At 41.3% G+C, this 144179-nt stretch overlaps 5 protein-coding genes across 7 annotated transcripts; 1 reads left to right on the top strand and 4 right to left on the bottom strand.

The window, feature by feature from the left end:
• Positions 1-25942: 25942 nt before the first annotated feature.
• Positions 25943-78133, bottom strand: ncf4 (neutrophil cytosolic factor 4). Of its 2 annotated transcripts, XM_083980546.1 has the most exons (11): positions 78093-78133; positions 63411-63498; positions 62791-62875; positions 62503-62662; positions 53103-53173; positions 52272-52399; positions 48211-48259; positions 38239-38337; positions 33174-33325; positions 31996-32061; positions 25943-26265 (listed from the first exon to the last, which is right to left on the bottom strand). In XM_083980546.1, exons 2-11 carry the CDS (start codon positions 63440-63442, stop codon positions 26058-26060), a joined length of 1050 nt encoding a protein of 349 aa, XP_083836672.1. In that variant the 5' UTR covers positions 63443-63498; positions 78093-78133; the 3' UTR covers positions 25943-26057. The 2 variants fall into 2 exon arrangements, with proteins under 2 accessions (XP_083836672.1, XP_083836671.1); XM_083980545.1 differs by lacking the exon at positions 78093-78133 and having other exon boundaries at positions 63411-64524.
• On the top strand, positions 77480-84230 carry pvalb7 (parvalbumin 7). The gene is made up of 5 exons (XM_083980564.1): positions 77480-78190; positions 81210-81281; positions 81453-81582; positions 82345-82454; positions 83481-84230. Exons 2-5 carry the CDS (start codon positions 81218-81220, stop codon positions 83504-83506), a joined length of 330 nt encoding a protein of 109 aa, XP_083836690.1. The 5' UTR covers positions 77480-78190; positions 81210-81217; the 3' UTR covers positions 83507-84230.
• Positions 84231-84374: 144 nt separating this feature from the next.
• On the bottom strand, positions 84375-97523 carry baiap2l2b (BAR/IMD domain containing adaptor protein 2 like 2b). The gene is made up of 14 exons (XM_083980532.1): positions 96474-97523; positions 96183-96258; positions 95226-95312; positions 93030-93091; positions 92335-92406; positions 91639-91728; positions 91374-91505; positions 91058-91162; positions 89196-89298; positions 88609-88816; positions 87521-87586; positions 86459-86807; positions 86316-86359; positions 84375-85475 (listed from the first exon to the last, which is right to left on the bottom strand). Exons 1-14 carry the CDS (start codon positions 96525-96527, stop codon positions 85400-85402), a joined length of 1524 nt encoding a protein of 507 aa, XP_083836658.1. The 5' UTR covers positions 96528-97523; the 3' UTR covers positions 84375-85399.
• Positions 97524-97664: 141 nt separating this feature from the next.
• On the bottom strand, positions 97665-133855 carry LOC310992456 (extracellular serine/threonine protein kinase FAM20C-like). 2 transcript variants are annotated; one of them, XM_083980513.1, is made up of 11 exons: positions 133688-133855; positions 132885-133358; positions 130722-130897; positions 127855-127933; positions 127349-127441; positions 126999-127114; positions 126592-126772; positions 126027-126136; positions 99015-99096; positions 98840-98899; positions 97665-98513 (listed from the first exon to the last, which is right to left on the bottom strand). In XM_083980513.1, the coding sequence occupies exons 2-11, from the start codon at positions 133352-133354 to the stop codon at positions 98243-98245; spliced, it is 1638 nt and encodes a 545-aa protein (XP_083836639.1). In that variant the 5' UTR covers positions 133355-133358; positions 133688-133855; the 3' UTR covers positions 97665-98242. The 2 variants fall into 2 exon arrangements, with proteins under 2 accessions (XP_083836639.1, XP_083836640.1); XM_083980514.1 differs by having other exon boundaries at positions 132885-133355; positions 133688-133823.
• Positions 99393-123919, bottom strand: dnhd1 (dynein heavy chain domain 1). The gene is made up of 43 exons (XM_083980575.1): positions 123050-123919; positions 122499-122696; positions 122187-122390; positions 121998-122086; positions 121695-121873; positions 121246-121500; positions 120828-120971; positions 120280-120391; positions 119871-120103; positions 119524-119767; positions 119228-119385; positions 118365-118490; positions 117970-118246; positions 117729-117856; positions 117287-117485; positions 117112-117203; positions 116752-116980; positions 116515-116640; positions 116292-116389; positions 113051-116180; positions 112841-112940; positions 112518-112677; positions 112126-112408; positions 110523-112032; positions 110272-110362; positions 109860-109968; positions 109554-109740; positions 109113-109215; positions 108575-108703; positions 108257-108448; positions 107673-108092; positions 106663-107086; positions 106464-106556; positions 106145-106321; positions 105444-105622; positions 103404-104390; positions 103127-103301; positions 102951-103025; positions 102455-102671; positions 102277-102368; positions 102043-102192; positions 100523-101139; positions 99393-99997 (listed from the first exon to the last, which is right to left on the bottom strand). Exons 1-43 carry the CDS (start codon positions 123403-123405, stop codon positions 99569-99571), a joined length of 13476 nt encoding a protein of 4491 aa, XP_083836701.1. The 5' UTR covers positions 123406-123919; the 3' UTR covers positions 99393-99568.
• Positions 133856-144179: the final 10324 nt, after the last annotated feature.

Raw genomic sequence — 144179 nt, 5'->3', positions numbered from 1 at the left:
TAGAGGAAGATAAGGGATGAGGGGTTGCACGAGGAAGTTGTGTGTGTGTGTGTGTGTGTGTGCGCGTGTGTTTGTGTGTGTGTTGATAGGCTATAAATCCCAAAGGGGGACTGCGGCAGACACAGCTGTTTCACACCCGTCCAGATGTCAGTGGGGAAAAGACAGACAGAGCAACATACAGAAGGCAGGGCGACATGCACAGACCTATACTGTACACATCAAAGACAGCGAGTGCAGTAACACATATGCACACACACACACAGATACACACACTACAGATGGCGTACGGACTCATCGAGAGCATCGGAAAACACTTTGAACTCAGTGAACGAGCTCCTCCTCCTCCTCCTCGCAGCAGTTAAAGTGTCGGAGGCTAAAACGCAGGCTGTAACGTACAGTACAGTAGCTGCTGATGGGAGAGGTGGAGTCCCGGACTGGTCATGTGACAGTAGCAGCTGGACGGTCTGGCAGCGTTTAACACATTGACATTAGACACACAACTACCACACACGAGCCAGACTTTCAAAGTTCAAAGCATCTTCGCTGTCGTTTGCAGGGAAACAGCCGGGATGTGTGTTTTTGTTCATAGAAAACATACATGGAGGAGTTCAAAGTGCAGAAGTCAAGTAATCAGTCTGTGCAAACAAGTCATCTCCAGACAGCAGTAAAATACTATCTGCTATTTAACAGCTGAGAAACTGCAGGAACAAAGGAAAACATATCTCTTGCTCTAAAACTCTAACCTGACTTGGAACCCGGAGGATGATCTTGGCCCTCAAATGAGAGAAGCAGCTTTTTCTTACCGGAGAGGTGTGTAACCTGGGCTTGACTCCCCCCTGAAATCTTAGAAACCACATTCATCAAGCTAAAAAAAAAAAAACTGGTGTTATTCAAGTCAGACTACCATACTTAAAGGGATAGTTAAACATTTTGGCAAATTAGCCCATTGCCATAATCCCTATAGCAGTAGGTTTGTTACCTTTAATTGTCAGTGCAAGCTATTTTTAGAACGGCGGAGCAGAGCCACAAGCTGCTCAGAGCTACGCTACGGAGGCTAATGGGATTTCTTGGTTTCTCTCATCAAACTCATCAAATACACAATCCAACAACTCCAAAACACTCTGGTGGACAAGTTGTGACCTGCACATTCACCACGCTATGAGATAATAACAAAACGTTACGAGACAGAGTTGTTTTAGAGGTAAATTCATGCAAAGCCGCTGATTCGCGTTCCCGTTGGCGGCAGTTTTTCGGTAAGAAGTCTCTGCATTAACCTTGAAAACGACTCTGTCTCGTAACGTTGTGTTATTATCTCATAGCGTGGTCAATGTGCAGGTCACAACTTGTCCACCAGAGCATTTTGGAGTTGTTGGATTGTGTATTTGATGAGTTTGATGAGGGAAACCAAGAAATCCCATTAGCCTCCGTAGCGTAGCTCTGAGCAGCTCACGGCTCTGCTCCACCGTTCTAAAAATAGCTTGCACCGACCATTAAAGGTAACGTACTGCTATGACTATAGGGATTATGGCAATGGGCCAATTTGCCAAAGTGTTGAAGTATCCCTTTAACACTGAACATTAAAGTATTTACCCCATGGAACATCAAAGAACCAATGACAGTGGATTCAGAGAGCCAGGGATTCATACGTCGCATATCCTACACCTGAAGCCTTGTCAATACACTATACCCATTACAGTTAATAAACAAATAAAAGATGCTAACTATGCCAACCGTTCTGACTAAAAGTTGTGACTCAGTCTCTCTCTGTTGTTTCCTCCTCTCACCTCTGTTTTTTCACCTGTCAACACAATGGAGCTGGACGGGGCACAGGTTTCAGAAGAATTTCTCAGTGATGAGGTATGTAAATGTTCATCCTGGTTCAAGTTTCCCTTTTTTTCCTGTGTGAATCAACAAAGCATCAGTCACAGCAGAGTGTTTGTACTTGGATAAAAACATGCCTGAAGGGTAACTTTCAATGAAACTTCTGTGAAACAGAGTCAGAGACAAATAAAGAGCACACTTTCCTCGGGACAAAAAGGGACCTGTTTTGTTCAAAATCATAATTGAATGAATGATTATTATTAACCCTCTGCTTTAAAAGGCACCCTGTGGTTTAGTTTTAGACCACTAGCAGCACAGTAGGGCAATGTTTGGATTAGCGGGTCCCTGTTTTATTGGTATCTTGTGATCTATCAACAAGGACTCACATGTGAGGCCATGAGGATGTGGCTGGTAAGATACGCGTTCTTTTAATTAATCTCTTAATTTGTTTTTTAGGGCAGTGAGCCTCCAACAGACAGCTGGTAGTAGAAGTAGATCAGAGATCTGAGAAAATTAGAAAGAAAAGTCTGGTCAGCGCCTTAACCCACAATGCAACTTGTGGAGGGAAGCTTGACATTAGAGAGCATTAACATGGTCACTATAACAACTCTCTTCAGGAATATTCCTGTGTTTTCTTGAACATCCATCCAGGTCAACCTCCTCCTGACGTGGACTTTAAAGCTCTTTACGTAACTGACGTAACTGCGCTTTTCCCTTTGCTCCTGTCCTGTCATAATCACTTCAGCCACTAGATGTCACCTAACAACAAAATGTAACTATCAGTCATAACACGTGCATAGACGACCTGTGGGATTTTTTTCACAAGAGGTCAGTCTCCTTAAATCTGCTTTTCATTCCAGTTTCTTTAAATATTAGATATAACATGATGGAAATGAAGTAATATTTAAAAAATGCTGCCTTGATTCGCTCATCCCAGACCACACCCTCCCTCAAGTTAAAGCTTGTAATGGTCCTTTTCCATTACACAGTTACAGCTCTACTCTGCTTGACTTGACTCGACTCGGTTTAGGTCATTTTCCATTCATAGTAGCTACCTCCTCAACGTGGACGGGGTCATCTTGGGTCGTCTTGCTCTCTTTTTTCAATCCTCTCTTAAGCTCCAAACGCACTCATCTGCACCTCGTCGACTGGCCACGATATGGTTTTCCTCACATTTAACTCATGTGAAAGAATGACAACAGTCTCAGCACAGTGCTCTAAGATGAAATGTAAAACTGCTGTTTCCTTCAGCAGGGTGTTGTCTGTGTGGTGTGATTTAATTTATTAAATTTATTCTAACGTTTCATGCCACAGATGGCCACAAAATAATAACCTTCTTATGAGTAGAGTAGGACACATTATGTTGACTCCAGCTCTTCATAATGTTTTCATCATGGTCTGCTGATTCAGAAACAAAGCTCTGTTGTGTTTTATGATGGCGACTGTTGGAACAGACACATCAGCTCTAACAAGGCGTAACAGCCCCGTTTCCACTGACGGCCTCACACCAACTTGGAAACAACACACAAATATTCACTCATCAAAAGCCCTGAGTGCATTTTTGAAGAGTTCATATCTATGTGACTAAAGAAAATGAAAAGGCATGGCCCCAATATTCACACATTGGGAAAAAAAAAAAGAAAAGTGCAACAAAATGGCCTCATACTTATTATTTTTCAAGTGTTGGCAAGTTTGGCTTCATGAGGATTATCTGCCTGGTGCATTTGTCAACACAGCTTCATAAAAATAGCTGCAAACTCTTGAAATGCTGCAGAGAGGAATTCGTCAAGATAGAAGTCAATCAGGAGAGGATTTTTCCACAGCCAATTAAAAATGTAAAGAGAGGAACATATTGATCTGTTAAGAGTTATATGTTTGCATTCACAGTGTAGTTAGTTGTGCAAACAGACCAGACAAACCTCAACGTCTTCATGCACACAGACTGACACAGCCGATGTCTTATCAGTATACCATTACATTTATCTGATTCATAACATCTGAATCAAAATTGCGAAGGACAAAAGACTCGTTATCCAAGTTCCTGTGGGCAGAACCACACACAAAAACTACTTTATATGCTAAATGTTACATGACAGGATATCCAAGCATGAAAAATAACACAATAATATCTAAATTTTCCTTGAAAAATGTATCAATGTACATGTACATGTTGAATATACATCGAATTCTCTGTAAAAGAAAATGAACTGATCTGCCACCATTGTTCTGTGGTTATTAGGACAGTTGGTGGCGCTAGTTTCCTGGTAAGGTGCTAATACTGTAAAGCAGTGCAGAAGAAATGGGCACATCGGGATGAGATAAGTCAAGTCAATTCATCCAATTAAAACTGTCCCCAACTTCAAAACAAAGATCCAGAAATGTGTTCATTTCAGCATGACCCCTCTCTGCTATTTTTATCTTCTGTGAAGAAGAAGAGGGAAAAAAAGCTAATTAATGACGGTCATTCATCAAAACGAAAGTGGAGGTGAATGATGACCGATGCCAGGAAAACAGCAATATCCTCTTGTCCAGCAGGAATCCTCTTGGTTTATAGGAAATGTGCAACACTCTGACTAAAAAAACAACATGAGCCTCTCACGGAGTTTGTTTTTGGTAAACTAGAGGTGAAACCAGAGGCTGATACACACTCCTTAGCTGCCAACGTAAGACTGTGAAAAAGCTACAAACGTCTTATCGCCAGCTGTCCTGTGAAGGTGCAGCATCACTATTATTTTTTTCTGTGAGGTGAAAAACGACGTACAAACTAAAGAGAGTAATGGAAATAAAAGTGATGAAAGAAAGGTATTCAGTGCAGTGTGCAAAGTTAAAATAAACAAACTGTGTTGGACGTATTTTGGTGCAGCTTTCAGTATTTGCCTGCTGAAATACAGCTCATTTGAGATGCAGCCCCTTTTTCATTCAGCTGTGTCATCCGTGGCCCTAAAGTGCAGCAGTGAAGGAAAGCAGCAGCACACCGTGTTTGGACTGAGAGGGTGATTGATCTGCCCCCGAGCAGCTCTCAGCAGGAGGCGTCAGCAGCGCCTGCCAGCCTCGCCACATTTGGTCTGGCCGCACCTGGAGAGAGTCAGCATGGTCTGATTGATTTGAGTTCACAGACCTCAGCCTTGTTTCTGTTTCTGTCTCTCTCTCTCTCTCTCTGCTTCCTGTTGCATATTTAACTCATAAACTCATGTTGCACAAGCGGTACGTCGCCATATCCATATTTTGCTAAGCAGTAGGCTGAGTTGCTGATAGATCAAACTAACTGTTTATCTGAGTAGAAAACACAGGTTGATAAATGTAGAGAATAGGCCTGTTCGATTAACCGTTTTAAAATTGTAATTGTGATTATTTAGTTGGGATAATGTTAAAAACATGAAATCGTAAAATCATTTTTTTTTTACTCTAATGTTGCCAAAAAGACCAGTGGTCCTCGCTCTTCCACTACACAGTTACAGCTCTGCTCGGCTCACTTCGATTTAGGTCTTTTTCCATTACAGCTGAGTTCTTCAGTGGGGGCGGGGTCGTCATATCACGGCGGCTACGGCCACGTCATCTCACTCTCAGTTGACGTCACGTTTTAAGATTAATTAGATAGATAGATAGATAGATAGATAGATAGATAGATAGATAGATAGATAGATAGATAGATAGATAGATAGATAGATAGATAGATAGATAGATAGATAGATAGATAGATAGATAGACTCCAGGTCCATTTAAAAAGATACAAACAGCACACAAAAAATATTTTGTAATCGGAAATCGTTTTTTCAGAGAAGAAAATCGGGATTTTATTTTTGGGCAAAATCAAACAGCCCTAGTAGAGAAAGTATGTTAAGTATTAAAATATCAATAATAGAGAATAAATTGATAAAAACGTTGAAATATAGCTATGAATCCGTTGGAGAACTCAACCCTGGTGAAAAATGAAACCAGTTTTGACAGTCCTCTACATGCAGGGCCTTCATGTCAGTGTGTCTTGTTGAAGGTGTTAACAGAGGAGCTGCTGGTGGAAGCGGTTTGGGAGTGAAAGATGATCTTTCTCCCATCAAGTGCAGCTGTTGATAGGGGATGAATGCACTTTGGCTAACTTCTATCCTCCGCACAACCTGAGGGTATCTCTGAAGCAGAGTCCGTTTCCCCTCTTCAGGATGTTTTGAAAGTGAAAGTGGAGCCTTCTTCTGTCTTTCTTCTAGTATGTATACGGGCACTCGAATAACACACACACGCACACAAACACGCCACCACGTTAACCTGCATCTGTCGCCTCTTTAAGTGGGAATTTTAAAGTGGTGCAGGCACAGCTGTATGTTGATGTTTGCAGGAAAAGACACAACACAAAACACATGAACAGTAGCAGTGGAGAGTTTCTGTTTGAACCATAACTGACAGTTTTAAAGAGCTTGTTTTACTTGCTACGTGAGACACAAGACAGAAAATAGTCCCACTTGTATTTCCGACTACAGATGGATATCAGATGCTCAAGAAAACCTTTCCACAGCCAAACACAGAGCATTTAAGACTCTTTGAGTGGGTTTTATTGACCTTCATACAATATTTAAACAGAAAAAAATACCTTCCAGTCATCTTAAAATCATCAAATAACAAAAGGCCTTATCACTTGCTATTACCTTGAACACGACTCTGGCTGGAGGGATAAATCTTTGAGACTTCTGCCAAGCTGAATGACATTTATAGACATTATTTACACAACACAGCTTGTTTCATACTCTGAATTTGTTCCGAGGAAGCTCCCACTACGACTGCAGACTCACAACTGCCAACACAGTGTCAGAAATTTGGCACAACTGTAAAGAAAAATCCATATCTTACCGTATGTCAGCGATATACAACATAGGGGATCCAATTGAAAACGACAGCAGTTAATGAAAAAAAGATTCAGCCTCTGTGCCACAGTAATACTTCTGAGCCTAAACACAATTGCATTACACTACTCAAGCTTGACCTGTGAGCCAAAGTGTAATGTCATACAACACAATTTAGGCCATTTATACAAAGTGCCTCAATGACGGAGCGTTAGCACAAGTGGTCCTGATGTAAAGTGAACCTCCAGCAGTGCTACCGTCCAGCTCAGGGCGCCGAGCTGAGACGACGATGGGATTTAAATTAAAACGTCGAGTAGGTCGATAAAAGGTCAGCGTTAGGTTGTGACCTGGGAAGTATTTACAGAATCAAATGTACTTGGGCATCTGTGCATGAAGGTCCACAAGTGTGTGTCCGACAAGCAGGGAGAATAGAGCAAACAGAAGAGCACACACACTCCACCTGAGAGTCCTTCATATGAAATGACTAAATGTTGTCGTTAAAAACACACACTGTGCTGTACAAGACACTGTTTGTTGGTGCATAGTTTCATAGCTGTTCCAGATCACTACTAGAGAATATTATCTGTCTTTTTTTAATGTGGAAGTGCCATGATTAAGGTCTGGTTACATTTAGTCACAAAGACAACTTGGCTGGGGTTTAGGGAAAAACCACAGCTTCTTACTTCACCGAGCTCACGGGACCTCCACTGTCACAGTTACAAAGATATCAAGAAGGCTGGAGAGAAACAGCAGTGTGAAAGTCCAATGTTTTTTTGACCCGACCGTCCACTTTTAACCTCCTTTTCTTTAGTAGCTCAATAATGACCACACCACTTCCTCTGTCGTTCCCACGGACAGGCAGAGGAGTCATAATTCCTCTGGCTCTTGTAGTCACTTCAAGGTAAACCTGGGTCAGTTTGTGCTGTAAATTTACAGCCAACATGCAGTCTCAAAGAGAAACATGTGAACGAATGGTGGGGGGAAAAGGCCAAATCTGGTCAGAGGAGCCTTATTTAAAGGGATACTTAAACATTTTGGCAAATTGGCCCATTGCCACAATCCCTATAGTTTTAGGAGTACGTTCGTTACCTGTAATTGTCGGTGCAAGCTATTTTTAGAACGGCGGAGCAGAGCCGCGAGCTGCTCAGAGCTACGCTACGGAGGCTAATGGGATTTCTTGGTTTCCCTCATCAAACTCATCAAATACAGAATCCAACAACTCCAAAACGCTCTGGTGGACAAGTTGTGACCTGCACATTCACCATGCTATGAGATAATAACATAACGTTACGAGACAGAGTTGTTTTGACTATAGGGATTATGGCAATGGGCCAATTTGCCAAAATGTTGAACTATCCCTTTAAGAGCAAATACAAATAGACGGTGGTACAACACAGACCATATACCAACTAACACAATGCTTAACTTGCTTGAAAAAAAAATCTAAAGTTTGGTTTCATATGGCAGCTACATTTCAAAGTGCAGACTCAGATCAGATCTCAGAGCAGGTCAGAGCTATATGCCGACGATATGATTGTTTCCATGAATAAGTATTTTCACTTCTTCTTAGTGGAAGGGAAACAGCAGCTGTTGTGGTCACCATATGGCAATATAGAGAAGACAAACAACCATGATATCATGTCTTACTGACTCAAAACAACACAGGGCCAATGTTTTGCTGACATAACATCTTTACTTCTATTGGAGTGACTCAACTTCCAAAATATGAGAGAGTAGCACAACCTGTTTTCTTCTGCTTCTTTTCCTCTTCTGTTACAATATCAGCAAAATGTCCGATGTGCAATGACGATATGACTTGCGATAAATAGGGTTACAACGGGTCAAAAGCCTCACAGATTGGATCAAGGTTTTGAGTCATGGATCGGTAAATAAAACTTACTCATGGCATTTCAGGCAACCTTTTGCAATGTGTTTATCGTGCATGTTGAGAACGCGATGATGATGAAAATAAGATTAATCGGTCAGCCCTAATCATGTGTTTTCTGTTATTAGGTTTATTATCGGCCCATCGCTGTAGGAAGGGGCTGTATCAGATAAGTCTGCCATACTACAGGATTAGTATTGGGCATGGAGGTTTACACACCAAAGAGCTCCATCGTAGTCTGATAAAAGACGCTGTGGATTCAGCTGTGTCACCGTGAGGCAAACCGCAGAAAAGCTAACTCAAACAGTCGTCGGTCGGTGGACGCAGATCCTCAACCGCCCCAAACAACACTGGAGGTGTGAGTCCTTCAGTAGTTTATCCACACAAGGCCCATCAAGGGCAGCAGCTCTTTGTATGGGCAAACCCTAATTACAGTTTGGACCGTCATGAAAAAGCTTCCGCTCTGACATTAAATACAAAGTCACTGAAGTACAAAGGCTTTCATTTTTCCCCTTTGTTTCAGATGCCAGCGCAGCAGAAGGAGCGGAGGACCGAGGAGGAAACGGCGGAAAGATAACGGGATTTAGAAAGAGCCGGCGGAGAAGGGGAATTGGACAGAGACAATAGTGGAGACAAAAAATGGCAGAGCGAGACAAGAAGACAGACAAGAATGAACAAAAAATGGAAACATGATAAGAATGATGGATTCAGAGAGGGAGGGAAGGAGGGAGGGAGGGGGAGAAACTCCATGTACACATCAGACGGGAGGAAATGCCGTTGAATCAGATGAATCAGATCAGAAAAAAAAGAAACACAAAGTTAATTTTCAAAACTGGGTGAGCAAGTTCTCCCAGTTTCCAACTAATGGGACAATATGTGAAAGTGCTTGTGTGAGGGAATTTTCCTTATTGTTTTCTTTTTCTCTGTCACTTAAGGTTAACAATGGTCTATTCTATGTTTCACTGGACAGGAGACCGACACACCCACATCCATGTCTGACCACCGGCCAGAGTGGGGTGTGTGTGTGTGTGTGTGTGTGTGTGTGTGTGTTTCGGAGGTTATTCTGATGACAGCGATGGTATGTGATGATGATAACGGTTTATTCTTCTGCATGTGTGTGTGTGTGTGACAAAAGAAATTTGGCGCGTGCGTGTGTGTTCCTGTTTGTCTGAAGGTTGGACAGACAGTTCACGCTGCAGATCCTGTGGAGGTGAGTGTGTATGTGTGAGTGTGTTTAGAGAAACGTCCATGTGTTTATGGGTGTGTGTCTGTATATATGTGTGTGTGTGTGTTTCTCCTACATAATATCCGCTTCTACCTTTGTACTTTGCCTCCAAATCTGTCTCTGTTTTGTCTCTAAAAATGAACATCTGGAGGATAAGAGGAGGATGACAAACGTCTGTCTCAGTGTTGGCCTTTAACTGTCATTTCCCTTCCTGTCTTGTCCATTTAAAACAACTATAAAGGCTTAGAAAATGCATTTTAGCATCCAATATATATATCAATTTATCACTAAATTACATCTGATTTAGAATAAATACAGAACTACAAAACACAAAAGACTAATTTTCCAAGTTCATGTGAGCAAAACCACGCACAAAAACAACTTTATAAGCTAAATGTTACATGGCAAGATATCTGAGCATGAGCAGTGACCCAATAATAATATTCCTTCACAAATTTATCAATGCACATACACGTTGATATCAAACTCTCATCAAAAAGTACAAATTAAAACCTATAAAACAAGAAAATGAACTGATTAGCATCCATCCACCATTGTTCTGTGAATATTAAGACAGGTGGTGGCGCCAGTTTCCTGGTAAGGTGCTAATAAACCAGTGCAGAAGAAGAGGCCACATTCAGGATGAGATAAGTCAAGTCAGTTCATCCAGTTAAAACTGCCCCCAACTTCAAAACAAAGATCCAGACACATGGTCATTTCAGCTTGACCCCCCTCTGCTATTTTTATCCTCTGTTACAAAAAAAAGCGAATTAATGACGGCCATTCATCGAAACGAAAGTGGAGGTGAATGGTGACCGATGCCAGGAAAACAGCAATATCCTCTTGTCCAGCAGGAATCATCTTGGTTTATAGGAAATGTGCAACACTCTGACTAAAAAAACAACATGAGCCCGAGTTTGTTTTTGGTAAACTCACTGAAAAGTGGGTTATTTTTGTGTGTGTTTGTTTTTTATCATGCTAGAGGTGAAACCAGAGGCTGATACACTCCTGAGCTGCCAACATGAGATTGTGGAAAAGCTACAAACCTATAGAAAAGAGTTCAAGAGCTTCTCCTGGGTTTTAGACTTCATTTTTTCATATGAAAGTTGATCTTTGATCTTTTCACAAAAAAATCCCCACCAACTCTGTCACTCGCTCACTCTGATCCCAACACACATGCACGTCGCAAACGCACAAAATAAACAATTTGCCTGGCTTACTGTAATCCAGGAAAACAGATTTGTTACTGTAAATCTCCGGGCGTAGCCTCTTTTTTATTATTGCCGCCACGAACTTCAAAGTCTCTCAGTTGTTTTGTTTTTCTTCTTTTTCTTTTTGATTCCTACACCCACCTGTCTCAAACTCTTACCAACTTTTCTGCCCCCCCTCCCCCTCCTTTTTATATCTACGCAACAGAGACAAGAGAGATTTAAGATCCATGCAGCAACAAAAACACACACCGCCTTACACCGCACACACACACACACACACACAGAGTATCCTCACACCAACATCTCAGGCCAAGTTCTTGACAACAGACTCCCAGCAGTCTCTGCCTCCTCCACAGCTTCATAATTGACCTTCTGTGTGTGTGTGTGTGTGTGTGTGTGTGTGTGTGTGTGTGTGTGTGTGTGTGTGTGTGTGTGTGTGTGTGTGTGTGTGTGTGTGTGTGTGTCTGGCCATCTGTGTGACTCCAGTCGCCCCTGTTGCTCGCTGGTTCGGCCGGACTTCTTTTTTTCTGTGTGCCCTCTCTTTCTCCTTCTCTGTCTCTGCCTATCCCTTCAAGCCCTCCAGGCCTAAGTGGATATGACAGTATCGATCAATTTCTCCATAAAAACTCCCCTTCTCCTCCTCTGGCTCTCCGGACTCGCTGCAGTATCTCGCTGATTTACACAGTCATGCTCCTGTTCTGGCTGCATCGTGGCATCAATCATATCTAGTATTTTTCATTTTCAGCATAAAATTGGACTTGCACCCAAACAATGGAAGACGATTAAAAGTTATAGAATGACTACCTTCAGTTACTTTATCACAAGCAGGAGCATTAGAAGAAAAAGAAGTAATGACGCATGTATTAGTTGTTTCCATGTGCTGTAATGTTCTAACTGTATTTCTGCTGCCAAACTCCCGGAAACACAAATGAAGCATGTACAAAGAGCGGTAAAGGGTAATTCTGTTTGCTTTTCTTAGAATCTAATTTGCAGGATGCTGCAAATGGTAATGATGATAATGGTCCTGATGCTGGCGACCTTGATTATGATGACTACGTCGATGATGAAGCTGAGGTACTGTAGTATACCGGGGCCTCTGCAGCACACGGCCGTCTCCTGACCTCTGGGATCAGGGCAGATCAACAGCGCCCCTCAGTGGCACAGAGGAGAAATAAAATATGATTCATGCACATTTTGATTTTCATTACATCATGAAGTCAATACATTTATGGACCTTTTGGCCTCAGCCAGTGTCAGTAATTGGAGGGATTTCAATTATCCGACAAATCCTGCACACTAACCCCTAATCCTTTGCTTCTAACACAATAAGCTTTTTTTTTCTAATTAAAAGAAGTTTGGACCAATATGCAAATTCTACTGACTTTTGTTCATGGCTGGCAGCATCCTAGTTTTATTAAATGGAGTTCGGGTCAATTTATTCATATCTACCATCATCTCATTCTGTTGCATTGTGCTGTTTATGTAACTTTTAAATATTTCCTTTACTATTATTGCTGTAGGTCTCGCTTCTTAATGACTTTTACATTATACATCAATCTGAATTGCCTTGCTATTGGAAGGTGCTATATAAAATAAAAATAGATGGATTTAAAGTAGACTCCAATACAAAATAACATAATCCAGCCCTGCCTTTGTTTTTACCTTTTTGCACAATTTTACAAGGTTTTTTAAATCCTACTCATAAGAAGGACTATTATTTTGTAATTAGTTCAGTAAAAGCTCGTTTTGAATTTAAATTTTTAGAGGCAGCTTCTGATGGGTTCACCTCAGCTATAATCAAAGAATCAATTCATTTGTATAATCATGTCACTTATCTTTAAATAACTTGGTGGTTGTTGGTCTATTAAAGCATAATAATGGTATAATTTAGTCTTTAAGTGACTTCAATAAACTCCATTTAATCCCAAGATGTTGATTTTTTCCCTCTGTAACACATTAGAGAGAAATAATAAAACTAATATAAGATTTGATAACAAATAACATTGTGACTGTCTATATATTGTTTTTCTTTTATTTGTGGTATGTCAATTAATTGTATGCACTATGCATCAAATATGGTGATGAAGATTTTGATAAAAACTCCTGAGCAGCACATTTTGAGTCTTGTAGTTCTTCAAGCAGGTAATCAGCACCCCCTTGTGTCCTAAAATGCAAATATCACGCCAAGATCACTGAGAGGAGTCCTGATAATTTGATGATCTGGCCAGTTAAGTTTATATTTGTAAATAATCACCCAATTATTAGTGGGACTGAGTGGAACAAGTAGAAATAAACCGTCAGTGATGTGAAAGGATCGCTAAATCACTGTTTATCTTTGTTCTGATGTCAACACGGCTTGTTCCCATTCCCCTTTTCCTGAGTGTCAAATTTTGAATACACTCATTTCATTCAATGTTTATAGTCTGTGTGAAGCATGAGGTGTTGTGTGTGTGCGTACGTGTGTGTGTGTGTGTGTGTGTGTGTGTGTGTGTGTGTGTGTGTGTGTGTGTGTGTGTGTGTGTGTGTGTGTGTGTTATCTTTGTGACAGATCTCTACATGATCATAAATGAGGATGAGGACGGTGAATGTCTGCAGACTGGAATAGAATAAGGTAAAGATGGATTGAACTCATCACCAGGAGACCGGGAGCAGACGTCAGCAGCCATCAGTGTGTGTGTCTCTGTCTGTGTGTGTGTGTGTGTGTGCAAATCGTGGCCACCGAAATCGAAAACAGATGTAAAAACATACTTGTTTATCTATATTTGTCTCTGTGCGTCACCATTAACAGTCATTCATCAGCGTCTGTCATCGCCTGAGACACAACAACACGACAAAACCAAAACACCGAGCTGCTCGAGTGTCGCCTGACGGTACGACAACATGTAAACAGGTGAATCACAAGAAGGTCGCTGCAGCAATTAACAGAAATCACACTGATGAGTCTGCAGTTCCTCATCAGGACCAACGAGTGGCAGCACTTGACAACACACTACAGCTCAGTGCAGAGGAGCCAGGAGGGTTATTATTACTGACACTCCCTCTTAGCAGATGAAAGATAAGGATGACGCTCTAATCCAGATATGTTGTGCTCTTTCATACAACTCAACGTGAAAATATTAACACCCTGGGTGATACATATCAGCAGCAGGTGATGTAATCCGGGGCGTTGGGTTTCTTCACTAACCTCTCTCCCCTCTCTATACAGTTTTTCTTTCTCAACTTTTTTTTTTTTTTTTCCAAGCACGCAGTCTTTGCACGGCCCATTTCACCAAAAAAAAAAAAAAAAACACCGCAGCAGCAGGTCAGGTGTGCAGAGGCCGGACAGCGATGCATGCAGGACTGGAACCGCTCTCTCAGGCAGTATACATCTTTATTTCTCACACAGCTCCTTCTTCCATCAAGATTCATGTGGTGTAAAGAAGAAAAAAGAAAAATCAGAGCGCAACAGTGTGAATGTCTTTGAGAAGATACTTGTCTCAAAGTCGACATTATCCCTCCTAATGCCTCTGGTCTTTGAAAGTGGACCTGTGGGACAGTTTTGCCCTTAGAAGCTCCCGTGTAAGACAAGAAAGACAGAACAACCTAGTTTGTTTGCAACGTGCTCAAACCTTAAAGGCGCACACGCTTCAGCGCTGGTGGTGCTGCACTTACATAAAGATGAGAGGAGGTCAATGCAGCAGCACAGGCTGAAACACACTTCATAAACTCCACAGATACCACCGTTTCCCAAAATTGCAGCTCAGTAACATCTTTCTTTAGATAGACAGACCCTCCTCACCTACCGTCACAGTTCCTGGGCGGCATTTTAATGTCCGCTTGCCTTTTTTTTCCCCACCGTGGTCATTAATTCTGCTATCATTCCAGATCCTGCCACTCTCATGTGTCCTGCAGTAACCCTGCTGCTCTGTCCTTTTGTTCCCAGTCCCCATGAGCTCCCCTTCACCTAAACCAACCCAGTTTCATCCACTCTCTCTATCTGTAGCACTTTCAGCCTTTTCCTCTGCCTGATTATTTGTCCCTGCCTGACCTTAATGAGATTTTTTTTGCACCTTTTACCCCAATCATTTCACCTCTTTGCCTCATCCTCAGCTCTTCTGTTGCCGTCGGCCTCCTGCCTACACATACTGTACCATTGCCCACTTGCTTGGTTTGCCTACTGCTTCTTAAAGAGGAACTATGCTACATTTTCACCTTAATTAAACAGCTTTGGAGATAGTGATGGTTAAATAAATGACTTGTAACTTGTTACAATGGAGGCTCTCTGCCTTCCACCCAGCGTCTCTTGGCTGAAAACCAACCTCTTAAGATCAGAGCCTCCGACCCTTTGTCCCAGCTCTCGTCTCTGCAGCACCGCGACACGAACGCACCTTCTAATCTGTAATCTCTTGTTTTTGACAAATAAGACAACACAATACACGTCGTAACTAGGGCTGTTCGATTAATCGATTTAAAATTGTAATTGCGATTATTTGGCGATTATTAAAATAATTATTTAAATAATTTTTTACTCTAACTAGGGTAATTACGGTACAGCCCCCATTCATGAATCTGGGCTGCGCTGGGTAATGACTGCCGCCTCCTTCCTCCCATCACGCTCTCCCCACACACTGTAAACAAGCATGTCGGCGTTTTGCTATGGCCAGCCAGGATTTCGTTGCCACAAAGACCAATGGCCCTTTTCCAGTACACAGTTACAGCTCGGCTCGGCTCGGCTCGACTCGGTCGTCATATAACAGCGGCTACGGCCGCGTTGTCTCGATTACAGACCACAGCGTGGTTTTCCACAGTGTGTGGGGAGAGCCATTTAACTCAGGTGACAGAATAACAACAGTCTGTCGGTGTGTTTTTAAAATTAGCAGGTTTGATTCTCGTGTCGGACGTCGCACTTTGGACTCTTCCGGTAGATAGATAGATAGATAGATAGATAGATAGATAGATAGATAGATAGATAGATAGATAGATAGATAGATAGATAGATAGATAGATAGATAGATAGATAGATAGATAGATAGATAGATAGATAGATAGATAGATAGATAGATAGATAGATAGGCAAAATCGAACAGCCCTAGTCGTAACATGTATGATAAATAACGTTATCCACAGCTCCATGGACTCGCCAGCTCTGTTAAAAAACAAATGCACATGGCCGGGAGGAGGGTTAGCAAAGCAGTGGAAAAGTAGCCAGACTTGCATAGTTCCCCTTTACGTTAAGGAATATTATTATATTCCATCATCTGTCTGTGTCTGTGACTTTTGAGTCCTACCTGTTTACTGAGCTGTGACAGCCCACATCTTTCAAAACTCCACTCTCTCTCTCTCTCTTAGCAAAGGCAGGCGGCTTTTACTTGAATATTTTCAAGGCTGAGATAAAATCACTGTAAAGCTTCAGAACAACAAAACGGCATTTCATACATTTCTGTTTCACAGGGTGAAAATTTCTCCTCATGAGGAGTAAAACTGAATCTGATGCGCAGTCTGGTGGTGTCCCTTTAGGAGCTTCACACTGTTCAGCCTGCAAGCATCTTGGCAAAGAAAGGTGTTGGAATCGAGCCTGATAAAATCTAATAGCAGCTACATACTATAGGATGAGAGCATTAAGTTTACTATTGTTTACAGTGGGCATGTGGGAAGTCAGTGTATATCACTCTGTGCCAACAGGAAACGATGCCCGAGCAGACACTAATCAAACTGTGGTTATGTCTGAGATCACTTTAAAGATTGATTCAGAGAGGAGTAAACCATCAAAGGTTGTATTATGTAGGACTCAGTGAATGAGTAAACGAGAGAGTGATTCTGGACACCGCTTGATGGTAAATTTCAAACATTTACAAATGGCACAGAAGAACATTCTTTTAATTCCCTCTGCTTTTATAGCCTTGTGCAATTTATTTTCAGAGCATAACCATCATTCCTCCAACCTCACTATACAGTAGATACTATTATGCACAGCAGAACAGAAGGTCCATCAATACTGCACTCAGAAGAGAGCGGTTCTCCAAACACAATGCACCTATTTCTCCTCTAATGCAATTCTCACACACATGGCTAAAGTTAGCAGCCGTACAGTCATCATTATGACAGAGCTATGCACTTATGAAAGCATGCTATTGCACAGCTACATACAAAAAAATGTGTGTTCATAAACTATGAAAAAGTCAAAAAAAAAAAAAAAAAATTCAAAAGCTACATAACTCAAAGTAATGGCAGGGTTTAAGCTTATCAGGAAACTTTAAATGGATATCCTCCTCACCGCAAAGAACTTCCAAAAGCAATTTGGATCGTAGAATAATGTGATTTTGAAAAAGCAATCTCCCAACACCAACTGCAATGAAATACAGCCACAGCAGGAGCAGTAACTTATCATGATGTGATTTAACTAGCCCTTGTGCTATTCTGAGTGGGTACTGTTAATGGAAAATTGTTATTCCAGTAAGTGAAGATTTAAAACACTGGGCCGAACAAATGAGAGAAATGGCATGGGAGCAAGAGAGAGAGAGAGAAAAGAGAAGGAGGAGGTGAAAATAAGGTCGGAGGGAGGTGAAGAAGATGGAGGGAACAGGAGGGAAATGAGAGAGCAAACGTAAGAAGAAAGAGTCGGGGGGAAATAACACCACCCACCAACCACATGTTGATAAATTTAGAGCGAGTCCCGTGCACCTGTCGGCTGCTCCGGCCACTCAGGAAGGTGAACAACCACCGACTCAACGTCTCGTTACCATTGACCCCCCAGGATTTGCATCGATTGAACCGAAAAGAGGTGCGGCATATACTGTAGGGATGTTTTCTAGCTGACCCCTCTCTCCAACTCACTTGTGGAGGGTGAAAAGAAGATTTTATACTCTTTAGGGTATCACAAAAATATAGTGCCAGTTACTGTGGAAACTGGATGGAGGTATTTTTAGACATTCTTGGCAGCAGCACAGCTCTATGGATGATAATGTTAGTTTGTTGGTTTGCTGCTTTTACTCCAGACTGAAATATTTCCACAACTACAGTATATGATGCATCACTATGTAGTTTTGTAGAGACGCTCGTACAGTAGCAGCAGGCAGAGGATGAATACTAAAAACTATAGGGCTGCAACTAACGATTATTTTCATTATCGATTAATCTGTTGATTATTTAAACGATTAATCAATTAGTTGTTTGGTCAATAAATTGCTAAAAAATGTTGAAAAATGTCAGTGTTTCTCAAACCACAAGATGACGTCCTCAAATGTCTTGTTTTGTCCACAAAGAGATACTCAGTTTATTCTCTTAAAGGAACAAATAAATGAGAAATATTCACATTTAAGAAGCTGAAATCAGAGAATTTTGACTTTTTTCTAAAATAAAAAAATAAAAAAAACTATTCAAACCAAATATTTGATTATCAAAATAGCCTAGTTGACGATTAATTTAATAATTGATTATTGTTCGATTAATTGTTGTGGCACTACTTAAAACTGTAACTGCAACTGTTGTCATCCATGGCTTTTTCCTCCAACAAGTTGTGGAGAATAGATTGCATAATTATGGTTATCATCTGGCTTTTTAACTAGGTCAAAATATTATTACTGTAGCCTATATTTTGTTTCATGACCAAATGCTAACTGCATAATGCAAAACTAATGACATCACCATCAACCACCAGTGAAACTTTGTGTTTGGTGCTACAACAACATTTGCAAATATTAGCATCCAAACACATAAGCATTTTTAATCTAGACCACCTGCATCTCGATCTCAGCCTCATCCAGCCTCCAACAACCTGCCACCACAACCTTCACCTTTCCAAGTCAGGTGTGCAGGCTGACAGACCTCAAATAAGTCACTAAACCCAAAACAAGAAGTAACTTACTGCTGAACAAATTTACCCCGCATAGAAAAGCTGGCAATGTTGACACCTAATCATGTGACACCATTAACCATTAACGCGGTTACCCTCCAAACGTTATGTCATCACCAATGAAAACAGACATTTAACAAATTACTTACTAACACAAATGGAGGAGAAGAGAGGGGGTTCGAGCATAATACATCCATGGGTCCGAGTCACACTGGAGCTTTGTAGCCGCTTGAACAGGGCCAACATCCGGGCAGAGGTAAGGTCGGAGCTCCAAGAAATCCAGCCTTGGACTTAACCATTGAAAATGACATTGTGGCGCCGGTTAATATATTATTATATTATTGTAACAATAGCCTACCACTAATAATAATATTAATAACAGCTAACTTCATGGATGTTTTGACAGCACACCGGCCGACCGGAAGTGCCTTGGTCCGGCCCAGAGAAGAAGGTCGTAGTTCGTTCACCTGCGCCATCTCACCTGTGGGCGGGGCCTCTCTGTTTAAAAGTGGCAGCACCAATGGTCGGACAGGTGGGAGGGGCTTCTATCAGTGGTGTAGTCTAATTTTTGTTGTTGTGGGTATACTGCTTTTTAGGTGGGTAAACTGTACATAGGCTACTTGTATCACATAGACTGGTGGTTCTCAAACTTTTTTATATCAAGGACCCCAAAATTGACACAAATTCGACCACGGACCCCCATTGGACAACATGTAGAAGCAAACACCAGAAATACACAAACAATCAATGTACGTTTGAATTAGGCATACATTTTTGAAAGATATAGAGAAATTTCTGGGGAAAAAAAGTGGTAGCCTACAATTTCTCCCAAAAAGTTGAAACATTTCTAGAAAAAAGTGGTAAAATTTTTTGCAATTTTTTCTTTTTAGAAAAATCTGGTAAAATTTCTCAGAAAAAGTGGTAAAATTTCAAAAAAAATAAAAGTTTTAAAAATTTTAGAAGAAACTAGTAAAATTTCTCAAAGAAATTTTAGGAAAAAGTGGTAAAATTTCAAGAAAAAGTTGGGGACCCCTTGAACCCTGTCATCCCTCCCACTTTGAGAACCACTGATATACTTTAGTTAGATAGTTTTGTTGTACTGGGTATACTGAAATATTTATGCATTTTCAGTGGGTATACTGAGTAGGCTATACCTGAGTATCACATAGATAGACTACACCACTGGCTTCTCCAACCGCTATGCCCAAAACTAAAGAACAGATAGAAACTCTGATTAAACACATCATGCAATAGTTTCTTGATATATTCAAAGTCTTGTTTAAAGAACTTTAAAGAAAAAGAAAAGGTATAGATTTTCTTTATTGTGAACAACAGGGTTGTGATGAGGTTGACCTCCTGACATCCTTTCAGTTGTCCTACAATACGAAGTAAATTGCCTCCAGACCTATTCATTAAAACTCTGTCTAGACATTGCTTTGCATATTCTTCATCCCTGCTGGCTGCCTGTTACTCTTTAGACTGTTGGCTGAAAGTTTGTTCAGAGCTGTAGAAAAGACATAAAGCAGAAGACAATCAAGGATAAGTGATGTACAACACTCATGCAGGTTCCACCAGATATGAATTCCTCAAGGTCACTGGTTCATGCAACAATAAGTGTAAAAGAAACAGGGAGGGTTAGGGTTTTTCCAAGAGTTCCCCTTTGAAGAGGTAAATCTTTTTCCTTTTTTTTTTTTTTTTAGGAATTTGTTGAACCTTCCTGAGTTTTCTTTTAATTCCTCACCAGCTGATTCCCAGGGTCTGATCAGTCCACTACTTAAAGGAGCATTATCGCAAATACAGCAGTAATAGCATAAAATAAGCTGAAATATGCAAAAGATGGGTCGGGGGGAGCCATAACTAAATTTACAAAAAAAATCGCCAACAGTATAGTGTCCGTGGGGCAAATGCAGCATTTGTCTTTGTTATGATCCAAGCCGGCCCGGCGCTTGCTGCGTTAAAATGCACTCGGAACTCGCAAATCCAACCTCCGAACCGGACAAATATGCAACAGTAAGTAATGTAGCAGTGTTAGGCTGCTTACAGTCACTGAATCGCTGGTAGAACACTTTGTCTCCACGTCCCTGTTTCTTTCTTCAGCTGTCCTCTCAGCGTTATTAAGGAGGAGGAAGTTTCAGTTGCTGTTGTTGTCGTTGTTGTGGTTGTGCGCGACGTAGAGCTGCAGCTTCCACTAGCGAGTTTTCTTTTTCCCGCGATTGCACGTTCATTCAGCCTGGTGAGGGAGGAGGAGGGGGGAGGGAGAAGGGGGGGGGGGGGGGGGGGGGGACTAAACGAGGCTGCTCTCTCTCTCTGACAGCTGCCCACTTGTTTATATCTGATGAGCTCCGCCTGGCTCCATCTAGTGGCCGAATTAAGGATTTGGATTTGCGATAATACTCCTTTAAGGTTTCATATGAATACCCCTTTCTCACATCTGCTTGAGCCATTTTTTCCTGCTACTTCCATCTCTGGTCTGTTTCACTGCTAGTCCACGACACGTCTTACTGAGTTTGGGAGTTTTTGAACAGTTTCCTCTGTCCCACACTGTCAGCCATGTGCTCAAGCTGACGAGCCTTCAGTGCACCTGCATGGTGTCTGCAGGGATCCTTCATCTCTCAGCCTGTCATCTTCAGGGGTCCATGTTGACTTGGTGATGCTGCAAGGTCCAAATATGTCACATAAACAGACCCACTAACATGCAATGGTCAACATGTCTCAACCCATAATAGGGCTCTGTTGATACCTTAAAGAAAAACCTGATCCCTTAGCTACACAGCTACCTACAAATCTCAGAATTTGGCTATACATATATTATATATCAAACCAAAAATATAAAATATCATTTTATTCCTTAATTTCTAACTCTGTGCTACTTCAGCATGTGTCCCACGTTTTTGTCGACTATTAATGATACAGGGTTGGTTCACAGGCTTACATGACTTTGGCCCTAATGACATTCATTATGAGCTTAATTAGATGTACAACAGGCAATCGTGGCAGCAAAGACGAATGCAGATAATTAGATCCCGGGCAAAGGTTGACTGCAGAACATGGTTCTTAGATAGAGTCTCTGGCCTCTCTCAGCGAGCAGGTTATGAGGCGTAGAGCAGGCTGAGGATGACGGACGGAAAGATACAGAGCGTGAAAGTGACAGAGTGTCAAGCAGAGTGGCGGGGTCAGATTGACAGACAGAGAAGTGACTGACGCACGGGAAAGAAAATGTTCCACAACAGATGATGCAGTCACACTCCGTTATATGATTAATTATCTCCTCAATGAAGCTTCCCAGTTGTGTAGACTTTGATTGATTGATTGAAGCATTTCTTTCACCTATTAAGTGTAATTTATTGTCAGAACAAACAAAAGTAAACAATAGTTTTGGTCTTGTTCAGAGAATGTTATAGCTTGTTTGGACTGGAATCAATTGCTGTGCTGGCTTACCAACTGGCTATAGTGTGTTAGGACCAATCTTGAAAAGTTAAAGGGATTGTTCAACATTTTGGTAAATCGGCACATTGCCATAATACCTATAGTCATAGCAGTAGGTTCGTTACCTTTAATTGTCGGTGCAAGCTATTTTTAGAACGGCGGAGCAGAGCCGCGAGCTAAAGGTAAAGGTAAAGGTACTTTTAGAGGTAAATTCATGCAAAACCAGTGACACGTGTTCCTGTCGAGGGCAGTTTTTCAGCAAGCAGTCTCTGCATTTACCTCTAAAACAACTCTGTCTGATAACGTTCTGTTATTATCTCATAGCGTGGTGAATGTACAGGTCACAACTTGTCCACGAGAGCGTTTTGGAGTTGTTGGATTGTGTATTTGATGAGTTTGATGAGGGAAACCAAGAAATCCCATGAGCCTCCGTAGCGTAGCTCTAAGCAGCTCGCAGCTCTGCTCCGCCGTTCTAAAAGTAGCTTGCACCGACAATTAAAGGTAACGAACCTACTGCTGCTATAGGGATTATGGCAATGGGCCGATTTGCCAAAATGTGGAACTATCCCTTTAAGGGCATTTCGTGAACCACTGGCCCAGTAACTTCCTTGTGTCTCCAATCCAAGGACAATGGCAATGAGTAGTTGTTTCCAGTGTCCATTTAATGCTAGGCTAACTATAGCTGCCAGCTGCAGCTTCCTATAGAGTTTTAGAGTGGTACCAAATCTCTACCAAGTGAGTAAGTGTAGCTATTCCAATAAATGGACATTACGCCAAAGAGATGTCAAAATTAAATGAAGGTTTTATCTTGTCTTTGTGGTTATGCACCGAAAATGAAACCAAAAAAATAAACCGACCAGGAAACACAAACATGAATATGTCATTACCCTGTGATGAAAGTACCGGCTCTGTCATCAGACTGTGCAATCCATCAAACCAATATTTCTTAGCAGCAGTGTGAACATTTAAAAAAATCCCTGTGGCATTGGAATTATGTCACAATGCAACAAAGACCCATGTAATAATAATAGTTTCATTAAAAAAAAAGAGAGAGAAAAAAACATTGTAGAAATTACCTTTGAGGCTTAACTTAAGGAGATTGTTTTTGCCTCTTAATAGAAAAGAACAACAGCTGATCTGCCATGTTACCCATCAGTAACTAAGCAGTGTCCTTGAACACAACCCCAAGTCTCACCTGCTCGCTCAGTGTTAAGTTGCTCTGAATGAAAGCATCAGCTAAATGGGTGAAGACCGTGACGACTACAACAGGCTCACAACAGAAACAAAGCAGCGACTCAAAGCAAACGCGCTGCTTGTGACTGTGTCGGTGCCTTTATGAGCAGTAACACAAAGTACCACAAAGTGTTTATTCCACTTCAGATCTGCCAGTGTCAAACCAATGTCACTGCGCTTATCAGACATGGGAATTATTGCTTTTTGGTCAATAGATGTAATTGGAAACAGAGTAATGTGTGTGTAAAGTTATCACAGACAAACTGGTTTATCAAGGACATGTCCCCTTTTATCCATTTAATTCCCCCGGCCCTGATGTGATTTACCCTGAGATTTACACTCAGATAAATCACAGTGTGTGCACGTGTGCGTTTTTACATGATTGTATTTGTGTGTATTTGCGCTTTCAGCTCACAGACATCAATACAATCTTACAGTTTTTGCACAAAGCATAGCAACATTAACATTTCACTGTGCTGTGAGCTCCACAGCATCACATCATCACCACAAACACCATTAACACCTGAAAAAATATTATTTACACCGACAACTGTCCAGGGATCACATCTGTATTGTAGGATAGAGAATAAAGTCTATTTTAGCCGTCATAAAATCACTGTTATTTTGGAGTTCTGGTCTAAAATAAAGTTGGATTTCTCCCTAAGTTGGCAGTAAAATATCTGCTCTCAGCTAAAAGCGGCACAAAAAGATGTAAATTCGCTGTCAAATCCAATTCATCAAAGAATCAACGAGCGTGATTCCTCTCTGGGATTTTTCAAAAATAATGCTCAGTCCCAGAAAGAGAACAAAACACATACACACACCAGAATAATGCAATCTGAGTGTTTACTCTTAAGTATGGGCGAGTTTCAGTCTCCACTGGTGCGATAAGCAACTTTTAAAGATGCATAACTTCCCTGGTGCCTGGGAGAGGTTGTTAAAAAGGAATATGAGGGGAATAACTTTGCATTAAAGATGAGGAAAAACTGTCCTGCCAGCACAGGCAATATCAGAATTTCCTGAGGCGAGCGTGAATGAAATGAAGACACACAAGACAAAATGTGAACGCACGGCGGCATGAACGAGACAGAGCCGCCGTGGAGGATAGAGAACACAAAAATGATGAAAAAAAAAAAAAAAACCCATAACACTCTTTTTCATTATTATTTAAGGGTCCAAATTTAAGCAAAAGAAGTTTAGCCTGTAGCACCTAAGAGATCAGAGGGAGATTGAAAGAATCGATCAATACTCAATGATTGTTTCGCTTTGGGACATTTAGCTCCGTATTTAGACGTGAATGATCTGACGAGTTTAACATGTCACTAAAAGCTGCTGCTGCAGGTTAAGTGGGAAAATTTTAATAAAAAGTAATAATGCAAACACTGCAAATGCTGCAACAACCACGTTCCTCGTCTCCAGAGCGAAGACTCATCCTCACATCTCTGTGGTAAGAAATACTCTCAATTCAAGGTTGACTTCCTGTACTTTCTGTCCTCCCCGTGTTAAGCTGTGACATGTCAGGGAAAAATGAATAATGTCCGTCATTGCCTGCGACTCCCAAGGTGACGTCTTCAAATTGCTTGTTTTATCAGAGCAGAAATTCAGTTCTAGGACGCTCCACTCTGGAGAGGCTGGAAGCGGCCGCCCTGTGTTTTGTTGTATGAATTAAAAGAAAAGTTCACTCAAAATTCAAATTGCACTCATTATCTACTCACCCTCATGTCGACTAAGGGCTGGGAGACGTTTCAGAGTCCTCCGTGGCTTCTCTGAGTTACAGGGGGTCTCGGCGTAGCAGTGCATGTCCATATAACGGTTGCAAATGGATACCAACTGTCTTCGTAACAAAAAGACACACCAAAAAACATCCAAATACCTCCATGCTGCTCGTCTTGTATTGAAGCCCCGAAATGCGAAATTGTCCCGAAAAAAAATTAAATAAGTCTATATTTCAAGCTTGTTTGCAGCGGAAGCTCCTCTACCTGGTCCGTCCAAATCTCGCCGGAACAATCGGAACGATTTCGCATTTCGGGGATTCAATACAAGACGGACATTACATACGAGCAGCATGGAGGTATTTGGATGTTTTTTGGTGTGTCTTTTTGTTACGAAGACAGTTGGTATCCATTTGCAACCGTCATATGGACATGCACTGCTATGCCGAGACCCCCTGTAACTCAGAGAAGCCACGGAGGACTCTGAAACTTCTCCCAACCCTTAGTCGACATGAGGGTGAGTAGATAATGAGTGCAATTTCAATTTTGGGTGAACTATCCCTTTAACACACGCTCCTATTGTAGCTACATCAATGTGTATAGTACTACTCCTGCTGCTGCTGCTGCACTTGAAATGTTCTGTATGTGATGTATTCTTTAGCGTTCTCTGGTTTACAGCAACTAACTCCAACAAGAACAAAACTAAAACATGCAAAGTGTAAAAAAAAAAGAAAGAAAGAAAGAAAAGAAAAGTTATTAAATTAGTTTATTACAAAGTGAAATGTAACGACCATTATAACAAGCAGAGAAGACCAGACCAGAGCTGCGACTTGACAGTTGAAAAGACATGAAAACATCCAACGTGTGTTCGTGGTGTTCCTCTCTCAGGCCTCGGTGCTGTACACTGAAAGGTCGGAGGCCATGGTTACGTGCAGTTCCCATGGAAACTGATTGACAGGTCTCTTGACTTTGCCCTGCTGGCCTCTGCTCTCCCGGATCATCAGCTGGATGTCCTCGTCGTCCAGGATACGGATGAGGTCGCCCTGAGGGTCGCGGTAGTTCACGGCGATGTCGTCCACCTTGAAGACGTTTCTAAAGGGAGGACACAAACAGTTCAGACTTCAGAAGGTTTTTTTTCATGTAGTTTAAAGGAATAGTTCACCAAAAAAATGAAATTCAGTCATTAATGACTCACCCTCATGCTGACGACAAGCAGTGTTGGGAAAGTTCACTTTCTACATGAACTAGTTCAAAGTTCAGTTCACAAATTTTAAAATGAACTAGTTCAGTTCATAGTTCATAATTCAAAATTTTGAACTAAGTTCACGGTTCCAAAACTGAACTAGTTCATAGTTCTTTTTTCTTTTCTTTTTTTTCCTCCAATATGTTTCTACAAGCTATTATTTTCCAAAATTATTGCCTCAGCCCATATCGAACCACAGTAGTTTAGTTTACTACTTTTAACCAGTAGTATTAGTTATAGTTACTACTTTACTTTACCCAAAAAGTAACTGAGTTAGATGTGTCCAATGTGTGTACGTTTGTAGCCTATTTGTGTTTATTAATCCAAACAGAGCGTGAGAGAGAAACACAGACACACACACATCTACACATACACGTAGGCTACACACACACACAGCTGAGGGGCAGAAGTGCTTCTCGACCGCGCGGAGAAGCGTCTGATGTGAACAGGAGGGCCGCGGCTCGCGCGTCCGGTGTGGCCCCAGCGTACCCCCGTTTATCTTTTACCAAAGACGGTTTATAAAATAAATAGAGTATCTTTGCTTTTACTAACAACTGGGTCAGTATTCCTCCAGACAGACAGGCTCCGCGACGCGCATCACTCCGTCTCTTCTATGCGCCGCTGATCCAAACAGCTGATAGGTGTTGCCAGATTGGGTGGTTTTCCGCTACATATTAACGCATGTTTACAGTGTGTTTTAGCTGGGTTTTCTATGGAAATCTGGCACACTCCTGAACGAAGTCGAGAGCGGCGTTCACGAACGCCAGAATGAACGCGTTCACAATAACGTTCATCAAGCAGAAATACCTACGTTCAGTTCACGTTCGCCCAAAATATGAACGAGTTCATGAACGATCGTTCATTGAACGCGTTCAGGCACAACACTGACGACAAGAGTAGTTTTTTATTCCTCAAAGTGCATCTGGAGACCCGGGAGGCCGGTTCGTAGTCCAACGAAATCCTTATAGTCAATAGCGCCCGACACAAAAACGTCCATAAAACTACACAAAAACCATTTAATATTCCTCCACACTGCTCGTCTGCTGCAATCCAAGTATCCTGAAGGGACATAGTCCAGAGTTCGAAATTACGTCATTTAGGAATTTTTCCTGTAACGTCAGAGCGCAATACAGGACTGTGTAGGCTGTAAAACTGTCCTAAATGAAGTCGTTTCCAGTAAACTCTGGACTATATCCCTTCAGGACACTTGGATTGCAGTGGACGAGCAGTATGGAGGAATATTACAAGGTTTTTTTTGTAGCTTTATGGAGCTTTTTGTGTCTGCCCTATAAGGATTTCGTTGGACTACGAACCCTGGTCTCCAGATGCACTTTGAATTTCATTTTTTGCTGAACTATTCCTTTAAGCCTCAGACTTGTTTCCCTTTCACTTGAGTAGATGAAATCACAGCTGTCAAACTAACACATTCTGAGCCTGAATAACTTTAATATTTAATGTTGCACATACAGAATAAAGTTTTAGCTGTGTGTGTCTCCTTACATTGATTAAAGACTGAATGTCAATGTAAGTATTATGAAGATAAATAAAAGCACAAGAACCCATTTGAACTGCAGCTTTCAGCTCATTTAACCTCCCTGTGTTTTCTCAGTTTGTCTTTGTTTATACCTTTGTCTTTAATATTTTATTATTATGAATTATTATAATGTGTCTCTTATTGTTCTATGAGAACAAATTAGCTTTTATATGTTTCTTTTATATTAAATGGATGTTTGCTTTAATGCTGAAACCAACGTTAGAGAAAAAGAAGACGTGCACCTTTCTGCCAGACTGTGAAGGAAATGACTGTCCCACATGGCTTTTGTTGATGTATTACATTTTAATTAAAAATGTTCCTGCGAGAACTATCACCAAGAAAAAACATGAGCTGGATGAAAAGGAAATGGGTAATAAGTGCAGATAGGACGTCTGACAACTCAAACACCTTCTCCACATCCTGTGTTTTGGACTCAACGGAGCCATGGAGACGTTTGTTTTCAGGAATTTGTTAAGAAAGAGAGAGAGAAAAAAAACAGAAATAGTGTGACAGTGACAGTTTTTATAAGTTTTTCTATAATCAGACTCCTAGAGGCAGAAACATGATGAAGTAGGATGAACATCTGATGAAGGACAAGCACAAAGATTCCGCCACTTCCTGCCACAAGCAATGGCAGGACGAGTGGCATTGACTGTATAAAAACATCCTCATAATAAGAATAATTTACATTAACATATAAAAGTCAGGTTGGGATACAAATCAAAATAGTGGAAAGAGAAGGAGACATGCTTTAAACTGAACTGTAATGGCTGCTACAGTATGTATACACACGGTACTGTATATGTGCATGTACACTGTTGCCCATAAAGTTGGAATAATCGTTATTTCTCAGACACATTCCTCTTTTTATTCATATTTATACACATCAGTAATCACCTTTGACCTGGTGGAGTGACCACATGCAGTCACCCAGGTTAAACCAGTTCATGCTTATGGACAGTACACCACGACGTCTTAACGCATTGATTCGTGTCGGGTGGCCATACTCAATATTAATGACTGAGTGACATTTAAAAGAGTAATACTGGATGTTCTTATGCATGAATAAGAATGAATATATGTTTCTGATGAACTGACCAAGGTTGAAAAAATTGACCCTGAATACACAGTTTGCAAAGGTTAATTGTGGTTTCATTTTCACAGTGATATGTTTGGAAGAGATTGATCAATTACATTTTGAGAGGATATACACTTTATTATCTATCAAGAATAAATCACATTGTCACAATCATTTCATGAGAAGAGGTAAAAAAAAAAATATATATATATATATATATATATATATATATATATATATATATATATATATATATATATATATATATATATATATATATATATATATATATATATATATATATTATTCCAACTTAATGGGCAACAGTGTATATGGGTTAGAGAGGCTCCATCACAGTGCACGTCTGTGTCATGTGCTTTAGGTTGAATTTGCTTTGTATACAAAAAAAAATAGAGATAGGTTTATGTTCTTTGGTTTGAGAGGAGTTTGTGGGGTTATACTAGCAATACCAGTATATTACATCTGTTTATAAAATGAAGATTCAATAAAGACACTGTTAAAAAACCATAGATCATGATTTAGTAAAATCATGATCAGATTAGTTAAAACCACAACACTGTCCAATATTCATATTCTGTTGTTTAGTTTTTCATCTAAATATCTCATTGTGCATTATGTCTTATCTTTATTATCTAGTTTCTGATATTGACATGTTGCTGACTGCTTGTCCATTTTGCTGCTTGAACACAACAAATTACAACTGAAGGACATCGTTTCTTCTCTCATCTTATCCTGTATAATGAACATTTATTGACATCATAATAATATATATGTGATTACACTCAGATAAAGGTGAGACGTTGTCAGAGCTAATGACAGACGCATCAGCAGCATCGTCGCTCTCTCTCTCTCTCTCTCTCCATCAGCTGCTACTACACTGATGGATACTGTGATGAAATGTCAGAGTGTGATAATGCTAATGACAGAATGTGTTAATGATAATGACAAGAAGCAAAATCAGTAATAATCACAGTTTAATGTGATGCGATGCTGTCTGACGCTTCATCACGAGGATTCGTTTTTAGTCCATTACGGTCTCATTTATAGCTCTTAACAGGTTATTGTATTTTTATTCACTACATTATGAAGAGCAGCTACAGTAGTGCGGCCGTGTGTCTGCATCTGCTTCTTCTCCTCCTCCTCCTTCACCACCTCCTCCCTCGACTCCCCCGATCTCACCTCATACTCCCCCCTCCCCCCTCCTCACTTTTATCAGTGTTAAGCCATATTAAAACTCAGGACCAGGGTCTCATCCGTCTTACTCCAGGGCACAATAGGCCCGAACATAGAAAAACAATAATGAGCAGATAAGCGGCGGAAATGAACTGATTATGAATGGGGAGGGGAGAGGAGGGGAAAGGGGATGAGGCTAATCATCATAGCACTCACCTATCTAAATTACCAGATAATGAGAGATAAAGGGGGGAGGGAGAGTGAAAGAGGAAAAGACAAGGAAGAACAGATATGATGATAGTGTAATGACCACATGTATCTGGTGATGGTTGGAGCACTGGGGCGAGAGGAGGAAGAGGAGGGGGAGGAGGAGGGTGGGGAAGGGTCTCAAAGGAACATATTTGACGAGTGGTGATGATTGGCATCTGGCAATTTGCACAAACACACACACACGCACACACACACCAGCCCTGACTGCAGACTGACTGCTGACTTCATGACTTCTACTCACACACAAAAGCACTGAGGGGAGGGAAAACACAAACACACAAACACTGATTTGTGATTTGAATCAAATGTCTAATTAGTTAAAGGGATAGTTCGACATTTTAGCAAATTGGCCCATTGCTATAATCCCTATAGTCATAGCAGTAGGTTCGTTACCTTTAATTGTCGGTGCAAGCTATTTTTAGAACGGCGGAGCAGAGCCGTGAGCTGCTCAGAGCTACGCTATGGAGGCTAATGGGATTTCTTGGTTTCCCTCATCAAACTCATCAAATACACAATCCAACAACTCCAAAACGGTGGACAAGTTGTGACCTGCACATTCACCACGCTATGAGATAATAACAGAACGTTATGAGACAGAGTTGTTTTAGAGGTAAATTCATGCAAAACCGCTGATGCGCGTTGTGTTCAGGGACAGTTTTTCAGCAAACAGTCTCTGAATTTACCTCTAAAACAACTCTGTCTCTTAACGTTCTGTTATTATCTCATAGCGTGGTGAATGTGCAGGTCACAACTTGTCCACCAGAGCGTTTTGGAGTTGTTGGATTGTGTATTTGATGAGTTTGATGAGGGAAACCAAGAAATCCCATGAGCCTCCGTAGTGTAGCTCTGAGTAGCTCGCAGCTCTGCTCCGCCGTTCTAAAAATAGCTTGCACCGACAATTAAAGGTAACGAACCTACTGCTAAAACTATAGGGATTATGGCAATGGGCCAATTTGCCAAAATGTTAAACTATCCCTTTAAAAAGGTGTCAATGAAACAGGTCGTACACTTTGCAAAAGCTTTACGAAGCAGAGGCTCAGTGTTTGCGGTCAGCAGTTACTGTAGTAACTTCTATCTGATGTGGCACAGAGAAGCAGAGGAAGGACACGGAGGCTCATATGAAAGTGTTAATGTAAAAACATAAATTAAAAAAAAACATGTTTTACATGTAAATTATTCCACTGATTTCCCTCCCAGCTTTGAAATGAGTCCATTAACACATTTCTTTTTAATTCTCTCACAGGTGTGAGGTGGCGCATAGTTGTTTCCACCCCTCCGCAACAACAGTCCACTCTTAACAACCCTCTCCTCCCTCAATAATTATTACCCACCGGGGTGTAAATGCAGTAAAAAGCTGCTGGATGTAAAAGAAAACTAACTAACAAAAAAAAATGTTGTCCGTCCATCAAAGCCTTTGTTTTCAGCTCGAGCGAAAACGAAATGAGTGAAAAGAGGCGAGAAAACGAATGTGAGGTAACATTTGTGTCACAAGGACGAACCCACCTCATACGAGACAGCAAGTCCTTGTACGTTGGCTGGATGGTGAGGGCCTCTTGAACACACACGTCTCTGCACAGGAAAAAAAGGAACACACAGTCACCTCCACATTTATGAAATTGAAAATATGCTGTTTGAAGGACTGGCAGTGGTTTGAAAAAGGCCGATGCGCGACTAAAGGATTCGCACTTGAAGGTTAGCGTTAACAGATATACAACAAGAGATTTAACTGGGACATTCAGTGAGAGGTTCACAGTTTGATTGCATCACAAACAAAAGAAAAAGACGTCTGAATGGAGGCAATCAAGATTTTTTAAACTCCAAACGTTGTAGAGTCACTTCACAAAATCACATTTAAACATCTGAACCGAGGTAGAGTGAGTCACTTTGTTTGATTTGAGTAAAAACAATAAAATGTGAATCATAGTCGATGTTGATTTCTGCAAATTACAGTCTAAATCTTTAAAGATCATTTGGACAAAATGGGAGTCGTTCAGAAGTGTTAACATTTACTGGGTAGATTCAGATCAGTTCACAAACTGCAGCTCCAAAGGTAAGGGTAAGGATGGAGCAGTAGGGTTTTCAAAATAAAAGCACACACTTAAAAGGGATACTTCACCCAAAATCGATAATTCACCAATTTTCTACTCACCGTCATGCCAAGGAAGGGTTTGGAGAACTTTCAGAGTCATCAAAATGCTTTTTCACAAACAAATTGTTCATGTGGCGGCTTCAGGACACTTGGGTCAGTACAGACTAGCAGTATGGAGGTATCTGGATGTTTCATAGTGTGTGTTTTGGACGATTCAAAAGTGAACTCTATCCGCCGCCATTATATGAAAATCCGTTGTCAGCCGGACCCCCCCTGAAACTCCAAAAGCGTTTTGATGACTCTGAAAGTTCTCCAAACCCTTCCTTGGCATGACGGTGAGTAGAAAATTGGTGGATTATCGATTTTGGGTGAAGTATCTCCACAATATGTCCTGTTGCTTATGTTGTCCGCATCGTAAAAGATCAAGTATTAAATCATCACTTTGTCTCTGAGACTCAGCTTATCCAAATAGTAAATGTTCAGTGTTCACATCAGACATTTAAATTTTAATTATAAAGTTTATACTGACTAATATCACATCATTAACTTCTTTCACACAAATAAACACACACAGTCTTTCTCCTAAACAGACCTGGTTTCGACCCCGGACGGCGTGAGCAGGAAGCAGCGCAGACAGCTGTAGGTGTGGCCTCCACCTTCGCCTTCTGAGTCGCTCTCCGGGAGGGGCTTGATGATCTTCACAAAGGATTCTGGGAAAATACCCGTCTGGTTGTTCACCGTGCCCTGAAGAGAAGAAGCGAAAAATAAAAAACAGGACAAGGTGGATGGAGACAGGAGGAGGGAGGGGAGAGGGGAGAGGATAAGTGGTGAGGGTCTCGGAGGAAGAGACGAGGCGCTGACAGATTTAAAAAGGAGAAGAAATAAAGGAACGCAGCTCGGAGGAGTTTCATCCAGAGACGAGTTTTCCTGACTAATTATCCTATTCATAACGGGCCGCTGATGTTACAAGCGCTCGACGCAGCCTTTTTACTACGCCCCAGGTGTCTGAGGGTGTTCGGTCTGTGTAAACACATGCACAGAGAGCGTTTCATAAAGCATCCATCCACTCTCACACATGTGCAGCAGAACCAGGCTGCAGTTTATGTGAAGAGGCAGCAGCCATCTTAACAAACTGGAATATGTAATTTAGGCTTCAGATGAGATGATGATGAGAACATCCCGTCGCTTCTGAGATGTTGCACATGATCCACTCTGTTTGGTTGAGTGCTGCTTAAACTCTGTGAAATGATACGACTCAGGCATCTCGAGTATCTGAAGCTGAAACTCAGAGGATTCACTTGTAAAGATGTTGTAGATGTCAAAGTTACGATAAGGCTAATATGTAAGGATGTGGTGGAGAAACGACCTGGTATTATTTCTGCAAAAGACCATAATGATGTTTAAGAGCTTGTTTCAGGAGACCTGCACTCAAAATGAAAGCTCAGCAGTCACCAGGAACATGTGGTGCAAGATACACTGATAATACATCATAGATTTACAGTGCAAGTTCAGGTGTGTGTTCATAAGTAAAAGGCCAATTACATTTCTCTCTCTCTGTGTGGGTTTTCTTTGTCCACTCCCTGATCACACCGCATCCTGACACACAGCGAGCGAGGGAACCGGTGACGAAATCTTACGCGAAAGTGTCCTGATATACTATGTACGTATATATATATATGGAGTATATTCTATTGGTTTAGAATCCAAACCAATTAAATTATCGAGGGATGTAAACAAACTTCTGGTGCTATTTTTAGATTCCTGACATTTCCTGGTTGCCGTTTTTGACATCTTGGAGTTTGTTTGTTTTTTAATTTTATTTCAATGCAATTCTCTCATATTCTCCTCTCTCTGCTGACTAGCTTGTCAACAGGAAGCAGCGTGTACTTTTCAACCAATAAGAAGTGTTTATGGGCGGGACACCGCCGTGAAATGTCGTCCAGATAGAGACAGAGTGAGCAAGTTTTTCAGGGGTGGGCAACATCGCTGGACAGAGCGATGTCGCCCGCAGCATGTCAAGACAGGCTGATTTCAGACTTTTTCTCGCTCGCTCGTGTCACTGTATGTCAGGATGAGGTGTCAGACTCGTTACTGAAAAAATGGAAATCTTGATTTATTAAAGGCAGAGTCTGTAGGTTTGTTCGTTGCAGTTTGCAAACACAACATTCAATTTGGGCCCCTCCTCTCAGGCTCATTGAATCTTTGTGTGTGACCAATGTTGTCTGACCTGCCCTGAGCTGGTTTCGAACCCAGGTCTCCCGCACAACGGTCAACAATTCTAACAATGCTGTTTCACCAAGAGGTCAGTGACCACTTGGCAAGCGGGTTAGCACGTCTTTTATGGGCGAGTGAGTTTAACTTCAGTACCGCTAACCGCCACACGTCGTCACTTCTCCTTACTGGTACCTCGTGACTGTGACTATACCCGTTACATACATACGGCTACAGTTTGTTTTTTCAGGCAAATCCTGCAAAGGCAGCAACACCAGAACCCAGAGAACTCCAGTATTTTAGTTTCACTTCAAAACACAGGTTAAAGTTAAAGTAACTGAGGTATCCTACATTTCCCATAATGCAACAGTCCTATGATAACCCTGAGCTCTATGCTTGTTTAAATAATGTCCTGTAAAATGTTTCTCAGTGTCACTGTGGCATCTGGAGATCAAAGCGTTCCTCTTATTCTTCTGTGGTGCGTTTGAAACATTTACCTTGATGCACCAGTTTGGCCATTTGGTTACGTCACGATTTGCCACCAACAACAAAAATCAAAGGCACACGGGCAACTTTTCACAAGTTTTAAGTGTTGCATTAACCTCAATCCCCCCCCCCCCCCCCCCCCCCAAAAAAAAAAAAAGAGATAAAGAACAAACGACTGCAGCTGATGCAAAGTTGCCAAAAAAGAACAACAAGACAGTGTTTGCAGTGTTGCGTAAGAATAAATAGATTATCAGCCTTTTTACGATTTTTAGGATGTGTGTAGAAAGCCAAGGGCAGGATGAGTGCATCCTCCTCCTCCTCCTCCTCCATCAGTGTTGATTCCCTCTCTCCCTCCCTCCCTCTCCCTCTCTCTCTCTCCCACTCACCCACTCCCGGCTTCTCTCTCACACTCCATCTCAACACCTCACACACATTTTCATTAAACACGTTTGCTGACCTTTCTTTAAGTACTCGGTGACAAAGCAGAATTTCTACGACAACTATTTTTCCCGCACCGATGTTCCACTGCTGCCTTTTTTTTTTCCTTCTTCTTTTTTTTTTTAAATGTTGAGCAGCTAATTAAAAATGTCCCACATCCCATTTTTGGATGTCGACGAGCGACTTCCACGTGTCACTCGCAGCGTGGTGTGTAATCAGGACATTTAGTTCATTAAGTAATTGTTCCTGTAAAGGAAACTGGAGCAGGTCACCTACAGTCACCACGCCAGATATTATACGGCTCTTTGTGTGGTCACTGGACTCTTCTGCTGCCATGAAGGGACGACACCGCTCTTCTCTTAAACTTCAGATTATATTTTTGGCTGCTGCGACTTGTGAAGGGACTGTTTTGTGTGTTTTGTTTGCTTTGCCAAGTTGAAACATTTGGCAGGAGGAAGACACTCAATTAAAAAGATGTATGTTTGTTTTATTTTATATTCAGTGAAGCACAATGGAAACGTTCACTCCATGCATCACATCCAATATAAAAGGGATTTGTTAATATGTCACAACCTTTAATAACCTCCACCCTCCTTCAACAGACTGAACCCAGCTGCAGTGAAACTTTGGCTCTGACTTTGCACCAGTTCATCTGAAAGGCGTCAGATGGGTCAAGGTCACAGGGTCTGTGCAGACCGGTCACGTTGTTCTACACTGGTTTACTTTTAGTTTATTGTAAATTCTCAAATAGAAGAAATATTCGCTTCAACTGCTGAACTGAGCCGGCACAGGCGTCTGTATGGGACATGCTTTTTGAACAAATCTTTTGAACAAATCTTAGCATAGAAGGAAAGAGCCGGATCCAGAGAACGCATTCATTTTTAATTAGTGCTGATTAAACTTCTTGTAAATAATTACGTGCTCTGGCCATAAACTATACAGTATATAAGCTCCGTCAGTCAGAGTCCTCAACGCCGGGAAATTATTGTCTGTGAGACCGGCCACGTCGGGTCTGGGCTTCAACACCCGTTTAAAACTCGATCATGAATTAAGCAGCTTTGCTCAAATGGATGATCGTGGGCTTTGAGAGGTTTTGTACATTCAAAAGAACTTGCACGGAAAATAGAAATAGACCCGACTTCTAATTGAGACTCGGCTTTCATTTAAGAATTTACGTTATTCATTTAAGTTTGATATAGGAACGATGCAACTCGATTTCAAAACAGTGCATGTAGAAGAACAACTAAGAAAGAGGTTTATACTTGGGTGTTGCTTTAGATTTACATGAAGACTGCTCACTATGCCTGCATGATATCTGCAAAACGTCCGATGTGCGATGATACCGTTCTCAATATTGCGATGGCGTAAGACTTGCGATAAATAAGCAAATATTTAATTGTGCATATTAACCATTAAGTTCCTGTGTCTTTCTGCTTTAATAGGTTCTTGCTAATAGCTGCCCTCAAACACAGAATAGCCTAAAGTCTGCCAACTGAATAAAAATATGGAAAAATATATATTTAGCATAATTTAATGTACAAATTGCATATGAATAACCAATAAATCAATTAAACACAACATTAATTTAAATAGCTTCACTTGCTTCTAAATGTGGAAGGTGAGGGGAGCTGGGGGGTCACATGATTGCATGCATTGCCCATGTGTCCATTACGCGTGTAAACAAAACTTACTCATCGCATTTTTCTGGCAACTTTTTACGATATGTTTATTGCACATGTTGATTTCTCGATGACATGTGAAAGTTAAGATGAATCAGTCAGCTGTAGTGTTCACTACATCTTTTCCTGGTTGAATAACACTTTCAATTTTGAATTTTGAAATTTCCTCCTTTAATTATAATAACCTCCATCTCTGTCCCTGAATCACTTCTGAATATTTCCCAGTAGTAGCTGATGTCTAAAAAAAGACAATAACAGGAAAACAAGCGGCAAGTAATTAAACAAAAAACAATTAACAACAGATATAAGAGCCTAAATATGGACACAGCTCTGATTTGAGTTGATCCTGCAGAAAGAAACAGATTGTAACAAAAAATCTTATTCTCTCTTTTCATTCTGTCACTGTTCATTTATCTATTCACTTTTTATTTTATCTCTGCTTCCCTCCATCCCTCTCTCTCATCTTTCCTCCTCTCTTTCTCCTTCTTCCTCTCTCCATCTTTCTCTCTGTCCTCCTCTCTCTTTATTTTTTTTGCCATTTCCCTCTTTTCCTCTTTCCCTTTCCATTTTTTCATCTTATTCCTCCCCTCCACCATCTCAATCAAGATGCCTCCCTCTCTATTCCTCTGGCTCATCTCCCCTTCCACCTCCCATCCCTCCCTCCCTCCCCTCTCCATGCATCTTTCCCTGCCCTCTACTCTACTACTCTTTCCCTCCCTCCTTCTCTACCTTTTTACTTTCCCTCCTTCCTTCCTTCCCGCCCTCCCTCCCCCTGTCTTTCTCTTTTTCTCCTCTCCCTCCCTCCCTCCCTCTCCCACTCTCACTCTCTCTCTCCACTCTTACCTCCAGCCAGTCGGCGTTGACTCGTCGCAGCAGGAAGATCACCTCTCCCCTCTTCAGGTTCAACTCCGCCTTGCCGTTGCCGCGAAAGTCAAACATCGCCTGGGACACACACACGCACGCACGCACACACAAAGAAAAACCACACACACACACAAACACACAAACACACACACACACAGGGAGAAAAGTGAGTGAGAGGAGCGAGCAAAAGAGAGGAGAGAGACGGACAGACTCCACACAGAGAGAGAAGAGACGGTGAGAGCGGACAGGTAAGACTTCACTCACTTTTCACAGGATGGAAAATAACATGTGAGGATGGAAGAAGAGAGAGAGGAGTAAAGAAAAAAAAAGAAGAGTGATGCAAAAATGAGTCAAGTTTGTAGTGTGTAAGAAAACCATTGTGTGTGTGTGAATGAAAGAGAGCGAAAGTGACAATGTGAGCAAACGGAGAAAGGGAAAGATGGATGAAGTGATGCTGCAGAAGGATCATTGAACGTGTTCAGTTATGCAGCTGTGTGTTGTGTGAGTGCATCCATGTGGGTGTGTGTGTTCACTGCTGCAGCTAATGAGTATTTTCTTTAGATATACAGTATTTGCTGAGAAGTGACACATGTGAAGGTCAAAAGTCCAGAGCTGCTGCTGCTTCTCTCTGGCCGACGGCCCAGAATCTAAAGATACTGAACTGAGAGTGAAGCAAAAAGAAAGAAAAGAAAAAGTAAAAGTTCCTGATTGACGGTTTGATTAATGATTGATACGGTGAAACAGACATTGGACAATGTGCTGCATCATGAGCATGTGAACACACTGACTGTGCACACAGGCAACATATGGTGCTGCGCTGTTGATGCTGGTACTATCTTGAGTAATTCTGACTCTAAGTTGAGAGTGTGTGTGGGAGAGTGTGTGTGGGATGGAGTAAAAAGCATGTGCAGGCAGTTTGCAAAAGTGATACAGCCTGCAATGCAAAAGTGTATGTGAATTCATACTGTATGTGTGTATGTGTGTGTGTGTGCGTGTGCGATGTGTTCGGACGTCCTGGTTGGATTCAGTGCATTGAGAATAAAGAGCGGAGATTAATTTGCATTTAAAGTCGAACTCAGTGAAGTCATTACCGATGTTTTAAACATATTTCTGGTCGTCTGCAGAGACTCATCTAACAGACACATGATAGAGTAGCTTATAACACACACACACACACGCACACATGCACGCACACACACAAGCAACGACAATTTTCGCGCACTGGGCAATGACAGTACACTGAATCTGCTGAAAAACAAACATATGTGCACACACGAGTTTGAAAAAAAAGCTGGTGGAGATGGTTAAAAAACTGAGATGGAGCTGGAGAATTCGAGAGGAGCTGTGAAACCAAAAAAAGAAAGACGAGGAGCGGTTAAAGCAGTGGGAGGGAGGTGAAGAAGAGGGGGAGGAAGAGGAGGAAGATGAGGAGGAGGAGGAGGAGGAGATAAGAAAAGTGAAAGTTAAACAGAGGCGCAGGGGGGTAGAGGGCTGAGAGAGAGAAATAGAAAGAGAGTTGATTTCACTTCCCTTTTCATATGCAAATAAACAGGAATGCATCTTTTTTTTAGTCAGTTCGACAGGTCTGTTGTCAATGAGAGAGAGAGTGAGAGAGAAAGAGAGCGTATCAATGCACTGAGCAGCTCCACAGTGAAATAAGGTTTTTACTGATTTGAAATCGTGATATATTCTCGGTTCATTAAGAGAGTGGGACTGATGGGACTAATCAGACAGAGGACGTCAGCAGAGCAGAGCGGCCGGGGACTGGGCTTCATTTGTGGCCCCCAGACACATTATCTGCATTATTCACACAGCTGGAACAATATGTTTCCCCCCTGACCACCTGACCCTGAGTGATCGGGTTTTTATTTTATTTAGCCTTTATTTAACCAGGTAAAAGACCCGTTGAGATCGCGATCTCATTTTCAAGGGTGACCTGGCCAAAAGGGCAGCAGCACACGTCGTCAACATTATAAAAATACAAAATACATTACAACATTACACTTATAATAAATAGGGCCATAATACAGTAGAGGTTAAAATAAAAGTGCAAGGAGCAAGGGGGGTCATGGTGACAAGGTTGGTCAGCAAAGGCACCGCTCAGTTGATTTTTGTTGTCGTACCTTTAAGAAGTGACAAAAAACATTAAAAGATACAAGTTCAGACAATTTCAGTTCAGCCTGGAGGTTGTTCCATGTTGATGGAGCGGCGTAACTAAACGCTTTTTTCCCTAATTCAGTCCGCACTCGGGGAAAAAAGCCCCCTGTTGTTACTTGTAGCATCACCATGAGGGTGACCGCTGTGGCTTCCAGAGAAATTTTCCAACAATTACTGAACTGATTTCCATTAAACTTGGTAAAGAGATTAACACCTCCCCTCAGGATAAATGTTGGGTGCTGATAGGCTGAACCTGAACGTTGCTATTGTCAGTAGAGATGCACCGATCCGATACCCGGATCGGATATCGGTTCCAATATTGACTAATTAGCTGGATTGGATATCGGATGAATGAGGCCGATCCAGCATTCCGATCCAGTCATTTCTTTTTTATTAATATCTTACACAGCAATACAGTTACAGCGATCTAGTGTTATTTATTTATTTTTGCTGCTAATGTACACTTTGTTATTTGTTAATGAATAATATTAAGTACATTTATATCTGTGTTAATTTGTTACCTTTTTTAACAAGGCTAAATGTTTATGTCAAGCCTGACGCCTTCACTCACATGGCAAGGTATACGGTTCATTCATTCAACAGTAGTATCGGATCAGTATCGGCCGATACGCTCAGCCCAGGTATCGGTATCGGATTGGATCGGAAAAAACTGGATCGGTGCATCTCTAATTATCATATCTGCTTAGCATCAGCGTTGTAGCGTTGTATTGTGTTATTGTTGTTATAAAATATGCCCTAACAAGAGTTTTGTCAAGTGACAGCGACCTTGACCTTGACCTCCCACCACCAAAATCCAATTCATCTGTGAATCCAAGTGAAGGTTTGTAGCAAATCTGTTCACAATTCATCAATAATAAAAACATAAAATTCTTGTGGCTGATGTTAGAAATTGTGTTCGACATGTTGACGACTTTACACTTTGTGTATATTTGTACGTATGAATGACTGCATACAAGCAAGTGTGTGTGAGTGTGACTGTTTTAGTGTGTATGTGTGTGTGTAAGTGTGTCCAAAAAAAATTAGACTGAGGCTGGTGGCAGATTAATGAAGCTGGGGAGTGAGGGAGCTGGCTGGATTAACAATCCATTGAGATTAGCCCGACCCTAAGGAAACACACACACACACACACACACACACACACACACACACACACGAACACACACTCTTTGACTTCAAGGCTGTTATTTCTTGTGCATTATTCCAGACACTGTTTTATTATAGTGTTGACCTGCCGCTGGCTGTAATTTATAGATGTTAGTGAAAATGTGTTGGAGGAGATAAACTACTATCTCCAAGACAAACACCAAATATGATGTGACAAAGCAATTCCTCCTCCTTCTACACCTCCTTTCATCTCTCCCTCCCTGTCTCCATCTCTTCAACACCAGCGCATCCCTTCATTTCTTTTTATCACAGTCTGTTTCTTTCTCTTCATCTCTCTCTAGTAACCATTAAGCCGACTAATACAATTAGCGTTAGAGTTGATGGGTGATCTATAACATCCCGGTTCTGTAGTCTATAGTTGACTGTGTGTGAGTATGTTGTGCATAGACAGCGTAAAAATTGGGGGCACCGAGTTCATCAGTTTTCCCTTTGCGATGACTGAAAAGATAAAATAGTGAAGAACGGGGGGAATAAATAAATCAAAACCAGGATGTGAGGCTGTCAGTGAGCTTTTTATCAAATTAAAACCCTGCAAAAAATCTGTGTTATACTTTAAAGAAATAAAACTGGAGTGGACAAAAAAAAAAACTGTGTCAGGCAAAGTTCATTAATTCATATATTAACCACTTTTTTGACTGTGACAGGATCATGTTTTGTGTTACCCTAATCAAACAGGACAAAGCGATGTATCCCTTAAATATCATCTTTCATTGACACAGAAGCTTTAATAATGACAACACGTCAGAGCAGTTCAACGTAAAGTTATTGGCTGTATGGAAATGAAATCCCAGTCCTAATTAAAAGCTCTAATTCGTCAACTGTTTCATCGGCCGAGTAAATAGTCACAACAATAAGCACAGCAACATCAGACCTGTAGGATTTCATTAAAGGTCCTGCAGTAGCCGTACCCGGTCAGTTTCACACCTCTGCTAATAGCCAACTTTGTGAATTATTAGGCTACTTGATTGTTTGGCCCCTTCATAGCTGAAATGATGCTAACTGTAAACTAGGTTAACAAAAATACCACTTCACATTGAAATCACTGTTTTTGAAATCACATGTGAGGGAATCAGCGTGATGGCCGAGCATTTAAAAGCAGCTGTCTGCAGGTTTTGCTATTGCTGCATAGCTAGCATTAGCATTAGCATTAACAGCAGTTTTTTTCGCCAGTGTAGTAGCAGGTGAAAAATTAACAGTAGCTAAAGTAAAGATTTTAATAGAAATTGAGTCTTGAGTCTCAAGAACTTCAGACATCATTGCTTTTTACAGAGGTTATAATAGGCCACAACCTCTGAGCCACTGACTCGCTATCGGAAAAGTGGCATGGCAATCCGACTACCAATCCAGTCCTTCAGCCATCATTGCTACAAGTCAAGAGCTAAAACAATGTTAACAGTACAGTTAACATGTTTTCAATAGCCAAAAGAGTCTTGTTCATTAAAAATTAACTTCAACCATCATTGCACAAGACAAGAAGTTATGTTGTAATCTCTAAGTCACTGACTCGCTATTGGAAAGAGACAGTCCAACCAACCAGCTAGCCAGTCTTAATAACCTTCAGCCATCATTGCTACAGGTCAAGAGCTGAAACAATGCAAACATCACAGACGGTCCACCGTGGTGAAATCACCTGTGAGCTATGTTGCGGCTTTAACAGGAGCTACTTGTTAGTTTTGCTATAGCGGTAGCTAAAAGAAGTGATAGAAGAGAAATAGAAGCAAAATAAGAGAGAAAGAATCAAGTTAAATGCTGAACTGGAAAGAAAACAGCTGTTAATGCAAATGGCAATGTAGCAACAGCAAAACTTACAAGTAACTCCTCTGTGCAGACAGTAATTCATGAAACCAGGCTGATATAATGTGGCCAAATGTTGAGATCGTCACTAACAAACCCACCACTTCCTTCAGAGCTTCAGTCTACAGAACCACCAGTTTGCAACGCTAACAACATCTATCACAGAAAGCAGCAGTATCAAAAGACCAGAATGCATTGCAGCCACAGATAGCATCCATACATACTGTATCTGTCTTCTGTAGGTAATGTGCGAAATGCAATAGCCTCAATGACGTTTTTGTAATCTGACCGGCCATGCTAAGCAAACAAAAAGACTCCTCTGTCTCCCCTCTCTCTCTCTCTCTAAATATAAATATATATACGGTGTAGTTTATCCAGGGCAGGCACTTGGGTGCCCAGAGAAGAGCTGGTCTCTAAATGTAGCCACACAGCCCTTGGGTTCATCCAGCCACAGGAGCAATCATCTGGTACAATTAGACTCGCGCCGACCCCGCCTTAATGAGCTTGTTAAACTTTCAGCTCGTTAGTCTGGCAATAGGGAGGAGGAGATGAGAATTGAGGCGTTTTTTTTTTCTCTTCCTCTCTCTCTCTCTTTCTCTCCCTGACGTTTAATGAAAGTGTATTTTTTTAAGTAGATGGCCCACTTCCTAGAAGGCCTGGAGTGAAGGATCATCGGAGGATATGCATGTGTATATTTATAGAAGAATGAGTAGAGGTTGTGTGTATGTATCTGGGGAGGTCACTCGTGCTTTTCAGCTGCCGCACAAAGCAACGACAGACAAGGCGACATCTTTGGCCATTAGCAAATCACATCTATGCATTTTATTTATTTCAAAAACCTGCCTTCACATCATGGATATTTTCCATGCATGGTGCTCCGATACAAAACTGCTTCATGCAATTAAAAGTTGGTTGTTCCTTTGGCGAAACTCAAGCCGACTCACTCAGTGACTGACTTGTTCACTGGACCGTGCATTTGGAAAAACTTCCTGTCTATCTGACAAAACATTTAAAGTGCTCAGTTTTGCTCTTCGCTATATAACTCCTGTGAAAAATACTACCACTTTTTATTTTCACTGGCTACCGGCTTAAATGTGTCTGACCGCTGCTCTGTGATGGGCAGGTAGGGTAGAGCGGGTTTAATGGGTTCAGCTATAAAAAAAAAAAAAAAAATTAATAAAAAAAACACCTGTCTGATGCTGCAATCAGAGTAATAAGACTGGGCCATGTAATAAATGTGCTGTGAGACGCTAACAGAGGCTATGAACCTCTGTAGAGCTGCAGCTGTTGTTCTCCTTTTAAATTGATTTAGTGTTTCTGTAAAAGTACAGGAGACGGCGAGTCTGATCAGAAACGACTGCTGACAGTTCAGTTTCATCACGTTGGGCTTTGCATTCATTGTTCAAACTCTATTTATTGAAGTGGGGGGGGGGGGGGGGGGAGCTTCCAGTGCCATAATGGCTCACATCCATATAATGAACCATCTACTGCACAATTTCACTTTACAATACATCTGAAGTGTGTGATCATATTTCTTCCTGGCGAGAAGAAGAACTAAATGTACCTGCTTTTTTTTTTTTTTTTTCTTTTCCAAGAAGGGCTTTATCTAAAATAGGATCTAATTTCTGCTTTAATGGCTCTCAGCGCAGAGGAAGAAGAAGAAGAAGAGCTGAGCCTTGGTCGATCAGCACCTGTTTGATTTTTTAATTTTCTACTTCTATGGGTCTTTGAGCTCCGTCTTTTCACTCCTCTGCTTCTCTTCTCCTCTCCTCTCCTCTCTGTGCTCCTTCTTCTTCAGTCAGTCGTTCCAACTTCCCTCCACCATTTTTCACATCAGACAAACTCCCCTCGAGCTTGTGTGCATCGTTAAAAGCTCATGTTAACCAAGAGCAGCCTGTCCCATTGACCTTGTTTGAAGCTCATAGCCAACAATTACTCATCGCACTGCGTGGAGCTAAGCCTGAGCTAATACCAAGTGGAGTGGAATGAAGTGTTGTAAGCCTGAACGCAAAAAAAAACGCCTGCAACCAGCTCTACTGTGACAAATGCCTGCGCTCCCCTCTTATCCATCAGGCTCAGACCAGCCATTGATCATTGTTTGGACAGAGTTTAACAGCCACTTTGCCCCGTGCTGGAAAAACACACACACACACACACACACAGCAGGACGTACGTATACACAAACACAAATACACATAAACACACAGAGGAGCGCTCAATTTTTCTTTTCTTTTTTTTCCCAGAGAGAAAGAGCTAAAATAAATGTTGAGTAGGCTGGCAGCTTCGTGAGTAGAGTACACCAATGTTTTACTTCTGTGTGGGAGAGAGGGGAGGCAGAGAGAGAGAGAGAGAGAGGACGGAGTAAAATGGAGTTGTTGCTCTTAGCTCGGCAATAAAAAGGCCGCTGGAGTGTGTGTGTGTGTTGTGCGAGGTGATACACGCTGTGTTTGTGTGCAGTTTACAGCGATGTTGTCTCTGTAGAGCGAGGTGAGGAAAAGCTAAACACTCCTGCAGAGGGATGAAGCTCGGAGTTCAAGAGCTGCAGAGAAAGACACACACACATTACACACACACACGCAGGTGCTCACATTACAGCGTGTGCTCACATGAGACACAGTCACTCAACAAACTGGGTAAAGGTGCATCACACACACACGCACATGCACGCACAGATGCACTCAGGGAGAAAAAAAGTCTCTGGTTTATAAAGTTATTTCTGAACTGCTGCTACTTTCCTAGAATAAATCTAAATGGTTGTCAATACAAAATAAAGCTGAGTTTTCATCATCAATTACTCTAATTAATCCTTTTTTCATTGATTCGATAGCTGGATTGTAATTCAAACTCTTGTGAAGATAAGAGTGAACATATCTTTTCTATCGCAAGGAGCCTTAAATACTTTCAGTTAAGTCATTAGGCGCTGGGGTCAAGGTCAAGTCTTTAGCTGCGACGGTTAAAATTACGACCAGGTAGTTCATACCGTCACCCGTCGCCTTTTGCCCTTCACAAATTAGCGGTGAGAAGAAGTAGTGGTAGAAATATTCCCCTACGAAATGAGACATCAAAACTATAACATAACGCGCCATCATCTGCATCGTAATGTAATACACTGACGAAAAAGTTCTGTTCACTTGCTGCTGCTGGACTTTTAGTTAAATTGACATCAGACATAAAAATGTAAAAAAAAAAAGATGTTGTGCAACTTATCTTCAAAGAATAGAGTCATATTATATGAAGATTAACATTGGATGTGACCTAAAATGGTTGTTCTATTGTCAAAACTATGCAAGTCCGTTCGCTTTTCCGCTGTTTTGCTAACCATCCTCTCGGCCATGTGCATTTGTTTACAATGAAGCCGGCGAGGAATCAATCAATAGAGCGGTAGATAACGTTATATATCATAAACAATGTTATAACATGTATATTTGTGTAGTCATATCTGTCATAAACAAGAGATTACAGGTTACGGGGCGCGTTTGTGTCGCGGTGCCGCAGAGACGAGAGCTGGGACACCGTGTCGGCGCCGCTGATTTTGTAAAGTCGGTTTTCAGCCAAGAGACGCTAGGTGGAAGGCAGAGAGCCTTTATTCTCTCTCGTAACAAGTAATATTTCATTTATTAAACCTTCACAATTACTCCAAAGCTGTAGCATAGTTAAGCTAAAAATCCTGCATAGTTCCTCCTTAAAAAATTTGTAAATGTAAATGTACTTTATTTATACAGCCCTTTACAACAATCCTTTCGGTGTACCTAAGTGCTTTACAGTAGGTAATAATTAAAAAGAAGAATAAGTAAAAACAATAAAAAACAGTGAACAGCAAAATCAAATAAGATAAAATACGATAAAAGTGTCATCACGCTAAAAGCCATCCTAAATAAATAGGTTTTTAGCCTAGATTTTGTGAAAATATTAATACCTATGTGTCTCTTGGTGGCATATGTTGTGTATTGTGGGAAATCTGTCATATCTCCTAAGTTTGTAGTTTGGTCCTGTGGCCCAATGAGTCTGGAAACCTCTGTCCATGATGAGACTGTGCAAGAGTTAGAGTTTGGATTGGGCCAAGGAGTCCTCACAAACATAGTAAAGCTACACCTGTGTGTGTTTGTGACGACCACACAAAGAGTAAAAGCCTCCTTGGAGAGTTTAATCGTCAGTTCAACACCAATGTAACCTCTGACCTTCTCCTGCACCTGAACCACAGCAGCTACAAAGCCTCACAACGACACACAATCTGTTTTGTTCTTTTAGGTGAAGAGGGTCTGAAAAGAATAAAAATGAGGAGGAGGATGTGAGGGAGAGGAGGAGGAGGGAAAGAGGGATGAGAGATGGTCACAACCTTGGAAAGACGCAGAGGGAGAAGGAGAGGAAAAAGAAACAAGGACAAACTTAAGGGTTGTTTAAGAGGAGCGGTGGGGAAAGGGGGGAGGAGAGGAGGAGAGGAGGAGGAGGGAGAGGGAAGATAATACGAGAGGAGCGATGGACACAGAAATTATGAAAGGAAGTGAAGCGAGGCGGAACTATTGATGAGGTCAAACGGGTCAAAGCCGAGAGGGAGGAGAAAAAAATGTGGCGCAGAATTTGACGAATGAAACCGCATTTTGTGTCATTTCTTCTTTTTTTGTGTGAGTTTTTAACAATGTGGTGTTGTGTAAAGGTGTGTGTGTGTATGTGTGTGTCATGAGATGTGGGTGCTGACAGGGTCATGTGGTATTTCGGGGGGGAGGGTGATGTCATGTGTTCAGTGTGATTGTTTGACCAGGAAGTTGAGACTCTGTGGGTTGCCATGGAGACAATAAGAACAACAACAACACGTACCTCTGCCCTCGGCGAGGAGAAGATGTCGTTGACTTGTTTGACCGTCTTCCTGAAAGACAAACAGAGACAGAGACAAGATTGCTCATTCCAGCTGTGGCGGACGTGTTAATCCTCCTGAAGCGACGTAAATTGGACAATTTAAGGCTCTTTAAACGTCTGACGTGTTTTTTTGTTTTGTTTTTCCTCAAATTAAACCTCCTGTCAGAGCTGATCTGTGTGTTTTAGCCACGCCATAGTGACACGGTGATGTCAGGTCTGTCAGCCGGTCCACCACTCTGGGCCGGAAATCACAGTCTTTTCCTGATCTTAACTAAAAATGCTGCTGTTGTTTAAAACCAAAACACAGACAGACAGAGCTGATAACAATCACAGCACTTCATGCGTTTAAGAAACGATGCAAACATTAGTTGACGATTCATTCTCAAACAAATAATTGCAATCAACAATTTAATTGTTTTTGTCTGATTATTTTCAGCCACTATTATAGTATAAGCCTAAACATAATTAAAGCAGAAGTGAGTGATCTGGTCGTTTTCGCTAATGCTGCGTTCCAGGCAGGCTTTTGAAATCATAAATTACAGCTTCAAGTCACAACTTACGACTTTGTAGCGTTCCAGGCAACCCACTCGTGTTTTTCCGACCTGTTTTAACGGTGAAAGTCACTATAACGGCCACTCGTAACTTCCAACCCGTGAAATCGTACCAGTACGTCTTTTTGTACAGTCTATGTACCAGATCGAACTGGTACGACTTCACAGGTCGGAAAAAAACGAGTTTCCTTGAACGCACCATAACAGTCCTCGTCCCTACGTCGCCACATTCACGGCGTCCCTTGGCTGCACACACAGCCCTGCATGCCGTTCTCTCTCCTCATTGGATAAAAACTGTAGGATACGATAAATGTTTTCTCCTCGGCTCAGAGCAGAGCAGAGTGACTGACAGACCCGTGTTTCAGACCAAACACTCTATGTAAGTGATTGCTGTCGGAAGATACAACTATTTAAGACTTATATTAACACAAATATATCACTTACTTCTGCTTTAATAATAGACATACACCACATGAGCCATTTATCGGCTTTGCAACTAAATGCATGATGCTAATATCAATAGATGCTCATCGAAATGAAATTGTTGAATATTAGAAATTAGAAATATTAAAGCGCCTCAAGATAAAATAGTTCACTATCAGTCCACTGATGTGTCATCAAACTAACGTGATGATGTCATTAAAAGAGGACAAGGCGGGGAAATAGTGATGAAAATATGACATTTCTGTTAGTTTCATCCAGCTGTTTTTATACAGATGAATGGAAACCATTTGAACGATTATGCAAAAATAATTGCGGTCAGCTCATATAATTTTGATATGGCGATGATGTAATAATGGTGACAGGCCTACATCAGGATAGCCTAACGCAATTTCTGTTTAGGGATGGTATAAGATATGATATTTAAGTTTAAGAATAGTGAACCAACAAGTGCTATTTTCTATTGCAGGAACATAAAGTACAAAAAAAATAAGATTCCTTTGTACAAAGTACAGAAAGTGAAAATCAAAAGCAAGAAACTACAGTCAGTGACTCAAATATGCCAGGAAAGCCTTGAACAAACAAGCTCATTATAAGAATGAGAGTGTTTACAGTAAAATATTGTAACTATGAGACAAAATGAAACTGGTTTCTAGGACAGTGGGAGAATTGGATGTGTAGCAACAATCGAAAGAGGAAACGTCAAAGGTCCTTGTTAAAAGAAAAAAACAACAACCCGATCCTGTGTCCATGTAAATAAAAGGCTGGTTTGATGTTAAGAGCAGAGGAAGTAATGAGAGTCGACCTTTGCATCACTTCCTGTTGAGCGTGCCCTGTTTTACCACATCTCCTGCTGCTGTAACCGGACCACAGGGACATGAGCCAATCAGACGCCCCGCTGGCCGTTATGAATGAGGAAGTAGGGAATTTTTTTTAAAACTAAAGTTAAAAAAAGAAAGGGTAATACGTCTCTGTGTATTTTTCTTCTCTTCCAGGATTTACGTCCCCTCCCCTCCATCACTTTTCCTGCCTACTTAGCTCCATCGTTTTATGAGAGGTGTAAGGAAAAAGACAGGAGGCGTCGTAACTCAGGACGACCTCGCTGTGATTTTGGCATAACGTATTTATGTTCCTGCTGCACGGCCGTATCGCCTGTCACTGGGTAATGGTTCTGTATTTTAGGGTCCTGGTTTCAACACGACAAACACGAGACAGACGGCAACTCTTGAGACAGCTATATTTTCATGAATGCATGTATCTAAAATATGAGCAAATGAATACGTATATGGACTCGTTGAAACACTTTCAGAGAGTTTCTCTGGCTTTGTATCCATCATTTCTCTTTACATCAGCTGCAGTATCCACATAGATCAAACATATAACTCAACTGTATTTAAAAATCTACATAATTTCCACCTCATTCTTACATTTGTCACTTGATCTGATAAAAGACGGCTCATTCATCATCGGCTGCTTTGTTACCAGCTGACTGATGACGTCCAATGATCATATCCATGCATGTTCGTGGTCATTATAACCTGACACCTTCAGACCAACGCACGTTTGCCGCTGCAGAAACATTCAGCACTTTTAATCTCAGCTTTTTGCTCTGACAGAGATCTGATGCTCACAGATGTGATGTTTGTTTTGAGGGGGATTAGTTAGTTAGTGAGTTTATCCCAGTTGGATCTTTATTCCCCCTCACAGAGCAGAGCCTTTTCCAAACACAATCTCACCATACAATCATGTGTGATATAAACACTGGCATTAAAAACACTTGGTAGTTGCTCGTTGACCCCTGAGTGAAGCATTTAACCACTTGAAAACCCGATGTGATGACGACCTTTGAGAAACGTCCCTCACATGAGCTGCTGCAGGTTCAGACAGGATAACCAATCAAACCCCAGTGAAGTGAGAAGATAATGATTGCTCAAACATTTCTCTGAGTGTCCGCATGCTTGTGACGACATCCAGATGTTCATGTGTGACGGCTCACTACAAAGTGTCAAAGAGCTCTTGTGCAAAACGCTAAACTCCAACGTTTATTCACACTAAATCAGCTCGGAGAGGGAGGATGTAAGATCCAAACACACAACTTGTAACTTCTAAGATATTCAATCAGTTGTCAATTATTGAATCTACAGAACTAACAGCTGCATCTGGAAAAGCGATGCATGGATGAAAGTTTAGATGAAAGTTTTTTCTTTGGCCTCTTCGTCTCTACATCGATGTTCATAGGTCACGTTTAAAGGTCATGATTAACAGTCAAGAACTTATCAAGAGTTAATTATAAAGCAAAATGTACAGTATGTATTATAGATCAGCTGTTGTCAACACATTGCGAACTTGTATCACTTGTATTTGGTGTTTTCGTGCTTAGTTTGCTTGAATGTTTCGAGTTGCTCTTGATTTGTCATGATGTTTATGGAAAGAACTTCTTCCAGATTTATGTTTTTTAGGGAAAAATTAATCCGTTCCATCGTTCACATCCATAAAAAACCTGCACCATCTGCTCCAACTTTTACATGTAATTATTTAGACGAAAAAACAGCTCTAAAATGCCTAATGGCTCAAGACTGATCCTAATTGCAGTAACTTCTAAACAATGAAGGACACAGCTTCTACGCTTGGTGGTAAAAATTCACCTTTTTTTTTTTTTTTTTTTGGACTGAGGTCAAATTCTGAAGCCTGAGCTGCTTTCACTATAAGACCCCTGCCTTATTTATTATTCACCAAGAGATTTATGCAAATCAACCTGTGGAACAAACAACCTCCTTCTTCATAATTGGCAGGTACTTCAGCTTTAAAACCAATTCACCGAGGCTGTCACCTTCGCAGCCTCAAACACTTTGTATAATTGGAGTATTGTGACTTCTGATGCGAAGCTCTGATAAGAAAATAAAAAAATAAAAAGGGCGTCGTGGCTAGCGGTCACAGTTCAGGGACTCTTGTCGCTCCGATGGGACGCTGGCTAGGTCTTCAGCGTTTCTACCTGTGTTGCACTCGTTTAGCAGGGCGTGCTGTGCTTACACTTTTCGGGTGGGTGGGCGGAGACGCCTGAGGGCTCGTGGTTGGTGTTGACTGTCCTGCTCCGTCTGGTAGAAAAACATCCTGAGAGCCTCATCGAGCAGGAACCACGTTGGTAGACCCAGCAACCTCTGGGAGGGAAGAGAGAGAGAGAGAAGAGAGGGAAGGAGGCATGAGATGAAAGATGTAGATGAAGTGACGATGTGCGGAGATGAAGGGGAAATGGGGGAAAAAAAAAGGTTGGATAGGTAGAAGACAGGTAAATGAAGATTCAAGGGAGGCGTGAGGGAGAGTGGGAGTTTGATGGAAGAGGAAAAGGAGAAGGAGAAGTCGGGCGGTGAGATGGGTGGAAGGAGTGGATGAAAAGAGAGGAGATGAAGCGAGAAAGATTACAAGTGCAAGGCGAGCGAAGGCGAGAGAGTGTGGCAAAGTGAGAATCATGTAGGTTGCAGCAAAAAAAAAAGAGAGAGAGAGAGTAAAGCAGAAAAGAGAAGTGAGTGAGTGGGAGAAAGAGAGAACCTGATCGTGTTTTTAAAGCGATGGAGCAACGCTGCAACATGTCAAAAGTCCCACAACTACAGTCAGTCAGACGTGATGTGGGCACAGGGGCAGAGCAAAGAGAAGAGAGCAGCTACGCCTACACGGCCCAGCTCCATCGGCAAAAAAACTACTGCTGAAATATCCGAGTCTGTGCTGCTTATCCACCTACAGCATCGCTCGGCCCACCGAGTTGTAGGCCACTGCAGCCGGCATGCCAACAATTCCTCCCTTTTGTTGGAAAAAAAAAAAAAAAAACTAAGGTCTGCGCTGTGCAACAAACCAAACTGTGATTACCTTCATGTACGTGTTGAGTTCAGGGATCCGGCTCTCCGCAATCTCTTTCTTGTTGCCGATGAAGACTTTTCCTAAAGAGAAAGACATCAATAAAGAGTTTAAGACCAAGGACCAAGATGTATAATCGAGGCCTACATCATTTCTCACACATATACTGTATGTTAAAGGGATAGTTCAACATTTTCGCAAATTGGCCCATTGCCATAATCTCTATGGTCATAGCAGTGGGTTTGTTACCTTTAATTGTCGGTGCAAGATATTTTTAGAACGGCGGAGCAGAGCTGCAAGCTGCTCAGAGCTACGCTACGGAGGCTAATGGGATTTCTTGGTTTCCCTCATCAAACTCATCAAATACACAATCCAACAACTCCAAAACGCTCTGGTGGACAAGTTGTGACCTGCACATTCACCACGCTATGAGATAATAACACAACGTTACGGAGCTGTTTTAGAGGAAAATTCATGCAAAACCGCTGATGCACGTTCCCTTCGGTGGCAGTTTTTCAGCAAACAGTCTCTGCATTTGCCTCTAAAACAACTCTGTCTTGTAACGTTCTGTTATTATCTCAAAGCGTGGTGAATGTGCAGGTCACAACTTGTCCACCAGAGCGTTTTGGAGTTGTTGGATTGTGTATTTGATGAGTTTGATGAGGGAAACCAAGAGGGAAACCGTCGTTCTAAAAATAGCTTGCACCGACAATTAAAGGTAACGAACCTACTGCTATGACTATAGGGATTATGACATTGGGCCAATTTGCCAAAATGTTGAACTATCCCTTTAATATAGCAGAAAAATGTGCAGACATCACATGTGGTGAACTAAGGATCAGGTGGACAGATGTTTTCCTGCAGCAGATTGTGTTGTTATAAAATCAAAGGCAGTATTTTGTGGGGGGGGTTTGACACTTGCACAGAGGACCAACATGCACGAGGGCAACACATTATAGATTCTACTGACGGAGCTGATCGACGGAGTTGGTGATGCACAGTGAGGCTGAAGGGAATGATGAATAACTCATTCAGCGAGAAAACAATTTCAGATATTAAAGAACAAATCTGTTCTGCAAACATGATGCAACACATTTGTAAGTCTTCAAGAATGCAAACAATTTATTTTTGCTGAGTGTAAACATGACGTCTGTTTACAGAAACCATTATGCATTACAAACTTTATTTCACACGATTGCTGTTTGTTCAGTTGCATACCGTGGACCCAAATGCAGAGACAAAAGGTGACGAGCAACAAAAAGTATTTACTTAAATAAACAAGGTAAAACACAAAAGCGAGGTCCAAAGTCCAATGGAAGAAAAAACACAAAGTATGAACTGAAAGGTCAACAGACCTAAATCCTGGACAAGCTTAAAGATCAAAGTACAAATGAAGATATAACAGGACAAACTTGAACTGAACCAGGGTAGACGTGTTGCTCTCCAACAGTTTTTGTTGTTTGTCAAAAAGCTTTGTGAAACTGAACCCAAGAAAAACCTCAGCCTCAGCCTCAGATCTGATTTTAGCTGCATTTTTGATAGTTGGAAGGACAATACAGTACACCAACCCCCCGGCCATGTGCATTTGTTTTCAACAAGCCGTCAAGAAGTCGCCTTAGAGTGGTATCAAACGTTATTTATCATATACGTTTTATGATGTGTATATTTGTGTAGTCGTAAACAAGAAATTACACATTATGGGGCGTGTTTGTGTCGTGGTTCGGGGTTGGAGACTCTGATCCTACAAGGTTGGTTTTCGGATCAAAGATGCCTCGGTAACAAGTTATTTAACCATCACAATAACCCCGAAGCTGTTTAATCAAGGTACAAATCTTGCATAGTTCCTCTTTAACTTCATCTTAAATTAAATCTTGATTGTGTAAACCTCCACCAAAGATAGTTTTAAGAGACACATGAGATGATAAAATGAGTTATTAACCCTATATGGTGTTACCCATATAGAAGAGACCATATTAGATCTACTATGTTAGGTGTTTTCAATGAGAGCATGATGGAGGTATTCTTATGCAAACACATGTGGAGGTTAGAGTTAAGGTTATATTGGGCTGTGTCTATGTATGTGGTTAACTGTGGGAGTGGGACTCAATGCAATTCAGATTTTTTGGGGTTGAAATTTACACCTGCAGTTTTACAGATCTGATGTGTGCGTGTAAACCAGATGTCGGTTCATTTAGTGTCACAGCTGTATGTGTTGTGTATACGTTATTGGCATATTTTAAGTTAAAGTCACATTTATTTATCTCCTCTAACTGGACGTGTGCTCCTTCAGAAAACATATCTTTCCTGAATCACATCACGTTACTCTTCACACTCTGAAGCGATGAGGCTCAGCTCCGACTCCTCGGGCCCTCAACAATTCATCTGCGGCCGTCTAACGCTGCTGCTGTTAAATCTGATTTAGCACAGTCTTAATGACCCTCAGCCACAATATTCAGCCTCCTCTCTCTCTCTCTCTTCTCTCAATTTCTCTCACCTCGTTCACTCTCCGGCGCGATAACTCACTCCATCACTCGCAGGCACAAATTCACTCATTTACTCATTTACTGATGAATCATTCACTCACCTCTCCGTCTCCCAGGGCCCTCGATGAACAAATGTGCTTTTGACCTTGAGTCTAATAGTTTCTATTTTAGTTTTTACGTTGAAAGATCTGTGATCAATTTGGCTCCGATGGTATTCACGTGACTGACAAGAAGACGTATCCAGATCTGACGGAAATGTGAAGCAGAATCAAGAAAAAGAAGGAAGAAACAAACAGATTTTCTCCACTGTGAAGTTCTCATTAATCAAAACTGTTGAAATCTGACCAAACAGACCTACATCCATTTTCAATTATTATTTTTTTCTGCTCCTACCCATCACCCGTCCTCCCCTCGGTCTTCCTCCTCCTCCTCCTCCCTCCCGTCTTTCTTATTCCCTTTCCATCCTGATGAGATCTGGCACTGCAATTAAACCCATCAGATCTAATATTATCCAGCAGACTCCTCAGTGGCAGATGCTAAATCAGAGTTTGTTGGAAAGTAGAACTTTCCCAATATAGTAAGAGACAATGAGAGATACGGCAGATGAAGAATTCATGCTAAGAATTTCAAAATAAAAGCGCTGATGTTTAATTATAGAGTATATCTAACATATTGCCTAATATCAAGCTCCATATGTGATATTAGTGACACATTATGCTGAAGATTCTGAGGAAATTCAATATTAAACTATGACATAAATACTAAATTATAAGGTTTTTAATAGTTTTTTGCCGTTACAGATACATTTTGACTTTCAAATGCACTTCTGCTGAAAGTGGCACAGACTCTATCTCTCTCTGACTCTGCCATTGCTTGAACCAGGTTAAAGCGATTGCCCTGAATCACAGGACTCATTTGTACCTGGACCCATCCTCCCTCTGCCCCCCTTCCCCCTCCCCCTCCCGGCCTCGGCCTGGCACACACAGCAAATACAGTAAACATCAAAGGGAGGAACGGACACTTAGGGCAGGACAGACGGGAGCAGAGACAAGAGGAACGAGATCAGAGAACAGCAGAAGCCTTGTGTTTTTATGGATCGGATCGGATCCAGCGCTGGAGGAGCTGCAGCCGCGGGCAACACCACAGGTGCACTGTGGGAGATAAGACAGAGCCGAGCCGGCAGCACAGAGCTTTGAAAAGTGTCCTTTGTTATTAATGACTCTAATTACTAAGTGAGGTCATCTAGTGACCACCAGCAGGTTGACGTTTAACTTTTGTCCACATGATTTAAACACTGAAGACGTTCCCCATTAGCCTCCACTTCATTGTGAATTGGCAAATATAGTATACATATCTAATCTGTAAATTAACAGTTTTAAGAAAATAAAAACACATTGGTATCCCAGAAATAATAAACATTCTCACTGTAACTATGTGTAAATAAAAGTCATTTGGGCCTCAGGGGTAAAAGTAATCAACTTTTTTTGTTTTTCCCCACTGCGTCTACTCTGTAACATACATGATTAATTATCGTACCTCTAATGCAGAGATGCAGAATATAATATAAATGTGGTATTAAACTTTTAATTTGTTAAACACGACGCACAAGTTGACAGCTAAACTAAAACCACGAGTCAGAGCAGAGAGAGAGAGAAATAAATCTCCCTCTGACTTCGGTGTGATTGCAAATAACACACACACACACACACACACCTCGCTCTGAACTGAACTATTCTCATCTCTCTCAAATCAATGGTCCGAGCCACCAGTTCAATTCATTGGTGCAGATGTTGGTTTCCAGCCTCCGATAATCGATGCGGACGCTGACGGCGGCTCCTCGACAGACGGACTTATGGGAAAACAATGAGCTGCAGAATAAAAGCAGGAGCCAGTGAGCAGATGAGGACGAATAACAAGAGGACGAAATGCAGACTCAGAGCTGATTATATATAGGCTACTATCAGAGGAAATCTTGTAGTGATTTATATATCATCTACATGTTATACACTAAATACGTTAAAAATGGTCGAGCTGAAACAGTTAATTACTGAATTTACTGAGTGAGCGAGTTCGAGGCTCTGGTCCTGTATCTGCACTCCTCTGTCTGCTTGGCTTGATTTTCTCTTTTAAACGGCACTCCTCAGTCTCTGTCTGCTTATTGCACTCAGTGGCTCTTTGTAATTTAAAGTTTCAGTTTGATTACGCTCAGTCCAGACGTTTCCTCCCCAACCTTTAATCTTCTTTAACAACAGCAACCGTGCACGGACCGATGACTTCTCTTCCTTTAAACCATTTGGGCTATTAAATATGCAGACGTGCTCCGCTGGCCTCTATTTCTCCATTGTCTCTTTCTCTCTCATTCTTATTTCTCAACCCGTCTTCGCCACTTTACACTCCACACTGATGTTCCCGGCAGCTTTAGCAACCAGGAAGTGAGAAACATCAGCTGTGTTTGAAACTGTTTGTGGCACGTCATTTTTACTCACACTTCTGTAAGATGATTTGTAATCAGTGAAACGTTGTCACTTACAAAAAACGACTTTCTCAAACTATGATGTTGGTTACTCTTATTTCAGCCTGTACACTTACATCAGCGACCACTCATTCATCCATCCCTCAGCTGTACTGCTTATCCCAGCTGAGAGAGGTTGACACCAAGGTTCACCTGGACAAAATAACCTCACACACTCACATTCACACCTATACGGGCAATTTATGGTGGTTTCACACTAAGGCCCTGGGCCCGAATCCGAGAACAATTGACCCCAAAGTCCAGTTCATTTGATAATTGTGAACCCAAGTGAATCGTTCTCCGGCATGTTTCACAAACCAGTGTACGAGCAACCGTGTCCAAACAAAGGAAGTGGGCTGCAACTGACCATTTCATCCTCTGAGGTGCCCGATAGATGTTGAAGCAGGAAACCCGGCGCTTTGGTTGTTGTTGGCGTCTCCAAAGTAACAACTTCATTGTCCATCGGCACTGGGACTGCGACTGGCGCTCTTATCTCCACTGCATCACACACCGAACAGTCCCGAATATCAACAAATGTCGCCCAATTGGTGATATAAATGGTTGATTCTCAAACCAACTATGTGTCCACGGCCATATTTATACATACGCAAGTGTACTCGGGTGCCGAACAAAGTTTTACAATATGAAACAATCGGATCCAATGTGAAAACACCCTTAGAGTCACCAATTAAGTCAATGTGCATGTCTTTGGACTGTGGTAGGAGGCTGAAGAACCCACAAAGACACAGGGAGAACATGCAAACTACAGTAATAACGAAAGGTCTCAACCTCAGAGACTGAGAGAAGAAGTTGACACTAGAGAAGGACCACAGCTACCGTCAGAAGAATAAGATGTTTTGCTCATTCTGTTGCCGTCCTTCTTCCCCTCAAACCTTCAACGACCCTCCAACACGTCTGTTTTTCTTATAATTCTCAAAGAACTGTCCCATGTGACATCCATCTGTCCTTGTACACATCTGCTCCTCTCTGCCTACTCCACATGCCAATCACTGTGGATTATTCTCACTTAGAAGGTTTTAAACCGACCTTGTTGGATATAATCGCCAGCAACACGACATGACTCACAAGTCTCATTCGAAAAAAGCTCAGAGTTTTAGACTGCCTCAGGTTCACTGAGTTCGACTCTGAGTTTATGAATTTGTGAAGATGTTAAAAACTCCTCATTGTGCTATAACGAAATAACTGTAATTTGATTTATTGCATATTTAAATGTTACTCTTCAGATGACAAATATCTCTCTGGAGAACCAGAGTTGCGACGCAGCATTTTCAGCACTTCAACGCCACATTATTATGCACCAACATGTGCCTAAAATACACCATCACCGTGCCCTTGTGGCTCGAACAGAATTGGATTTATGGGTAAGTGATTCACACCCAACTTGAGCTAAATTGCAATCAAATCCGTTCAGGGCCACATCAGCATTTAAATTTATTAAACTGATTTTTTATTCACAGCTAAAGTCGTGCCCGAATCCTCTGAGAAAACAGGAGCGGTGCACGGTAAACTTAGATTTTAAGATCCGACATGATTAAATCTATGCCGAGGATTCAGATGCTTTAAAAACCATGTTTACATGTGTTTCAGTTCTCCAGGCACATGGTGGTGGCGGGGGGTTGAACGCTGAGCCAGCTGTCACCACAAACCCAGTCTGTTCATCTCCATATGCATGAAGCAGAGCAGAACGGGCTTAGCATCTGAAGGTGAAGGTCGAAGAATGACAAGGCAGAAATTATGCAGTAAACTTGTTTTCTCCTCAGAACTGGATCAGCAGCGGCGGCAGCAGAGCCCCGACACAGCAAAAATCACTGTCGTCCCATTCAAACTGGAAATTACAGTAGCCCTGCTGACTCTACTCTGTTCTCACTGAGCAAAAGAAACATAATGCAACTATAATTGTTTTAATGAATTTCTAATTATAGTGAATCATCTAAATGATTAATGCATTGAATTAAACACAGTGTGCTGAATGCTGAAGGTTTTAATTTAAACAGGACAGTTTTCAGGACATTTATGCTAATACTCAACTTTTCGAAATTGTTCATAACTATAAGAATATTAAACTTTTTCCACCATTGTTTTCCCATCAAATGAATGGAGACAATCTTTGAAACTCTTCAAAGCTTCAGCCCCTTTGAACTTCAACTACTTCAGCATACTTTCAGCTACAGGCTTCATTCAATCTCTAGACTGTTCAAATTACATTCAGCTATTCATTTTACATTCAGCTTATCGATATCTTCAGCATTTTTTCATTTATGACAGCTTGAAACTCATTCACATTATGAGAAATCATGATTTTATAATGGGTGTGTATATTGTATGGAATGTTCAGGGCTAGAATGGATGACATCATCAGCCAGAATGATCTAGCTAAAAATCGTCTTAATTTTTTTTCTTTACCTCGTCCTCTTGGCCACAAATTATACTTTACAAACACCATTTCCTCCAGAGGTGTAGCCATATTAACCATCTTTCACACAATGTGCTTGCAAAAGCAGAGAGTCTCATAGAATTTGAACTATGAGCCTCTGAGTCATGCCAGTCCCATCCAGCTGCCCCATTAACTCCAATACATGTACTGTAAGCTCAGAGGCTGATGTCCTGAGAAAAGCTGAAGTATTTCCTGTTTTTAACTCAGCAAAGTTTCCACAGTTCCAACTCTAGAAAAACCAAAATGATATATAAACATAAACATAAACACCCTCCTTAGTTTAAAGGAGTTGAACAGTTTTTTTTTTGTTATTTTCAGCAATATAACCATTTTTGGACATTCAATCTTTAAAATACACAATTTTCTGTTCTGCAAATTTGGTCATACAGTTTCCCAAATCTCCTAATCTTCCAGTGACTTGCAGCTGACTGCAACTCTTCCAACTCTTCAACAGTTTCACTTAAACATGCGGACAGACCTGCTCCACCTCCCCGAGTAGGTCTGCTCCAAGTTTCACTTTTATATGTCACATACCCGACATACCAACAATCAGGTACAGTGTGGTATAGATGACCTCACTCACATGATCTGTTCTATCTACCTGTCTGTCAGACCCTTCAGCATTCACACACATTTTCTAGTTTGCTTTAAAGTCCCTCAAGTCTTTGCTTTATTTGCAAAGAACCAGACACTGTATACACCCAACTAAGAGGAACATTTACTTCTTGAAGTGAAAGTGAAACACGGAACATGATTAGCTGGTTACTTCCCTTGTTCTTTAATTATTAATGATTTGGGGTGTTGGTATCGATTGGCTGAGTCATCTGATTGGCAGATTACAGATATTTCTGTGTTGCATTTTTGGAGACACGTCAAGTCTGAAAACATCTACACACATAAAAACAGTTAAGTATATAGATTTTATATGAAAACTGTAAATTATTTTGTGGATTAGCATTATCTACATATAAAACAAAAAATATGTCTGTGTGCATCTGTGGTATTATTATACATCCTATTTTGCTGCTGCAATATCGGCGAATTCATTTCTTTTAAATGCACATACTGTGATGTAAAATGTAAAATACACTTGAGAACATGGTGCTTTATTATAGGGTGGTTAATCAAATCTCTTATTCCCAGTGTGCTATTTATGTATTTATGAATCATGCATCAGCTGCTATAACACATTCTGTAATTTAGACCCTAAGGATTCACTGTAGCGTTACAGTAATATAGGAGAGCATTACAATGCAGCACAACCACAGAGACAAACTACTTTAAACTACTATGTCAAAATAGTTTTTATAGATTTTTTTTCCCACTGTTGGCATCTGAACTTATTGTAAAATCAGGTTAATTCACTTGTATTAGTCACTCAAACAACAGTGGGTTTGGAGATATTACAAAGTTAAATGAGAACAGGAAGCTGATTGGCCGACACAGATCATAACATCATCATATTTTTTTGAATGAGAACCAGACTCCACTCACAACTCTCTTTCAGACAGATTTAGAGGTTGTTATTTTTTGAGGAAGTGAGCTCACTGAAATAAATGTGGAGGCTGCATTTTCTCACAGACTGAGAACTGCTTCATGGTGGATTACCCCTCAGAGTTTAATAGACAGTAGCTAATGCTCCTCAAGATGGAGCTGCACCACCACCGGCCCTCACCTGAGCTCAGCCTGGAGCAGCTTCACATCACAACCTACTATCAGATATGTATTTAGTTTCGTCAGCCCACAGCTGGATGTTTGAGAAACATAGGTCCATGTTGCCAGAGACTGTGACGGTTTCAGAGTTACAGACCATAATGAAGCATCCGTGGAGCCAGAAACAGACACATACTGTGTTTGAACAGTGAAACCTGACACCATGTTCAATATTGTGGCGTGGTGGTGCAGTTATCAGGTTATCAGACACACACACAGACACACACACACACACTAGCACACACTCACCTGGCAGAGTGGGCAGGATGCAGGTGTTGGGACCGGGTCTCTCTGGGTCTTCAGGAGAGTATCTGGACTCCAGGATCTGGTGGAGGTTGAAAAACTCTCTGTACCTCCGGTAGATCAGATACTTGCTCCCTCCTTTGGTCCGCACCTCAATCACAAACCTCTGAAAATGAAAAGGGGGGAAACAGAGACATGAATGAGAGACGTGTGGTTTGTACTTAACGTTATCAGTGCAAACCAGAGAATCAAGTTTATACTTTTTGAAACTTTGTGGTCAACTTTTAAACTCACAAAGTAGTCGATGAAGCCTTTCTTCTCCTCGATGTCAGCGACGGTGGCGCTGATCGGGACGTTGTGAGGCAGCTGATCAAAGTCACTGAGCAACAGAAACAGACTTTAATCAGCGTATTTCTGCTGGCAAATCACATTTCAGTTTATTCACTGACTCAATCCTGACAGTACTGTTTTAAATATCCTAATATGTAAAAACACGGTTTCAGTCAGATCAGCTAGAGCCTGGCCTGAGGCAACTTATTTTGCATATTTTGACTTTTTCTTGTTTTGTCTGTGCAGGCTGAAATGCTGTGAGTGTGTGGTGTCCATGACAGCAGTACAACAAACATTAAACATCCTCATTTGTTTTATAAAAAGCACCTTTTCACTGCTGTGCAACACACCTGCCTCAGGTTTCATTACCCTGTTGGTATTTCAGGTGCATTGATCAAAGAAAAGATGAAGTGAGATAAAACCTAATAATAATCGGTTGTTCTAAGTCATTTTTGAAACTGGAGAATATCAGTGCATTGATGATTCATAGCCACTTAAATAAATAAAAAAAAACTTAGTATTTACAGGTGCAGAGGTGTAGAGTTAAACTTTACACTTTGACAGTCAGTCCGTCAATCACTCACCTTTCGCTCCTTAACTGCTGCGGCAGCGACATGTTGTTCCTCACGGAGCTCAGACAAACCGGAGAAAGTTTGGGAGTAAAAGTTGAAGCTGAAAAGCAAAGCGGAGAAAAAAAAAGCTGCTGCTGCTGCTTTTTCTTTTCCTCCCTGAGGCGTTAGCGGACACTGGACGACTGGACTGTCTCTAGCAGGCGGAGACTGAGCGACTGCGGCCGGAGCAGCTCAGAGGCGCAACACGGTGCGGAAACAGACAACAGAACAGGAAGCGAAAGTTACCCAGAGAGAGAGAGAGAGATCAGAGGATGGTGCGTTCACTTGCATGACGAAGTTGGAGGGTAAGGGCGGGGAAAAGCATAGGAAAAGTATGTTTTGAATGTGGAGCAGGAGACACGTGGGAGGGACAGACAGGTGTGATGAGGCCGGAGCAGTTCAGTGAAATTATTATGTTGAAGGTTCAGTTCATCCTTATCTCAAAAAGTCATCCAATTTTACTACAAACAAAACAAACACTTTTTTTTCCTTTTTTTTTAATAATCTGAAATGACCCACAGCACAAAGCGCCCCCTACTGCTCGATATGAAGCTGCAATTTCTGAGGCTGAAAACTGAAACCAAAAAAAAAGAAAAAACTGCACTTCTTCCAATGACCAGAGGGTGTCTCCAAAACCCAGTAGACTCAGATGTTACGAAATTTACAGCCTGGTTCAAAAGATGTTTATTGGTCTCTATATCCAATTTCCTCTTTCATGACGACTTTATACAACTCATTTGTTTATTAAGGCTTAAAGTTCTGTGTAATCAAGGGAGTGGCGATTTGTGTGACAGGTGTGTTAGCCAGGAGTTAGTCAGTGTCAGGTACTAGGAAGAGGCTGACGTGACATTGCAGAGGCTACGTCCATCTTGGCTTACAGTAGCCTAGTTAGATTTAGGAAAAGATCATGATTTGGGTTAACATTGTTATTCCTCAACAGTTATCTTTGTTGTCATGGTTCAGTGTTGCCAACTTGGCAACTTTCTCGCTAAATCTGGCGACTTTCCAAACCCTCTTGGCGACTTTTTTTGGACTATAGCGACAAAATCTAGCGACTTTTTCCGGTGTTATGACAAACGTTTCTGGTTTGGAGACTCTGATGTGAAACCACGTTATCACTGCTGTTTTCAACGACATCGTGATGACAACATTCAACTTTTAGAACAGCCAATAGCGACTTTAATTACTGAGGAGTTGGCAACACTGGTAACCTTTATTAAACCCTATTGGGTAACAGAAACAACGTAAACCTCCAATTCCTGATCTGAACTTTGTCTTCATAGATCACCGCTGGATGCGACCTAACCACAAAATGTAATTAGATCATAATAACTCGCTGCAGAGATTCATGACTCATGGACTCGTTTTTTTTTTACAATCTTCCATTTTCTGCACATCGTCCAACATCCACGTCTGGAAATTTTACCACCCAAAACAACAACATGTGAGTAGGAGGAATTTTGTTTGTGATGTTCAAACCACTGCAAAAATTTACCTTTATAGATTTAAAAGAAAGTTTAATTCCAAGAAACAAAATCCTGGTGATTCACAGGCCAAACTGATCAGATCTAAACTTTATTCCGTGATGTGGATGAACTGAACCTTTAAATTGATTGTTGTGCAACCATCATTCAGCACAATTACACAACACATTATTGCATCGTCTGTTGTTTACACTACACGTGGCGTCCTTTGTTTACATGCCGTGCAGATTTAACAGAAGCAGCATGTGGCTTCATTAGAGTAAAGGTACCAAGGAGGAACCAAACACTTCTTCTCTGTGCTGCTGATGCATCCAGGTGCTTAAGAGGCGCCAGACTTTCTACATCTCTGTTGTGAGTTTAAAAAGTCGACTTTTATTCAGGATGTGTCTCTGAACACTTTTTAAAAGCGGATTTTAGAAATCGAAGCCTGTGGGTCACATCGTGCCTCCAGACCCCCTCAGCATTTCTAAACAAGTGGCCTCTCGCTGATTTTTTTTTTTTTTTTCAAAAACACAGCTTCTGTTTTATTCATGAGTTCACGGTTTAACAGTCAAACTTCCTCCAGAGTGTGTGCACACAAACTAGTGATGCCACATGAACTGTTGTAAACATCAATAATAAAACCACCTCAACCTTAATTTGAGATGTGTTCAGGCAAGATGATTGTTTTATATTATTGTTTATTTTCCATTAGAGTCCTTTGTTTATGGAGTTATGATTCATCAACAAACACAACTCACCTGACAACATTGTTGATGGTTGAGTTGATAATGAGGTAAGGTCGGCTACGAAGGAACTATATAAGCTTTGTTAGTTATGTATGTGTCGTTGTAGTATACGGTATGATACCACACATAGGGCCACTTCATCTTCTTAAAGAGATAGTTCAACATTTTGGCACATTGGCCCATTGCCATCATCCCTATAGTTTTAGGAGTAGGTTCGTTACCTTTATTTGTCGGTGCAAGCTATTTTTAGAACGGCGGAGCAGAGCTACGCTACGGAGGCTAATGGGATTTCTTGGTTTCCCTCATCAAACTCATCAAATACACAATCCAACAACTCCAAAACGCTCTGGTGGACAAGTTGTGTTGCGTTATTATCTCATAGCGTGGTGAATGTGCAGGTCACAACTTGTCCACCAGAGAGTTTTGGAGTTGTTGGATTTTGTATTTGATGAGTTTGATGAGGGAAACCAAGAAATCCCATTAGCCTCCGTAGCGTAGCTCTGAGCAGCTCGCGGCTCTGCTCCACCATTCTAAAAATAGCTTGCACCGACAAAGAAAGGTAACAACCCTACTGCTATGACTATAGGGATTATGGCAATGGGCCAATTTGCCAAAATGTTGAACTATCCCTTTAATAAATAACTTTACGTATGATTTCACTCTGAATTTGATGAAAGAAACAAACCTTTACCTTTGATGCACTGGTTTAAAATGTCACTGGGACAACATTATGATTATGGTATAACATTTACACAGTGGCTTAATATGGTGATGCACAGTTAAAGTTAGCAAAACAAAAGAAAAAAAAACAGATAAATGATTGATGGATTACTAAATTCGTAACACACCATTACTTTATTTGTCTGTCTTTAAGTAGCAGTTGCTTTCACGTCAACCGTACAGTAACGTGTTGGATTAAAACGTCCATTTCTGTGACATGGTTGTAGGTTGGTTATGTTGTAGTGGAGACGGTGCAGCTGAACTATGTCGCAGATTTACTGTCAATTTATCAGGATCAACAACAACTCACACTCGAACCTGTGAGATTCTTTAGCTTCCATGTTTGAGCAGCTAAAACCGTCCTCCAGCGTCACTTGTTGTTTTGTACTTATTACCGCACTTGTTCCTGTGTGGTACTTTGAAACTTTTAGATGTGTAAACTTTCTCTTTTCCACTTCTCAGCATGGTCATGTGTGAACGCAGCGACTTGAAGAAAACCGCTAAATCTGGGTCATCATCTGAGACCTGCAGTGTACGGGAGGGATGTGGGAGAATATAAAAAGCTGGTTGTGTTTCTCACTCAGTCTTTTCATCTCTGTTTAACTCAGTAACTTTGAGAACCTGCAGCCACAGGGAGCAGATCACAGCTGCAGCACTGAGGTCAGTTTAACCCTGAATTTACTGATGTTTTGGGCTGTAAACACAACATTTATGGACTTTTTCTTTATAAAGTTGTTATTCCAAAGACGTCCTCACACAGAGGACCATTTTGTATACATTTATTAGTCAACCCAACAATTGCTACCTAAAATATTCATTCTCTTAACTCCTGAGGTGAATATCAGGCTTGTTACAGTATCTGCTAAATTGTCACTGTATTCACCAGCAGCCAGTCTGTGACTGCCGGGTCAGCTTTATCAGAGCTTTGTTTTCTCTTTTGTTGAACACTGCTGCTACAAGTTAATAAGAACAGATAAGAGCTGATAAGATTGTTTTTATTAATCTGATAAATCCGGTTCTGTCACAGTATCAGGTGAAATGAAAAGATAAAGAGAAGGAGGATGCATTATTATTTATCAATACATTTATACTAAACTAAAGCATTCACCTGCACATTAATGGAGTTTGTGATTGGGGAGCTTGATGACGACTTTATGCTTTAAAGAGGCTGTTTGAAAGTTTTCTCTGCTGTTAAATGGTGTTTCCTGGAGCAGGTGGTGGTGAAAAAACTTTGGTCATTAACAAGAGGTTATAATACGTCTTCTGAGAAACGTATATGACTTGAAACGTATATGACTTGAAACATAGTATGATAGAAAGCTATAAACAGGATTGATCAATTGGGTTTTGATTGCAACTGTAATACTGTAATACGGTTTACTTATTTATTTATTTTATTAATTATTGGATACTTGTTTCTTTCCGTTACACTGAAACCATGAAGAGCTCTAATGGTTTTACTGAAATAATGAATTAAAGGGTAGGCATTTGTAAGCTGGATAGCTTCAGCCTACACCTTTTCGATCTATTTATGAACTAGTTGAACTAAGGAATGTATTATGGAAGGTTGTGACTGTGATTGATGCTCGACTGTTAACAATTTGTGCACAAGATCGAATAAACAAACTACTACTTCAGGGCAGATCTGAGGGTGCAGTGAGTCGCTATTGGAAAGCTGCAAACAGGCCGAGGCTAGCTGGTTAGCATGCTAGCTTCCAAAGAGGTTTGTGTTTGCTGTTTGTGAGTGTATAGGAACAAAGTTTGAGTCTGAACTCACAGCTTTTTTTCTCTGGACAGGTAGGGAAACATCTGTTAATCGTAAGGCTGTGCAGTATAATAGCAAAAGTAACAAATGGCACCTTTAAGCTGCATTCAGGAGATAATCTTTTTTCTTTCTCCTCCGCCTATTCCATCAACGTCAACTCTTTTCTCGCAGCGTGGTGTGCTCAGCTCACGCTTTCCTCCTCTGCTCTTCACTGCTTATCTCCACTTGAAGAAGAAAGAGCACATTCTCCAGATCAATAGCCCTTACACACCCACAAACACACACACACTCAACACACACCCTCACGCAAACACGTCATGACTCAGTGTTGACCTGTCGACCTTTGTTTGCAGTTGATATTCATGAATTAATATGGATGACGGCTGAGGCGATGAAATCTGAGGTGATTAAATTTTGTAACACTAGATGTCAGCAAAGGAGTTGCTGTGTCGGAGGTGTGTGTATGTGTGTCAATGTGTGTAATAGTGTGTGTGTGTGAAAGAGAGACAGAGAGAATGAATTATACTCTGATATGAAAGGTTTCTTCATGTGCTAATATTTCACTAATTGTGATTATAATATCTAATCAATCACTGATCCTGGGCTCTGTCGTCGTGGTGACAGCTGTGCATGGCTGCCTATGGTGTTTGCTGTGTAACTACAGCAGCTGCATCGCTGCACCAGTGACTCTGCACACAGATGGACGGAGCCGAGAGTCAAAGAGAAAACAGCAGTTACACGCTTCACTAAGTCAGACAAGGTGTTTGTGTGTTCACCGTGATTCAGCCGTGACCGTTTTCACCGGGATGAAAGCGAGTCGTCGTGACTTTAAGACCAAAAAATGATTATGGAGGCAAATATGAAGAGATAGAAAAAAAAAACAAAGAGGTGGTGAGAGTTAAAACTGTGTTGAAAATGTACTTGTTTGTTATGTAAAGACGGAGGAATAGCGTGTCAGCAGCTGTTTGTGTAAGAAAAAGACAAACAAAGAGTCCAATAGAGTGTGACGGTGCATAGAGGAGCGTGTGTAAGTGTGTGTGTGTGTGTGTGTGTGTGTGAAGCACATATTGACTCCATATCTATTTTCATGCAGCCTGAGATGAATCCGCTGCTCGTATAACAGACCATCGCCAGCCATGAATTGCAGAAACATTTTTTCAAGGGTGTATTTATCTTCAAGGTCAGGCCAGCTGCTGGAGTCCAGTGTACTCGAATGTGTGTGTGTGTGTGTGTGTGTGTGTACTAGTGTGTGTGTGTGTGTGTAACAGAGTGAATTCATGGATTGCCAATACATAACTGTGTACTGCATCTGTGATTGTACGCAGCTGATTGTGTGTTAGCCTTGGGATAAATGTTTGTGACAGCCGAACACTGTAAAAAAAAAAAGAAAAAAAAAAGTGAAATTTAATCAGCCTCAGTTGACGGACAAAGAAGCATCGACACGCACACGCATACAACATCCACACACACGGAAACATAATCACTGTGACTGACAGAAAGTCAAGACAAACACACGGCTCGTGTTTGCCATGTTGACAACGGCTGGTTGCCGTAGCAACAACAGGGATCGTTTACATAAATACTACAATGGACTTTACTGTGAAATATTCGATAACTTTAAATGTCAGTTTGTTAAAAAAAACTTTTGGTGCAGTGAAAAAGTTTTTGTTTTTTTTACCTGAAATCTGAAAAAGGAAAAAATAATAATACAACTCAACACTCACAACACTCCTCATAATAAACTGACTACAGTGAGTTAAAATGTCAATGTCACCATCTGTTGTTCACAGTGGCAGCTTTTTTTTTTGCACTTGGTCACTTTTAATGCTCTATGCATCTTAATTTTGTGTTTTTGTATTTAATTTTTTGGCAAAAGAGTCATTCAGGCCTAATACAACTAGTGTGTGTGTGTGTGTGTGTGTGTGTGTGTGTGTGTGTGTGTGTGTGTGTGTGTGTGTGTGTGTGTGTGTTATGTCGTATTGTTTAAATGGAGATACTGAACATCTGAATTTCTCTCAGCATCAACAAGCAATCAATTTTGAATCAAATCAAATCTTGCTTGATCAATATAATCCAACCTAACCCAACCAATCTAATCTAATCTAATCTACGGTAATCTAATCAAATCTCATACAACCAAACCCAACCTAATCTAATCTAACTTTATCTAAATCTAATCTAATATAACCTAACCCTAAAATAGTCTAGTCTAATCGGATCTAGTCTAACCCAACCCAGTCTAATCTAATCTAATCTAATTTAATCAATCTAATCTAACCTAACCTAACCCTAAAATAATCTTGTCTAATTTAACCCAATCCAATCTAATCTGAGCTAATCTAATCTAATCTAATCTGTGATTCAAATAATTATTACACACTGCTAACCTCTAACAGATTAGAGGGTGACTATTAAGATACAGTACATCTACATATTTCATTTAAAAGTGGATGAAATCCAGTCAAAGTTTGGTGAAGTTTTTTCTTCTGAACAGGCCACATGACGTCATTTAATCAGTCTCAGACTTTATGACCTCACTGTGTATCACCTCATGTGACCTCTTGTTCAGACGGTGCCAAAAAGCCTCTTTAATTAAAGAGGCTTTAACACTGTGAGATCAATTCACCTATAAACACAAATTACCAGTGTAATAAAATGTGATTTAGATAGTTTGGCTGCACCTTCAGGATTGTAAATAATGTAATTCTAATCTATGTATTATATATCATAGTTAAAGTTTCATTATTGTTTAGCATAGAGGTTGTAACTGCAGCTCGTACCAGTGTTAAGATTATAAACCGATTTGAGCTCACACTGCAAACTAATCAACCAGCAGCAGCACGACTAACTGGAACCTACCGGGGAAACGTGGAAGATCTGGAGTCTCATTATTTAACAGGTTGGCTGCAGCTCAGGCCAAACTCCAAACAACAAACTTGGTTTGCTTTCCTTTAAAAAACTCAGCATCTCCCACGCACTCCCACACACAGCAGCCGTAAAATTAGCACTGAATATACTGTACCACCGCCTGAACCGCAGCAGCAGGCTGCACATTTGGCAAACACAGGGGCTTCCTTCTCCCACTCTACTGTACAAACCGGTCTGAACTGGACTCACTGGAGGTTGTGAGTGAGTGATGTTGTGTTCAAAGTCAACGATCAAGTGACTTCAGGTCCAAATCCATGAAGACTATTCCTATTCCTCAAGAACGAGGAAGTTGTCATGTGATTTCTGTTACAAATATTACTACATAGTTATAGAAAAACTAATCCGATTACTTTGTAATTACTCATCAGCAAAAGTAGGAGTTGGGGTAACAGTTCATAATAATTACCACTAATAAGCATTATTATATACTTTATTTGTCATTTATAAAGCATCCTTCCTACTGTTACATGTTTAACTCTAGATTTTAAAATAATTTACGTGTTTAATGATTAAATTTAATACTTAATAAATGATGGATTCTGAATGCAAACCAGTTATTCATCAGGTGTCAGAGTTTCATGAGATCATTCATAAAATATACGGTAAGTAAATTATTACTACTCATTAGTTAAGTACTTTGTACCGATGTCAGAAGAACACTTTATTAATGATGAATTAAGCGTTAAATAATATTTAACAAATGCTTAATATTAGGAAAAAGTAATTATAAACTATATTTAACAAAGTTCTGTGGTGCTTGTAAAAATAAAATGGAAAAAATAAAAGACAAAACAAAAACAAGAACAAACCTAGAAAGTCTTGGGATTTAAATCAATAAGTTACAACCTGAAAAGGCCAATATAAAACAAACAAAACACAAACCGGTAAAACTTTAGTACACACTATTAAGCATTAGTAAGGCATTAATAAATACTGAATTCTTCATTTATAATGCATGAATACTCATTAGTATGTCGTTTATAAAAACAGTTGGTTCTTATCAGTGATGAGTAAAACATTTTCTACTATGTTTATAAACTACATACTATGCGTTATAAATGAAGAATTCAGTATTTCATGCTTAACTATAAAGTGTTACCCAATATGAAAATATGAAATAGCTCCACTAAGTCGTTGCCTGAAGGTGTTTTCTTTTGTTTGTTTTTAAAACGAGTTTTCAGATTGGTCAGTGTTAGTTAACCTGCAGCTGGGCTGCTCCACAGTCTGGAGAAGTTAACAGCAAAGTGCGTTTACTGTATATCAGGGTGTAATAAAGTGTTAAAACAATAAAGTTTTACTGTACCAGCTCTATTTATAAAAGCTTCATATCAAACATCTTCACATCTGATTATCTGTGTCTGTATTAGATTAGTCAACCGACGACTCAGGTCATTTCTGAACATAGTTTACCTGTGTCTAAAGTTGGTGAGTTGAGAAACTGACCCTGAGATTGTGAATATGTATATATGTTATTATATTATATAGGTACCTAATCTTATCCTCCTTCTAAGGTCAGTGAGTCCTGTTCAAACTGTTTTCCTCCGAGCCTCCTGTCAGTCACTGGGTTGTCCTGTGTTTATTTTTACGGCTTATCTGCTAATCTTCGGATACCCCTGTGATATTAATACTACACTCACACACACGCACACACAGCTGTGGCTCGTAGCTACCCCCTGCCTGCCATAACCTAATGCCCCACATGTTGCTGAGCTGCCAGTGGGTCATTAAAACCAAACTCAATCCGTCTCTTGCTCTCTGTCTCTCTCTTTGTCTGTCACTGTCTTCTCACTTTCAGTTTTCCAGGAGCAGTAAGATCATATTTATCTTCATGTACAGTACAAGATGCATTGATTTACTCATCTATTTTTATTTCCATGTCAGAGGTTATGGATATTTACTTAATATAAAAGTGTTTATGGCCATTTGGCAGCATTAAAAGATAAAATATGTATGAGCCGCCCTGTAACAGCTCTCTTTGCTTATGTTCATCTTTCTAATGTTAATAACAGAGTTAGTTCATGACCCTGTTAATGTTTCTGCCTGTTTCCAGTCACGTCTCCTCTCTCTTAATTCACTGCAGCGTGAATTTACATTTACATTAATCCATCCATCCATGTGTGTTTCTGCATCTTCCTCCCTCGACCAACTCTCCTCATTACAAACCTTTCCTACGTGTCGTCCTCACCTCCCTCCCTCCCATCTTCCCATCCTCCCTCATCATCCTACAATGCTGGAAAGTGCTGAAGTGGGGTAATTCAATAGAGGGCAGAAAGCTAACTCAGTCTGAGGGCAGGGCACAGTGAGAACAGAGGGTCAGCACAGGGCATAAACAGACAAAGACAGGCATTTTAGTTTTTCGTTTTTTTATGCAGGGAGCATTTGAAACAACAGCTCCAGAATGATTGTGATAGGTTCACTGTCTCTGGGAGACTACGGGAAGGTAACATAAGAAGTAGGTTTAAATTGGTCTCAACATGATCAGCATTGATCTGGTCAAATGTCTCCCTTTTACTGATTTCCAAAGGGTTACACCTGCTTCTATCACTACACACCTTGACTACTGTAATGTCATTTATGTTGGTTTCTACACTAAAATGCTGCTCCTTTACTGGAACCTGTAAACGAGAGCACATCTGTCCCGTTTCCTGCCTCCTTTCAGTGACTTCCTGAACATTTCTGGACTGATTTTAAGCTTTTATTGTTTGTTATTGAGACTCTTAATGTGTTAGCACCATCTGAAGCTGGGGACACTCTGCACAGTTGTTACCGATTTAGAAAAGACTTGGAGTTCACACTAACTGACTGGCTTCAGCAGATTTTTATGACGACTGGGGATCACTCACACTTAATGACTGCGCCAGATGAGGGATCACGGACGACATGATTTGTCAAACTCAACTGAAGCCAACTGAACGCACCAAACTCTTGTGGGAGTGACAGTTTCAGGAGCGCAGACACATGTAGTCATTTGCAGTTGGTTGAGTTAACATGCGACTTCCACTTTATCAGCCTCCTGCCAACAACATACAGCGGCTAAAACCACCTGCTAACTACTGTAGGTGATTCCACCTGTTGCTAGGCAAAGAGAAAACAAACATGGATTCTCGCTGCTGCTGCTGCTGCTGCTATTGTTGTTTGCGCAGCTACAGTATCTGCTGTGAGAAATCCATTAAAGGGACTACGTGGAGTTTCAGAAAGCAAAGTGTTTTCACACTACATTTCCCATGAGCCTCCGCGTGCACGGTGAAATTCTTGGACCGGCGCAAGACGGACGAAAGCGAAAGCATTTGCCAAGAATGTTTTCATTAAACAAGAATGAAAGTCGGAGGTTCAAAGACGATCAGATACTGTCGTAGTTCCGACCATAAACGGCGATCCAGCGGTGTTATTCCCATGACCCGCCGGGCAGCGTCCGGGAAACCGAAACTAGGAAATGCTGAGCGAGTCGACCACTAAATAATAATATCAAAATAACTATAAAGACAAAATGATATATTTATTGAAAAATAAAATACAAATACAAACTCATTGTCCTTTTAAAGGGACTACGAGGAGTTTTGGAAAGTGAAGTGTTTTCACACTACATTTTCCCATGAGCCTCCGCGTGCACGGTGAAATTCTTGGACCGCCGCAAGACAGACTAAAGCAAAAACATTTGCCAAGAATGTTTTCATTGATCAAGAACGAAAGTCGGAGGTTAGAAGATGATCAGATACCGTTGTAGTTCCAACCATAAACGATGCCAAATAGCGATCCGGGAAACTGAAACTAGGAAATGCTGGGCGAGTCGACCACTAAATAATAATATCAAAATAACTATAAAGACAAAACGATATATTTATCGAAAATGGACCCATTAACAAGTGGGTAACGTTACGTAGATTCATCCACATTAATATGAGACTCTTTTATAACCAAAAAAGCAAACTCCTCGGCGTCTCTTTAAAAAGAAAAAACGGGTATGGATCAAGTTGTGGAGGAGTCGATGTCGCCTTCTGATGCCATTTCCTGTGTCCCACCACCTGTTGGCGACATGTGTTTGCGGTTGGGTCTGTAACCAGTAGCCTACTCACCACCAGAGTCGGCTCCAAATATTCAAACATGTTTGAATTACTGTGACTGAAGTTGGGCGGCATCTGTTCGCCACCAACAGATTTCAGCGCCAACTTGCCACGCTGACTGTCCCCAACTCATGCTGACTGGTGCGGAGTAGCCCTGACTGTGAATTGTGGGTAAAATCATGTAGTGTATCCCCAGCTTCATATTGCTCACCTTTTAAATGTTCCCTTAAAGTCTGGATTGTATAAGGCTGATTGGTTTTAAACACATTTTTTACATTAAAAGATAAAGTTTTCTTAAACTAAAACCACAGAGGAGTCACCTCAGGACATATTTGACGCTGACCGACTGTTTTGTGTTTTCAGTGTGAGGGCTTGTTATGAGAGTCTGAGTGGAGCCAATGTTGACAACATTAGCAGATTTCTGAAATATTTTTATAGCTGAATTGTTGGCAGTTGACATGTCAGTAACAAACAGAGGTAACAGACTATTAGATGAATGCGCTGCAGGGACATTTCAAAGATCCATTGTATAGAGTGCGTGCGATCCAGACGAACTGTTTGACGTTGAATTGCGGTGTCTGAAATCTTTAGGTCTTTAGGTTAAAAACATAAAAAGCAGAGACAGGTAGCTTTAACTCAAAGGTATTAAATAACAAACGGTGTTCAAACAAGTCTGCTTCAACCTCATGGCCTTTTTGTTTAACCTGCTTCAGGCCTGTGAAGAGCTCTAGTGGCTTTTTCTTTGTCTCTCATGTAGGCTATGCACCTATCTATCATAAGTAATTCATCTCCCGGCCTTGGATAACCAGGAGGAAGATGATTCACTACATCACTTAACACGATAAGCAACAGAAAGAGAGGGGGAGTCAGACAGAGACACACAGGCTGCCGGGGATTCACAGCACGGAGATTAATAGGTGATAAAGATGGAGGCAGGGGGAAGATATGGAGGCAGAGCGAGAGGGAGCGAATTTGTAGATTTGGAGAACGGGGGGAAGGAGACATGAAGAAGGAGTGAGGAAAAGGGTGAGATCAAAGGAGAGATACGGACAGAGAGGAAGTTACAAGTGGAGGTCGTCTGGGGTGAAACAGAGAGAGAAGTGGCTTCACACGAGGTCCAGGACAGAGAGAGTCGTCTCTCAAGTTCAAGTTCACAACAAATCTGAGTTTTCTTCAAGGTGGGCTGAAGTGGAAGTTCAGTTTAAGTTTGATCATGTGTGTGTCAGAAGGATTTTAGTGAGTGTGTTTCTTGTGAGTTACAAAATGTAACACTTTATAATAAGTACACACTATTAACCATTAGTTAAGCATTAATAAATACTGAATTATTCATTTATAACGCATGAATACTCATTAGTGTGTAGTTTATAAATACAGTTAGTGCTTATCAATGATGTGTAAAACATTTTTAACTGTGTTTATAAACTACATACTAATGAGTATTCATGTGTTACAAATGATGAATTCGGTATTTATTAATGCTTAACTAATGCTTAATAGTGTGTAGTTATTATAAAGTTTTACCCTTTTTTTTACCACTTGGGGGCAAAAACGCACAACATGTCACAACGTGGGGTCCTGTCAGAGGGTACCAATGCTTGTAGAGATCATGGTTTGAGTTAAAATGTGTACTTTGTTAAACGTCGTCACCGTGGTTAATGTTGAAGATCAGTCAAGTCTTAATATTGATGAGTGGGTGAAAACAGGAATCAAACAAAGACGTCCAATGTTAAAGCTCGAGCCTCACTCCTCCTCACACATGATGACTAAATAAACATATCACTTAAAGGTCCAGTTAGTAATAATTGGCAAAGTTTACTGGCAAAATCTGAATATACTCCCCATGAATATATAATAAGTGTATAATCGCTATGTAAAATAAAGTTTGTTTGGTTTTCGTATTGTAATTCTTCTTTTATATACACATATAGCAAGGGTCTTGCTTTAGAGAGCGTCGCCATCTTGCACCGCCATGTTTGTACGGCAGCCCGAACGGAAAATCCAGGCAGCCAGAGAACACGTTTCGCGAGTTTCATGTTCATAAATAAACCAATGAAGAAGAAGGTGGAAGGAAAGAAGAAGTAGTAGGAAACAGCAGACATATCGTAGATATAGATCTTCACCTCATCGCTCCATGCTCCTCAGGTTCTTTTGTCCTCAGAGGCCACTGTCACTTTGCCGACGGGAGGGGTGAGTGCAAGTGAGCGAGTGAGCGCTGCAAACTAGAATCTGAACGCTAGATATCACGGTTTTACCCCCGTTTTACACACTGGACCTTTAAGACTAAAACAAAGTGCTCCACTTTCACACCCAACACAAACGAAAACTGAGCAGCAGAGCAAGGGTTGATGAATACGCAGATAAAATAAACATGATAAATTGTTGTTAGATATATCAAAATGACAATGAAAGTGTTAAAACTGTTAAAAACCAGTCGTATACAGTGGATCTAACCAAACACAGCAGTTGCATGAAAACAATGTGATGAAAGACGCTAAAAGACACACATTGTCTATTTCCCTTCTATTCGTTAAGATAGTTGTTAAACTGCTGGGACAAAATAAAGTTTCATCTGTGCTGATGTGAAGACGGAGACGGAGGTTTCATGAGGATTCACAGAATAAATCAAAACAAACAGAAATCAAAAGAACAGATGTGCGTAAAAACAAAAAAGAAAAAGAAGGAGATAAGGACTGAGGGCAGTTACGGACACACACAGACACACACAGTGGTTTTATTAATAGGCCTGTGTGTGATTCGTTAGCGCTGCAGAGAAAGTGATCACACTCCTGGGCCAGCGGCGTGTGCGTCATGTCTTGACAACACCCTCCACCACCTTTCTCAAAATAGAGAGGAGGGGTGGATGTGGTGGGGCAGCCGGGGGGGGGGGGTAAATGGGGGTAAGTGTGTGTATGTGTTTTTGGAAGCGGCTATAAAAGTGTTATTGTGTCCTTCCCTGCACATCTTACCTCCATCTCCACTCTCTCTCCTCCATCACTCCTCTTCTGTCCTCTCCTCTCCTGTCCTCTTTCTCCTCCCTGGTGTATTCATCCACCCCTTCGCTCAGGTAAGACTGAAAGAAATATTGAATGTTGTAGCAGAGAATAGTTGTTTAAAACACACACACAGAGAAAGAGAGAAAGCGACAACATCCCTCAGGCTCTTTGGTCAATGACAAGAATGAGTACGAGGCCGCTGTGAACAGAGAAATGAAACACTGTGGTTTCAGAGCTGAATGGGCGCCTCATTGAAATACACTGGTGAGTTACATAAATATTTAAACCAGAGAGGATCATGGGTATTATTAATTCAACCAGGATTATAATCATAAAAAACGGCTTGAATAACATGAATAACACTAATTACACTTAGAGTTACATTTACAGTACTTCCCAATAAACCTTGAGCTTAAAAAAATAACGTGAACACTTCCAAAGTTATCACTAGTGGAGGTCAGATCGTTCTGGTGTAACTTTATAATTGTCTTCTTTATTTATAATAAGTTTGTTTGTTTGGCTGCTGCTCTTGTATTTCTTACGTTCTCTGTGTGCTGTAGTTTGTTACCTCCTCCTTATTGGTTTTATCGACTGTAAGATGCACTGGAATAAAAGAAAAAGTAATAAATGGTGTAGAGGAGACAGCAGCCCTGACTTTAAGTACAGTAGATCATCTAATACATATGCTAAATGTTTTTTTTGTTACTATTTTGACTGTCCCCTCCATTTCTTTTTGAGGAAATGGTGCCCAGATGTTCAATGAGACTGTCTGTTTTAATAAAATATACTTTATAAATAATCCAGAGGCAGCGCCATGAGTCACTGCTGCCTGCTCTATTAGCAGAAGCTCAATCTTTAACTCTCTTTTTGCGCTAAAGGACATTATAACTTTCTGCTCTCAGACAGTGGTGACTTTACTCTTCAAAGTGTTAAACTCCTTCAGGAAAAAAAAAAAGTTGACTGGAAGTGCAGAACTGAAGCTACTTTATATTTTTCAGGGTTTAATACACAAACGTCAAGTGTTTATTTATAGCAACAGTAACAGGCAAAAGCCGACTTTCAATCTCCAGAGTCTGTCATTTGATGAATAGACGCGCTGTGATGATAAAATATAACGTCACGTCACCGTCACAGCGGCTTTATTTACCCGCTGCAGGACGAGATAGTGGAGTTACTGTGTCTGCATTGTTGGGTCTTTACATTTTAGAATACAAGGAGTGAAAAGAAACACATTCAGGGACTCTTTAGACGAAAGGCGACAGATTGAAGGTCGTCTACAAGTCTCACAGTCGTTGATTCTGTGAAACGACTTGTGTACTTTACATCAGGCTGGAGGTATGTTGTTAACCAGATGAATGCCAGCGATGGCTGAGATGCTTAATATGACGCTGCCGCTGCCTGTGAGTTTTTACCACTATGTTAACAACACTGACAGGATATCAAAACCCAGGAACGCCTCGCCAGAAACGTTTATTGTTAATGAATAGAAGGTTTAAATTACTGATACAGTAGTCGTCTAAACAACCTGAAGGCGTCAGATGTCAGTGACATAAGGACGTATATTTGTAAGACATTATCTCATGATGGAAAGAAACAGTTCGCACGTCTCAAGACATTTAGAAAAAAACTAAACTAGAATCGCTAATTGGCTTTTGCTGCCAAAAGTCAGACACATAACAGGTGGAGAGAAAGTTGAGACGGAGGAGATTAGAAAGAGAAGAATCTGATGGCTACTTATCTCACTCTCTCTTTTTCTTTTTTTTTATGTTACATTATCCTTCAGTCGGGGTCGGGGAGGGTTAAGTGTTTCATTGGGGTCAAGACAGAACAACCATCAGAGCTGCTCCTCTGGGGCTCTGGCTGTACGTCTCGTCACCGGGACACTGTGAGGCAGAGGAAACACAGAATCACCCATACACTCAGAGATATCAAACATATGGCCGCTCATCCCTCTCACACACAAAACTGATTATTCAAACATCTGTCTCGACAGCTTCACACATGTTCCCTGAGCTCTGAACATGGAGCTGGGAGCCTTCAGCTCAGGTGTGACACCTACAGGCTGCTGCAGTGAACTGCAACCACATGGTTTTTTTTACCTTTGGGGAAACATGACTTAGTTGATCTGTACTATAACACTTTGTCTTTTCTTTTTTAGCAACATCCAACTTCTTACAGATGTGGTTCAGTCTTTAAGGGATTAAATGTCTTGATATCTTGTATTAGCTGCATAATTGAGATGGGGTATACATTGGTTAACATGCAGGCAAATACTGGCAGGTCAATGGATAAAGATTCTTACAAAATGCATAACATACTGTGAAAAATAGTACAGTTACACTGTACACCATGTGTATTATGATTAATATTATGGTATTAGTGCTCATCTCTCTGTCTATTTTTAGTCAGATGTTTGCATTATTCATGAATCCAAAAAAATCTGAGATATTTTAGGAGACAAAATCATATTTTGGTGAAATAATGATAATAATTTCGATTTATATAGCGCCTTTCAAGACACTCAAGGACGCTTAACAATAACACAAGACACAAGAAAGACGCGTAACAATAACACAAGACAGGACAATAAGACAAGACAGGACAGTCGTGTCGTATGTTGATTAGAAGACATTAATACTGAACTTGCTACATATGCATCTTACTGTGTGTTGTACAACATCAGTTCTCCTCTGTATCTCCAGCACAGTGCCAGTGTCTTGCATATAAGAGCGATAGAAGAGTGATCACGATCCACTGAGGCCATCTATTGAATATCTGAGTGCATTTCTCATTCAACCAGGTCCATCAGGGTCAAAATCCTCTTAGTGCGCATCTCTGTGTGTGTCTGTGTAAACTGCAACAAAGACAGTTCCTCCCCTCCACTCCTCAAGTGTCTCTGGGCTAGAACTTTAGTTTGAACAACCAACACACTCTCAAAAACACATATATACATAACAGCAACAGCAACAGCTCCACTCTCCACTCCCACCTCTGCTTTCACCTCCTTGAAATATAATGTTCTTTCATTTCTTACCGTGTACCTTTGATGTCCTCTCTGCCTCCTCCCTCTCCTTCTCTCTCTCTCTCCAGCTGACAAAATGCCGATGACAGATCTGTTGAAAGCTGAGGAGATCAAGAAAGCTCTTGATGCCTTCGCAGCAGGTCTGTAGCCGCTGTAGAGTCAACGTGGTATAGAAATAAACAGACCTACAAATGTCCAGAAGTTACTGTAGATATATGGATACTGACAGTCGGTAAATCCACATAACAAAGTGTTACTGTAGACAAATAACTGAACTTTCTGTCTGTGCTTTTTCTGTTCTTCTTTTGAAGGGGAAACATTCGATCCTAAAAAGTTCTTTGAGATGGTGGGGATGAAGGCCATGTCAGCCGAAAACGTCAAGAAGGTCTTCCAGGTTCTGGACGTGGACGGGAGTGGATTCATAGAGGAGGAAGAGCTCAAGTGAGAGAGAGAGAGACACACACACAACAAACACCAGTCCACCACAGTGCTGTAGACTCCACAATGACTTTAAAGGGATAGCTCAACATTTTAGCAAATTGGCCCATTGCCATAATCCCTATAGTTTTAGCAGTAGGTTTGCTACCTTTGATTGTTTGCAATTGGTGCAAGCTATTTTTAGAACGGCGGAGCAGAGCCGCAAGTTGCTCAGAGCTATGCTACGGAGGGAAACAGGATTTCTTGGTTTCATCAAACTCATCAAATACACAATCCAACAACTACAAAACGCTCTGGTGGACAAGTTGTGACCTGCACATTCACCACGCTATGAGATAATAACAAAACAGGGTTGTTTTAGAGGTAAATTCATGCAAAACTGCTGATGCGTGTTTCTGTCGGGGGCAGTTTTTCAGCAAGCAGTCTCTACATTTGCCTCTAAAACAACTCTGTCTCATAATGTTCCTTTATTATCTCATAGCGTGGTGATTGTGCAGGTCACAACTTGTCCACCAGAGTGTTTTGGAGTTGTTGGATTGTGTATTTGATGAGTTTGAAGAGGGGTACCAAGAAATCCCATTAGCCTCCGAAGCGTAGCTCTGAGCAGCTCACGGCTCTGCTCCGCCGTTCTAAAAATAGCTTGCACCGACAAATAAAGGTAACGAATCTACTCCCAAAAACTATAGGGATTATGGCAATGGGCCAATTTGCCAAAATGTTGAATTATCCCTTTAACATGACCGTAACACCGTGTGCTTCTCTCAGGTTTGTACTGAAGGGCTTTTCCGAGGAAGGCAGAGATCTGACCGACGCTGAGACGAAAGCATTCCTCGAAGCAGCAGACAAAGATGGAGACGGCAAGATCGGCATCGACGGTGAGCGAACGGAACAACAGTGTGTATGGTAACTTAGAAATACTGAATAAAGAGGAGAAGGAGAAGAAGAAGGTAGAAGGTGGTTTACTGTCGGTCCACACCTCCAGACGTCCTGGATATCAGGTGATATGTGTGGGAAGTGATATTAACATTTTTATGACCTCTAGCAGGAAGAGGACACTGCTGGTGTTGCTGCTGCTATGGCCTCTGACAAATATAATCAATATAGAATCAATAAGAGAATAGGCATGCTGAAGCAAATAAGTTAAAACTATTCGATTTCAAAATAAAAGCTGGGATAAGTTTTACAGAGTCCATAGAGATCATTGTATCTGAAAACAATTATTAAACTAAATTAGTGTGGGTGTAGTAGGTTTTCAAGGGAGTTTTTAGATTTTAGACATTATGCTGCTGTATTTTTGTAGTTATCAGAAAACAAATAAAACAAAATCAACAATACATTAGTGCATCAATATACTTACTGAGTTCAGATCCAAGGTCATTTATTCTCACACTATTTGTAAATATTTAAAAATGTAGCACAAATATCATGTTTAATCTTTAACTAAATGATCTCCTCATACAGTCATGCCTGGTTTTAGTGTTTAATGTCAAACAGAAGTAAACAGTGCATCAAGTTAAAGGCGACTTTTAAATGTGTACATAAGTGATAAAGTGCAGTATTTATGAGTGTATGTTCATGATAAACAGGTCTCTCAGTGCCACACTGTGACTCGTTAATGTGTTTCTCCATCATTTTTGGCCATTTTTGGACTTGTTAAAGCAGAGAAAAGCACACATTGAATTAACAACATAAACTTAAACGGTGGCTTCAGGTGAACCAGTTCCTATACTGTGCAGCCGTCATTAATGTCATTACTTACAACATCCTGCCCTTTAGTCAAAATGTGTGCTGGGCCTTAGCGGTGCTTTGTGGAATAAAATATATCAGACTTTTTATTGGCTTTGTTAACACTTGACCGAGTTTGTCTCATAACTTGTGCACTTTTTCATTTTCTTTTGCAGAGTTTGAGGCAATGGTGCATGAGTAGGGGATAGCTGAACAACCCCGCCTCCCTCTTCTTCTTCTTCTTCCTCCTCCTCCTCCTTTTCCGTCCCTGCATTCATATTTTTGTAACTGCCACCTCCAAACTCCTCTCACCTCCCTCGGGACCCCAGGCGTCAGCACGGAGTCAGACCAGGCCTAGCTCTCTGCAAAACCACGACCAGACGGAGGCCGACAGGGAGCCACGGCGAGGAGAAACATAAAGGCATAACAGGCACCAAGTTTCATTTTTAAGTTTTTGTTTTTTTATATATATACTATATATATTTAATCGCTCATGCTGTATGGGTTTCAGAATCATTCTAAATGATTTCATGAGGATAGTTTGTGGTCTCAAAACAGGTGGTGCTAGTGCTGTAGATGGTGTAGATGTTATGAAGACTTATTAAATCTTAATTTCCTTCCTCTGTGTATTTCAGGTTGTGCATTTTGTCTGATTGGTTTTACTTCTAGATGTTCACATATCAGTGCACTTTCCTCCCACTCCTCTTTCCTCATCCACCTTCCCTCACCTCACCTCCTCCCTTCTATCCTCTCCTCCTCCACCTCCTCCTCTTCACTCCCTGCCTCCGATCAGATGATGTAGTAAATAAAATGATATGTAAGAAGAGCTGTGAAGAGAGAAAAGATCTGAGTAAGAAATGATAATAAAAAAAAATGTTGAGTAATAACTGTCTCTTTACTTATTGTAACTCACAGTGGACACAAAACATGAAACTCACAGAGCAGAGCACATAACATGTCAATCACAGAACAGTGTGTTGGGTTATTAATAACAACCAGGTGATAAACTGAGTCTTAAAGTTAAATACTGTACACTGTTGCCCATAAAGTTGGAATAATTTTGTTTTCAGACAGATTCCGCTTTTTATTCCTATTTATACACATCAGTAATCACCTTAGACCAGGTGCAATGATGTACATACTGTACTCCCATTTACCAGTTTTGAGAACAAGAATAAAACACATTGTCACAATCATTTCATGAAAAGAGGCAAAAAATATATAAATTGTATTCCAATGTTATGGGCAACAGTATATGAAGGGAATCTACTGTTAACATGTCAGATATCGAATGTATGTGACCAACCTGAATTGAACAGTGAAACAAGTCAGATTTGAAAAGACTGGATGGTTTATCTCTATGTTTAGCTCTGTCAAATAATAATGAACAATCTATGATCAAAAAAATAATGTTGTGTTTACAAATGAGCACAGCATGAGAACAAGACATGTGACAGCTTCAGAGAAAAAATAAAAAGGAAAAGTTCAACATCTGGGGAAGATTCAGGAGATTTAGATGAAAACATTGACACTATTCTCACGTCTGTGCACTGGAGCCAACAGACAGGTACAGTAGCTTAGCTTATTTTAGCTCAGCTCAGCATAAAAACTAGAAGCAGGAGGAAACAGCTTGCACTATACACAAGTAAGACAAATAAAAAAAAGGTAGAGAGAGAGCAAAGGGAGCAGTTTCCTCACATCCAGTCTTTATGCTAAGCTAACCAGCGGCTAGTTGTAACTGCGTGTTAAGCAGACAGACTTGAAAGTCGTATTGATCCCCTTATCTAACTCTCAGCCAAGGTGCGAATGAGCACATTTCTCAAAATGTCAAACTTTGATGTTTCATAAATTATTATAATTAAAACCTAAATAATGTACATAAAGTTTATGAAACAACTGTTTAAAATGATTTGGGTGTTCCACTTTACTACTATTGGTAAAACACTGTACAAAAAAAAACTTCACCAAACCTTCTTCTGCCGTCACATTTAACAAGCTGTCATTAGATTCTCCAGAAACACAACTGTACGTCCTGCCTGCACCACCTGATCTGGCAGCCTCAGTTACAACCCCGGCCGGCACGAGAGCTGATGGATCAGAGGATCCGAGGAGCAGATCTGTCATTGGTCGTCGTAGGGCGAAGCTTTACTGTGGCGAACGGGTTTGTGCCTCTGAAACGAGAGGATGACGGAAAATGTTACACAATACCTCGGGCACTCAACTGCTGCTTTTCTGTCAACACGAATAAAGCACATGCACATAAATGGACACACTCCAGGCTGGAAAACCAACACCTGACCCCGGACAGAGCACGGTTGACTCTGTTGCTGTTCAGCCTCAGAAGTCCTTTTATTTATTAATTTTTTTTTTTGTTCCAATTTGCTATTATTCATTCCTGTAAAAGTTGGTGGCCAAATTTTGAAGGCTGAAACTCACCATTGTTTTGGATTTAAGGCTCCATCTACAGTGGAACATTTCTACTAAGGATTAAATTTGTGAAAGAAAAAAAAACTGAGATACAATCCAGACAAAACAGTAATATTCTTCATAGAAATCCATAGTGACACCCACAAACCTAAAGTCTGTCCATGAAAGCCATGTCTCTGAACCTTAGACAAAATACAGTAAATTTACATTTATGCTAATTACTCAAAATGCAAGAGCAACGCTTTTGATTTTGATACTGTATGTCACCATTTCTATATCAGAACGTATTCAGTGTTTTCCTCCATACTAAAAAAAAAAACAAAGCAGAAGAATAGCTACTTAAAGTGTCCACTGAAACCCAGACAACTGCTCCAAGCACATTTCCACTGCTCTTCATCTTCCTCATAAGTGATTGATGCTCACTTGTACAGCACTGTGTTGAATTAGGATTGTTTCAGACAAAGGCTTCTCTGAAACAAGACTCACTATCAAGTCTTTTACAGTACAGTATAAAACATTTTAAAAGGCACTGGAGTAGATTTGTGATTTCTTTTTCCTGTCGACTTATACATGCTGAAAATCACCTGGGGAACAGAGGGTTTTCCGGAGCCCCGGGAGGTGATAATGCCTGAGAAAAGAGAGGATTGTCAGTGTGTGAACGAAGCCAGAGAAAGTTACTTTATATGAAATAATAATCCTTTGAGAGTTCTCATTAGTGTCACGGTACCTGGCCATCAGAGGCTGATTCCCCCTTCCTGTCAGGGAGGGGAGAGATCGGTCGAAAATCCTCAGAGCCCCTTCTCAGATTCTGACTCTGCAGAGGAGGCGGCGGCGGTGGAGGAGGCGGAGGCGGTTGTTCGTTATAGCTCTTATTAGTCTGAGCGAGCTTTATCTCACCCGACGCCGGCTCTGCCTTCTTCTCTGGAAGCGGAGACGTGGCGTAGACGTCTACGGAAGCTCTGCGGTTGGGCGTGGCCGGAGGCGGGACATCTCCGTAGGTCTTACTCTCCAGCTCGGCGTTGGTGTCGGTGGGGTCCAGCAGGTTGTTCATACTGTGGCTCCTTATTGAACCTCCACTGAGCGTCAAAGACAGGGACAGTGAATGATAATAAAGCGCTGAAAAATGTTAGACGTTCACTCTGTTGCTGAAGGTACAGCCTACACACCTGCCTGACCCAACAGGAAGTCATCAATCACAAACTCTTACCCCCTTTTTATAACATCAAATAACTAATCAAAACCAAACCAATCAGAAAAGTAACATTTATGTACGTACATCAGTGTGATAACAACTATGTAAAAGTTATCTGACATGTACTTTCATGTTGTAGTTGGCTCACAGTGATGGGAATAACAGTGTTATAAAATGACTAATGGCGCTTTTTTCCCCCCATAGTAACGAGTAATCCAAAAAGTCACTGTTATGGACAATAAAATGCGCCGTTACTTGACTCAAGAAGTCCCTTCACAAATAATACACCCGTTAAAGTATTTTACTACCGTATTACTGTTTTTGTACTAAACAAACAAGTTGGTTAGTTCCAGATAAACGGGCGGTTCCCCCAACCGTCCGTTTATCTGGAACTAACCAACTTGTTTGTCCAAGTAATTTGACATATTTGAGCATTTTATAAAGAAATAACTCAATGGTTACTTTTAGTAATTCAGTTACTAACTTACTTTTTGGGGAAAGTAACTAGTACCTATAACTAATTACTTTTTTAAGTAACGTGCCCAACACTGTCGGCCATACACGGTTACGGTTACATACATTCACAGTGATTCCTACCTTATAGCTAAAGTGTTGGAGAAATCTTCAGCAGGTGCCACGTACGCAGCAGGAAACCAGCCCTGACTGGAGGAGATGAGGAGACAGACACATGATGATGCAACAGCAACAGCAAACAAAGAAACTCAGAGTCCTTGTACCAGAGTGAACGCTGAAGTTTTCACAGTTTGATTTAATATCCACATGTGTAGAAAACTCTCAGTGAATTTTTTTTTTTCTAAATATATTTTTTTATGCTTTTTGTGCTTTTATTAGATGTTGAGAGAGACAGGAAATGGGGATGCAGAGAGAGGAGGAATGACATGCAGGAAAGGGCCGCCCGATTCAGGATTCAAACCGGGGCCGCCTGCAGTGAGGACTGCAGCCTCTACACATGGGGCGCCTGCTCAACCTAGTGCGCCACTCGATGCCCCATCTCAGTGAAACTCCATTTCTCTGCTCTGGATAATCAAACTGATATTTTATTCTGCTCTTTTGTTCTCTTGTTAAAGGGATAGTTCAACATTTTGGCAAACTGGCCCATTGCTTTAATCCCTATAGTCATAGCAGTAGGTTTGTTACCTTTAATTGTTGATGCAAGCTGATTTTAGAATGGTGGAGCAGAGCCGCGAGCTGCTCAGAGCTACGCTACGGAGGCTAATGGGATTTCTTGGTTTCCCTCATCAAACTCATCAAATACACAATCCACAGAACAGAACGTTACGGGACAGAGTTGTTTTCGAAGTAAATTCATGCAAAACCTACTCCTAAAACTATAGGGATTATGGCAATGGGCCGATTTGCCAAAATGCTGAACTATCCCTTTAAATGCAAAAAAAACTAAACAAAACAAAAAAGCCTTCACTCTCTAACAGTATTGTTTCCATTTCCATCACAGTTTCTTTTGCTGTGTATAATATTCATACGCTTATTCACCACTGTGAAGGTTCCTCCACTGTCACAGCTATAGAGAGTGGATGCAATTTCCCCTGGATGCAAGATTCAATGCCAAGTAAACACTGGAAGAAAAACTATAAATCTATGGTTCTTCCACCTGCACACCCACACACACACACACACACACACACGTAACTCTCTTCACCACCCACCGCAGGCTGCTGTCAGTGCGCCCGTACAACCAGCCATTGCGCGGCTCCTGGACCAGCACGGTGACGGTCTCTCCCCTGTTGAAAGGCAGAAGCTTGGGGTTGGACGAGGAGGGGTGAGACACCAGGGCTCTCATGGCTCTGCCTCCCCCCAGACCCAGAGACTCCCCCACTGAGCTGGATCTGGAGCGGCTGGGGAGGGGAGATGGTGCTGGAGCGTGAGAAAAAGACAGAAAGAAAAAAAAAAGGAGCAGAGCAGGATTTATAGAGTGTGAGAGAAATAAAGAAACAGAGGATTTTTCTGCTTTATAATTAATACGGCACTGAAGGAGAAATGTCACAGGTGCAGGAGGGAGAGAGATGTAGCCTAAATGAATCCATGTCCTATCATAGCACGGGCCAAAGATTAATTGAATCGTTCATTAAAGCAGAAATAACATTATGTTAATTCATAATGGGACAATGCACAGGACATTATCTAGCGGTTGTTAAATTGATCTAAAGCTGTAGAGGGAAATACATCTTCTCTTCTTCCTCTCATTATTATCACACTATATCTAGAGGAAGTGTGATGAGTACTGCACTCCCACCTCTAGAGGGCACTCTGCCCAGCGCCTGCTGCTCCCTCCTGGCCCAGGACATGTCTTCATCTCTGGCTACCGTCTGCAGCAGGGAGCTCACCGAACCTCGCAGCTGGTCAGACACACAAACACACACACACAGTTAATTAACAGTAGTGAAAATATAAGTTTCACTCGAGCTGAGTCTATAATACCATAAACAGGGTTCCTACTCTTTCCTTGAAATCCTTTTCCAGGACATTTTCAGCTGCTACAGTCTGACAGACATGTTATCACACCAAACACTAACACATCCCCCGCCCCATCATGCTTTAGAGATTACTTCTTTCCAACAGTTGTACCTTATTTTGTCCATTTAACCTGTTTGTTTCTATGTTTATTCCTCTCTCACCAACAGAAGTCTGATTTAAAGATGAGCAGTCTATGGCTCTAACTCATCTATGAAATGATCTCTTACATGCTTAGAAATTATGACAAATTTATCATAGAGCAACGCAAACATGTTGTTTTTGTTTTTAAACCACACCCACAACAGCTGTGTGCTGCTTCTCTATCTGTCACTCAGCAGAGAAAACCCTCATGCTCATGGTCCAATACTGGAAACACTCATCAACTCAAAGTTTCTAGTTTTCTCACTAGACACTTCTTTGGAAAATAAATCCTTATGGGGTCTGAAAAAACTCAAATCAAGCTCTGGTGGCTTTTGTCACAATGTGAAAAATAATTTTCCAGGACAACTCAAGTTTTTCCAGGACATTTGACTTTTTGACATGTGTTTTCCATAACTGGAAAATTGGTCAGGTTTTCCAGGATGCGCGGAAACCCTGATAACGAAGTTACTGCTGGTGCTGGATTTCACTGTTGGAAAAAAATCTGCTCACAATGTGCTACAAGCAAAACAAAAGAAAGAAACTGGCGTGCTGAATGGGTATCGGGTGCCGGACCAAAAGAGCAAAGTGATAAATGAAAAAGTCAGCACTCTCAATTCCATGTACAACACTTGGTATTCGATTGCGGCAAGCAGAGGTAAAGAAACATACGTGTTTTGGCTCGAGGCTACAAGCAAAACAAACCTGAACTCATTCATACTCATAAGTCTTTTAGCTCACCAGGTGAATCCAGTCTCACTGATCAGTTGAAGTGTTTCCAAGCAAATTTTTCACCAGTACGATAAATAGTAATGTTGTGACAGTTTGTATCAATTAAATTCAATTTATATTCCCCCACTGTACAGCCTACCCATGACACGATACATAAGTTTAGTGATGGAGCTATTCAGTAATATTATGTATTCTTCTAAATAAATATATCATGACATTCTACTGATGGGTATTTGCTTGGAAACACTTTAATTAACAGTGATTTATGCTATTAAATTAAACTTCCCACAAATGTTTTCTTCTTCTTCTTTCAACAAGATGAAGCATTTTGTACAACTGATGAAGTCTGAACCACTTGCAGGAGTCAGGAGCAACAAGAAAAACGGTGATAAAAGCTGTGACACATAAAACAGAGTTGCCGCTTCCTTAAAAAAAAACCCCCCCAGAAGATTAAGAACAAAGACCACTCTTATATAATATCCTTTTTCAATTAAAGGCCTGCCCTCTCTTCTGGAGATAATAAAAAGGCCCTTGTTCCCATTTGACATTTTCCTTTGGTCCTATTAGAGGATTTACACTCCTGTGAACACAGCAGGGTGTACAGTTCTCCATAAATCATGTCAGTGAGGCTCCGTGTGTCGACACTGGTGCAGTAAACCTGAGACACAGCAGCTTCTTTACAGGGTGTCAGCGAGTGGAATACTAATTTACTGAATTATAAAGTCCCCGTTGAATAGAGATAATTGACTAAAGCAGAGAAGGTGCCGGTACCTGTGCCTCTTGGTCCAGAGGGGTGGGAGTCCGAGGTCTGGACCCTCTGGTCTCGTTCACTTTCTCCTTCCATCCGTCGGCCTTTTGCTGGAGAGAGGCACCGGTCTGAAAACAGATGAGCAGTGAACGCCTCATTAAACCTCGGCCTGATCAGGCAGAAATAAAAGTTGACAGAAACACCTCGGTCTCACTGGGACACGTGTTTCAGTGAACGTGATCTGACACGGGAAGCATGAAGAGACGCTGGACAGCCCGGCGCTTTGGTCATGCATGGTGACTTGGCATAGTGTGTGTATGTGTGTGTGTATGTGTGCACCTTGTTTATGAGGAAGAGTAGTGACTGAGTGAGGCCACAGTGTTTCTCCGCCAAGAAGCGATACCTCCTCTCCTCCTCCTTGAGGATCTCCTGCTGGCTCTGCCTCAGGTACACCATGTACTCACTGTTCTCCTAAAACACACACACACACGGAGGAAAGCAAGCACATAAACACATGCAAAATGCCACAATGGTACAGAAAACAGTGTGTGTGTGTGTGTGTGTGTGTGTGTGTGTGTGTGTGTGTGTGTGTGTGTGTGTGTACCAGTGAGTCTCTGTAGGCTCCTCGTCTGAGCTGTTTCTCCAGAGCCTCCGCCTGGTTCCTCACCTCCAGCTCGTACACTCTGCGACTTCCCTGCAGCACAGGAAACAGATCTGATCGAAAACACTCTGAGGTGACGATTATACGTCTCTCTGAGTTTGTTCTACCCGTGACCCCAGCGTAGGATAAGTGTTATAGAAAATGAATGAAGTTGAATGATGTTTTTTACAGGCAGTTTTGCTCAAACTTGTGCATCTCTTTTTGTTTGAGCAGCACAATTACAGGCCTGTCCAGAATTTACTCACCAAAAGACCAATGGTTCATCATTTTTCTGTATCATCAGATCTTTTACTAATACATATAATAATATAGTACACAGTGAATACGTATTTTATAATTTAGACTGTTCATTTTACAGTAAAATCTTTTCATACTTCATGGCACAAACCTTATTTTACATTATTTTAATGTACATTTTGGGACAAAACATGATGTTTTTCAATAGTAAAAACAGTTATTCTTACAGTAAAATGTAGAATCAGCAGTACTAATACTCATCTACCGTAATGTAGAACGAAAATGTCTTGCAACCACAGCTGCCAGTGTTTTACCATACAACAAACAACTTTTTTCTTTTTCTGTTTTACAGTGTAACTATAAAACTCGGTCCTCAGAGTGATATAAAAAGTATAAACTCACATCGATGTATTCCTCATCCAGCTTCACATTCTTCTCCATGGCTTGCAGCACCTCGATCTGGAACCATCGGAACTGGAGCCGGGAGAAAAAACAGCGTCCCGATGATGTAGCCAAGTCATTATGGAAACTATCCCCTTGTTCAAACTGTAGTTTGCATTGTCAGGTTGATTGTTTTCTTTTTGCTAAATCTATATGCAAATGTGCCTCGTCCTCAGGCCAAGATTTTCGGTTGTTTATTCAGAGCCACGGCCCAATTAAGCAGAAGGGTTTGAGCGACGCTGTGAATTTTAAATCAGCAGTGGAAGCAGTGGACCTGATCCCTCAAAAGTATTCAAACTACTCCAAGAGGCTCGACGGCCACAAGTGAGTCTCTCAGGGGTCACACATGGATTTGAGTCAGATGTCGTCTCTGGCTAAAGACATGAGTACGTTTCTAGTAAGTTAAACATTTCCATGTCTGTGCAATGTAGCACAATATTGTCTTCTATATATTGTCATTGCTTTATATTTATGGTAAAAGTCAAAACGTCTTATTTAAGCTAAATATTATTCACTCTTGTCTTGTGTCACCACCAAAAATCAATCAAAACATAGTATAGGTATAAGATTAATCATTAAACACTGTAGAGGTCCTGTGTGTGCGTTCTGATCTGAAATAACATTGATATAAGTATTGATATTAGACGTGTGCTGACCACTCCCTCCATCTCTGCAGTGAGTCTCCGCTGTGTGTCCGATATCTGGATCAGGACGTCCCCTGTTTAAACACAGAAAATGTGGACGACAGATCAAAACACATTCAAAACGTCTTGTCACAAATGAAATATTGGGTAACCCTTTAATTTACAGGCCGCTAATTACATGATGATGTCAAGAAATAGCCTAGAAATAACAATTAATTACATAGTAATCATGTTTTTCTAAAGGCAAAAGATTACACATGTTTTCATGCTTTGAATTTTTTAGAAAAGGCCAGAATTTTTCTCCACCAAGTCCTTGTAATTGTCAATTACGATCAATTATTTCTGCGCAATTTCTACACAATCAATATTTATTTCTTGGCTATATTTTTCGACATTACGATGAAATTGACCGTTATTTCTAGGCTATTTCTAGACATTATGACGCAATTTCTTGGCTACTTCTTGAAATGATCATGTAATTAGTGGCCTGTAAATTAAATGGTTACCAAATATTGCAACAATATTTGTTATATTTAATTTGAGGTTATGCTTCTTGAAAATGTTCATGTAACAAATATACCATTCATCATTCTTTTATTCATCAAGATCAATCAGTCATTTTGTCCATTACAAAAACAAACATATTTGAGCGGGAATGTCAGTAATTTGATGTTAGTCTTTAACACACCTCAACGCTGCTCGTGTCATCTACAGATTCTTTTGATCTGACGAGCTGAACTGCTACGATAGTGGAAAGTTAGCCAAGCTCTTTATCTTACGGGAGCCTCCGGCCTCGTCCATTGTCCGGGGCTGTGGTTGAACTAATGAATTGAGTGCAGCTGAAAGACTGTCCCCATCTATAATTCAGGGGCCGTCACTCTATAGGGCTCCCGGTCACGCTGTGGCTCCCTGACCTTCTCAGTTCGCCAACCTAGCAGAACCCAAGGGTGTGTCATGGTGTGTGTGTGTGTGTGTGTGTGCTAGCACTGATGTATGAGCCCACACATTGTCAATGGGGACGCGTTAGCATATTGCTAATGACCACCAACAATGCTATCGGGCGTCCTGCCTGCTTGGGCCGGGGCGAAAGTGAAGCGAGTGGAAAATATGCACTCATGCATGCACCCAGCAGCAGTGTTGGGCACGTTACTTTTCTCCAAAAAGCAACTGAGTTAGTAACTGAATTACTACATTATAAAAGTAACTAATTACCAGGAAAATTGCTTACTTTTATTATAAAATTCTCAAATGTCAAATTACTTGGACTCGTCCCCCTAACCTCCTGTTTATCTGCAACTAACCAACTCACTCGGTATTCCTCCCTTGGGTTTTTTCCGACTAGTTGATGGACTTGGACTGGCTATATAACCTATACCTTAACGCAGTGGTTCCCAACCTTGTTTTGGCTCGTGACCCCATTTTGACATCACAAATTTCTGGCGACCTGCCATCAATCAAGATGCACCAGCTCAGATATTTTTATATGCTGCATTTTATTTGAACTCGATTTATATTCGAGAAAGTGAAAGTATAGAAAACGGCTGTCTAAGATTGTGTGGTGTTTTTAATCATAGTTTTAAAATGAATAATCATTTGTTAAAAAATACATTTTTATCAGTATTCTTTTTTATTATCAATTACTAAACATTTCAGGGGACCCCATTTGAATTCCAGGCGACCCTACATGGCGTCCCGACCCCAAGGTTGAAAAACACTGCGTTAACGGGTGAATTATTTCGATGAGACATCTTGAGTCAAGTAACGGCGCATTTTATTGTCAGTAACGGTAACAGCGTTGTAACGGAGGAAACAGTAACTGTTTTGATTACTCATTTTTGAAAAAAGTAGCACCGCTAGTGACGCCGTTATTCCCATCACTGCTCAGTAGTGTGCACACACACACACCGTATGTCAACACACTCTGGCACATAGACAAGAGAAGATGAGAAACATCAGGGAAGGATGTAATCTTAAAGTTACTGAGTGAGAGTGTGTGTGTGTGTGTGTGTGTGTGTGTGTGGTATTTCACAATCTCGGCTGCGTCAGTGTGATTGAGCTTGACATTAACTTGATGGAGCACTTGGCCGTCTCTAGAGGGCAATTCTGTTTCTGTAATGAATGCAATACATTAAGGGTGAAACCTGTAATGGAAAGACTGAGTAATCAATTTACACACAGACACACACTCTCACACACACATACACTTACCAAGAGAACGAGATGAAAGTGTGTGAAGAGCCTGGTCACCCATCTTAGCCACGGCGCCGAAATAGGCCTCGCTGCAAAATGCCAAAGCTGCAACACAAACACTCATAAAGCAGCTGCTCCTCTACATCATAAACCTGTGAGCTTCGGGGGGGAAACATCACTGCCAGTTTAAGTGCGACTTAATTGGGTCAATCAATTCTACATTTATTCATTTCATTCACACAGGCCTGGCAGCGCTGACATGTGATATGTGACTTCAGTCGAGGAATCGCCCCGTGCCAGAGGGGGATAGTTTTACCACGCCGCCTTGTTGTTGCCCTGTGACTGACGGCCTGTTGCTGCTTTATCAGGCAGAGGAGCGCATTAATGATACATGCTGCTCACCCAATTACCAACTTAACACACATGATAAAGGCCGGAGAGACGCGGACAGGAAGGATTAGCCAGGTCAGACATGCAAATACAACCGGAGAGGGGGGACGTACACAGCTCGGCCTGACGTTTGAAACACAATCAGGTCTGAATTCTGCTTCAGACGTGAACTTAATTTTGCTTCTTTTCTTTTTTTTCAATTTTGGCTCATTAGTCCACATTTCAGTTTTCTGAATGAACCGCAGTGACTTCCAGCTTGTTCACAATCACTTAGACTCTGCTTGTGCATTGAGAAAACAACCCAGGAAGAAAAAAGAAATGAGCTGGATTTTGTTACAGTAGGATAAAAAAACATCTTTTTAACATCTTGTTTCATCATTTTAGAGATATCTAATGGGAAGAAAAGATCTTACTGTAGTGCCGACACTAAAATGTGCTGTAATTATCATAAGATATTTTACAATTTAAAGGCAGCTAGTGGTGTTTTTATCAGCTAGCATCGTCTGATAACACAGATGCAAAACTACACATGACTGCAGGTGCAGGAAAATGATACACACACAGACACTTATAAAGCTCACTCACCTTGGAAAGCTTTGACATAGCTGTTTCCAAGAGCAACAAGCTTCTGGAGGCCCGGATTGAAGTGCTCCATCAGGTTCTACAATGTCACACACACAAATGCACAAAAACAGACCAACATGCCAAAAGAAAAAATATATTATTTCAGCTTTTACTTTAGAAATCTGATCTAGTCTCCGGCCAGGCCACATTTAAATACACAGTTTTTCCTCCCATCCATTCAAAATCATGTATTTTACTCAATGTGTCAACAACATGAACAGAAAACAATAGTGAACATTGGTGTAAACTCACCGTATAGACGGTTAAAGTTGATCTGTGCAGCTGGTCACTGCTGGCTCCTGACATAGTGACCAGTATAAAGGGAATGTAACTTAAAACAAAGAAAAAAAAGTCTTGAAGACTTGAACGTCAGAGGTGGATCAAACTCCTGTAAAGAGTCTGTGTTCCCATTCAAACATCAGGCAGGCAGCAAAAGTCGGACGGCCTCTGTTTCTGCTGTTGCTCCAAAAGACCAATCACACCTGTCGGATAGAAAGATGGTGGCCTCTTTCCCTCTCCCCTTCTTCTGTCATTCGTTTGTCCCTTGTCATCGGCAGTTTTCATGGAAAGAGCGAGCGAGCGAACGAGTGAGTGAGTACAGGGGGAAGAGAAAAGGGAGCAGGTGCCATCGATATGACCGGGCCAGGTGAATTATTGATTACGGGAGGAGGAGGACAGCCAGCTGCCCAACTAGCTGTGACGTATACTCACACCTGAGGGAGTACCTCGACCTCAGTGAGACAAACTGAAATGAAAAAGCTGCTTGTTAGGTTTCACATGCACTTAGATACAAAGACATGACTAAAGAAAGCTGCTCTCGGTGCTTCAAACACTTTGAGGAGATGTGTCGGAGTTGATTGAGCGAAACAGGTGCATCTTTTATGCAAGACTTAAGACTATATTCTGCAAACTTATCACGCACCCGGCACATGAAACTTATATAAGGATCATCGTCTCTGTCCGTCATATTGAACCCACATGAAAGCTGCAAACTCTAACTAGACGTCAGTCAGAAAGGAGGAGAGGGAAGTTGGAGACAGGCAGGTTGGGAAGCGATCCACATGCATTAAAGAATGACAAGGTGCAATTCAAAATTTAGTGGCTGCTTCTGATGTTTTTCTATTTTTTATTCTACTCTTGAACAAGTCAACCGGAAGCTCTTTTTCATTCTTTGCTATGTAATAGAAATCCGAGCCGACCATGTGTATTAATTTGAATGGTAACACATTTTTAATTTCACGCCTATGAATTTATATAGTTCAATTACTGACTCATTAAACACAGAACGAAAAGTGTGGAAAACATTGTTTTCTTCAACATTTTCAATTTGCTTTAGACATTTTGCTGTTAGTGGTGTGTGTGTGTGTGTGTGTTTCTGAGCTGTTTCATTGCTCTCATGTGAATTTGTTGTGATGTATTACAACAAACTTTCATTTAATACAATCAGTGTAAATAACAGTTTATTTAAACAGTCAGAGGGCCACAGTGCGAAAGATATCAATGTGGGGATAATAAGTAGGAGACAAATTATGACAATACCAGCTTTTACTAATCTGAATATTTTCCATAGTGCTGTCATTGTCATTGACTATATAAAGTATTTAGTTACAAAATATGAATTTTACTTAAAAACGTACGTTTTACATGATGATAACCCTAACCCTGAATAACATAAGATTGATTGTAACGGGTCCATTGTCATTAACGACATACCTAAGGACAGGCATATTTGATATCATATCATATAATCTGATCAAACCTCTAATTTTTCCTCCATAAAACCAATAAAATGTTATATACTTCAAAGTGATGTGATATGTGAATATGGATTCTCAGTTAATTTCACTGCATCACAGAAACTAATAAATTTATACCATAGAACTCAAATTTTCGTCTTGGTGCTTGAAACATTTTTAAAAAGATCCTCCTCATATTCAGTCCTTGTGACTTTAACTGTGACATTCATGAAGCTGCTGAGCTAATCTTGTATAAATATCATGTGAGGGATCTGTGAGGCTGCTCTAACCAGCAGGTGTGGCCATGTCTTTCAAGTGGGCAGTGTCATCAAAGATGACCTCATCACCTCCTTCCTTCCTCTGATGCTTCTGGCAGCGACTCACGGTCTCCAGCACGGTTCTCAAACGGCGGTCCAGAGCGGCGAGGTGGGGCTCCAACAGCAGCGGAGCCGTGGGGTGAAGGGGATCGTGGGAGAGCGAGGCCCGCATGACGTCACTGAGACGATACTGAGGCAGAGACAGGAGACGCAGGCGGAGCCAGGTGGAGTGACGGATTCTGGAGAAGGATGGAGGAGGACGATGGAGAGGGAAGAGGAAAGTCAATGGTCAATATAGGTACAGTAGTACATGATGGGAACTAACTCTTCTATAATTAATAATAATAATGTTATTTCTTTACAACAGCTTTTATGATACTGTATTTGATAGTTTTATAAATGCCATTGTTTTATGTTTTGATCAACAGCTGCACAAATCTGGATTAAGCTACAAGGAATCCTGTTTATTCTAGATGAATATAACTGGACATAAGGAGTGTTTCTGTGGAGTGCATGGAGACACAGAGATGTTTATAGCAGCAGTTCATCACATCCTCGTCTGTACCTGCAGCACTGTTCCAGAGGAGCCAAGATCGACGGCTCATCTTTGGAGTGACGCCCAAATCTGCAGAACAGAGAACAGACCCAGAGTCAGCGCTGCAGCGATCAAACCGAGCATTACACACACACACACAAAAAAAAGTATGTTAAGATTACATAACAGTGAACTCATAACTTACGCTCTCCCGTTGTCGAGGTGCAGCAGAAAAGTGTTGTTGCCAAACTTCTCAAAAGTCTCGTAGTGGTGCCTGTCCATGTTTCCTATGGGAAGAAGAGGAAATACTGAGTTACTATTATCAACTCAAAATGTTCTTACATACAAATTTAAAATAACACATCAAAGTGACAAAATTGACTTTTGTTGTATAATTAAAGCATTTATACTTATCTTCTTAAATCAGCAATTACAGTAATGCAATAGAATTGATGCCACATCGCTAATGCTGATACACTGCACGCTCCAAGTTGGAGGAAGTTGGCTGTTTGTGTGGGTATTTTGTGTATTTGTGGGCTCAAAAACATACATGATTATGATGATAAGAAACTGCCAAAATGAAACTGTGCAACGGTTTTAATGAAAAACCAAATTAAAAGCATCATAAAACCCCATATGTAAACAGACATTATACAGTAACTGCAAATTTGTGTAAACCATATGAACCCTTAGTAGTTAAATATACAGTTTATACAAGAGTCACTACATCAGTGCATGTGAACATCAGTAGCTGCATCATCAGAGCAGACTCACAAGCCTGACCCCTCTCAAACTACACAACACTGGATTAATCCTGGTACGAAGGGGAACCTTAGTGACAACGTTCACATCCCCCGGCCCCCCGTCTCCTGCCTCCCGCTCTGTATCTAGATGAAGTGGGCAGTGGTAGACTGGAAAGTCGGAGGCCGTCGACTCAGACTCATCTGAGACCTGAACGTTACTGGTGTCCATTAAATATGAACTTGGACAGGGGAAGGGATCTCGAGTGGAGTTTGTGCTCCTGACTTTAGCCTCGACACAAACGAGGGGCAGTGAGCACGGCTCCACGGAGGCTGTGTCCTGCAGAGCTCCCAGCTGCGTATCCCATGATGCTCCTCTCAGCTCCAGGCCACACAAATACACAGCGTCCAGAGGGAGGGAGGCCGGGTATGTGCTGGTGCTCAGAACCTGGAAGGACAAGACAACTTTAAGTTTTTATCCTGCAGCGCCTCTAGATGGTTAAAACAATAGATTAACTCCACAAATCTAAATGATGAATGAATAATAAAAGAATGCATAAATATAAATCAATTAAAGAAATATATATATATATATATATAAGGAAATGGTGTTTATGAAATATAGAAGGGAATAGGTTGTTTAAATACTACCTGATGGTCATGGTTATATTGTTTTGTTTGTTGTTTTTTGTTTTCTGTTGGTGTTTCTTTTTCATTTTAACCTTGTTTGTTATGTGCAGGACAAATACATTTTAGTTTTTCTATGTGTATGTAGGCGTAGGACTTTCTCCTACTCCTTTTTTGTAATTAGGAATTATGTTGTCTGTGAGCTTGTCTGTTAATTTATTTGTCTGTTCATGTAACCTTTGTTAAATCACATTTTTTATTTCTATTTTTATATAAGCTCAAAATAAACTGTGAAATGAAATGAAAAAAAAAAGAAAATGCCTTTAACTATGACTTTATGATTTACCTGAAAATGCAAGTTTATATCACTGATATATTTGCGATTTACACGAGCAGCCTCTCTCATCACTGCTATGAGAAATCCTCTGGCATTCCTGAAAGCAGCCAGCCGGTATGCACCAGGTGGGTCTGAAGTGCTGCGGTGCCACAGATAAGTACTGAGCAGCTCTGCCCTCTTCTCCAGGCCAGACAAGTCCGTCAGCTCGAGGAGGGAAGCAGAGGTCGGCGTGCCGTATCGAACTGGCTGTTGAAGCTGTGAGAGGAGCGAGGACACCGAATCGATGAGCTCATCCCACTCGGCCTGGATGAAGTCACACAGCGAACTGTGAGAAGCAGCTTCTTCGTTTGTGACTCTGCTGCCCTCAGTCCTGTCTGTGAGGTAACTCTTCAGAGCCTGCAGTCTGTCTCTGGCGTGGCTGTGGGCCGGCTGGTGCAGCTCCGCGTGGAGACTCCTTACTGCTCCCAGAGGATTCTGGGAAGCCTGCAGTAGGACACTCAGATTGTGACTGTTAATCTTGAGCATCTCAGCTGCCACATCTACACTGAAGCCCAGCACAACAGGGTCGTTCTTGTCCGGTGAGTCCTGAAGACTCTGCTCCAAAATCTGCAGTAGCCCTGACACATCTGAAAAAAAAGCATTGAGAAGAGCCACAATCAATACATACAGTATGAGCAGAAACAAACAGTATCTTGTACTACATTCTTCTTCTTGTTTGTAATGTTGAGTTTGACATTTAACCTCATGTACTTCTTACACTAACTTTTACAGACTTGCTTTTTTCCTATGATCTTTTTTATCTCACAGTTTTACTCAGATGCTCTTTGTTTTACTTTACACTTTCTTCGGTTTTAACTCTTTTATCCCATCTTTTCATATCTTATTGTATCTCATTTTATTTGTTTTTATCATGTATATCCCCCTTTTATTTATTTTTAACTGCATCCTGCGCTCTAATTTGAATCCTCATGGTCTCAATATGTTGCTGGGTTCTTGTGTTGCCTGTGTTGCTGTATCACTTGGGCGGTCCACCTCTTATGGTTTTATGGCATTTGTGACTTGTCTCTTCTATATTGTTTTGTGAAGCACTTTGTAAACTTGTGTTTTTAAAGGTCCTAAATAAATAAAGTTATTATTATTATTATGTTACTTGCTCTACATCAGGGGTGATAGAAGTGGCATAATATTGTTGAAATTGTACATATTTTTATCAATAAATTTCAGGTTGTTCATAATATATTCCGTAAAAGGATAGTTCATTAACTGTTAATATCTTAATAATGTACTAAAACAAAGGGAACATTTTTAATTTATAGGTTATCATGCTATTATTTCACTGGTCTGGCCCACTTGAGATCAAATTACACTGTTTGTGGCCCCTGAACTAAAATGAGTTTGACACCCCTGCTCGTCAGTTAATTGTTTAAAGTAGAAGAATAAAGAAAACATCTGTGCATCATCCATATCCTCCAGTTCACGCGGCTGAACACCATCCAAAATACACTACTATCAGAGAGTTGCCTGGTTACCGAATTGGCCGGGGTTGCTGATGATATCTGAGAGGATGTGAGGTCCGCTGCCCCACAGAGGGGACGCTCTGCTGAGACAGGTGTTGGCAACACTTTCCACCACCTCCAGATCTGCAGAGTCCAGCACATGGCCACCGTACACCAGACTGACTGTTAATGAGAAGTACAACAAGTTAAACACACAGCATACATTAAACTGTAGAGAGACAGTGTTGTCTGTTGATGCTGCCTCACCTGCTATATGCTGCAACGCTCTGGCCTGGTCATGGCAGCGGCTGCCAATGTGATGATGTGCATCTACCAGAGTCTGGAGATCCTCCTGACTCCTGTCAAAAAGCAAGAATCCACATGTACAAGCATGAACTTGCTGTATATTCACTACAGTGTATAGTATGTGGACTGATGTGCTCACCAGTTGTAGATCCTCCCCTGGCCCAGGTATCTGTGTGTCTGTCTCTGCAGTAAGACAGAGTGGAAGACGGCACAGCGGAGGAGGAGCTCCATGTTGTCTGCTGTCACTGACTGACACTGTGTGACCGACGCCACTTGTTGGAAAGAGCAGCTCAGTGCCTCCTTCAGATCCAAGGGAGAATCACAGACCAGAGGCAGAGCACACACCCGCACTACCGCTGTTAAATAATAGATAAGATAAGATAATAATCATTGGTGTTATCTGACCAAAACAGAACAAACAGGACTTACTGTTTTTATTTCATTTTTAAAAGAATAACTGCATTAAATCACAAATAGGCAGTATTAATATGGAAACACAAACATGATTTATACTCCAAACTGATGCCTTGGTTATATTTTGTTTGTGGAAGAAAAAGAAAAAGAACAACTATGATGTGTGACCTTAAAAGAAAAACATGGACAGAGCAGTCAGGCCCATAGAATAGATTACCTACCTGGTATGTGGCAAAACGCATGTTCTTGAGTTATAAACCACAGTCGGAAGCAGGCGTGGGTCGGACGTCGCTCCTCTGCAACAGGCAGACAGATACATAAAGAGAAACACTGAGTGGTAACATGTGAATGATTATGAATCTTAAACATGTAATAGTATTGTTGATGGCTCACTGACCTTTAAAAGAGGAGATCAACTGACTGAGATGAGCGACTACGTTATCATCCCATTGGTCCAGCAGGTGACAGTTGTTAAAAACCAGCCAGTGTCCATCGTTAACTGCCTTGTCCAGTGCTGAGAGGATGAGCGTCGTATCACACTGAGCCCCAAAGGAAATTACTTTCACCTGAACCTAAAACATGCACATTAGAAAAGACATCAAACACTTGCACTGATGTGTGACGGATATCAACTTAAAATGAAATAAAAATGTGTGTGTGAGTGTGTGTGTTACCTTCTTTGTTCCTGCCAGTTTGTTAATCAAGCAAAGAGGCTGAATACTTGTCCAGGTGTCTTCTCTGGGACTGGGCGACGTGAGAATGACGGGTCCTTGGTGTTTGAGGAGGTACGGTGACAGGGACTTTGGGTTCCCGGTGTGAGGAGCCTCGGACGACCCGGTCAGCTCAGGGAGACAGAGGCAGCAGGCGGCCATCATATCGGCCAGTCCCTCCAGGCAGTCGGGCAGCGCGGTTCTCCAGAGGAGGGCGCGCTGCAGCAGGGACAGATGGGAGTGAGTGATGGGAGCGAGCCCGACCACGGTGGGGGAGGGGAAACACAGGTACTCCTGCCACAGGACGGGAGAGGAGGACAGGGAGGAAACGAGCCCTCTAAAGTTCGGGACATTGTCCAAGCAGAGGAGGTCTGGGTGGATATGAGGCGGGATCCAGCTGGGCAGAGAGGAAGCGGACTGTTTATCTTTACAGACGGGATGATCGACGTCTTTAAGGCCGCGGAGGAAAGCCGCCCTCTCGCCCTCGGAGCACTGCTGGCCGTGCTGCAGCAGAGCCAGCAGCAGCTTCAGGACGGCAACGTGGCTCCTGAAAAGATGAGGCCTGTAATGGGCCAGCAGCTGGGTCGCCATCTTGTGTGTAATCTCTGGTACCGTGCCCTCTGGCGCTCTCCCGCTGGGATACGACACTAACGGCCCGCCCGTCACCGTGAAGGCCTCTTGCATGACCGCGATGAAGTCAGGCAGGGAGAAGTAGTAGGCGGGGGAGAGACGGGACACCTCCCGCAGCGCCTGGTAGAGGGCAGCAGCCAGCTTTGCCAGCTCTCTGGGGACGGCCACCAGAGCCTCGTGGTGCTGCAGCACATCGCTCCGCTGCTGGATCTCAGCCTGCAGCGTCCCCATCGCCTCCTGACAAACGGCCATGTGGGCTCGGAAGTCACGGTCCTGCAGCAGAGAGGACTGAGACCGCAGGATGTAGTCCATCAGAGGATCCTGAAAAAGACAAGTTGTGTACAGGTAACTGATGAACAGCAGCTAGAAACAACAGAAGAAAATTACATCATCATCACTGAAGATATTGCATAACATAAATGACCCGTATATAACTTAATTTAATTTAAAGGTACAATGATCCAACTCACAGTGGCAGCTTGATTAAAAAATACATTAATCACTCTCACAAGCCCGGTCTATGAACAGTCCACAGTCTCATACTAGAGTCCATTAGGGCTTTCTAATGCTTCTTATGTTAAATATTCAAATTATACTCAAATTTTTAAAGTGTTTTTTTTTTTAGCTCATTATATCCACCTATACCTTCCTATTATTACATCCTGAGTCCACTAAAGGGCATTCCAACCAAATCTGTTATGTAACATTTGCAACACACTTAAGTTTTACCAACTCAATATAATACTGCAAGAAGGGAAATCAAAATATTATAAGTAGAGGTGCAACGCATCACAGTTGGTCCGTGATCGGCACATAAGTGGTCTGCGGATCAATCGATAAAAAGAAAAACAGAATGTGTGCTTGTAGTGTGGGAACATGTAGGTGCACCGCCCCAGACGATTAAACGGGCAATTAAAAAAACTCATAAATGCTCATAAATTTGAAGCTGCAGCTCTACATCGCGCACAAAAATAACAAAATTGTTTGTTTTATCAACATGTTTACTACCCTGAACGTGAAGTTAATTTGTGTCGTTGTGGAAGGCACACATTCGGACGTCAGTTTTCACCTTTGAATGTTCTCATTTGTAAAATAATTTGTATTCTGTTTGAATAGCGAAGTTCGATCTGACAGCCCTAGAGTCCACATGGTGTGCTCATGAACTACAGCCTGGGTAAAGTAAATATTATGGACATATGAAGTCAGAAGACAGCTCACTGGCTCATTATACACACTACTGTACATTAGTCTGTGTAGTCTGTAAAATGATTAACTGCTGATCACTGCAGCCTGACACTCAGGAGCCAGATCAGTGGGCACACAGCACACAGTGTTTGCTTGATATGATGGGACAGTAAATGATGGTCTGGTCACCTCTTGCGTGACCAGCTTCTCCTGCAGCAGCTGCTTGTCATTCTGGAGCCGTCGGTGTTGAATCAGCAGCTTTCTACACTCAGACTGCAGCAGCTGTGTCAGCGTCAGCTCCTGGATCTCTTCGGAGCTCAGGGAGAGGTCGACCACCTGCACCTGAGCCAAGATGGATGGATGGATCTCTGAGGAAGAGGAAGAGTACACACTCACTACTGTTATAAATATCCAGGGTTCATTTGACATTATTAATGTAGTGTAAACAGTGTGGAGCAGTGTGTCGTCTTTATCCTCTGTGAAAAGTTATCTTAACTCCTGTATAATTACTGTACTAAGATGAATGAATAATGAGTTAGAAGAACCAACAAATAACAAACACAAGCACATTTTCTGAAAGACTATTTGTTGTTATTTAACCAACATGTTTTGGTGTTGTGTAGAATAAAGTAGAAGTAGAATAAATCTAAATCTCAGAGAGAGCCAGGTACCTTTAACACAGAATATTCCAAATAAATCTACGCAGTAGTACTGTTCAAAAATGTACGAAAATACAAACCCTTGGTGAAAAACAACTGAAAAACCTCTCTACAGCCAAATCTTTTATTAATTCTCCTTGGACAAACACTTCACATCTTTAGCAGAAAAATAAAGTTGAATAACTTTACAGATTCTGCCTTAGTTTATATTGATCTGCAAATCATTCTTACCATTGCTAAGCATTTGGACAGGCAGATGAGTGCAGAGGAAGAGGCAGAATTCAGGGTGGGTCTGCTGAACTTGCTGTTTTAACCCTGGTAGTCTGCATCCAGCACGGGGGGCCAGCCTGGCCAGAAACTGAGGATTGGGTCTTGCACGCTCCACGTGAGTTACCAGAACTTTCAAACCTGCAAAACAAAGTTGGACTGAGTTATGGCCGGGTAAGAAAACAGACACTAAATTTGAAATTGCACCAAATTAACTACATCATTATGTTCTAGGATATTATATTTAATCAGTTTAATTTGGGGTAAAAACCTCCTGGTGCACCTTTCTCAGCAGCCTGGTCCAACTTATCCAGCAGCTCTGGATCATCAGCACGAACCACCATCTCACACTTCATCTCAAGATCGTCTTTCTCCCCTGGAGACAAAAACACACACACACATACTAGTCTGAATCCTGTTCTTTACTGAGCCTCAAATACAGATGGATGGAAAACAACTGACTTGTTAATACAAGGACCTACATGTGTTGAGCCAGCTCTGAGAGTTTACATCTCGATGTTGCTGGATGTCTGCCAGCAGAGGCCAGCGCTGACCCAAGAAGCTTCTGTAGCCCCACAGCAGCAGCTGGATCAGCAGTCTGGCAGATACAGTGTCCTGAAGCTGCCATGGATTCAAACCTAAAGCCCGACCCATAGGCAGCTGCAGCCTCTCAGACACAGGGATGGGAAAACCCAGAGCAGGGGAAGGAGCTGCAGGGTCAGACTGTGTGAACAGGGAGGTTCTCGGGTCCACTGGGTTCCTGTTGATGCTTCCTGTCTGACAGAGCTGTCTCCACTTGCTCAGTAGTTCTGGACGGACATCCGGAGCAAATGGGCCCAAGTAAGTGATGATTGCAGCCATGATGAGAGCATCTCCTGGTAAGTTTTGGTTATTTAACTCTGCCTCCTGAAGGGAAAAAATATCTAATTACCTTTAATTGTTGGTGCAAGCTGATTTTAGAACGGTGGAGCAGAGCCGCGAGCTGCTCAGAGCTACGCTACGGAGGCTAATGGGATTTCTTGGCTTCCCTCATCAAACTCATCAAATACACAATCCAACAACTCCAAAACACTCCGGTGGACAAGTTGTGACCTTCACATTCACCACGCTATGAGATAATAACAGAACGTTACGAGACAGAGTTGTTTTCGAGGCTGCTTGCCGAAATACTGCCCCTGACGGGAACGTGCATCAGCGGTTTTGCATGAATTTACCTCTAAAACAACTCTGTCTCGTAACGTTACGTTATTATCTCATAGCTTGGTGATTGTGCAGGTCACAACTTGTCCACAAGAGCGTTTTGGAGTTGTTGGATTGTGTATTTGATGAATTAAAGGTAACCAACCTACTCCTAAAACTATAGGGATTATGGCAATGGGCCAATTCGCCAAAATGTTGAACTATCCCTTTAAAATGTATATACAATATACAGATAGATAAACAACACAAATGTAAGTGGCATGTTATGACAGTATATTGTAGATTGTGTCACCTGAGCAGCAGCCCTCCAGTTTCTGACATGTGTCTCTAACTGCCCAGCAGTTGTAGCAGCTTCTCTTTCCATGTCCGCAGCTTCGTGCAGTTCCAGGAGTTGATCTTCTAGGTCCCACCTCACTATCTGAAGCTCACGCTTAGCATCCTCTAGGCGATTGTACGTGTCCTTCTTCTCCTGCTCGGCCGGGTGCAATTTACTCCGAATCTTTTCAGCCTGGGCTTCCAGCTGCTTCTTGAGCAACAGCTGGCTTTGCACGCAGCAGAATTCATACACAGCCTGGACCCATCGACACAGGGACTCACAGGCTTTGCTCACCTCTCGCACGGACTCTGGCACAAACTGGGGACTGTGAACGATCTTGGCGAGTCGATGCAGCTGTTCATTAGTCAGGCTGTACCGGTCAAAAAACTCCAGCTCCTGTTGAATATATAGCAGCAGAAATATTAGCCATTTATTGAACGATTTCATCTGACACACAAGTTGGAATGATGATGTAACTTGCATTATGTTTAAAGCATCATCAGTTTCATCAAGGAAGTTTGCTCCAAAATAAAATAAATTAAATCAAAATGTGAACCCACCTGGTAAAAGTTGGATTGCCCAAGAAGCTGTTTGGCGCTCTCCCAGCCTGGTGGATGATTGAACAGCAAACAGACAGCGTCCATGATCTTCACTACTCCCTCAGGTGGATCTCTGTAGTGGCGCACCTCCTCCAGGTCAGACGCACTTAGACACTTGACAATTTTGAGGCTTGAGAGGAACACAGGTCTCACCTGGAAAAATAACGATTTTACTGTACGGTAGATTGATGTACTGTAGGAAGAAGAAAACTAAGATAGATTTATTGCATTTTTTCTGACTTAGTATACAGATGTCACTGAAACAGGAGCTCTGGTTACCTGTTTCTGAGCATTGTTGATCTGCCTTTGCAGGTTGTACAACTTGTTCTCCTCTATGACACATTTCTCTTGAGCCTCTTCAAGCAGGCGTTCCTGATCATCTAGAGCTCTGATGAGCTCTTTCTCATGCTGCAGGACAAAGAGGAAAAGGCACAAAGCATTAATGAAGATATCTAAGCTTGCACTGAATGTTATGAATGCAATATTAATTGAAATGCATTTTCAGGTTTGCTTCGGTGTAATTCCTTCCTTAACAACGTGAATCAAGTAAGAAAATAAATAAATAAATGTTACTGTTACGAGTTGGTCCGGTTTGAAATGAATTAACAACAATCCCTGTTGTCCAATATGTCCTTCACCACACAAAAAGCCTCTAAAATGCACTGAACACACTGCTAACAAGTGTTTAAATCATTTGGACTGCAATGACAAACGACCTTGTTGCAGTATAGAAATTGCAGCAGTCAATACCGCTGCAACCTTATACATATCATATTGATCCCACTTGAGCTGCATATGCTGAACTGCTCAACAATACCTGCTGTGTCTCAGCCACCTTCTCCTCCATTCTTTTCAAGTGCTGTTTGTACTGCTCAGCCGTGCTGTCCAAGACATCTAAATGTGACAGAACAGAGGCAACTCTGGAAAAACAAAAGTTATTGTAGAATAAGAAAACCACTTCTGTTTTAGTGTGAGGAAAAAACATTCACACTTACAGTACAGTTTGTCGCAATTGAACTTTATAAAGGTTACTATTATGACTGTTACTTGCATTGCAACTGTGTTGGACTGTGTGACAGTTTATAGTGCGTCTGGTATTTTCAGTTGTTATTCATACAGTAGGTACACTGTGGGGTGATTTTATCACAGCAGTATCAGCACAGATGTCCTGATACACACAGCAGCATATTAAATACTGGAGATATATGGAGAAAATGAGGGGGAAATTCTGCCGACTACAGAGTGTAAAACTAATTACCTGTTGGCCTGGCCTTGCAGTTGTTTGTGCAGGTGGTTGGAGAGGTAATTAAAGTGGGCCATGAATTCCATATAAGTCTGAGGGCTGAAAGGTTGAACTCTGAGAAGGACAGACGCATATTGACAAGCACACCGATGTATTCCTGCCATAGCTTTCCACAGGCTGGGCTCTGAGCCTTCTCTCTTCGCTGAATTAAAGAAAGAGAAAATATATGTATCTTACATACATTCCTGAAATAACACAGCAAGTACAAAGTGGTAAGAAAAATGAATTACGCATAGACAAACTTGTTGTGGTATGACTCACCTTTGTAGGGTTTGAAATATTGAGCTGCAACTTCTGTTAAAGACTGGCTGGACCACAGTTGGTACACCTCAACGCAGCAGCACAGGTTCAGGGCCTTGGTCAATTGTCCCTGAATCATATAAGGTAAGATATCATCCATTTAGGTTTTGTTAGTATGTGTATACTCAACAAGGATTACACATTCAAAAATATGAGTCAGCTATGGTTCGACTCTTTGAAAGGTCAACTTTTGTTGCTTTTAGTGGTTATCATAACTGATTTCTCTACCTCATTGCTTACTGGCTTATTTGAAAAATATATTTTTGATCACCCAATCTCACCCTGATTTAAAAACATATCTCAACCCCAGGTGCACATGCGGTTTCAAACACAAAAACTTCTGTGAAATGCATAATTCAAAGAAAACACTTACATTCCCGGCATTGGTTCCATCCTTGGTTTCTGAGGAGATTAACGGCATCAGAAGGACCACATGGACATGTCTGTGCACTTGACTTAAGTACCTTTGTTAAAAGAAACAGAATGAAAGGAAAGAACGTACACACATCATTTTTTTGAAATATTAACTCTAGGTGGTCAAACATTTTTTTGTATAATCCCATTCTGGTAAATGTTTTTACATCACAAAAATCATGAAAACATTAAAATCTTATTTCCTCTTACTTATCAAACATCCAACTGTCCATAAGGTATCTTCTTGAGTTTTTCACATCTGTCACTCTGGAAACCAGGTCCTTCAGCTCCTCCTCTGTGTAGAGTGCTGGGTAGGTCCTGTGTGCCATCGCCACCAGTAGTTCTTCTCTAACAGATGGGTGGATATCTTCATGGACCAGTATGATAACATTACCTCCATCCACTCTAGTTTGATTTCCAGCCTCCTTTAGGATTTCGTGCAACTTATTCTCATTACCAGAATGTACCTCCATCAACTGGTAGCCTGTGAGATAGGCAGCTAAACGCACATTGGTTCGACGACCTGTGCCTCTGTCTGAGCTCATCAGTACTCCATGACCTCCAGGTATGAGCAATGCTCTCAGGATATGTAACAGCTGACTCACTCTCTGTCTGTGCACAATGCACCTGGATGTATTGTTGTAGTTATTATCGATTTCCAGTTGTTCATCAGCTTCTTCTCTGTCTATGAGAGCTGACAGATTCTGGAGTAGTCCATCAAGGTCTTGAGCCTCGTAAGATGAGCTACACTTGAAATTATGTTGCTGATCTATTGAATTTAAGGTCACAGAAAGCTCAGGACCATATGTAATACTTGGAATGATGTCCTCCAAACGCTGACGAATCTGGAGCTGCAGAGGGTGGGATTTCAGGTTCTCTTCTTCTAAACAATTGTTTTCATTTTGAGGTGCAGGTTTAGTCAATGTACAGTCTGATTGGTCAGCTGGGTCCAGTTCTTGTGGCAGACCTGGTGCATCTGGACCCATTTTCTTATAGGCGGTTCCTATGTTTGTAGGTGCTGTATAAACAGCACCGGTAGTGACAGTGGGTGGGGTCGGGCACGGTTCATCAACTGATCTAATTCCATAGTGTGATGCTGAAACCTTGGCTATGAGTGACACAACAGTTTTCATTTCATCTTCGGAGCCTAACCTATCACCAAATGTACGCATGCACTCATGCATCCAGAGACTCACGATATTAAGGACTGATGCTGCAGGCCCTGACAGAACTGGTAGTGCACTGTCCTGTTTTTGCATTGTGCCTGTGTTTGGGATATTAGGTTGCCACAGGTACATCCCCTGAAAAACCCTTTGCAGGTCAAGATGAGAGAACATGAAATGAGGCCTCTGTACAGTAGGTCTGAATTGCTCACATAGAGCATGATAAAGATTTTTAGTTGCAGTGATGATGCAGCATGCCATATGCTCACTGCTTTGCACCATTTCTTTGAGCCACACTTGTAGCCTCTGGGAATGAATAGACAATATGACGTCTATAGATGAGCTGGGGAGTACAATGATGGAGAACAGGCGAGAGAGTCGTGAAGATATAACATTGAGTCGGTGATCACCCGATCCAGAGACACAACAAGTAGCCATGTAGCTGATTGGTCCAGAAGTCACTGACTTGAAGTGGTGGTTGTCAAATGTTAGAATTTCCCCCTTTGAAATACTCTGTCGTAGCAATTCTAAAGCAGTCGATGTTTTTCCAAAGGCATCTATCGACAAGGATAACATAAAAATTAATTTTCTAAAACTTCACTAAATGTTTTCAAATTCAATCACATCAAGAGGGAAATTTTCTTACTCACCACACGGGGCTTCGTGCAAATCATCCACAAAGAGAAGCAGTCTCTGCTGTTTGCTCACAGAACCCACATCATCTTTACAGTACTTCTGGCAGCTGATGTTATTCAGTATAGTTCGCAGGTCTCTGGAGCTCAGGAGTGGACTGGCAGGAAGGTTAATGTGTGGCTTCTCAAAACTCAGCAAACTTTGACACAGGCTGGTTTTTCCAGAACCGGACTCTCCTGCAAGCAAAACTGGCTGGTTCGCCTCCAGCATGAGGTTCAGGAGATAGGTGTAGTTCCTATGCTGTGGACACATATTAAAAATGGTCATGAGTTAAAATGCATAAACCTTGTCATTACCATATTCCTGCATTTTTCTTTTTTCTTTGTTTTTTGGAGTGTTGAAGACAAACCTTGGGAATGATGGAATTTGTCAACAGTGTGTTACTGGGGCACATGTTACTGTCGAAGCTAAAGAAGTGTTCAAACACACTCTCCTCATCAGGTACAACAATTTTGTACCGACAGGTAAACAGCACTTGGCGGACGAGCAAGTCAAACTGTGGCCAATGGCTGAAGTAAAAAAGACATATGACATATGAAAACATTGGTTATTCATTCTTGATTGAGGCTTTTTGTAATAAATTATTATACATTTCCACAGTATTAATATACACAGCTTGAGTATTAAAAGATAGTATGTGACTACATAAAGGTTAAATAAAAATTCTCCTACCAGGGATGTAGATGTCCACCGAATCCCCAAACGTAAGCAACCAGAAAAAGGTTTCTGGTGGGCAGCTCTCGTTTACTCTGGGCATCCATGCTCTGTGTGTCTGTTCCATTTAGAGGTATATTTGGTTGGAGAGTAAGTTATAGTTTTAATAAAAATTAACAGCACTATGCCACTACCACAATCTTACAAATTAATTAATAATGATCATACCCATTTTGTCTGTCTGTGGTATTTCCTCAGGTTGTTCTACTTCCTTCCCAAAATGTTGTAGAAGTGCTCGTAGGATACGAGCAAATGACATGATTTCTTGAAGTCCATACATGAGGGAGTCATAAGATTCCCCTTCACTATGGATTGCAGAGGTTAAAGCATTTTGTTTAAGCAGACTAAGAGTGCCGGGGAAAAGATCTACAGCTAGACGATTCCACAGTTTTGAGATCCCTGGATCCACTCTGTGTTCACAGTAGAGAGCGCCCATTTCATTCTTCCACGCAGCCTTCCACAGATCAGTTCCTGTAAAATGAACGAGGCTACAGTGGGTTACTGCAGAGGGGCTTGCATCACTTAGGTCTGTGATCTCCATGAGTAGTTTTTGGTATGATTGGGATGGCACAAGTGCTTCACCCGATGTCAGGGGGAGACACGGGTCCTCAGGATCGCACAGTGTTGTTAAATAATCTAACCAGCCAGGCTGCCCCACAGGCTCCCCATCCATCACCAGCCATTTCACTGTTGGCCTCCGATTACTTTTACTCTCACAGTTGCATGGTTTCGGACTTGTATGTTCCCATCGTTCAGAAACTCTTAGCACGTTTGGCACAGGTCCATCTTGCCATCCTCTCTTTTCACAGAAGCAGCCAAATACCTCATCATGGGACATGGTATTAGGGAATAAAACCACAGTGTTAACTGGGTTCCAGTTTGAGGCAGAGATCTGCAGTTCTGTTTGTGTGAGATCTCCTTCAGTGTCATTTTCAAACACATTTTCCACCGCCTTGGCAGCCAGACAATTGAGTGCTCCAGCGAGAGCAGAGAAACAGGTTGTCTTTCCACTACCTGGGGGGCCGATAAGCAGGACTGCCTGAGAGGATTTTATAGTCTGGTAAAGTGTAAGAGCACTTTCAATTATTTCTGTGGAGGAGTGAATCCGCTTCCTTTGTAATTCTTCTGTCACTGCATCTTTAAGTTGGTTAGTTTCTTCATCTTTAATATATTGTTGAAATAGAGGAAACTGGCATACTATAGGGAACGCATCCTGAAAAACAATGCAGAACTGTGAGGCTCTCTTGTGGTCATATAGAAGAGGTAATATGACTTTAACAATTGCTTTGACAATAGCTGCTTCTTCCATTAAACTCTGTACAACAGCTAAATGAGAACTGGACAACCTGGACTCTTCAGATTCTTTTCTATCCACCTCGACCGATCTGGTAGGAACACTCTGAGAGGGTGTAGGATCTCTTTTATCTGCAGCTGACCTTTTATCCTCATCTGAAATTTGTTGTTGCCTTACACTTTGTTTCAAGTGTATTTCAGAGACAGAGATTATCTTTTTCAAGACAACAAGATAGCAACTCTGGTCATCGGTGATATAATCAGGCAGACAGGAGGAATCCTTGGCCAGGTTGATGAGAGACACCAGACGCACACTTAACGACATGGCGTCTGAGAAACCAATGGAAGTCAGCATTACTTCTGCAATGATCCTGTAATCTGGATGGGTTAACGTGACCGTTCTGGTTGCTAATCGTAGGCTCTCTGGAACTTTGGATGTATTACTCTCTGATGAGATGAGGACACATCCATAGTTGAGGTTAGCCGAAATGCTCTTCCCTGCAAATGTCATTTGGCACTCTGGATCAACAATATCCGAGCAGCCTTTGTCATTTGGCTCATCATTCATTCTTTGATGAATATTCACTGTTAAGTCACAGAAGGACTGGTGAATGTCGACAAGATGCTGTCCCAGTGACGACAGGACCCCTTGTGTTAGTAAGTCCACAGAGTCCAACAGAAGCCATGCTCCTGTCTGGAGGGCACCAAACAGCATCTGCTGAAGAACACCAAGTCTCATGCTTGGACAACACTGCAGAATGACAACCTGCCGTCCTAGAGCTTTTCCTAACTGAACCCCAGTCGTTGTCTTTCCAGACATGCAAGGTCCACTTACAAACCCACATCTGAAGCTTGCTAGAGCAAAAAGTATCCCTAGTACTGCCCGATCCGTGGAAGGGGTGTGCACCATCAAATCTTCTGGACCATAATACTCATAGCCATATTGGAAGCTATGGCCCAAAACATCCACATAACATGTTGGATCATCATTGACTTTCAGACTCTGATCTAAACATATATGATACTTCATCAAACTTTGCCACTCAAAAGACGACTCTAGCTTGCATTGTACCTCCATGAGACGAGTTAGCTGCTGTGTATGATTCATTGTCAGCTGCACTAAAGCACGCAGACACAATATCATGTACTTAGAAATTAGGGATTCGCTTTTAGCCCCTGTGATTCCATCCCTTATGTAACAACCAAGGCTTTTCAGTTTCGCAGAGTTGTATGCCTTAATGTCGCTCAGCTTCACTGGGCTTGACTCTTGGAAAGTTTGTTGAACAAGACTGTACCATGCCGCCTCTTCAGCCATCAGCAGACACTGGAGGGGGTACTCAGACAGAAGATCCAGCACAGGTTGTATGTTTCTTCTCCTACAAACAATGTTGAGCAAGATATCCCCAACTTTCTTGCCAAAACATGCCAAATCTTGACTGGATGGTTGAAGCTGGTTACGTCCAACAGCACATCTTTTCAAGAGGTGCACCATGGTTGACTTTAACTGAGACTCAAAGACATTTAGCCAAACCAAGGCATTGAGATTTGGCTTCAGAGGGGAAAGGAAGGTAATGTGCTCCTGGAGGTGGGCAAAAACCCCGAGAACCTTCATCTTTCGGTGGCTTACAGATGTAGCCCCATGGCTCTTCACATTACATGGTATTTCACTATCCACTTTGAGCCAGTGTACCCCTTCGAAACATTTGCGTACAAGGGGTTGCAGATTAAAAGGTGTTGGCTGAAAGGAGAGTAGTCGTATCACTTCCCTGTCACTCAAGAACCAGAGTCTTGTAAACTGTTCGCGCAGGGCATTCAGTAGATCCACCATCTGGTTGGTAATGGTTTCCATTGTGGACACACCGTCAACAAGAATCTGACAAAGACTACTCCCACAAAATTTGTCATTTGTCTTGTTGGAGTTAACAAAGTTCCACACGCGAAGGTCAGCTGTTATACTGTGCATTATTTCCTTAAATATCTCATCAACTGGTAGGAACTGCTCCAGCTATGAAAAACAAAAATAAAACACTCTTAGTCTGTCACACAGAACTTTAGAAAAGCTCTGAAAGCATTGCATAATTAGTTATGTTTGACTTGTGATGACTCAGAGACATACCAGATCCACTCTTTGAACATTAAAGAATGTTTCATTAAACATCTTTGTCAGGAAGGTCCACATTTGCTGGAATCTTTTAAATAGATCAAGCAGCTTCTCTACCAATATTCAGAGAGAAAGCAAAAAAAAAAAGTATTTCATTATAACAGCCAGCTCAAATAATTTTTGCAAATGGAGGCAGGTACTAAATATCTTTCATAATTTTTCTGAACGTCTTATTTACCAAGCTCTTGCAGTGATTGCACCCAGTCCTCCATCTGCCCCCTGAACTCGAAACTATACGGTGACTTTAACATTGCAGACAGAGCCATCAAATCATTCTCTATCTCCGCAAAGAGTATTTCCAGACCTGGATGAGAGAAAAACAACTTGTGAGCATAATATTGTGTGTACACATTTTCCCTTGGTAACTAAACAAAAGCAGTAATCCAATGAGCAGGTTAACAATAACTAGTCTCACCAATGATGATAAATCCTGAATCATTAGAGGAGCATTGACTGGTAGTTTGGAGATTTGAAATGGCGCCCTCTGTTGGCTTCCCTGTCTCTGTTAATCCATCCTGTAGCTCATGATGCTGCCAAACTGGGGAAGCAAACTTATCCACCTGGAAGAATCTGGCTCTCCATCCCTGTTGAAGCTTTAGGAAGGTCTTCTCCATGTCACACTCTGCTTGTGCGTCACCGCATATCTGGCAAGGTAAAAGGTACCACAAGCAAGTTTAATGCTTGTTGAACCTGTTCTCATTCAACCACTTTTGTCACCTGATTCTAGTAGCACTGCCATAAAATGTCCAGTACATAACCTGTCTTCTACTCTTACCTTGGTTATTAGTCTGTCGTGCTCCTCAAGTTGTTGAGACATCAGTTGAGCCACAGTCACCTTTTTCTCTGGGATATATGATAGGCCCAACCCTGACAATAGGGGGTATTTTGATTATTTCAGATATGTGGTTCACAAAGTATGCATATGTTACAATCGAGCACAGTGGTCTGACCTTCAAAAATAGCTCCCCAGTGTTTACATCTGAGTGCAGGGCTTTGTAGCTTGGCCATGACTGTGAGCCGATGGCTTAGACCTTCCAGAGTTCTTAAAGACTGTTGCAGAACCAAATCTTGGGCAGGTATTAAACTTGTTAGAGAAAGCACTTGCTCCTTCCACTTGGCAGTTTTCTCTTGAGCTTGCGACATCACAAACTGACAGAAATTTTTAAAAACATGTGTTGATTAATTCACATGGACACAAACATAACATTCACTTGATAACTGAGAATGGTTTTCAAGCAGTGCATAGCACACATTTTTCACAAAATGAAAGAATGCCGTTATTTAAGGATGAAGCAAAGATATGTATGAATTAGCCCTCACCACTAATGAATGCATATAAATAATTACCTCCATGCCAAACATAATTTATCATCTTGTCATTCGACAGGTTACCTCAGTGAAAAGCAACTGTTCCCACTCTTCCATCCATGTTGTATATGCAGCTATCAGCTCCCACAACTCTTTACGGGCATTCATCTTCTCAATGTCCATTTTAAAAATGGTCAGGTCCAGAGTATGTTCTGATGGAAGGCAACAGAGCATAAAATACTAATAGGGTCAGGATGTTCTCAAGTTCTCAAGTAGCTAAGTAGCTTTCGATGCCTGGAAATGTATTTATATCCATAATGTATACCTTGTAGGTCTTGACTGTTCCTACTCAGTTGTTCGAGCTTTGCACTTAGACTGTGTACATGTGCACAAGTATTCTTCAGTTTGGAGACCATCTCTCTGGCATCCTGGCTTGGGTCAAAGAAAAGCCCAGCTGAGGCTTTAGCCAACAGATTTTTAAGGTCACAGATCATAAATGAGTTCATCGTGTCCAGCGCATTCGCTGCTGAAGGAAGACGCTGGCACACGTTACTGTCTGCTTCCTTCAACGAGGATATAAAGCAATCCCATGAGCACAGCATCTAAATATAGAAGACAAACAGAAGCACACTCAGTGCAGTGTAATAAAAAAAGCAATAGCTGAGAAGTTATCAAATTATGATTATTAATGACATAATTTGTATTCATATGCCTGAAGACCTTTTTCTCCAAAGTCAGCTCCTGCTCATTCATCTTTCTGTAGTTCATGCAAACAGTGTTCTGGAGGGAGTGAATGTACTCCAACTGTTTCTGCTTGTCTGCCAATGTTTTCACAAACTCTCTCACCTGCAGACAGAAGAAAAATTACAAGTTTCTCAATGCTTCAATAATTAATGTTTGACAAGAGATCTAAAATGTATGTCTCATCCCCTGTTGTGGAAGTTGAAAACTGTTTAACTTGATCGTCCTTGGTTATATAGTACATGTAGTAGCTGATTAATGGAGAAGCTATGTACAGATGGAGTACTTGATGAGTTTCCGCAGAACATTTAAATACATGGGAAACTTTTTAAAGCTCACAGGGTTTGGTAACAATATGTGGATGACAAATAGATAAAATACATAATGACAGTGTATTCTGCACATCCCAAAAGTTAACTGAAGTACTTACTTCCTGCCCATTACTAAAGTATACACACACAAAAGTGCTTCCTCAAATAAAAGTACTGAGGACCTTAATGCACTATGCATCACCTGATCATTCTTGGATAATGGAATCTAAATTCAGAACACATTTTGCTCTGACAAGAAAGGGCCTTTGGGATGAATAATTCAATTAAAGTGAAAGTGTGACCAGAAGAGATGTCTCAGTGGATCTGAATTTTCCATCAACCATCCTTGTTAAGGTAAAAGACAGAAAACTAGGGTACTCACTTTTTATGAGATCCCTTTCTAACCCTTATGGGATCTGGATATCTATTGCATGTCAAATAATCTCTATGTATAATATTCTATATCTCTCAGTATTAATGTTTTTATTATTTTTTTCACGCAAGAATGTAAAGTTTGAAGAGTGTTTATACCATAAGAGCATATTTTGAGAGATGCTGTAAGTCTGGCACATCTCTCTTCAATTCAGCTGTAGCCTTTTCCAACTCAGACATGAGGCTCTCTGAGAGCAGCGTGATCTGCTCAACCAGCTGCTCTAACACCTCCTCCTCAATGAACTTCAACTGTCGCCCTGAACAAACAAAAGCAAAGAGCATGAGAGTAATTATTATACAGAACAAGAATAGTTATAGTTAAGTTATTCTTAACCCATCAACTGACCATTCAGGTTATGTGGTATTTTACAAAACCATTCTGCAATGCACAGTACCTAGAGTTTCCTTTGTGTTGGTGGAGTGGATTGTGAACAGTTGGCTGGAGGTAGAGATTGTTGAGGGGACTGTGTTGATTCTTTCAGCCCAGAGGCGCATCTTCTTAATGAGCTCCTCATACTGCAGAGCCGGCTGACCTTTCATGGATTCCAAAGACGCATGACTCCACTGATTAATGGACAAATTAATGTCCACTAACCATTTGTAGCACTCGCACAGCTGCTGGATTTCCAGCTCAGCTTCCTGTCCAGAGAACAGTGGGAGATATGTGAGCTGGTGTGCAAAGTCTTTCACATAATTACTGATTCTGCACGGATTGATTTTTGGATTCGAACGTGAGTCTTACCTGCATGATCTTGACTTGCTCTCTCTCAGCTTGTTTTGAAAAGTCATTCATGGCTATTTGGCACTCCAGCTGTGTCTTGGAGAGAGGAGAGAAGCAGCCATGCACCACGCTGCCCTGCACCATTAGCAGGGTTCGCTTTGGCAGCAGCAGCCAGTCAGCTGACAGGTCTCTGAGCAACTGCCAGCAGCAAAACTTTCTGCAACCAGTCATCCCGCCACCGCTCTTATGCTTCCCTGATAATTAAAACATATGGACACTTGTTTATAAAAATACATGACATGTTTATTATTTATCTGATTTTGGAACAGTTTCTGTTATTTAACCACAGTGGTCCATACAGAAACTGAGACAGAGACAATGTTGGGCTGAGTTCAGGTTTCGTATTAATACTGCAGGTCTGTGGCCGTACCTGTAACAGTACGATGATTAATACAGCTGAGGTCAGAAGTTAAAGTCTGTGCAAAATCAGAGTTTATGACACTGTCGTTCATTTCCAGGAAGAATCCACAGGTGTCGCACATCTACCAGAGAAAAAACATTTCATGAGACTGACGGTAATTTCCTGATCATAATCAAGACGCTGTTTGAAATTACAACATTGTTCAAAAGCACAGATTTCATAAATATGAAATATTAAAAACACTGCAAGTGTGAATCCCTACCCAGAATCTAAAATTGTTGTTTACTGAAAATTATGTTCTTGATTCTGCAGAATACAGATTAGCCTGATAAATGAATACTTACAAATACAAACATATTTGTGTCCATTTCCATGTGTTGTTTTATTGTACTCCATAGATTTTATAAGTGCAAACTTTCTTTTCTGTTAATGGGGGCCAACTGTCAAGAATATGATGCACATTTCCAATAACTTTAAAACTACCCAGCACCCACAAGTGAAAAATATCATGTAATGTAGGTATAGCTATATGGAAACTGTCGGGATTTGTAAATTACCTGAATAATGGAGGAACCGACTGTCAGAAGTGCTTCACTCACAGCCTCTTGGAAAAGATGCACCGGTGGCTCCACAGTCAGCTGACTACCAGCACACAAACACAGCTCAGTGTGGAAGAGGCTGCACTGCTGAGATCTCTCTCTCTATCAAACAAAGCATTAACAATTAATTTAAATTAATAATTAGGGCTTAAGGCTTTATCTGAATATGTATATTCTATTCTAACACAGATGTTTAATTAACACAAGTAAAGTTTTGTATTTGTGTCTCTCCAGGTTTTTCACTCAACACTAGTTTCTGAAAATATTCAGAGTTAGAGTCAAAAGTGACAAGTCTATTAAGTTTTCAATCATCATTAACATGGTCTTGCAGAAAGGCACACTGCAACATAACACAGTTGACAAACGCTCTTGTCACCTTAAGCAAATTGCTGAGAAAAGAATCGACATCTTGTCTGATGATCGTAACGAGACTCTGCGCAATCATCTGATTGATGAGAGACGCAAAGTTTCCCAATCTCTGCAAGATGCTTTCACACCGAGCCGACTCTTTCTTCAGCTCCTGCTGGTGAGCCAGGTGGAGGTGAATGGGTTGGTGGCGCGTATTTGGCCTTTTGGCATATTCCATGTGCACCTGCAGCTCATCATATTCCTTATAGTTGCTCTCTTTCACCTGTGGACAAAACAATGTTAGAGATGATTCCAGAAACTATAAATGTTTTTTTCTGATGCTCTAAACTTTTGCTCATGAAAAAGACACAGTTTCAAGTTTCAGTATCAATTGTTCAATCCTGAATGTTATAGTCTTTACACGGATTTGTTTTTGGCATCATTTTGTATTATGTTAGAGAAAAGGAGATGATTTACAGCATTTAGGATGACAGCACGATACTGTGATAACTTCGCCAGAATCTCTTGACACTCCTGATTTTTGGTTATCAATACGTTTTTGAATTCCAGCAGTGTATAGTTATGAGAGTCTTCCTGGGGCAGTCGGTGCATCTCCTTCAAATCCTCAATTAGTCTGTAAAAGACACAGTAAACATCTATTGTGAGAGCTAAACATCAGTCCTACATTAAATCTCAAAGTTAGAGGGTCAGATGCTATGGCTAGAGCAATTTAGATATCCAGTAGTGTTGTAACTTGCCTGCTGAACAGCTGAAGAGCACCTCGAAACTGTGGCACAGCTATAAGCAGCATGTCCTCCAGATTCTTACACCTGCGCTGAAATAATATCTTGCGCACATTTCTATGCCACCTGGCACAAAAAGATGATAAAAAATAAACAAATAAACAAAGAGAAAACACAATTTAAAAGCAAGTGTGAAAGCCATAGAGCACGATTAACATGTACTTACCAGGTGAAAGCTTTCTGCAGTCTGAAGTCTCTAAAAAATTGGATTTTCTGCAAAGCTGTCCACAACACAGACTCTCTAAACCACTCTGCCAGACTGACAAGTCCATCATGACCCCCCTCTGTCACGTGCAGTACAGAATTACAGGAGAAGATGTAGTGCTCAGACCCAGCTTCGCTAGAGTGGATCACTTGTAGATCATAGGGTCTTAAAACAGAGGATATATTATTGCACTTTCACTCTTTAATTGTATGCATTTAATAAATGAAACTAAGAAGATTAACAGTAATGTTGCAGATATAATTAATCATATACCTGTAAGAGTCTCCTTCTACTTCTTTCAGGTAATAAAGCTCCAACTCTGGCAGGTGTCTTTTCAGGGCAAAGATCTGAACGACTTCTGTGCCAGTGAGAGGACTTTTTTTTGGTTTGGTTGCTTTCCCATCTTTTACAGTTGCTTTCGTTTTATCCTCACATATTGCAACTTTTTTTGACTCAACTTTCTCTGCAAGACTGAGACAGTAAAAACTGAGAGTAAACAACAGTAAAAAAAAAAAAAAGTTCACAAAAGCTTGGAAAGGAAATCTTGGCTGTGAAATCTGTCAGCTCTTTATGTCACTTTTGTGAGTGGAAAAAAAATAATTCTGTGACAGAGTTCCTATTATTTACAAGGGTAAAAAGAAAACTGGCAAATATATATTTGAATTGTGTCCAAAGGTGTACCAAGATGGAACAAGTTATACATACCATGATCAACATTACATAGTGTTACATGTTCATTTCTTTTTCCCTACTTAAGTAGTGTGGGGGGGAAAAATAGAAAAATAAATTGATGTCATAAACTCCCACAAACTGAATTATTGTACCTTTGAGCTGTCATCTCAGCAGCACTTCCCACAGAGATGTTGGTCCCCAATGCTGAGCCCATTAGTCGAGATCCTTCTGTCCATTTTGTGTCACCTATAGCTCTTCCAGGTGCTACTTGGGTTATAAGATGAGGAAGTTTCAGTGGCGGTGAGGGTCTGTCAGGAGGCGCATTTTGAAGGAGGGGGTTATGGGCAAAGGCTGCTGAGAGGAAAGGTGGCCTCGGGCATAAGGGTGGTAAGGTCACTTCAGGAGAGTGGGCCTTTTTCTTGACCTTTGATTCAGCCCTAGAAATGTCTTTACCACAGGCCTGAGGAGTTACACTGTGGGATCTTTTGTCCAAAGTGGCAACGAACATGCTGCCGATCTCTCTGTGTGGACACCATCAGTAGTTTACATATCACAGATATTTATGTTGCCAGTCTTCTACGTTAGGGCTTCGCTTTAATAATTCTGGAAGGAAAAAAACAAGTATGTTAATTTAACACAATTCACCAAGCATTCAGCAGCAAGTCACGACACAGGAATAAAAAAAAAAGATCCAGTTTTACAACATCAGATACAGATGAACATGAAACTAGCAAAGTCTCCATTTAAATCTTGATCCTAAAACTATTTACTAATATCACCCTGAACACAAAAACACATAAAGTGAATACGTAATTGAGAAAAGCTGTGTAGAAAACAGATTATTGTTTTCTCATTTACATGATATCTACGGTAAATAATACATTGACAAAAATGTATATGACAAAGAAAGTTATATCTGCTATTGAAATGCCTGATTTTCAGACTCTCTCCCAGGTTTACAAACTGAAAAATTCACCTAAATATAATATAGTGTAGTACTCGATGGCTCTGTCTAATGCAGACATAACATCAACTTTAAAGCCTATTTCTGTCTGAAATGCATTAAACTTAACGTGATTTATCCTCTGTTACAATAATACATCACCGTAAAACGAGCAATAGGTAAACCATGTTCGCGAGTTAGCTAGTTAGTTAATGTAACTTACACTAGATAGAAGTTAGCCTAACTCCGTAGTAAATAAATCAAACACGTTTCACTCGACGCAGTTAAACACTTGTTCTTTAAACTGCTGAAGTTTAGAAACCAGGAGAAGTAGACGACAACGCTTGTCGCGGTTATTGCGGTTGTTTATAACCAGTTAAATAACAAGTTTAAACCAGCTAACAAGAAAGACAGAAACAAAACTAACTTGTGTGACTTTTTCTTACCTGCCCCGTGAAGAAGTTGTCTGCGCAACCACGGCAACGGCTGGTTGTCACGGTCACGGCTGGTTGTCACGGTAACGACACAGAAACTTAAAGTGGTCCCGTTGGTGAAGGTCAAGTTATGTCGACGCTAAACTGCTCATAAACCTTTAACCCTACAGCGTTTTTAGATCTGATACAGCTTCTCGACAAAACACTAAACACATAACTACACAAGCTAACAAAAACAGTAGAAATCACTCCAGTGACCTTTTATACCCCTCTTATCAAATAATTTACCCCCACTGTTGAAACTGTTTAAAAATGGGCAAAAAAAGGGGGGGGGGGGGGGGGGGGGGGGGGCAAGTTCAGAAACAGTAGTTTCTGGTTTTTAACTTAAAGCAGAAGTAAGTGATATATTTGTGTTAATATAAGTCTTAAATAGTTATATCTTCCGACAGCAATCACTTACAAGTGTTTGGACCGAAACACGGGTCTGTCAGTCCCTCTGCTCTGCTCTGAGTCGAGGAGAAAACGTTTCTCGTATCCTACAGTTTTTATCCAATGAGGAGAGAGAACGGCATGCAGGGCTGTGTGTGCAGCCAAGGGACGCCGTGAATGTGGTGAAGTAGGGAGGAGGACTGTTATCAGTGTTGCCAACTCCTCAGTAAGCAAAGTCGCTATTGGCTGTTGTAAAAGTCGCTAAAAGTCGCTAAATGACGTCATTATCTCAGCGGGGGGGGGGGGGGGGGGGGGGCAACACTGACTGTTATGGTGCGTTCAAGGCAACTCGTAACTCGTGTTTTTCTGACCTGTGAAGTCGTACCAGTTCGATCTGGTACGAGTTCACGGGTCGGAAGTTACGAGTGGCCGTTATAGTGACTTTCACCGGTAAAACAGGTCGGAAAAACACGAGTGGGTTGCCTGGAACGCTACAAAGTCGTAAGTTGTGACATGAAGCTGTAATTTACGGTTTCAAAAGCCTGCCTGGAACGCAGCATTAGCCAAAACGACCGGATCGCTTACTTCTGCTTTAATGTTCAGGTTTGCTGATTACGTGGCATAAAATCTGAGCATTTTACTTAAAATTGTTTATCTCATTTTGACTTGTGCTATATAGGCTACATAATAGGCCAAGCAAGCCTGATAATAGGACAGGCTATAATCGAGTCATTTCTCCTGCTTAAAATGTGGTGAAATAGACACATCTCAGTAGATATATTGACATATTACTGCAGGGAAAAGCACAGGTGGGATTAGAAATATTAAGGATGGCTGATGGCTTTTGTACACGTCCCAGAAAGTAGCTACATTATAGGACCTGGAAATGCAGTAATCGGCTATGTTATAAAATACACCTGTGGTACCATATAAAAAGGATTCAAGCCAAAAAAAGGGGCCAACTCTACTATTGTGTATGCAACTGACCCACAACAACCACACTAATTTACAACCTTCACAGACTTTATTTCAATCAATTATGGCCTCAAAAGTGCATTTTGCCAGCCTCAGCACCGGTCATGGGAATGTCAATTTGACCATGCAATCATAAACATGCCACCTTCAAACTGAAGTTTATTTACATCTGGTTGTTTGGTCTGACCATTTAGTTTAAGATGACATAAAAGAGTGCATGATATAGCAGATGTGCAGTAAGAAGTCTTAAAGACTGGCATAATGACCAGTCAACATCTAGGTATTGATAGGGCTAATATACAAGGATTTCCCTAAGTAGGCTAGTCTTGAACCAGGCCAGTAACCTACCCATCAAGAAGTCCAGGATGACCAGGTCAATGAAGTCCACCAGTCTTGTGCCTTTGTCGTATGGTGATGTCTTTTTCACTGTTGAACAGTAGTCTGGCTCCGTCTTCCACCTGTAACAAACAGGCATTACTCGCCCTATTGTTTGTTAGTTAGTTTTTTATTAATAAAGCCTACATTTTTAGCATTTCCACTGCTCTCTTGCATAACTCCTGTCAAATGTGTTTTATTTGACATAATATCCGTGAAACTCACTGTACCAAACTTTTGTGCATACTGAACACTGCATTGTGTCATAATAATAAAGCATTGGAGCAACGTGGTGCCGGTGTAGGCTGCTAATTTTTCATCTCAAAATTCATGTGGGATGACATTAATTAATATAGATTTATTGATGCGACACAACTGTGGCTGTAACCCTGCAGTGAAAAACTAAATTAGGTTCAGAGAACGCTTTATTATTATGGTATCTGACAGAGCAATTTTGGAGGCGTGCTGAGGGAAGGGGGGTCAGGCTGTGTGCTGAGCAGCTGAGTCACTTCATATCATATAAATGTTTCTCACTGACTTTGCCAGCTTGCTGCGGCTGTACGAGCGTCTCCACGGGGATCTCCAGGACCGCCGGGTGGCCAGGGAGAGGTCTGGGAGCATGACGGCCAGGGAGGCCTCCAGGTTCCTGGGACGACCACACACAGCGTGCTCCGTCGAACAGTAGTAGGAGCACTGGCCATAGAAACACACATTTCCCACTAGGGGGAGCCAGAGGAGCACATAGGGGGGGAGTACAGAGGAAGAGGAGAGGATAAAGAATGTCAAAGGGGGAAAAAAATTGAGATAAAAGAAGATGTGGGTGGTTTTTCACTTTTGAGAATTAGAGGAAAGAAAGTAAACTCAAAGAGATTCATATATAGGCTATACGAAGGCATTTTGAGCAGACTAAATGAATAAAGGACGGGCGAGTGTGTCAGGCCGTACCAGGGGAGGTGAAAAACGTTCGGGCCAGTTTGCGGTCTGTAGTGATGTCTTTGATCTCCTTGACCACGTCCACCAGCCTCCCAATCACAGGAGGGACTCTCCTGTAGCCTAAAATCCTGCAGCAAGACAGAGTGAAAAGGACGTCATGAGTTATGAGGACAAAGACATGAGGCGCTATGAGGAAATACAGGAAGAGAAAGGAGGGCAAAGAAGATTCAATACAGAGTTACATAACATGTATTCACACTATGTGGCTATTTCTTTCACCATCTCACGCACACTGTGCTCACTGTGGCCATGTTGTGTTGCAGTTTTGTGGATAACAATGTGGGATTTTTTTGTTAATATACCTGTCCAGGTGAAAAGCAGCAATTTCTGCATTGTGCCTCTCGAAGTCCGAGAAGTAGTAGAGGTTGTAGTTGGTTTCGTCATCTCTCTCCTGCCTGCCGAGGAGAGGCAAAGTCAAACTATAGTACACCACACATGCATTAGGTACATATTTTCATCGAGTGAGGCCTCTTTTACCGACACAGTTGCATTAAATATGCACACATGGCTGTAAGAAGTTTCCATTCACCATAAAATGAGACTAATCTTCCCGCAGATATTTCAGTTCATGAATTATTAGACTCTTTCCTTCCTAATATTTACTTTAACAATACATTACTGGGCTGTTTGAAGGCTCGAAAATCTCTCTCTGTGCTTCAGCTGCAGTTTCCTATCAAAATTTATTGGATTTAATTATAAGGGGATTTAAAAGACTCAGTGCCCCACACACACACACACACACACACACACACTGTGTAATACGAGCAGTGTTGGTGCATTGGATTCGTCCCCATGCAATGCAACTCACTTCATGGGCTTGAACATAGCTTGTCCATAGTTGGGAAATGACATCACCAGCTTCAGTTGCGTCCCTCCAGACTTCTGCACTGAAAACCAGTACAGAGGGTGTTACCATAGCAACAAAGCACACACACGGCACGGCACGGACGCACAAAACCACACAACACGTCGCACTGTGACTAAACACACTGTTGGCTGTTGATGGAGCAGGGGGGAACGCACACACAGACTCATAAAGCAAACTATAAAGAGAAAGTATGTGCGTCACCACAGAGACACAACACAGTTCAGTCAGCTTTGCGGACACACAACACTGTGTGTGTGTCTGTTTATCTCTGCTATATTTGGCCGGGCACTGTACTACATCGCATTCATTCTGGTGAGGCATTACTCAGCCTGATGATCGAACATGATACAGTATTATTAGACGCATTAAGCTTGTTTGCCATCGATTTCAATACATTCCCATTGCTACTGTCCATCTGATAATCATCTTTTCTTTTGCATTTTCCTCTGTTCCTCAGGAGACACGACATCTTAACAAACAAACGCACACATTTTGTGCTTTATTTCAAATATAATATGCAATTTGTTCTTACAAACCTCCGGCTCGAGGTCATGACCCTGAATCGTCGCCTGATTCAACGTTAAAGTTAGGTGATACTGAGCCAAATTTACAGTGACAGAATCATGTCCTCTTTCTTTTTGCTTTCCATTTATTAATATATTTATGACTTTTCTTTTTGTTTTATTGTACTGCACTGTTTTGTTCCCAGTGTTGTTATTAAAATAAGCGACTGCTGTCACTGCGATACTGGGATCTCAAAGTAAATAACACAAATAGAGTGACAGGACTTGAGCATTAAAACTATTTATAGTTTAGTTTCTCAAGGTTGAATGAAGATTCATCCCAAAGAACAAAAAAAATAACTTGAGTCCATGGCACTTCTGAAAGATGAAATAGCACATCCCTCCAAATAACGTGGAAAGACAACATGATGTAACTGATGTATCTGTCCTTGTTTTGTTACTAGATTTAGCACCATCATTGCTTTATTGTGACTATAAACATGGATTGTAAGATAGATATTATTGTATAACTGACATTAATGGGCAAATGGGCTGACTCAACTTGATATAAGGTGCACTTTTTTACTTTTTTAATGATAATAGTTATTCTGCAAAGTTTTATCAATGCAAGCCCTTATTCTGACAACTAAATCTTAAAGGTCCCATATTGTATAAAGTGCGATGTGCCTGTGTTTTTAGATCATAAAGCAGGTCTACGTCATATATTACGTATATTCATTCTGTGAAAGTATCTAAGCTTAAAGCCACAGACATAGACTGTATTCAGAAACCGAGCCTCAAGAGCTGTGAGGATTTCTGTAACTTCATGATGTCACAACAAAACAGTCACAAAGCCCCGCCCATCCAAACCCACCATCCAACACCTGCAGGATTTGGTTTCTCTGGTTAAGATGAAATCTGCTGTAATTTTATCCGATCTGTCACTGAATCATGACCCAATCAGAAGAGAGGATCAGAGCCCCCTCTCCTCTGATTGGCTGACGTCGACCTGCTGTTACCAGAGCTCCAGAAGGAAGAAGCTTTAAAACTACACTGAGATGGTCTGTGGCTCTTAAAGGGGACACATTATGGAAATATCACTTTTTGAAGGCTCTATATTTGGGTGTTTGTCTTGCCTTCCAGACCCCAAAATGTGAGAATTGACAAAAAAAAATCTGTAATGTTGTCTTCCAGTGATGTAACTAGGACTCAAATTTGCATAATACCACCCCTACCTGGTACCAGTAGATGGGGCGGGGCAAGCAATGGTTCATTTACATTTAAAGGGACAGGCACTGAAACCAGCTGTTCTGAACAGGGCTCTTATGAGAGGATGAAAAGAGCTGTGATATTTGATCCTTGGGGCATTTTGACCAAAGCATGTCACAGACATGTCTTTAAGACACCTTGGAACTATTTTAATTTGTGGAAAGGGGGCATAATATGTCTCCTTTAAAACTATACAAATATATCTTATTATACCGGTAGATCAACACAGAAAAAGTGAGTGCAAAAACCACCAATCACTTCCATATACAGTATATGACTACAAATCGCAGCCAGAAAGTCGTCTCAAACCAAAATGTCCTCACAGCAACAAACTGTCAGAGGTCCTGTACTCACAAGTTTAAGTAAACACAGTACACACACAGTGGAGAAAAAGTTAAACTGTGAAGAAACACACATGATTGACTGGTGTGGAGATGTTTACCACATGCCCAACAGTGGCTCATGTATTCCCGTCCATCCTCTGCTGAGCCTCCAAGGCTCCTCAAAGCTTCACAGTAGCTTTCATGTCAGGAGAACTTCAAAGTGAATCTGCATTTGAAAGTCTAACCCTAAACCTGAGATGTCACACAATCGCAACGTTTCTCCCCTTCATCCTGCCTTCACCCTGCCTGAAACCCACCCACCTTGACTCCCACAGGTTTGCTTTTTTTTTTCTCGAGGGAAAATTAGTTTTTGGTTTCTGTTAGATCTGCTTCTGCTTTTCAAGTGATGGGTATAATTTTTTGTGCAGATTGAAGTCCGAGAGGAGTCTTTAACATACTGATTTATTCAAGAGGTTGTCTGAGTCATCCTCTCGACTCACTCTGATCCTCCTGCCATCTGCTTTGAAAAACATCTCGCCTTTGTTCGTCTGACACCTCCGCTGTCACGCATGATCAGCCTGTATGTGTGTGTGTTTGTGTGTTTACACAAAGAGTAAAACTCTGTGACAAACACTGATCACTCAAATGAAAACACTCAGGGGCCGAGGTGTCAGTCAGTCAGTCAGTCAGTCAGTCAGTCAGTCAGTCAGACCTGTGCTGACGATGTGGTTGGTGGCGAGCTGCTGCATCAAGGCCTCCATGTTGGGGTCGGGATGCGGGTAGAGCTGCCAGCGGGAGATGCTGAGGTGGAAGCGCAGCCATGGGGGGTGAGTGTTGCTGCTGCTGTTCCACTGGACGTCCTCGTATCCGTCCTGACTGGCACTCACCCTGGAGAGAGACAGTAAAGGGTTAATAAAAGGAGGTGGAGGAGAGTTTGTCATCATATTATTATTCTCACCAGTTCACATCTCTCTCAGTCTCATTCTCCAAGACAGAAATTATGATTTTTCTTTTTTATTTAACTTGGGCTTAGTGAGATAATGAAACTGTTCATCAATGAGAATTTAATCAGCTGTAATTCGGCCATTTAAACAGCCAGACTTCGCTTGTTTCAGACTCTCAAATGTGAGAATTTGCTGCTTTTTTTTTTTTTTTTTTTTTTTACATAATTGAATTCTGAATCTCTTTGGTTGGTGAGTCATATGAAGACTTCAGATCAAGGTCTTTGAAGTTATGATGGGGAATTTTTCACAATTTTATGACCAGTTTTCGTAGACTGAATGATTAATAAATTGAAAGGGGAAAAAAAGATTTACAAATAACCATGATACAATTGTTAGCTGCACCCAGAATAAAAACTGTAGAGGCCACAAATCAAGAAAAGGAGGGCAACTACTCCACCACACACTGAAAAAACGTAGGGGAAAAGTCATAAAATATCCATAGGAGACATTTCTTGCAAAGGCTGCGTCTCATATTGTTCCAGTCTTTGGTTTCTGAGGATGTGCGGTATACATGCAATATAGAGCAGCAGCTCTGCAAACACACACACACACACACACACCTGCAGAGACACCACAGAAATCTATAGCAGCAGCCGCAGCAGCAGCAGCACTGGAACAGGTATAAACCGGCCTGAACAGCAGGAGCTCAGACCTGCTCCCTGCAGTCCGACCCATCTGGTAACAACCCTCGATGAGCGGCGTGTTGCAAACATTGCAGGGATAAAGTGAATGAAGCAAACACAGCGGCATCATGCAAATGTTTTGGGCACCCCTGGTCAACATTTCTGTGAATGAAGATGAAATTATCTCGAAAAGGCATAAAATTAAACATGAAACACTCTTTTGCCACATTTTAATCAATATCAGTGTATTATTTTTTGTTTTCTACAGTTTTAGAGTGAAAAACGGGAAACAAAGCAGCAGCCTGCAAAAGAATGGGAAACCCAGGAGACTTGAGTTCTCAGATAACTCTGACCAAGGTTTCAGACAAGATATTTACTAGGTACTAACTATGCAGGGGGCTCAAACCTTTGCTGTGGGCCATTTTCCTTTTCTGTCATTTTGAAAATGTAAAAGATGAAAATAATTACATGTAATGAGAATGTATCATCTGTAATGTTATGCCTTGTGGAGATCATTTCATCTTCCACTTGCTAAACTGCTAACATTAAAGGGTTAGTTCAACATTTTGGCAAATTGGCCCATTGCCATAATCACTATAGTTATAGCAGTAGGTTCTTTACCTTTAATTGTCGGTGCAAGCTATTTTTAGAACGGCGGAGCAGAGCCATGAGCTGCTCAGAGCTACGCTACGGAGGCTAATGGGATTTCTTGGTTTTCCTCATCAAGCTCATCAAATACAAAGTCCAACAACTCCAAAAAAAAAGTTGTGACCTGCACATTCACCACGCTATGAGATAATAACGGAACGTTACGAGACAGAGTTGTTTTAGAGGGAAATGCAGAGGCTGCTTGCCGAAAAACTATCCCTGAAGGCAATGCGCATCAGCGGTTTTGCATGAATTTACCTCTAAAACAACTCTGTCTGGTAACGTTCTGTTATTATCTCATAGCGTGGTGAATGTGCAGGTCACAACTTGTCCACCAGAGCGTTTTGGAGTTGTTGGATTGTGTATTTGATGAGTTTTATGAGGGAAACCAAGAAATCCCCTTAGCCTCTGTAGGCTATTAAAGGTAACGAACCTACTTCTAAAACGATAGGGATTATGGCAATGAGCCACTTTGCCAAAATGTTGAACTATCCCTTTAACAGGCATTTTGACCAGGGGTGCCCAAACTTTTGCATGAATGTTTGATTATAAAGAAGTGAGAATGAGGAGGAATCTTTATTTTATCTGAATGAGACTGACCACATCTGAGAGCTCTTCTCACTGGCCTTGACCTTTGGTCTCACTTTGAGCAGCCAGTCCTCTTCGGGTATAGGAGGGCTGGGCATGTTGTAGAGAGGATGGTCGAACAGCGCCTCCAGTTTCGACAACGCAGACTTTAAATCGTGTGCTCTGTTGGCGCCAGAACGCCTCACTCCGGCCACCATGTTGATTAAAGCAGGATGACCTTTGGCATCCTTATTGGCATCTCTACTGGAAGAATCTCTTTGTGCGGTGTCGGTCAACGGCCCGACTACATCGGCGACCCCCGCGGAGGTGTAGTTGGTGTGTGCCAGATCTCTCAGGATGTGTGTCTTTGGTGGCAGCGGGTGGTCACAGGGCTGGTTGTAAATGGAAAGAGAGACGAACGCCAGGAAGAGGTGGAGGAAAACGGTGACGAAGGCCAAGGACAGACAGATTGTCCTGGAGCGACGGCGCAAACACCACATCATCCTGCTGGGAGGAGAGCGTGCGTGACGGAGGGAGGGTCAGGAGGAGAGGTGAACACATGATAGGGGGGGAAGAAGAGAGGAAGAAATGTGTGAATGTGTGGAGGTAATATGAGAGAAAGCCATAATGGTATGAAGTAAAAACAAATGAAAAGGAATAGCATCAAGCAAACATGACACGGCCTTGATAAATGCACTTTTTTTTTTTTACATAAAAGTCTACGTCAGTCTACTCCTACTGCACACACACACATACACTCACCATTGATTTTCTGGCATCAGAGAGAAGAAACACAAAGAAAAAAACAGGAGCCAGCTAACACCTCAGCTTCCTACCTTTTGAAATGCTCTCCGTCACTTCTCCTCTGCTGCTGCTGCTGCTGCTGCTGCTGCTGCTGCTGCCTCTTCCCAGTGGGCTCAGTCGGGACTCTCTCCAGAATCCAGTCAACCTTCAGCCAGGTGTTTGAACTTTTCTACACCTCGTCTACCAGGCTCAGGTCGGGGAGAGGTGCCAGGTTAAAGTGACCTGGACACGGATCAATAATGTGTTGTCTCGTCTCTCTTTGAAAGTTGGTCTCTTTCTGCCAGTTTGTTTGTCCTGTACTTAGACTTTTTGGTAACCCTTTAATTTACAGGCCGCTAATTATGTGATAATGTCAAGAAATAGCAGAGAAATAACAAGTAATTGCATAGTAATGTCAAGAAATAGCCTAGAAATAATGGATAATTCCATAATGTCATGTTTTTCTAAAGGCAAACTATTACATAATGCTTTTCATGCTTTGAATTTTTGGGAAAGGTCAGAATTTTTCTCCACCAAGTCCCTGCAATGGTCAATTACAATCAATTATTTCTCAGCTATTTCTACACAATTATCTTGGCTATATTTCTTGACATTACTATGAAATTGACCTTTATTTCTAGACATTATGACGCAATAACTTGTTATTTCTTGGCTATGTCTTGACGTTATCGCGTAATTAGTGGCCTGTAAGTGGCCTTTCTTGTTTTGTTTTGTTTTGTTTTTCTTAAATTTGTACAACTTTTTGGGGTTTGTAATTTCGGTGAAATCTCTTGATGCAACTCCAGTGAGGATAAGGGAGAAGAAAAAACCTTCACGTTTTGATGTTAAGAAGCATGAGAGTCATAATCTGGTTGATGGTTTAAATGGGAGCCTGCCTGGGCTGTTTTAATCTGTACAGACAGCAGCAACATGAACACACACTCAACTCCTACTTTTACTAATCTCATCTGTCAAAACTGACTTAATTAATGAGGCTAAAAAAAAACCTGTGTTCACGTCCTCCCTTGGATCTGCAACACTACAACTGTCCAACACCAGTATCACATCTTATTCCCATGCTGTTTCACCCTCTTGTCAGACTGAATACAGAAGCTCACAATCATAATAACCAGTTAATTATCTACAGTCTGGTTCGAGGTTCTTTTCGACGGCGCAGGCTTCACACCCAGAGACAGATGTTTCATATTCTGAGAGCACGTTTGCACTGAGACTTTGATAGAGGGAACCTCAGACCTCCCGGAGAGTCCCGCAGGACCCGCTGCGTCTGTGAAGTACACGGCTCTTTAAAGTCTCCTTGAGTGTGTGCGTGTATCCACATGTGCACGTACTGTATGTGAGGGGGCTGATGATCCGCCAAACAAGATCTGGGAGAGTCTGACAAGAGACGCAACGCACGTGTCGTACCCGTGTGACTATTTTGCACAGCGTGTATTGTACCTGGATCACCTGTCTTGTGAAATGACAGGCTGACTCATCTCCCTCGGCTGAAGACAGGGGAGGAAATCTGGGGCAACATATTTCCAGGTGAACACATATAAACTCATTAATTATTCATGAGCAGTCATCAAACATGGATGAGTTGGATAACAGCAAGAACAAGGTGCAAATAAAGCTAAAGTCATGTCGGTTTCATAACCCCTTAACTATATACGATATAGGCTGTAATAGTCCTTTCTGCAGCCCGGCTCAGGATCAAAACCTGAATCTGGTGGCCCTTTGCCTCATGTCATTTCCCCTCTCTCTGCCTCCCCATTTACTGTCTCTCTTGACTATCAATTAAAGGAGAAAAGCCCCAAAAAATACTTTAAAAAAAAAATCAATACAGCATAGTATCACAATTCACCAAGTGTCAATCAATACGTTTACATGACGGTTGAAAAAAACAAATTATGGCCTTAATCCGTCATACGACGACTAAAGTGCATGTAAACATGTTAGCCCAACTACTGTAAGACTGGACTTCTCCAGATTTGACTAAAACGCCCAGATGATGCGATTGGAAACCGTTTTTTTTTTTGCATGTATTCGCCTTAGTCTGACAATGCATGTGCGCATGTGTCACAACAGTAGAGACGGCACAAAGTGTGGTATAGAGGCCAGCCCAGAAAAAAAAGCGCCAAATGTTTTTTGTAAACTGCAAATACGACTTTGTGTCCTCAGTGCTGGAAGACTAGAGTACGTTTATGGCTGTCTATGCAGTCTGTCTGTTGTTGAACCATCCCATTTGGCAAGAATGACTAATTTCCTTTTGGAAATTTTGAGAGTATCACGGAATGAGGAGGCCATCGCCCATCAGAGCTCATCAGAGCTCATCAGACAGACAGACATATGATCATCTTTCTCTGAGAACTAACACTGAGGAGCTGTCAACCACTTACTACTTAAAGGGGAACTATGCAAGTCCAGTCGCTTTTCCTCTGTTTTGCTAACCCTCCTCCTGGCCATGTGCATTTATTTTTCACAAAGCCAGTGAGAAATCAATCCATGGAGCTGTGGATAATGTTATGCATCATATACAATGTTACAACATGTATATTTGGGTAGTCTTATCCGTCATAAACAAGAGATTACAGGTTAAGGGGCGCGTTTGTGTCGCGGCTGGGACACCGGGTCGTTGCAAGGTTGGTTTTCAGCCAAGAGATGCTACTGTAGGTGGAAGGCAGAGAGCCTCCATTCTCCCTGTAACAAGAGACATACATTACAAGTCATTCATTTAACCATCACAATTACTCCAAAACTGTTTAATTAAAATGTAGCACAGTTCAGGTAAGTTCAGGTAAGTTTCACTTTAATTTGAATTTGCAAAAAGGTAAAACAAGTTGAAATCCATCACAATGTGTTCATGCAATACTCAGAATATTGCAAAAATGGTTAGAAATTGCAAAGACCGTATCTGTAGATTATATTATTAGATGTGTTTGTGTTACATACGTATGTTTACTATTATCCATTAGGATTAGTCTGTGCGGTGGACATCTGGTGTTTCAAGGGGAAACGACTCAACAACTCTTGTGTGGATCATTGTTTCCCTCTCAGGATGAATCACTGTCATCTGGTTCCAGTGTTTAATGTGTCCAATGTTTTGGTTTATGGACCAATGAGTTTGCAAACCTGATCACATCATCATCATCATCAGTGCCATCGTAATTTGTGTGCAAATGTTATTATGCCAACACCATAAACCACTGGTGACTGTGGCAGCCGTTGTAACTTGTTAATAATAAGCATCTTAACGTGATTATTTTAAAGTTTGTTTTTAACATGATGGTAATATCATCATCAACACCCACTGTTCATATTAATTGTATGGATGCAAGGAACAACCTCGCTGCTGCTGCTGCTGCTGCTGCTGCTGCTGCTGCTGCTGCCCGGCGGCGGCGTGGAAACATAATTATGTTTACGCCCAAGTGACAAAGCCATTTGGGAGGGAGGGTGAAGTAATTATGATGTGAGCACAGGATTAATTGAGGTGACAGTGTTAGAGAGAGACGAGGTGCATGTAGGGAGGAGGACGGGTCGGACGGACGGGTCAGCAAGTTTATAATACGGGAGACAGCTGCTCCCACCCACCCATGGGTTATGTTGTTGTCTCAGAGCAGCAGAGCAGCGCCCACTGTTTGCATTGTGCTGATGGTGGAGGAGTGACTTGTTTAAATCTAAATTATTATGCACTCAAGCTGTTTTGTCCTCTCTGTTCATTTAACCGAGGAGGCAGCTTGTGGAAACTGTTTTTTTTTTTTTTTTTTACACTTGTCAAGGTTGTCGACATTGTATAGAATTGAATTGGTGCATTTTGTGACCCTCAGAGCTGCTGTTAAGGTGGAATTTGTATTTTTATTCACTTTCCTACTTCTTAGTTGACAAAAGGAGATCCTCAGCCTGCAGCAAGGTGATGAGGAGGGAATCAATCAGACGTGCAAACAGCATCACAGCTGTCATGTCTTGTTTCTCCTGTACTTCAGCTCAGCTACAAGCCTTCTGGGCCCTTTTTTATTTTTTATTTATTTATTTTTTACAGCTTTTTGTGAAGTGTCTCTTTGTCTAATGCACTCTTTCTGTCTCTTCCCCTCACTGATCTATTATAAACAAGCTGCCTCACGCTTGATCCGCACACAGCAGCGCTCATCTTTTTTATCCTCCTCCTCCTCCTCCTCCTCCTCCATTTCCCCCAAAACTTATGGTTGCCTTTTTATTTCAGTCTGGAGATGATGAGCTAATGAAACACACACAAGTCACAGCTGCTGATGGTCAAAATGGGGAAGCTGCATGCCTCTCACACACAAACAAACTCATATTAATATTGGATTGTGTTTCTCATTTCTCAATAAAAAAAAATTGCCCACTAGCGATGTTCAGATGAAAAATGTATCCCCCACTCTCTCTCTCTCTGTCTCTCTGCAGTCCTCTGTCTGTCGCTCTCCATCTCTAACTGCTGGCTGCCCCTTCCTTCCCTCGCTCGGCTCCTCTCTGACTCTCCGTTGCCTCCAGCGTCTCTTGAAATCTGAGGATTTTCAGCCTCTAAACTCTAAAATAAAAACCCCACTTTCTCTCTCTGACACCGAGTCTCCCCTCCCTCTCCTTTTTTCTTTCTTCCAGTACCAACGGTTGAATTCTGTGAATTGTCAGTCACCAGGTTTCTCAACCAGCTGCGTGATCTTTCCACTCATTCACCTCCTGTGTCTATAGTTAACACACACACACACACACACAGACACACACACTGACACACTCGGGGATGCTTGAACCCTCCACCTGTCATTGCAGGTGGCGAGGAAGTTGCTAAGATACGGCTCTGAGCTTTACCAACACGGACAAATCCTTCAGATGAGACGCAGAGTGAGAGCACAAAACTGTATTTGAACTTCAACTTCAACAGTTACAGTGTTTGCATAATAATAATAATAATAATAATAATAATAATAATAATAATAATAATAATAATAATAATAATAATAAAATAAAAAATAACACTTCCTCCGCTGTTTGACAAAAGGTCGTATTTGTTCAGTCAACATCATCACTTCTGTATTTAAAAATCTGTTGAACAGCGTGTCTCAGTTCGTTCTAATACGCTGCTGAAAAGAGAGACGGATAATACAGTTGCTCTCGATTAAATTAAAGTATGCTGTTGAATTATTTCATTTATTCATTACACATTCTTTCCCTTTTATCGGTAATGAAAATGGGGAATTTCAATAACACTCGGTATGCGCCCTGGAAAATGTGTTAAACTAACTGTAGAGTTTAAATTGCAAAATGCATTTTAGATCCACAGAGAGAGAAAAAAACCACACACACACAAAGTACAGCTTAAACTCTTAGATATGTGCATGGTGTTTTTCCTTTAATACGTTAATGCGTCTATATATTTTCACCAGATGCCTCCGACACTCCCTTCACTTCTCTTTAATCTGACCTGCAGCCGAAAAGTCAAGGAGAACAGACTTAGAAAAAGACAGAGAGAATCTCGACACACTTATTTCCACTAGACCTTCTTTAACTTTATCTATAACAAACAGACAACACATACTCCTTAACTGCAAAAACAAATCAAACAGGACTGAAATACTGAGTAATATAAAGTAATATGTATATATATACAGCAAATCTTCAAATCTATCTTGGCACAATCATCGATAATAACCTTCACTTTCCAGGGAAATGAGGATAACATTTACAAAAAAGCAAGACAGCTGCTCCATCTTCTCAGACAACTGAAGAGCTTTAATGCCAGTGAACAAACCCTGGCCATGGTCGACCGGTCATCTCCTTCCTCTAATGGAAACCTCTCAGTCAGATACAGGGACAAGCTGACCCGGTAACCATGCCAGTTAGATAATAGGAGACAAGCAAATGCAGCTTCAGGAAATAAACAACTGTTCTATAACCAAAAAAGCCACTCAGGTTTACAACGACACCACCCACCCTCTCAACCCCGCATTTGTTCTGGTGCCATTGGTGCCGTCTGCAGTGGAAATCCTGAATCAGAGCATCTTTAAGTGAAACCGCAGCTGCTGTATGATATTGTATTGTTGTACCCATGTGCTTAGGTTGTGTCCAGCTGTTTTTGTTGGCTGATTACCAAGATGCCAAAGGCAAATTTCCACTGTGTTTTTAAACCATTGGACAATAAAGTTTTCTCATCGTATCTTATCTTATCTTATCTTATCTTATATAGCCTGTAGGCTACAGTATGCATATAGTTGTGTATGCAGGAGACGCCTCTCATTTTTGGTAACTGTTTGTAAGAAGTATTATTGTTAATTCTTGTTTATCTTGTTAATTAGAAATTATAATTGTTTAATATTATTGTTGTTGCTAATGGGCAGAGGGACAAGTGAGATTTCCGTTTAGCGGATATAAAAAAGTATCTATCTCTATCTGTTAGTCTAGAAATGTAGTTATTGTAATAATGTGTTTAAACATTGAATAATAACATTGATAATTGACCATTTGACCATGTGTGCGGAAGAAGTCACAGGTGAAGTTTCACTCACGTGGACCTCTGACCTTTTATGTCTTTAATAATATTCATGTATTTTATGATGTTGATGATAATAAAACCTAGAACTTAAATATACTCTGTGTTTGTCTTCACTTCCTCCCTGTGAGGCTGCACCTTCTGCTTCAGTCTCTGACCTCTGACCTCCCTAGTCACCCTCATCCTTCCTTCCTTCTTCCTGTTTTGCAGCTCAACTCTCGCCCATCTCAGCAGCCGTCCTCCTCTCCATCCTCATCTGCAGCTCCATCATCAGCTCTTGAATAAACGATCCTTTATCAGCCAACTTTCCCACCACCACCACCACCGATGTGTGTGTTTGTGTCTGTGCCCAGGTTCAATAGTTCAGAAACCCTCACGTAACCGCGGGATAATGAGGCTTCTTCCCCGACACACTGGGGGAGAGAGCGTTTCGGTGTTGGTGGGAGTGAGCAAACTGGCAGCGTCTTCAGTGTGACTCTGTGGCTCTTTGTATGAATTTTTAACCACGGCGAGGAGACGCAGCGAGAGAGGGAGGAGATATATAAAGAGTGTTGGAGGTGAATAATGAATGAGGTGCATCGCAGGGTGGAGGAACTATGTTTACTGACACAAGAGCCATTGGATTAATCAGTGATGGGGGGTGGAGGGTGGAGGGGGGGTTGTTACAGCAGCAGCAGCAGCATGTGCAGGCTTCCCCTTAACATGACATAAGCCGACCATGCAGGTGAAGCCGGGTGAAAGCTATCAGTGTATTACACTGGCAGGAATCCATGCACACATCTGGACGCATCTGTGTCAAATCCACTGCGGCCATTGGATGTTGATGTTGATGTCTACAGAGGAAATGCTGTAATATATATATATATATATAAATATATATTATGCCATGAATTCATTTGTTTTGATGAAGAGTGAGGCTTCCTTGACAAAAAAAGAAAAAAAAAAATCCTTCTGAGAGGCATCTGGAAACAAAACAAGGACGGAGACAGACAACATCCGTCAGTGTCTGAAGTTCACTCCAACTTTCAGCTGTTAACGCTAATGATGACAACAACAAAAAAACTGGGTAATCTCAATATCAGACGACTTTGATGCTTTGAAATGGGTCGTTACTGGTTACGAGCAACTACGCAGGGAAATCATCTCAGAAAGAAAGAGACACTTTGGACCGGGGTGCACCGAAATAAAAACAGTAAAAAGCAAAACAGTCTGTTATCTCCGCGTGACTTCTGGACTGAGTCTCACAGGTAAAATCATGGAGCAATGAGTTTGTTTCTGTTTTGTTTTGTTTTTTTTTGCAGGTGGGTTTTAAACCATTATGGTTGTCTGAACCACTCAGATCTGAGAACAGCACCTTTGCCCCTGAAATGTTGTTTGTGTTGAGCAACACCACGAAAAACATAACAGAGGAGGACACTGACTGATCAGCAGCTCTGCACCGAGACAGTTGAACTAAAATGTTAAATATGCAGATGTAAAACAACTTTTATTTAGGGATGCACAATAACTATCAGCACAAAACACAGATAAGTCTGATAATTATAGTATATTATAGTCAGCCAACATTGATTTTGCTCATTTTCAGTCCGTTGAGTTGATTTGAAACGATAATAAATGTTGATTTTTGAAGAGTCATAACTGTTTTTGTTTTTGTTGTGATAAAATAGTGATGTTGGTTATATTATTGTGTTAAATCAGAGGCAGAGCTATAATGTACAATTCATCTTTACTCCTACTTACTACTTAGCCTTTTTTAACCTCAGGTGTTTATATAAACTATTAAAAATGTTATCAGTCATCGGCATCGGTTTAAAAAAAAAGGAAAAAGTTATTGTGTATCCCTACTTTTATTTCTAACTCTGGAAGTTTTATTTTGCAGCTTCACCCTCAAATGAAACAGATGAACCACAGTGACATATTGGAGACAGAGTGTGAACAGAGCGGTGGGGACAAGAGGACAAGAGGACGAGTTCTGACCTGGTTTCTGGAGGTCGTGGTGTTCGGGCAGAGACATGTCCAGGGTGAAGCTGCCAGATTTTGCTCATCTGTCAATAACAGCAGCCTCCCTCCTCCTCCACTGGGTCACATCGCCCTCTGCACTGTCATGGGGTCACGTCACTTAAACAAACATCATGTCACACGTTGTTTTTTTTTAAAGGGATAGTTCAACATTTTGGCAAATTGGGCCATTGCCATAATCCCTATAGTCATAGCAGTAGGTTTTTTTTTTACCTTTAAAGCAGAAGTAAGTGGTCCGGTCGTTTTCGCTAATGCTGCGTTCCAGGCAGGCTTTTGAAATCGTAAATTACAGCTTCAAGTCACAACTTACGACTTTGTAGCGTTCCAGGCAACCCACTCGTGTTTTTCCGACCTGTTTTACCGGTGAAAGTCACTATAACGGCCACTCGTAACTTCTGACCGGTGAACTCGTACCAGATCGAACTGGTACGACTTCACAGTTTCCTTGAACGCACCATAACAGTCCTCGTCCCTACGTCGCCACATTCACGGCGTCCCTTGGCTGCACACACAGCCCTGCATGCCGTTCTCTCTCCTCATTGGATGAAAACTGTAGGATACGATAAATGTTTTCTCCTCGGCTCAGAGCAGAGCAGAGTGACTGACAGACCCGTGTTTCAGTCCAAACACTCTATGTAAGTGATTGCTGTTGGAATATATAACTATTTAAGACTTATATTAACACAAATATATCACTTACTTCTGCTTTAATTGTCGGTGCAAGCTATTTTTAGAACAGCGGAGCAGAGCCGCGAGCTGCTCAGAGCTACGCTACAGAGGCTCATGGGATTTCTTGGTTTCCCTCATCAAACTCATCAAATACACAATCCAACAACTCCAAAACGCTTTGGTGGACAAGTTGTGACCTGCACATTCACCACGCTATGAGATAATAACAGAACGTTACCAGACAGAGTTGTTTTAGCGGTAAATTCATGCAAAACTGCTGATGCGCATTCCCGTCGGGGGCAGTTTTTCAGCAAGCAGTCTCTGCATTTGCCTCTAAAACAACTCTGTCTTGTAACATTTCGTTATTATCTCATAGCGTGGTGAAGCGGCTCTGCTCCGCCGTTCTAAAAACAGCTTGCACCGACAATTAAAGGTAACTAACCTGCTCCTAAAACTATAGGGATTATGGCAATGGGCCAATTTGCCAAAATGTTGAACTATCCCTTTAAAGGCAGTGTGTAGCAGTGATATTAAAACCTCTTCACTGTGCGATGGCAGTGGAAGTTTTTCTAACATGCTGTTCCTGTTCATGTCTTATAAAACCGAGTGTAGTTGAATTATTGATGCGTCACATATCTTCATTTCTTTCCGCCCGTTCACGTCTGTCGGCGTACAAGACTCCGCTAATAGGAGACCACACATTAATATTCTAAACATGGAGCGAAACGAAGCAGTCGCAGACGACCGCCGCTGCTGCTGCTCGATAACGTGTCTGAGATAGATGCTGCATTTTTAATGAATTTATGACATGATTTTTGTTTATTTCACTTAATGTCAGATATGTCTTATTTACCTGCTGATTGAAACTGCAAATAAAGGTAATTTTTCATGGTCATATATATATATATATTCATCCAATTACAAACATTCCTGCACAATATTCCTTTAAACCGATCTCTACTGTATCACATGCTGTGGTATTTATGTTGATGAGTGTTGTATGCAAATAAGCTTGAACTTTAATCAAAGCTGATGAGCTATTAACATAGATTATCACATTATATGATAATTAAGCACCTGTTCATTATTTACACCATGAAGTGGAGCGTCTCTCAGTGAAACCACAGGACCGAGCGCTGCTGCTCCTCTCCATAATGTTGATAAAGAAACTCTACAAAGCACGTTCAAGAAACAAAAACAACAGTTTGAGCAACTTTTTCCCGCAAAAAAAATATTTTGATTGCCTTTAGAGGAGGGAAATGACATTTAAAATGTAACGCGGCAACAACACAACTTCCTCCATGCAGTCTCTCAGGGAAAAACCTGCCTGACAAGTCCCTCACACTCCGTCAGTT

This window comes from Trachurus trachurus (assembly GCF_905171665.1).
Source record: "Trachurus trachurus genome assembly, chromosome: 1".
Classification (NCBI taxonomy): Eukaryota; Metazoa; Chordata; class Actinopteri; order Carangiformes; family Carangidae; genus Trachurus; species Trachurus trachurus.
Note: the sequence above shows the minus strand (reverse complement) of the source record. Positions and strands in the feature narration are given on the sequence as shown.

What these genes read in the sequence shown, in the direction of transcription:
- ncf4 (XM_083980546.1), bottom strand. Translation starts at nt 63,442, where the DNA reads ATGTCGCTGCCGCAGCAGTTAAGGAGCGAAAG. An exon ending in TCTCCTCGCCGAGGGCAGAG is followed by an intron (nt 38,338 to 48,210) that starts GTACGTGTTGTT and finishes TGTGTGTCCCAG; the next exon opens with GCGATGTTTGACTTTCGCGG. An exon ending in TCAACGCCGACTGGCTGGAG is followed by an intron (nt 33,326 to 38,238) that starts GTAAGAGTGGAG and finishes TCTTCTCTTCAG; the next exon opens with GGCACGGTGAACAACCAGAC.
- pvalb7 (XM_083980564.1), top strand. Translation starts at nt 81,218, where the DNA reads ATGCCGATGACAGATCTGTTGAAAGCTGAGGAGATCAAGAAAGCTCTT. An exon ending in TCTTGATGCCTTCGCAGCAG is followed by an intron (nt 81,282 to 81,452) that starts GTCTGTAGCCGC and finishes CTTCTTTTGAAG; the next exon opens with GGGAAACATTCGATCCTAAA. An exon ending in ATAGAGGAGGAAGAGCTCAA is followed by an intron (nt 81,583 to 82,344) that starts GTGAGAGAGAGA and finishes TGCTTCTCTCAG; the next exon opens with GTTTGTACTGAAGGGCTTTT.
- baiap2l2b (XM_083980532.1), bottom strand. Translation starts at nt 96,527, where the DNA reads ATGTCAGGAGCCAGCAGTGACCAGCTGCACAGATCAACTTTAACCGTC. An exon ending in CTATGTCAAAGCTTTCCAAG is followed by an intron (nt 95,313 to 96,182) that starts GTGAGTGAGCTT and finishes TTTGTGTTGCAG; the next exon opens with CTTTGGCATTTTGCAGCGAG. An exon ending in GAGCCTACAGAGACTCACTG is followed by an intron (nt 91,506 to 91,638) that starts GTACACACACAC and finishes TGTGTGTTTTAG; the next exon opens with GAGAACAGTGAGTACATGGT.
- dnhd1 (XM_083980575.1), bottom strand. Translation starts at nt 123,405, where the DNA reads ATGTTCGTTGCCACTTTGGACAAAAGATCCCACAGTGTAACTCCTCAG. An exon ending in GTGCTGTCATCCTAAATGCT is followed by an intron (nt 121,501 to 121,694) that starts GTAAATCATCTC and finishes TTTTGTCCACAG; the next exon opens with GTGAAAGAGAGCAACTATAA. An exon ending in ATATAAACTTGCATTTTCAG is followed by an intron (nt 99,998 to 100,522) that starts GTAAATCATAAA and finishes TTGTCCTTCCAG; the next exon opens with GTTCTGAGCACCAGCACATA.
- LOC310992456 (XM_083980513.1), bottom strand. Translation starts at nt 133,354, where the DNA reads ATGATGTGGTGTTTGCGCCGTCGCTCCAGGACAATCTGTCTGTCCTTG. An exon ending in AGCCGCAGCAAGCTGGCAAA is followed by an intron (nt 126,137 to 126,591) that starts GTCAGTGAGAAA and finishes TGTTTGTTACAG; the next exon opens with GTGGAAGACGGAGCCAGACT. An exon ending in CATCCTGGACTTCTTGATGG is followed by an intron (nt 99,097 to 126,026) that starts GTAGGTTACTGG and finishes TTCTTCCCATAG; the next exon opens with GAAACATGGACAGGCACCAC.